A 144179-nucleotide genomic window follows, 5' to 3' on the forward strand; every position below is an offset into this window, starting at 1 on the left:
ATTATTATTATACATATAAAGACATTGGAACAGAGAGAGGTTCAGTGACTTGTATAGGATCACATAGCCATTAAGTGTCTGAGGAGAGACTTGAACTCAGGGCTTCCTGACATCTCCAAGTCCAGCATCCTGTTGACTAGCTCATGTTGCTTCTCCATTGTGCCATCTTAACAGATAAAGAAAATGAGGGTCATAGAGGCCAAGTGACTTGCCCAAAATTGCATATCCAATCAGGAATAGACTAGAAGCTAAGTCTCCTGACTGTCAATCCAGATACATTAATGTTTTTCTTTCCCATTAGAGGAATCAAATTTCTGATGACCAAGCCAACTAGCCCTAATCAGTCAGAGAATGATTTTACATAAGAATCTTTAATTTTTTTCTTTACTCTTCTTTGGAAGGAATTTGGAGAATGGTCCTGAGGAACTCCAGGCCATGTTGGGTAGAACGTTGATGTAATGTGTCAGCTTTCATTCTGTTCACAGGCTCAAAGAATTTCAGAGCTTTATTATAAAGCACGTCAGGAACCTAAGAGTCCAGTCAATATCAGGATAAAAGTCCATATCCAACATCCCCAACAAGTAAGTCTTTGATTGAAGACCTCCGGGAAGAGAAGTCACTGCCTTCAGAGTCAACCCATTCTATTTTGGGATAACTCTGTTAAGATGTTGTTCCTTACAATGACTTTCCATCTATTACTTCTAGTTGTACAGAACAAGTCTTCCTTAAGAGAGCCTTTCAAACACACTTGGAGGTGGCTATTCCATCCTCCTAGGTCTTTAGTTCTCCAATCTAAATTATCTTTCATTTTTTCAACCAGTGCCTATATGGGAGCAACTGGAGGTCTTTAGCCCTCCTGATCACCCTGTCTTCTGGTTCTATTCCCTAGCAAAAGCTCTCAGACAAGGCTTACCCATCAATCCACTCTACTCTTGGGGAGGGAATATTATAGAAATTATTTATAGCGTAGTTGTGGAGACTAAACTAATATGAACACCTGGCTCCTGAGACCTTTATAATAAAGCTCTGAAATTTTTTTTGATTCTGCAAAGTAAATGAAAACTGGCGCATTATATGTAACTGTGTTGAAATTCTTCTAACTACAACCTCCTTTCTTTTATTTAGTCTCTCCCACTGTCTCACTCTTCTTAAATCCATTCTTTGGCCTTACTGTGACTGCTAATCCTTCCCTTTACTCCCATTCCATTATTTTTTTTTTTTTGCTTTTTGGTGAGGCAGTTGGGGTTAAGTGATTCGCCTAGGGTCACACAGCTACTAGCTGTGTCAAGTGTTTGGGGCCAGATTTGAACTCAGGTCCTCCCTGACTCCAAGGCTGGACCTCTATCTACTGTGCCACCTGGCTACTCCCCACTCCATTCTTTTAATAGAATACCCCTGCTCTGGTTTCACTTCTCTCCTTTCACAGTCTTGGCCCTAAAATTAACCAGTTCAGCCATTTACTATCAGTTATCCTTGAATTGCTTTCCCCCTTCTCCCATCATCATGCTTTGCCAAACCCCATCCCTAAGTTATTCCCACCATCAACCTTACCTGCTCCTATCCATATGCTGCTGAATACTAGTGGAAAAAGTTATTCAACTATACTGTCTTCATTACAAATTTATGTTATCTAGTTTCAGTTGCACCCTCACTGCTGCATGGCAATCCTTTTATTCTTCTCTTTATATCTTTACATAATATGTTCCAGAGTATCTATTCCAAACCTGTTCATCTCTCCTCAAATCTTCTATACCAGCTCCTCTTCCCCACCCTTTCAGCAGAGGTCTTACTTCCTGCTTTTATGAGACATATGCCATGCCCTTCCTCTTTCCTTTTGTTTCACATCTCAAAATCTTTTATCATTGAATGGGATGTCCCAGTAAAGACTTCTCAGTGTAATTAAGATTTGGGATAAGACTGGTAATGAATTCAGAAGGTAGGATAGGGTTAAGTATAGATTTCTGTAAGGTTTTTTTAGTGCCATATGTCAGTAGTTAAAATTTTGTCTAGTTGTTAAGCCTTAGCCTACTTTTTAATCTTATTCAGATGTGCCTTTGCCCCTAAAAAAAATCTGGCTCCAGAAAACCCTTAAAAGGTTCCTTATCTACTCCCCTTATCTCCCTTTGAAAGGACCTTGCTCAGATGCCTTCCAGTTCCCTCCATTGTCCATCCCCATTGTCTATTCAATCTCTCAGACCTTCCAAAACACTTGTAAACCATCTTTCTGCCATGGTGGCCAGGCTAACGGATAGCTAGTGGGAGGGGGAATTTACTCACTAGGGCTATTTAACCTGGCTTTCTGTTTCTGTGTCTTTGTCTCCCCTCATCGGAGCATACTGGTGGAGGGACACCCAAATCTCCAGATTTGAAATAATAATAATAAATTAACTTTCTGTTTCTCCTTGGACATCTCTGTGTTTTTTGTTTTAATTTGAGTGGCATCCCACACATCATCAATTCATTCTTCCTTAAGTTTCAGTCTTTGATGAAAAGATGACACTTCTTGCCAAAGTTTATTTAACATTTATTCCCCTTCATGTACTCTATGTTCTAGACAAAATAATTTATCTGCTATTTCCTGAAAAGGACACTGCATCTCCCAGCTCCAGGACTGTTCACAGACTGTTCTCATTCCTGGAATACACTCCCTCCTCCTCTCCATTTCACAGAATCCCCTCTGCCTTCTTTTAAGATGCAGGTTATGTTCCTTATGAGGAACTTTTCCTGATCTGTCAGTTACTAGTGTCCTCTCTTCCTCTTAAAATAATCACATACATCTTCATTTATCTATTTATTGATTGTATCCCCTGGTAGAATGCAAGGTCCTTGAGGACAGAGATTGGAGGTTTGTTTGGGGTTTTTTGGTCTTTGCACCCCTAGTGACTAGCATGATACTTTACACATAGTAAATACTTAGTAAATTCTTCTTGGATTAAACTGTTGCATGTTTGGGCTTTACTTAACTGAGTATTTGAATTTGTTTTTTCTCTTCTTTTTCATTTTGCTTTTAAATAAGTTCCTCTATTTGAGTTTGTAATCTGATTTTCCTCAGGCCCAGTGTACTGTAGAGCTGTTCAAATGAGGGGCTTGTTTAGAAAAGCATATAATTTGGATAATTTCTGTTTAATCTTTGCTAGCACTTGTTAAGATTTTCATATTCTCTGTCTCTCTCTTTCTCTTCTCACCTTCCCCCCTTCCCCTTGCTTTCTTTTTAAAAAGTTTTAAAATTCATTTTAAACTGAAATAAAGAATAAGAAAAAAAATTGCCAGGTACACATCAGAACATAAGAAAGGATCCAATTTAGAGCAATAAATTTCCATTTCAAGAAAACCTATATAAGAAATACCATACATTGTTTTCAAAGCTGTTCAGCTTTTCTTTGCTTCCTTGTAGGTTTTCTTTTGTTCTCTGCTGTGCAGTTTTTACTTTATTTTCTCCCTATTCCTCCCCCCAAGAAGGCTACAATTAAGTCTGTGTGTGTGTGTGTGTGTGTGTGTGTATGTATGTATGTATATGTATGCGTGTGTTTATAGATGTCTAGGTATATGTATGTATATGCACATGTATATACATATACATATATATCTATAAACACACCCATATGTACACATGCACTCATACACATATATGTAAGACCATACTATGCTTATTTCCACTTGGCATGTATTTCTCTAAAGGTGGAAAGCATCTTCCTTCATATGTCCAAGTCTTTCCATATCTTTCTATATCAACCGGCTCATCATTTCCAATACTACAGCAAAATTCCAACCCAATCACATTCTATCTGAGAGATTGTCTATGAAAGTTTCTTCCTAATTTTCTGCATTCCTTCTATTCTTGACTGCACAGGTTTTATTTATACAAGAAAATTTTAATTTAGAATAATCAAAATTATCCATTTTGCATTTCAACAATGGTCTCACCTTATAATATGGTTTAAGGTCTGATACTACTGAATCTGGTTCCTCATCTTTTTCCATTGTTTTCCTTGAAGTTCCTGACCCTCTGTTCTCCCAAATGAACCTTGTTATTATTTTTCTAACATAATTTTTTAATATCTTAATTGGGATGGTATTACATAAATAGATTAGTTAGGTAAAATTGTCATTTAAAAATATTGGCTTTACCTACCCATGAACAATAAACATTACTTCAGTTATTTAGATCTAACTTTATTTGCATAAAAGATGTTTGTGTTTATATTTGTATAGTTCCTTTGTTTTGGCAGGTACACTCTCAGGTTTTTTATATTGTCTAGTCATTTTAAATGGTCTAAAACAATATGAATAATATGGCTGACACGCAGTGGAATTTCCCTATTTTTCTTTCTTGATTAAATCTATTTTATCTTTAACTTTGTCTGAGATCATGATCACCACCTCTGCTTTTTTTTAACATAATAAATTCTACTCCTGACCTTTATTTTATATTTATGTGTATCTCTCATTTTTATAGCTTTCCCTGAAAGCAACATATTGTTGATTTAAAATTCTAGTCTACTATCAGTTCCCCTTGTTTTCAACCTGTCCTAGTCCTCAGCTCCCACACTTATTTTTGTTTCCTTTTTTTAAAAAAAAAAGGCAGCTCTTCACATTTAAAGAGAACAGTAGCCAAGATGCACTGAAAATGCTGTCCATGGTGCTGCATACACAGCTCTTCAATCTCCTCCAGCCAGAGCAGTACCTCTTTATAACCTTGGGAAGGCTTCTTGAGCCTGGTATCATCAAGGTTCAGTGTGTCTGATGAGTTGGTAGGCTTTCTTAAGCTCTGCTTGCTTAGTAACTTTGTTTCCTATTTTGACCATGTTTTGGGCTCCTGACAGAAATGCACTTGAATTCCAGAAGGCCCTCTCACAGTCTGCTCAGGAAAACCAAAGATGAATATATATATGTGTGTGTGTGTGTGTGTGTGTGTATACATATATATGTATATGTATGTGTATGTGTGTGTGTGTGTGTATACACACACACACACACACACACACACACACACACACACCTACACATATATACAATCACTTTGCAAACAAGGTCTCTTGCTCTGATATGCAGAACAAGTGGAGAGGAGTGACAGCTTGTAAAATGACCTTCTTTGCTGTCTAGGGTTTCTTGAAATTTCTTGAAAAGCTGGTGTGAATCACAGACCACTAAATCTATCCAAATCCAGTTGTTGTTTAGTCATTTCAGTCATGTCCAACTCTTCATGACCCCATTTGGAATTTTTTGGCAAAGATACATGAGTAGTTTGCCATTTCCTTCTCCAGCTCATTTTACAGATGAGGAAGCTGGGGCAAATAGGGTTAAGTGATTTGCCCAGGGTCACACAGCTAGTAAGTGTCTAAGACCAGATTTGAGGTCAGGAAGATTAGTCTTAATGAGCCCAGCCTCAGCACCCCAACCTCATCCAAATCTAGAGACCTCTTTAAAAATTCACACTCTCAGCTTTTAGCTCTTCCATAACTAACCTGACAAAATTGTTAATCTTGGTACATCTTAACATTAAGTTTCAGCCTCTATGTATATTTAATAATAGATTGTTAAATTCCTTGAGGCAGAGATCTTGTGTTAGTCTTCTTTGTACTCTCCACTCTGCCTAACTAGCTCAGGGCCTAGATATAACAGACATTCAATAAATGTTTGCCTTTGGTATGAGAACTCTCCCTGCCAATATGGGAACTCCTTCAACCTACTGCATGTAGATCTCAATCAATAATTTATAGCTTTAGATTGGGGGCTCTTAACCTTTTTTGTGTCATGGACCCCTTAAACAGTCTGGTGTGGACCCCTTCTCAGAATTGCTTTTTTAAATAATTGAAGGCAATGCTAAGAAATTAGTGAAAATAACATAATTATTTTTGCAAACAAATTCATGGACTCTCTGGAATCTATCCATAAACTCTTGGGGAGGGGGTTAGAAGAGAGAGATTGTATGGAATTCAGTTTCAGAATGTTTATCTTTGAGGGTTGACTGAGTCTCAGCAAAATTAAGTGACTTACTTACGGCTTGATTAAGTGTCAGAGGCCCAGGTCTTCCTTACTCCAGGTCCAGAACTCTATTGATGTTTATTGAATTGAAAACTGAATTGAATTGAGTGATTAGGAATGTCCATTCATGGTTAGAGTCCCCATTTCTGTACTGGTTTAGCTCAGTTGGTTTAACATGGTGCTAATGAGGTCAGGGTCATGAGTATACTCCTAGTTAAGACATTTAACTTTCTTCTTCATCAGAGTACTACAGTGCACCCTGAGCCCTGCTAACAATCTCACAAGGCAAGGATAATGGTCATCAGGGAAACTGAGCAAAAGAACAAGATCAATCAGTACAAATATATCCCTAGCATTAGAAAAATGACTGGGATAACATGCCCTATAGATAGTGGGTCAATAGTGACATCTTTGTATGGAACCAGCACTTGTTTCTTTGGATCCATGATTTAATTGGTAAAAAGAATTTGTGCTGTGAAAACTCCCTCTACTGAGGCGTATCAGCAAGGTACCTGTTACTACAGCCAGGTGTTGCATAATGTGGACTTTCTGCAGACCTCCCCTTGCAGGGCTCCCCATGGCTCCACCCCCTCTGGGGCTCTGCAGCCCCAAACCCTACTGCAAACTCAAAGCTGAGTCTAAGTTGCTTCTGGAACCTACAATTTGCCTATTCGAATTTATCCAAAATGAGAACTGCCTAGTTAATACTATTAGAATTGCCTGGGAGGATTTAAAGGTTAAGTTATTTGTCCATGGTCAGACAATAAGCATGTGTAGAACTTGAAACCAGGTCTTCCTGATTTCAAGGTCAATTCCCTCTATGCTTTGCCAGCCAGTCTCTTTAAAGAGGGTGGAGGTGGAGATAGAGAGTTGCTTATATTAGAATTTTTACTTGGTTCTGTAAGCTGCCTAATTTTTTTCAGATCTGGAGTTTATAATAACAATAAATATTGGGGCAGCCAGGTGGCACAGTGGATAGAGCACTGGTCTTGGAGTCAGGAGGACCTGAGTTCAAATCTGGCCTCAGATACTTACTAGCTGTGTGACCCTGGGTAGGTCACTAAACCCTGATTGCCTCCAAACAAGTAAATAAATAGTTATATAGCACTTTAAGGTTGGAGAAGTACTTTACATATATTATCTTATTTGATCCTTAAAACAAGCCTATGACATAAATGTTATTTTTATCTTTATTTTACAGATAAGGAAACTTATGGGTTAAGTAACTTGCCCAGCATCACACAGCTAGTCAATGTCTGAGGTAGAATTTGAACCCAAGGACTTCCTGACTCAAAATCCAATGCTCTATCTACTCCACCACCTAGCCATCTCCTATGAGCCAATGCTAACTATAAAGTTGCCCTAAAATGAAGACAAGTGGTCTGGAAGTTCAAGCACCAACCTTGGCACTGGATTTCTCCTGTATTACTTTGTCTTCCTCCATATGATCAATCTGTAGAGCTGAAACATCTTCTGCTGACACTTGGTGAACTGGCATACTCTGTGGATCTATCAGGATTTCATAGGGCACCATAGGATGCTTCCAGGAGGCAGATGTAAAAACATCCCAGAGCTCACTCTGTCCAAAAGTCCCTGAGAGGAAGAAACATCATTCAATAAGATGACAGAAAATCATCTGCTCTCAAATTGTGGATGACTCAGTGCTAAGATACCACGTGTCTCCTTTATAATCAATTAAGGCTCATTATTTGACCATACTAAAGTTCAGTGTATGTACGTCTATATAAAAAAAAATCCCAGGGAAAATGGTCTGAGAGGCATGATCGTAGTACACTTCATTCAATACGTCTGCTGAAGGTCCACACTATTAATATAGTCAGAATGTAGAAGAACGAAGGCAGGACATTGGGAGCGTGCAGCTCCCAGTTCTGGCTCTGCCACTCAGATGTCACTTAACCTTGGTGTCCTCATCTATAAAATGGGAATGATAAATGAGTGTGTCTGCCTTAAAGGGTTGGTACAAGGCTCACACAAGATGATGCTTGTGAAAGTGCTTTGCAAACTGAAAGTGTTCCACAAACATGTTATTATGATTGTTCTCAATGGGATATGGTAAGACAGATATAGTCCTTGCCTTAAGGGCCATGCAGCTAGGTGGCAGAGTGGATAGAGTGATGGGTCTGGAGTCATGAAGACCTGAGTTCAAATCTGGCCTCAGTTACTAAATGTGTGACCCTGGGTAACCTCTTAACACTTAACTTCTGTTTGCTTCCCTTTCTTTATGGGGATAATAATAAGACCTACCTTCCAGATTGTTGTAAGGATCAAATGAAATAATATTTGTAAAGCCCTTAACACAATGCCTGGCACACAGTAGACACTATATAAATGTTAGCTATTGATAAAGGAGATAAGACAATCCACTTGCAACATGCACACAGATCCTCCACACCAGACAGTTAGTCTCTTTTAATATACTACCATTCTCTTTTCCACCTCTTTATCTTTGTATCTCTTTTATGCTCTCATCTTGCCTACATTGCATTATTTTTATTTATGTATGTATTTTCTCTAAGTTCCATGAGGACATATTTTTTTCTTTTGGCTTTGTCCCTTGTACAATACCTTACATGTAGCAAGAACTTAAGAAATATTTCCTAAGTAAAATGCTAAAGTAATTAAGACAAGGATTGTGTATATTCGAAAAGGGGCAAAGATAACTGAGGAAAACTTCCAAGGGAAGGGATTTACTAGGAAACTGAAAGGAAAGGAGGAATGTGGCTTATGCCATACTTGTGTAAAAGTGTGAGGAAAGGTTCAAAGGAAGACAAGAGGCAAGCCAGAAAGCAAGAGAGTTTGAACTTAGGGACAGGGATGAGAGCACATATGCAGAGCTATAACCAGCCATTATGGCACTTGAGGCAAGCACTCAAAATTGCCTCATGAGCAAGCAACATAAAAATACGCCTTTTAAATGAACTTTAAGACAAAATTCAGTTGGGAGTATGAGGTAACTCAGAAAGACACTTCAACTTCAGATTCAGCTAAGTGGTACAGTGGATGGAAAGCTGGACATGGAATGAAGAAAACTTGAGTTCAAATCAAGCTTCAGACAATTACTAGCTGTATGATGCTGGACATGCCATCTAATCTCTGTCTGCCTCAGTTTCCTTATCTATAAAATTGGAATAATAAGAGTACCTCCCTGATTGCTGGGAGGATCAAATGAGATATTATTTGTAATGTGTTTTGCAAACCTTAAAGCACTATATAAATGTTAGTTGGTATTATTGTTTTTGTGGTTGTTATTTTAGGACACTGCCTCATGGAAAGCAGGAAATAGAGACAGAGAATTCAAGATACCAGTATACACTTTTGGGGAAGCTGCTGCTTGGTTGGGAAGGCCGCAGAGTGGTACTGGGTTGCCTAGGAGGTCACCTAGGGATACTTGATAATTTCTAAGTTTCTCAACTCATTGAAGAATCTTATGTGCTGTCAATGTCATCTAAATTTCAGCACCCATGGACAAAATCCCGGTAAACCCACCTTAGTTATGGCTCTTCAAATAGGTGAAAACTGCCATTATTAATTTGAAATCTATATTTACTTGTCTACTCTTGCTATTTGTGTTGAAGGGGTTACAGGCTACATGAAACAGCAACAAATATTTACTCAATGCTTCTTATCTATATTGTGATAAATTTTAGAAGAGATTCAAAGATGAGAGAAGGAATTTACACTCTAATGGAGGAGGGTGCAACATATGTATACAAATATGGATGATACCTAATAAAATATAATTTGGCAAAGGAGTGATCAAATCAAAATTACAAAAGATTCATCAGCCAGAGGTAACAAATTCCCAAATAAGATGATGGTCTTAATCAGATGTTTTCTTTCAAGTTGTTTCTAGATTTCAAATATTCTCATCTGTAGAAATGCAATTCCCAACAAAACTTATCACCATCAATCTAACTGGATTTCCCAGCTTATCTGTCTGAGGGATTCCCACTTTGGCCAAGTGGAGTTAGATTTTGTTCCCCCAGAAAATGATTTCCTCAGGTGGTTTTCAGCCCTTCTTCTAGGAAACAGTGTATGTGTGTCCCACACTAAACCTGATCTTCTGCATAGGTGGTGTGGAAATTCCATACCTATATACTCTCCATCCATGCTCCATAGACGAATTATACAGTCAACGGAGGAAGACAATAGAGCCTTTTCTTTCTCTATCAGCTCTAACCTAATGAAAGGAAGGAAACAGATGATAAATTCACTAAAAGAAAGCAAAGAGATTTTCTAGGATGATGACAGTCATCTAAATGAGACCAAGAATCAGAGGATCATGGAGTCAATAAGTCAACAGCCCTTTAATAATAACAAGAATAAGAATAAGAATCATGGCTGACACAAATATAATGCTTTAAGCTTTGCAAAATGTTTTTTATACATAATCCCACAAGAGTCTCAAAGTAACCCTATGAAGTGGGCACCCATTGAAGGTGTTATTATCTCCATTTTTCAGATGAAGAAATGGAGGCCCAGATAGGTTAAGCCCATGGTCACACAGTTAGCCTATCCAACAATACAAGGAAACATAAGCCACAAGTAGTCTCTCAAATTGTGCAATTTCTTCCAGCACAGCTCTCCTTCTTTCAGTATCTCCTAGGACACATCCTCCTCCAATTATAACCTGGCCTCAAATATCAAATAATCAAGGAAAGCTCCCTGCAAACAACTAAGAAATAGTTGTTAGCTAAGAAATAGTCTTCTTGTCTAGTGGAAAAGATCCAGAATTGGGAGTTAGTTCAAGCTTTGCCATTGACTCCCAGTGTAATTCAATACATTTCATGTGGCAAACATTTACTAAATATCCTCTACATTCAGGTCCCACAAGGCAGCTGGGAATATAAATGTTCTTGAGGAGATTATCATCAAATAGGGGAGGTAAGACAAATTACTTAAAATGTCAATGGTTAAAATGAGATAATATTTGTAAAGCATTTTGCAAACCTTTAAGTGCCATATGAATGCTAGATATTATTACTATTACTACTTCTAAAAACAAATATCCATGAATTCAGAGAGAGTCAGGGAGATAAAGAACATTGTTGAGCAAGTACTTTTAGGGTTGCGAAGAAAAGTTTATGTCTGTTTCTTTGTCAGAAAAATAAGGATAAGACTAATTTCCCCCACTGGTTTGTTGTTGTTATTCAGTTGTTTCAGTAATGTCCAACTCTTCTTGTCTCCATTTGGGATTTTCTTAGCAAAAATACTGGAGTGGTTTGCCATTTCCTTCTCCAGCTCATTTTACAGGTGAGGAAACTGAGGCAAATAGGGTTTGTTAAGTGACTTGACCACAGTCACATAGCTAGTATAGTGAGGTCAGATTTGAATCCAGCTCTTCTTGACTCCAGGCCTGGTGCTCTATCCACTGCACCACCCAGCTGCCCTTCCCACAAGAGGGATATTGAAATGATAAATGAGAGAAAAACTGGAAAAATTCTTTTAGCTGCTAGCTAGTTGATACAGTAGACAAAGCAATGTGCCTACTGTAAAATGTAGATAATAATGACACCTACCTCCCTGGATTGTTGTGAGGATCAGATGAGATACTATTTGTAAGAAGCTTAGCTAGGTAACTAGCACATAGAGGTCACTTAGTAAACACTTGTTCCTTTTTCCTCCTTGTAAGAATGGTGCCAAATAAATAGGATATTATTTTCTCCAGCATTTCTATGCTACAAATAGATACTCACGATGTGACTGCATTAACATGGGCTCGCCAGAACTTGACATCTGTAGCAATATAAAGAATATATATAAATAAAATGGGACAAAAAACCCCATTGATTTATTTGTTTCCTATTACAATTAACACATGAGGTCATTTCACATCCTTCACCTATGGCTCTAAAGACAAAGAAAAATGGAGGTAAAACCAAGACAAAAAAAAAAAAGCAGAATGACAGGAATTTCATACCAGTTCCTTTGAAAGAAGTTTGGACTCACATGGACCTAAGTAATACATTCTAGCCAGGCCTTCCCCAGGGGCATCATGACCACAACAACAACCGCTGTTTCCTAAGCAAACTTTCTGGGCTGAGCCTCTGAGGTTCAGGGCCCATCCATGAGAGGAGACTAGGGCCAATAATCTAGGATTCCTGGACCTTATTTAAACCTCTGCTCTGAAACCGCATGGCTAGGTCAAAACCAAGTGAGTTCATAGAGGAGATGGGCAAGGGGCTAAGGGCAGGGGCCAGGACAAATGAGCATAGTCTGCTACCTTGTCTTCATTCAATATTCATTTTTTTTTTTAGTGCCTGCTTTATGCAAGGCACAGGGCAATGGAGTCAGAGAGATATAAAGACGTATGGAATACAGTTCATACTCTCAAGGTGCTCATACTCTAATTCTGTTCAATGATGGATTTTTTTCATTACACATTAGGTTGTCACTTAAGTAAAATTTCCATTTCAAAAATAGTCTTGCAAATAATCATTTGCCTGGGGTGAGTGATGGTGAATGACATAAAGGTAGGGCAGAATTCTAGATTCTAATTTGAATGACAACTAGTGATGCTTTTCAAATTATGTGAACTGATGCAAAGTGAAGGAAGTAGAACCAGGAAAATAATTACAATGACTAAAATGGTATAAATAGGAACAAAATAAAACAAATGCTGTTTAATTATAATGACAAAACTTAGTTCTAAAAAAAAAGTTTAGAAAATGTTCCTTCCTCCTTCCTTTGAAGAGGTGGGAGACCATGGGTGTAGAACATAGCATACACCATCATACTTAGTCAATGTTTTGGTTAATTTTGCAGAATTTCTTCCCTCTTGCTCCTTTCTTTTTCTATTGTTTCGGAAACTAGATGTCTGGGTAGGGGAGGGAAAGAGATATATTTGGAAATGAAGGTTACATAAAAATAAAATATCAGTAAAAATTAAAAAAAAAACCCCACTGTAGATGCTTTCCTTGAAGAAAAGCAGGGATTGGAAAAGAAAGGGGGAAGAGGGGTCAGCTAGGTGGCACAGTGGATACAGCACCAGCCTTGGAGTCAGGAGGACCTGAGTTCAAATGTGACCTCAGACACATAACTCTTGCTACTTGTGTGACACTGGGCAAGTCACTTAACCCCAATTGCCTCACAAAAAAAGAAAAGAAAGGGGGAAGACAGGGAGTGGCAATTACGTGCAAGAGAGGTTTAAAATTCAAAGTTCTCATCATCTATGGCCTGGTCTACTGTAATAGCTAATTAGATTCTTTGTTTCGTCTCTTCCCACTCCAATATGTCCTCCACTCAGCTGGCAAAATGATTTTCCTAAAGTGCAAATCTAACCATGTCATCACCCCCTCCCCTCAATTCAACAAATTCCATTGGCTCCCTATTACCTCCAGGATCAAATATAAAGTCTTCTGTTGGATTTTCAAAGGCCTTCACAACCTGGCCCCTTCCTACTTTTCCAGTCTTTTTATACTTTATTTCCTATACCTTTTGATTTAGCTTGCTGGCTTAATTGCCATTGTTTGTATAAGACACTCCATCTCCACGCCTTTGCAATGGCTGTCCTCTATGCCTGAAATACACTCCTTCCTCACTGTCCTTGACTTCCTTCAAAACTCAGCTCAAATCTAACCTGCAGGAGGTCTTTCTAGCTCCACTCCCCCCACATGTTAGTCTCTTTCCTTCTGAGATTACCTTCCATTTACTCTCTATATATTTTTTCAATACCTAGTTATATACATGTAGCCTCCCCAATTAGACTAGAGAGTCTCTGAGGGAAGGGACCTTGTTTTTGCCATTCTTTGTATCCCCAGGATTTATTACAGTATCTGGAACATAGAGAGCACTCAATAAATGCTTCTTGACTGACTGATTGATAATCTGTTATTTCCTCCCCAAAACTGCCTGGATCACAATATTCTTTAAAAAAAAAATAAAACCCCTCAAAAAAAAAAAGTCCTACTTTTGGGTGGTTCTTGCTTAGGTCCCTCAAGGGCATAGTCCCTGATGTCATAGGTGTATACATAACCCAGCTTGTCTGCCACATAGGCACAGGTGTCTCCTGTCGTCACCACAATGCTGCTGATCTGGGATTTTCCTCTGGACTAGAATGAATACAAATACATGGTGCTCATTAAAAACTGCTCATTTTTACCAAACAGTAGCATATTAAATACTGTCTGAAACCATTTAAAATGATAACTCATTACTATGCCTGTATCAGTGCTGGAGAATCAGGAAAAATATTCTCAAGTTCAAATAAAGCAGGCAGTCTATGCCTTCTGAAGACTGTTAAAAGCCAGGCAAGACTGATTTTTTAAAACATTCTTTGAAATGGTTCTGTCCAACTTACAGGTATGAAGCTGGCTACGAGCTGGGCCCCACTGAAAAGACTCCAGAAGGTAACAGAACCTGTGACAGAAGGGGAATTAAAAATGTCAAATGAATTTTCATTAATTTTTATACAGGATAACTCTAATGTGAGGAAGTATGGCACAATGAGCAGAGTGAAGGTCTTGGAGCTAGGAAAGTCTGTGATCAAATCTAGCCTCTGAGACTTTCTAGCTAAGTGGGCCTGAATAAGTCACTTACTCTCTGAGTCTCTGGTAACTCTAAAGCCATCAATTATAGACAGGCTCCAATCCGTAGAAGAGGGAATTAATTCTCTCCCATGTGGATGAAATCCCAGGTCCCTGACTCAGTGTAATACCCTCTTAGATTGCATGGCACTGAACAGTTCACAGAGTGTCTTGGTATTCTCCCACTGGATCCTCACTAAGGCTCTGTAAGGTAGGCATCATTACGGTTTACATATTGAATTGGAGATGATTGAATGGGAGCTTGGAGGGGATAAATGGCTGACCCCTATGGCTAGTACATTAGATAGTACATGGCAGAGCTCTGCCTAGAGTACAGGTCTCCTGACTCCTTCCTCATCTAGGATACTTTCTACCCTAGTGTAATTATTGAGTCCCCACAATGTGCAAGAGGCTATTCTGAGTAAATAAAACCTGGACCTCCTAAGAAGCTCATATTCTAATGAATCAAGATGGAGAAGGATCTCCTGTTGTTGTTGTTGTTGTTTTAATCAAAAGACAAGCTCTTCATCAGTCATGATATGAAATTCTGAATCCCCTGTCCCTAACTCTTACTCCCAAATATCTTGGTGTTTTTTGTGACCGTAGGCAGCTACCCTACAGAAAAACTCATATATCTGTGTATCTGTGTATGCATACATCTATATCGATACATGTATGTACATCATGTCATATATGTGACATTAAGAACTCATATGCATAAGCATATGCACACATATACATATGTATTTGTGTGTGTATATATATATACACACACACACATATATATGTATGTATAATATATATATACATATATATGTATATATGTATATATATATATATATATATATATATATATATATATATATATATATATATATATACACACACACACACAGTTATCCCTTCCACATTGCTACTTTTCCCATTGCAGTTTCAATATATTGTGAGTTGACATAAGAAATTAAATGGGAATTTTTGGGGAGTTTTGTGGAGGCCACAGATGATATGCAAAGGCCAGCAGGTGACACAAAGCTTATGACCAAATACTCAATCCAAATTTTACAATAAGGTACTGCAAATGCCCCATAAAAGAAAAAGAAAAAAATTCAAACTTCTTCCCTGGTATGAAGGGAGGGACAAATTTTTGTGCAGATTTTCCAGAATATGGGGAGCATTGTACCCCTAACTAACCCTCATGATGTGGAAGGGATAACTGCACACATACACACATCTATCTATCTATTATTCATTCATTCATTTACTCATTTATTTATTCATTTATTTACTTATCACAAACATTCTCCAGGTGGTTTGATTCAATTATCAACCTTGGAATCAATCACCAAGCATTTACTAAGTACCTACTATGTTCTAGGCACTGCTTGACAAAAATGAAACAATTCCTGCCCTTGGGAAGCTTCCAATCTACTTAGGGGAGATAATGTGTGAATGTAAAAGTATAATCAAAATATATAGGGTGTCCCAAGTTGCAGTTTTAATTACTGAACTGAGGCTTTTGGAACACCTGTATGTAAGAGAGGCATACGGTAATTAGAAAACACCGATAATGGAGAGATTAGGAAAGGCTTCATGAAGATGACTTCGTGAAGGCTGCTTAAGCTGCTCCTTGAAGGAAGCTAGGGATTATAAGAGGCAGAGGTGAAGAAAGGAATGAATCCCAGGCATGCAGAATAGCCAGTGCAAAAGTATGGAGATGAGAGATGGCTTATCATAGGAGAGGCAGAAAGCCAGTTTTGTTAGACTGTAGAATATGTGAAGGGGAGAAAGTGCCTAAAGGTAAGATGGGCCCATGTAGTGAAGGACTTTAAATGCCAAACAGAGGAGGTATAATTTATTCCAACAGGTAATAGAGAACACTGGAGCTTAGTGAGTAGGGGAGTGACAAAGTCTGACCCATATGTTTGGAAAATCACGTTGGCACATGCATGGATGATGGGTTGGAGAGGAGAAAGACTTCAGGCAGGAGAATTAAAGGTGAAGGTGACTCAATGGTGGGTGTAACTAAGCTGCAACATATTGCCCACAATGACCCATGCACAAGAGGGGGCATAACGCATACAATCCAGGGACTGTATGACTGGAAAAGGAGCTGGGTTGGTCATGTAGTGTGTATGAGTGATAACAGATAGGCAGCCTGGATGCTGAACTGGCTTCTATACAGTGAAAAAGAATGAGAGGACAGCCTCTAGCACTTTGGGTATTGAACAAGTATTGCACAGGATGAAAGGGATGGGGGAGTGGCCATTGCAGCATTGGAAGGCTTGTGTTGACATGTACTCCCAATTAATGAGGATAAGTTTCCCAAAGGAGGTGAATTCTGCAGTAAGCTTCAGTTGGAGACATAGGAGAGTGGGATTAATTATTTGACAGTATTAGTTTATTTTTACAATTTCTTACATAAGTGCACTTACAGATGTGTTCCGGAAATGGTGTGTGCTTTGAATTTTTATATCTCTGATCATTTTATTTCCTCTCTCTGGACCTCAGTTTTCTCATTTGTTGGATGAGGGGACTAAGACAAGATTTCTAAAGCCTCTTCCAACTCTAACATTCTATTAATTTGTATTTCAAATACAAGAGCTTATGCTCCAAAGCTTCCTCCTCCTAGAGAAACTCTCTGAAGAAGCTTTGAACCTAATTAGCTTTTTCAGGTTAGGATTTTAATTTATCAGATTTTCCAAATAGGGCTCACTCCCCAACCTGACACATGCTCAGAAATTAACTGGCCATTCTTTACCCTCACATACATATTTTTACATAATTTTACATAAAATTCTCTACTCCTCTTTCTAGAATAAGAACTCTTGGTTCCCAATCCAGGGTGGGCAGAGATGCTACAGAGCAGAGGCTGGAGATTGAGCCATCTCTAGGTTATACATAACTGGGCCTCAACTAGACAGTGAGTGCTAGATAAGATCTCAAGCCCTAAGCTCTCCCATTATTGCCAAGGCAAAGAGCCAACCTGCCTTGTTACTTGCCTCTTTTATGTACATTCCTCAGGCTACTTCTGGTCTACTTGTGACATCTTTCTCCCTGTAAGGCTGCCCTTTATGCTTACTATAACTTGGTATTCAATTCACCCTGCCCCTATCCAGGGATAACTAGAAGATAGATGCATGACTCTAAGGCAACTGGACTTGCTCATTAAGAGATATTTGATGTGAAGGGATATGTCGTGTGAACATGCCCCTAGAATTAACTGTCCATCTTCTTCCTGTTAATAGAGGAGTCTAGCCAGCCAAGCTTCCATCAAAATAGGATGGATCATAGCAGGAAATCAGTGGGGACCTAGAAAATATGTTCAGGGCTGTTTCTTGCAAAATGTGTCTGTAAAAGCGTCTTTGGTAAATTGCTGCAGGAAAATCAATTTATAAGAGAAACAGCTGTATTGATGACAATTCCTGTTCTTACCTTGGGGCCCATTGGAAATGAGAGAAGCAGCTCTTGATTCAAATTTGGCTGCACGGGTCTTTAGGAATGTGAGATGAGAAACACTTCTGTCTGTAACATGAGATGGGGAGAAAGGCATAAAACACATATCCATCTGCAAACAGAATTGTTCCCAGGATTACCTCCTGCAAATATGATAGCTGATGAACGTGAGGAGGCAGCTCCTTCGGCCATGCTGATTGCAATGCTGACTGATCTAATGGTCTACTTAACAGTTATTTGCCCATCCATGGGGTCAAGCCAAAATATGAATGATAATGGGTGAAATTGAGCTAAGGGGCATTTCTAGCACCACTGCTCCCATCTTCAGCCCCCTTGAGGAGGCTCCAGTTATGGAAAACAGTGATTTCCTTGGATTTTCTTCTCCTTCAGTGGGAAAAAGGATAGAATTCATGGGATACAAGTCATACAAGGAATATAGCCAATAGTTGAGCTAATGGTCAGTCCAAAAGACAGAAATCCTTCAGATCTTTCAAATCTTCATCTCAAGCCTTCGTGACTCCAAATCTAGCACTATACACTGCACTACCTAGCTGTATTAACATCCCCATTTTACAGACAATTGCATGCCATATCTTTTTTTTCTTCTTCTTGATTTTTCTTTTAAACTAATTTGACTTTTCTGATGAGTCAGTGGTCTGACTCTATACACACAGCTGAACCAGGGATAACTCCCACATCAATAACAAGTCTTTTCCTGTTTGTTAATATAATACTGAGTGTGAATGCATTAATCTATTATCACTGTAGTAGAGTTCAGGCTCTGAGAGAACTGGTCACATCACCAGGAGAGTTGGTGGTGGTGGTTAATTGGAACATTGGCCCACCCAGCCAAGGTAGCCCTAATGTGGTAGACCATGAGATGGAGGAAGAGAGGACTGGACAAATGAGCTTCTGCTAATGAGAGATCTGAAGGGTGAGGGAAGGAACTAAAATAGGATGAAGCAAACACTGAAGACAAATTTCACCTACTTTATGACAGGGTTAATAACTCTTCTCCTTCCAGAGCTTTTGTTTCCTTTATGTTTTATTATGTAATATAATTTTGGCAATAATATAATCGTTCATATTTCTTCAATGCTATGAGATTTATATACTGCTTTCCTTATAACAGCATTGGGAAGTAGGTCTTGCAAAGATAGTTACTTTTATTTTATACATGAAGGAGGCTCAGAAAGATGAAATAACTCCACCAAGGTCACTCAGGTAATAAATAGCAAGATCAGGACTACAATCCAGATCTCCCTACTTTAGATCCAGTGACATATTCTAAAAAATCTCCTTTGAATTTATAAATTCACCTTCTCCCTAATGGTTACTATTCCCAGGTATGGGCTAAGTTAGTCACTCAGTGAACAAGCATGTATTAAGCACTTACTATGTGCTAGACATTGTGCTATGTGCTGGGGATACAAAAAAGGGGCAAAAAACAGTCCATGCCTTCAAGGAATTATGCACCAGAATTTTAGCTGAGATTTGAAGGAAGCCAGGAAATTCAGGAGATAGAGATGAGGAAAGAGAGCTTTCTAACCATGGAAAACAGACAGTGAAAATGCCTAGAGTCGGGAGATGGGCTTCTATGAGGAACAGCAAGGAGGCTAGTAACACTAGATTGCAGTGTGTGGAGGGGATGTAAGTGTAAGAAAACTGGAAGGGTAGGAGGGACAAGATTATAAAGAGCTTTAAAAGCCAAACAAATGACTTTATATTTCATCCTGGAGGATAATAGGGAACCAGTGGAGCTTAGTGTGTGCGTGTGTGTGTGTGTGAGAGAGAGAGAGAGAGAGAGAGAGAGAGAGAGTGTGATAGAACTGCACTCTAAGACAATCACTTTGATAGCTGAGTGAACAGAGGGGAGACCTGAGGCAAGGACACCAACCAGCATGCTATTGCAATAATCCATGCGTGAGGTGATGAGTCTATACCAGGGTGGTTGCGGTATCAGAAAAGGGTCTATTTCAGAGATGTTGTGAAGGTAGAATTAAAAAGACTTGGCAACAAGTGGGTTGATGATAGTGTTCTTGACAGTAATAAGGAAGTTGACTGGGCTCTACAAGAGGCCCTGGTCCACCAGACAAATTTGATTCCAAGTCTAAGTCTTCTTAAGAGGCAGCTAGGGATAAGAGCCCACTCTTTGAAAAAAACTGCTGGGAAAACTGGAAAAGAGTATGGCAGAAACTAGGCATAGACTCACACCTCACACCATATACCAAAATAAAGTCAAAATGGGTTCATGATTTAGATATAAAGGCTGATACTATAAGCAAACTGGGAGAACAAGGAATAGTTTACCTATCAGATCTATGGGTGACAGAAGAATTCATGACCAAACAGGAGACAGAGAACATTAAGAAAAGCAAAATGGATAATTTTGGTTACACTAAACTGAAAAGTTTTTGCACAAACAAAGCCAATGCAATTAAGATTAGAAGGAAGGTATAAAATTGGGAAAGAATTTTTACAACCAGTCTCTCTGATAAGGGCCTCATTTCTAAAATATATAGAGAATTAAGACAAATTTATAATAATACTAGCCATTCCCCAATTGATAAATGGTCAAAGGATATGAAGAGACAGTTCTCAGATGAAGAAATTAAAGCCATCTATAGTCATATGAAAATGCTCTAAATCATTATTGATTAGAAAAATGCAAATCAAAACAACTCTGAGGTACCACATACACCTATCAGATTGGCCAACACGACAAAACAGGAAAATGATAAATGTTGGAGAAAATGTGGGAAAATTAGAACACTAATGCATTATTGGTAGAGTTGTGAAATGATCCAACCACTTTGGAGAGCAATTTGGAACTATGCCCAAAGAGCTATAAAAATGTGCATACCCTTTGACCCAGCAATAGCACTTCTAGGGCTATATCCCAAAGAGATCATAAAAAAGAGAAAAGGACCCATATGTACAAAAATATTTATAGCGACTCTTTTTGTGGTGGCAAAGAATTGGAAATTGAGAGGATGCCCATCAATTGGGGAATGGCTGAACAAGTTGTGGTGTATGAATGTAATGGAATACTACTGTTCTATAACAAATGACAAGCAGGCAGATTTCAGAAAAACCTGGAAAGACCTATATGGTCTGATGCTGAGTGAAGTGAGCAGAACCAAGAGAACATTGTACACAATAACAGCCACATTGTGCAGTGACTAATATTGATAAACTTAACCCTTCTCAGCAATACAAGGACCTAAGACATCTCCAGAGGCCTTGTGATGGAAAATGCTATCCACATCCAAAGAAAGAACTATGGAAGCTGAATCACCATCATTTTTTTTCTCTCTTTCTGTTGAGTTTTGTTTCCTCTTTCTGATGGTTCCTCCTATTGGTTTTAATTTTTACTTACAACTTCACTAATGTGAAAATATGTTTAATAGGAATGTAAATGCATAGCCTGTATCAGATTGTGTGCTGTCTTGGGGGGTGGTAGGGAGGAAGGGGGAGAAAAATTTTAAACTCAAAAGCATATGGAAGTGATTGTTGATAACTCAAAATAAATTAATAAAATTTAAAAAAAAAAGAAAAAAGAGGCAGCTAGGTGGTTCAGTAGATAGACCACTGGGCCTGGAGTCAGGAAGACTTAAGTTCAAATATGGCCTTAGACACTTACTAGCCTTATGACCTTGGGTAAGTCATTTAACATGGGAATAATAAGATCAACACGGGGTTGTTGTAAAGATAAAATTTGATAAAACATGTGAAGTGCCCTCCAAACCTTAAAGCCCTATATAAATGTTGGCATCATTGTATATTCAAACACCAAGCTTTGCCCTTAAACGTACCTTCTGGGTCTTCAGAGTGGTGAGTAGGGACAGGTGTGTTTAGCTTGCAATGTATGTGTCCTGAGATCATATTCCAAATGATAATTTCCCCATCATAGCTAGAGGTGGCAAGAAGAGAAGGTGGGCACTGAACCACACATAAAATATCATCCTTGTGTCCTCGGGTCTATAAGAATGATAGGTAGGGAGATAGAGAAAATGAGACCGAGCAGTGAATCAATCAATGGATATTTGTTAATTGCCTATACTACGTGCCGTGCTCTGTGCTAAGCACTAGGGCTACAAAAAGAGGCTGTAAAGGAGAAAATCCAGAAAGACACCTTCCTTTGCAACTAGCCTTATGCTTAGGGGATTATTCTGGTCTCTTGTGTGGTTTAACGTAGTCTAGTGGATTGGGCATCTAGGTGGCACAGTAGATAGAGTGCTGGGCCTGGAGTCAGAAAGACTCATCTTCCTGAGTTCAAATCTGGCCTCAGACACTTATTAGCTGTGTGACCCTGGGCAAGTCACTTAACCCTATTTGCTTCCATTTTCTTATCTCTAAAGTAGGTTGGAAAAGGAAATGGTAAATCACTTCAGTATCTATGCCAAGAAAACCCCAAATGGGGTCATGGAGAGTTGGACATGTCTGAAACAAATGAATAACAGTGGATCCAGGAAAACTCTCTTCAGGTCAGACAGTAATTTTAGATTAGAGACAGCTCAGTATGAGAGAAAGAGGATTGGATTTGGAGTCAGAGTATCTGAATCTAATACGGGCCTCTCTGGGCATGTCCAGTTCTAACGTGGAGATGGCCCCAAGGGGCCTTTGAGCATGCCCAGTTTGCCTAATGTGGAGCCTACAAAGAGCCCTACCATGTGGGAGAGGGAAACTTCCTTTGAATGGCTGCCTGTGACTCTAGAAGTGAGGAGACTGAGCCATTAACTCTCTTTTCCATCACTTTTGTCTGCTATGCTCTTTTGAGCAACTTTTATCTGCTCCTGCAAGCATGGATGCCATGAACTGAATGTCTAGGAGGGGAAGGAATATCCTTTCTTCTCTCTTTTACCCCTGCTCCAAGGAACGGAGCTGGGGGTATTTGTTTATGTTCTGTGTTATTTGTCCTCAGTTTCAGGTTCCAGAGGCAATCCTCAGAGACCTGTAAGTTTGAGTCCTGATGACCTGGGAGTCAGTGGGGGAGGAGGATTATGCCTCCCACATGTTGGGAGCATAAGTTCTTATATTTGTGATCATGTCTTTAAGTACATATTCCTTTGTAAAAGGTCCCGTGTTACATGTGGGGACCAAACTATTTTCTATTAGAACTTGGTATGCCCAGAGAAGTCTGGGTTGCATGAGCTTGAATTCTGCCTTTTGCTACTTACCTATTACTACCTGTGTAATCATGGTGATGTCACTTATAACTTTTCTTGGCCTCAGTTTCTTCATCTGTAAAAAGGGGGGATGGTATAGAGGATCTTCACAGTTTTTCCTAGTTCTAAATCCCATTATATTCCCTGGTCTCACTTTTCCCATGAAGTCAACATTTCTGCCACCTTTCTCACTCGGCTGACTTGTAGTATTCACAAGAGCACTTGAACTCCTTGCATAGAAAGAATGAATGGAAACGAAAATTCAGCTGCCTTCTTTATCCCCAGCCTGGCTGTGATTTGTCTTGCAGATTGCCACAGAGCAACACAATACTGAACTCTCCAAGGTGGTCCAGCTTTCAGAAAACAACCTCAGCTCTCCATCTGCATGCAAAGCCCTCTGATTACTAAATCTTTTCATACTTTCCACCTGGTCACCGTGGTAGTGAGTGCACGCTGATCAGAATTCAAATGATCTGCCCTTTTCAAAAGATGACTCTCAGGAAGCTATTAATTATCCTGGGCTGAGCCAGATGGCAGGCAGCCTTTAAGAAAGAAAAGACATTTAAAAATGATCTTCCAAGATTGTTACTGCAGAGTTGTAAAGATTTCCTATGACATCAGGTTTAAACTTTAGCTCTATTTAACTCATCTCTTCTTTTCCAGTGGAGGTAAATTGAGTGACAGTTAGTTTATTAATATGTCTATGAAGATCTTGCTGGTTCTGAAGAGACTCCCATTTTTTCCCAAATACCCCAAGAATGTCCATGTGGGTGATAACTCACTGAATAGCCTGGTAGTCAGGTGACATACATTTTAATTCAGTTCTGCCACTAACTTGTGAGTCTGTGAATGAGTGACTTTTCTTAAGTGAGACTTAGTTTCCTCATCTATAAAATGAATGGGCTGGCCTAGTTGATCTCCAAAGTATCTTCAGGTCTATAATTCTAGTTGGCGGTGGGGAAGGAAGAGGACTGAAGAAAGAAATCTGGAAAGAAGAGGTAGTTTATTTATTCCTACAATTTATTCCCACTCAGCTGCTATACACCTCCTTATTCCAATGCTCCCTGCTTCCCTTCCTCTCCCCTCCCCTCTTGCCCAACACTGCCCAAGGCTATATGAGAGGCCATGTATGTATCCCTTGATATAGCTATCACTTCACTGAGCTTGAACACCCTTGGAGGAAAATTGAGCATTTGCTTAGTAGTCTATAGGTCAATCTGTACTTTTTGAAGAGAGGACAGGAGAAGGAAAGGGAGAATTGGAGAAGAGAGACCGAGGGAGAGGGGGAGAAAGAGAAAGAAGGAGGGGGGGAGGGAGAGAGAGAGAGAGAGAGAGAGAGAGAGAGAGAGAGAGAGAGAGAGAGAGAGAGAGAGAGAGAGAGAGAGAGAGAGAGAATCAATACCCTGTCTTCCTTGGGAGCTTACCTTAGTGATGTGCCATGCTATGGATTTACCCCTAAAAATTAACAGTGTTACTGACTGAGAAGTAAAAGGGACCTAAGAGATTATCTAGTTCTAGTTTGCCCTTATAAAGGAGAAAACTGCAATATAGAGACGTTTAGTGACTTGACCAAGGTTACACAGGTTATAAGTAGAGAGTAAGTTTAAGGCTGGTACTGTATCACTTTTTCCTTTATATCACTAGTGCCTAACAGAGTACCTGGCACATAGTAGGTCCTTGATAAATGGTATTTGATGATTTAATGACAGAACCTTTATTTGAATATGATATTCTTATTTCCAAGTCCCAGGTTCTTTTCACTTACTACATTGCCTCCCCTCAGACAGTAGGCGTGAAGGCCATTTAACTCTTCTAGGAACTTAGGGACATTTAGAGTCCTCATGTGAAGCACAGAGTTCCTCTGGCAGATGGGTATTGGATCATGGGGTCTAATATTTAGTGTTGGAAAGGGCTGTAGATATTATGTGGTCTAACCCCCTCATTTTGGAGTTGAGGATGTTGAACATCAGAAATGTTAGAAGACTTGCCCAAAGTCACATAGATAAGTGTCAGAACCAAGATTTTAACTCTAGTTTTCTGATTCTCAATCTAATGCTATTCCCAGTACATTCTGTGATCCCTGCAGGCAAGCATGCAGCCAACTTGAAGTCCCTGTGCCCTCTAAGTTTGGGCAACCATTTAAGGGAAGAGCATTGAATTTTTACAACTGTATACTTGTGAGGGAGCCCTGGAGTGGGTGTATATGAGGCTTCTAGTTTACCTATGATATCTTCATCATCAGCTTCTAGCTCTGCCCATCAACATGTTAGGTCAGTCAGTCTGACCCTAGGATCATGCACGCTCTTTATCTTGCTAGGCAACACCTCAATGTGAACAGTTCTGTTCAGGGATAAAGTAATTTAGCCGAAGTTCCTTTTAGTACTAAACTTATCATCTGGACTTGGGTAGTAGGCTACACCACCATACCAACAATTCTTGGGCACTTTTTCCTTTCCCAGGTAAGTCAATGAAGTTCCAAGGCTCCCTTGGACAAAGGAGACATTCCTTTTCATTCCTACTTTTCAAGGAGTGAATAAGAACTGAAGGTAAAACTTACTAGATCATCCGGCCAATGTGGCTGAGGCTTCCAGAAGTGATGGAAGTCATGAGGAGAATCCTGCACCAAAAATCAAAGAGGACAAACTGTCCATAACTAGAATGATGAGCAGCCAATACAGTCTTGTGACAGAGAGAAGGATATGTTCCACCTCCTAACCCTTCAAAATTCAGCTTACTGGGCCTCGCCACTGATTTAAATCCTCAAAATGTCAAAGCAAAGCTCCCTTGAGCCCATGTAAATGAGAAGTAATGCAGTGCAAAAGCATTAAGGTAATTGCATTTCAGAAAATCATATTTCTGGTGACAGCTTTTGCTAGGATGCTGATGAAAGAGTGGGCCAGTCACTGCCCAGTCTTCATTATTATACCTACAGCTATTTATTGCACATTGTGCTATAAACAAAAAAAAAATGTAACTCTGAAGTACAAGCCTTACACTAAAAAAGCTGGGTAATCAGCTCCCCAATAAGCCTGAGAATGAATGTAAACCTGTCCTCCCAGAAAATACTCTTTCACCTTGTGTTGTGTGAATAAAGAAAGGAAGTATATATATCTTAAAATAAAGGAATATTTTTCAAATGAATAATTAACTTATGATTTGGAACTAATTTTCTGTTATGTCTGACTGTATTATGGAACCATAGCATAAGAGGTTGACCATTCATTTTGGCCATTATTTTTAACCTCTCTCTTTTCTCTGCTTAACCTCACTGGGCCCAAGACACGGAAAAAGATGGACAAGATTTTGTTCTTGGCTATTAACAAAGCTATTAACTGATGAGAGTGGCAGAGAAACCTACATATATGTGTTTTCTAATTGTGCTAATTTTTAGTGATTCCTCTCTTGCCACATTACTACCCCTGTATACAATGGACTCAGTGACCTCTTAGGTCCCTTTCAGATCTAAAACTATGATTCTCTCTCTTCCTCTGCCCTCAAAAAAAAAAAACTAAAACAAGAAAAAAAAATAAGCATCTTTATCTCACAGCTGCTACCTAGTGGCTAATAGATTTATTTGAGTTTCACTTTCTTGATCTTCCCTGGGTCCACCTTTTGATAGTGGGAACAGTGAGCAGCAATATGAACAAGAGGGAACAGGAAGAGAAGCAAAGAGCCCAGATGAATTATAGTCTGGATAATCAGCCTCCGAATATTCTTTGGTTGGTTGCCACAAAACTAGAGACAACTAAAGCTGGTCTGGTCCCTGACATAAGAGGAAATAGTGCCCTTCAGCACACCAGTTGCCTTGCCTTTGATTGAGATTGCCTTTGGATAACAGAATGGGCAAGCTCAGAGCCCTGTCCCAGGTAATTCTTTGCTACCCTAGAAAGTTTCTGTCTTGCTCCTAATTTCTATTTCCTTCCCCCATGCCAAGATATTGTCATTTTCTTTAGCAAAAACATTTTAGAAAAGAAGACTGTAACTTTGATTGTATTGGATTCTCAAAGAATTCCATTGGCATTTCAAAGGGAAAAAATTATTCTTCTCACTCTTCTTGCATCTGCTTTCCCTCTAGACATGTATGAGCACACAAGTAGGTAATATACATATGTTTTCTATTCAACAAACATTTACTGAGTACATAATATGTGTGAGGTACTGTGCCAGCCTATGAGAGACAGAAAAAGATGGACAAGGTAGGGTATTTTTTTTTGCTATTAACAAACACCATTGATGAAAGTGATGAAGAAACATATATATATATATATATACATATATATATGTGTATATATATTATGTATATATATATATATATATATATATATATATATATATATATGCCTTTTATGATACTCCTAGTTTTTCGTGATTACTCCATTTCTCTGTCCCCAGGTCCCCTTAATATTTTTCTTCTGTAACATGTTTCACTCTGGCTCTCTCAGGGCCAGGCCTGTTACATCTCCCCTTCAGGGTTCTCAGGTATGCTTTTGTGGGCATCTTTTTTCTCTGCCTTCAGCTTAAACCTCCACCAGCTATGCAGTAATTAGTACCACAATTCCATTTAACCATTTAACATTGGGTATCTTTGACAAAGGAGTCTTTACTTTGAACATTTCCATAAACACTTTAGGGGTGTACTCTTTCCCATACAGGGAGGTCAAGGGTTTAGGCTCAAACTCTATCTTAGTTCTTATATAGCATTGATCTCATCAAATTCATGCCAAGTTGAAGCATGACTAATGGATGAGCCTCCCTCGCATCTGCTTATGGGATAGATTCCTCAAAGTCAGTCAGCCAAACAACTAGCATTTATTCAGTGTCAGGCGCTATGCTAAGTCATGGAAGCTCACTCCCCCAAATCATTTCTTGTTCTTCAGGATGCAGATATCACAAAATTGATACTCTGGAATGACAGGATGCTGAGGACTCCTCATGACTTTAGAATGCACCGGGTCACAGACTCCCTCTCTCTTTAACCCAGAGGTCTTCCTATCCTCACCCCTCCCCAATAGAGTGCTAAAACCAAGAGGTAGAGGATGAAGACGAGAAGCCTTTTTGAATTAATCTGTAGTCAATAAAATGCCTTTTCTTCAGCATGTGGTTAGCTGACTGAAACCAGTAACAGAATGTCTACACATGTTTCATAGTCTGCCTTTCCAAGGCAATTCTCAAATTATCCTGTAAGAAGTGCCCTAGCATTCTCCATGTGGAAAGAAATCATTTTCTCCTTAGTGGCTTCTACCTTGAGATGCCATCTTGGGTGCTCTGAGCATGCACCAAACCACCACTGCATTTATAGATGTAAACCTAGGGCAGTTTGGCAGTCTCATGAAGGACAGTCTTGTGATACTGCATACTGCATCATTTAGGGTGATGTGACTCCTGACTGACTGAGAAATTGCCAAGAGAAAAGAGAAATAAAAGAGAAAAGAAGGGTCAAGGAGAGAATGCACAGACTTTGAATGGAGAATGGAAGGCCCCCAGAGCCATAGATATTCAGGGGAGAGCTGGCATCCCAATATGTTCCTCTAATGCTGGTGCCTGAGCCCTGGGGACTGCTAAGAACAGGCTTTTTAGATGAGGTCATTCATTCCTCACTTGAGCTGAAATTTCATCTCACTCCCTGGACACAAAGCCCTCTTTACTTTTGTGTGAACTAATCTCTATAGCTTCCCTATTAATGTTTTTTCTTGTTTGCTTCAATAAATATGTTTGCTTTCTATCCATAATTGATTTTTGTGTAATAATCATTTGGAGGAAAGGGAGAGAAGCTGGCCATGGCTATGCTAATTGTTACTCTTCAGGTTTCAGGTAGAATTATTTCCACTCTCCACCCCTACCCCCTTAATGGCCAGGTAAAATGTCTTTCATCCTAAACACCTCTACCCCCATTATATACTTTGCCTGCAAATAATTGATGTGTAATAGATATAAGTCATAGTATGCATAAAGTTCAAATTAGTCTCTATCTTACAGAAGCTGAAAAGGCTGAAAGAATACACCTCTGCTCTTTAGGTTTTTGCTTAGAATGAAGTCTGTCATGGAAGAATGGAAGAAGGGTTTCATGGAAGAAATAAGGAAGAAAACGGATCTCAATGGTCAAAGGTCAATCCTAACCTATGTCAGGATGTCTAATGGTGGAATAATGTGGCATAACAATGACCACTGAGCAGTTGGAGTTTAATAATAACTCTGGGTCACTTTACATGGAGAGGGGAACCAGATCATCTCAAGAAGAAGCACCTTCTAGTCCTATAAGGAAAAATTATATAAATCCATTGGTGTCAACAGGAGATGAAGGCTGATTGTTCACGACTTCCTAATAAAGGGTTATTGAGGATATAAATAACGAGTTGTCTGGAGCATGTTTCTGGTTCATGATGATAGCTTCTGAAAGTTGTCATATATGATGGACATTACCTACTTCTGATGATTTACATTGGGACAATTATACCACCAGGAAGAATCTAGAAAGCATTGCTAAAGATTATAAGTTCTGAGGGAAATAAAAAAATTGAAGGCCTTAGGGACAAGGTGGTATTTTCAACATCACTGATTTTTTTGAAGGTGGAAGGTTCAGAAGACAAATGTGGATTTAAGGAGTGAACAGAAGACTTCAGAAGATAGTGTCTGAGAATGAGATTTTGATTTTATGAATTTCAGCTTAAAATACCATAATGATTGGCTTTTGAGAGATGGAATGTACCTGATTAGGATTGGTTAAAAAAAAAGTATTTTGTTTGGAATCCTCTGAAGCAATTTAGCCTCTAGGCTCATTTTCTTAACCCACACTCCAAATAGCAAGTTGGGTCCCCACAGCACGTCTGATTACATATCCCTTCAGGGTCCTAGAGATAACCCAGAAGGATTAGGGTATCCTTCTAGTACTGTTGTCCACGAATCCCCATCAAGTTAACATCTCCTCAGTATCATCTAACCAATCATTAATACCATGATATTCCCATTGTTCTTCCTCAGTATCAATGAATCAATTAACATCAATTAGCTTTTACAAAGGGATATTTACACAGATTGTATAGCAAGACCTGATGTACAAACACTTCTGAGACCCCGGTGCACACTCTTCCCTATTTCAGCTGTTGGATTTTTTTCTGACCTTTCAAAATTCATAAGGTCATGATCTTGTCCATTCTGTATCTGACACTCATTTATCTAAGATCAAGTAGAAGAGGAAGATACAGCTCCATGTGTTTGGTATGACATGGCAACTAAGTGGAGGGGAGACTCCCCCATCCATAGGTTTACAGGATTTTTTTCTTCCTCACTCAAAAGCTACTAGGGGAAAAAAAGATCTTTGGTCCATTTGTGCCTTTTGCATGCACACTCAGTTCTAGCTCAAAGGCTTTTCTTCACTAGTACACAGGCATAGACTACCTATACCTGCACTGAATCAGGGTTCAGCACTTCTATTATACATGCCTAGATGCAGACTCACCGACCCTCCACACAGATCCATACTAGGCAGAGAACACCTTGCATATTCCTAAGGACTGGGCTTTTCTTGGCCAGTCATTCATTATGCCTGTAAATCTGCTTAGAACTTTAAACTGAAATTTGAAGAGGAAGAAGAAAAATGTCCAAATAGATCTAGATATTATAGAGAGCAGCAGTCATAACATAGAAAGAATAGCAGGAGAAAGAACCACTAATTCACAAGAAACAATATCCAAAAAGAGGAAAAGCAATAAAACTCATGGCTTGGGACCCATAAATTCACAAAATATGAGTAATAAATAGAGTACACTAGAGATCTTAATGCAAGGAGGTAAATATCAACTCATATGGACCACTGAAACTTAATAAGATGTGATTCATGACTGGAATATGACGCAGAAAAGGTCTATTTCATTCAAAAGAAATAAAGTAGATTTAAAAGGTGGGGTAGGGCAGCATTATATATTAAGAAGACAGACTGATTTCAGGAAAGCTAAGACAGAGGAAGCATACTGAAGAGCATTTGAGTAAGAATCAATGGAGGTAGAAATAGTATCAACATTGTGATAGCATTATAATCTGGACAAAAGGGAGAATTAGATAAGTTTGCAAAGCACATCACAAACTTAGCATAGAGGTATGATACAGCAGTGATGGGGGACTTTAATTATCTGGATATCTTTTGAAGCCCTCTCTCTGCTGATGGTGGAACATCTGACAGATTCCTGACTTGCCTTAATGATTATTTCATTCTTCAAAGGGAAAAAAAGCCACAAGAACTGGTATTATGGCTCTGACTGATCAACAAGAGGGAATTTGTTGCTAGAGTAGACATGATTCAAACTGTGGCAGTAAGAAATAATTCCGTCTCAAAATTCACTATAGAGAAAGAGAAGAAAGCTAGGCATAGTCTGACATGCAAAATATATTTTAGGAGAGTAGATTTTAAAGGGTTCAGTGAAAGGATAGGTGATCAACTAAGTTAGTAAACAAGCATTTAATAAATGCCTACTATGTGCCAGGCACTGGAGATACAAAGATAAATGTGAAACAATTCTTACCTTTAGGATATTACAATCTAACCAGGGGAAACAACATGTACATATATGTAAGGAGAGATGGGCTAATAAGGGCTATTCATTGGGCAGGAGTTCTTAACCTTTTTTGTATCATGGACCCTTTTGGTGGTCTGGTAAGGCCCATGGACCCATTGTCAAAAGCGTTTTTAAATTCATAAAATAAAATACAGAAGATTACAAGGAAACTAATTATATTGGAATGGTTATAAAATATTAAACATAAAAAAACCAAGTTCATAGACCATAGGTTAAGAATTTCTGTCTCAGTCCCATAATTTTTTAAAATTATCTCTCCTGGATCTATTTTCCAGGTCAGTTGTTTTTCCAATGAGGAATTTCACATTGTTTTCTATTTTTTCATTCTTTTGGTTTTGTTTTACAATGTCTTGATTTCTCATAAAGTGACTAGCTTCCAATTGCTCCATTCTAATTTCTAAGGAAGTATTTTCTTCAGTGAAATTTTGGACTTCCTTTTCCATTTGGCCAATTCTGCTTTTTAAGGCATTCTTCTCCTCATTGGCTTTTTGGACCTCTTTTGCCATTTGGGTTAGACTACCATGTATGTTAAGTTGGAGCCCACTCTCCCTATGGACTTCCTATGTGCAAGGAGAGAGTGTGTCCCTCAGTCTGGTATAGAGGGTATTTTTGCACCTTCTGTCCTTTCTATATCTTCTTGGTAAATATCTCTTTTGTAAAAACCAATTGATATCAGCTGGTTGATTGATAATGAGAGGCACATTGGATAGAGGCTTGTGAGAGACAGTACTAGGAACTCCTATTTCTCAGGATTAGCCAATCCTCAGGGTTACCTTTTGAACCCTGGGAGGAGCAGTAGTCATTGCTCTTTGAAAACCCAACTTGCCAGTGCAAATGGGAGTTGGGAGAATGAGCACAAAGAGAAAGCTATACCTAGTTTTACAACCTTAGACTATCCTTGATTCTTCCCTCTCCCTGAACTCTCATCCTCCAAGTCTTATTGATTTTAGTTCTATAGTATCTCTCACATATCTGTTCACCTTTCCATTCACATAGCCTTTATCCTAGTATACATCCTCATCACTTTTCCCACGCACCACTACAACTGCCTCCTAATTTGTCTCCATATTTCCAAGTTCCTCAGAGCTGCCAGACTGATATTCCTAAAATACAGATATGATTATGTTACCCCTCCCTCACCTCTCAACCTCACTTCAAAAATCTTCAGCCTTTAGCATAAAATACAAAATTCTCTGTCTGACATTTAAAGCCTTCCATAATTTCTCTCCTACCTATATATCTTTTTTTTTCAGCCAAAGACAAGGTTTATTAGAACATTGTCATATTGGGCAGACTCTTAGGGAGTCTAAACGTGAGTAAGCAGTGTCTAGATTTCAAGAATGTAAGCCTCTACCTATATTTCTAATGTAATTTCATTTTACTCTCCTACATGCACTCTATTTCAGTCAAACCGACTTTCTAGCTATTCCTCATTCTCTACCTTTCTGCCTTTGGATACAAATTGAGCTACCTGACTATGCCTTAAACCCAATTCACTCTGGCTCTCACTGATTGGCCAATACTAGGTCCCAGCCCAAGCCTCACTTGGTCATTGTTTGGGTTCTGATGGCTCAGAGAGAGTGTAAATAGCAACTATTTCTGTTCTGGTCAGAAGACCTGAGGGTTTTCCCCTCCCAGATTGATTTTTTTTTGAGTAGACCAACTAGGCCATCTTTTGCCTCTTTTTTCACCTAGCCTTACATCACTTAATCACTGAATGGGTGATGCATCAGACAAACTGACATCTGGGAAAGACCTTAGCTTAAAAAGGCCAAGGTTTCCCCACTATATCTGGGGTCATGTCTAGTCATCCTGACCTATGGACTCAGATGACTCTGGAGAAGAGAGTAAGTTTGATGACTTTGCACAGCCTTGCCTCACTTAAATCCAGTTTGCTGGCAAATCAAGACATCACTCTCCTGATGTCATTGGTCCTCTTAAAGAACAAAAGGTGAACAACAAAAAACATGGTCCTCACGTCTGAAATGCATCTGGTACCTCCAACTGATAGAATCTTTAGTTTCCTTTAAAGCTCAGGTGCTACTTTCTGTGGTGACTTTTCCTGATTTCACCAATTATTTGCATCCTTTCCTTCTCGAAATAATTTTGAATTTACTAACATTGGTAAATATTGTATTTTTCCAGTAGAAAAATTTTAAAAAAGCATGGAGCCTTGAGAGGTAGTACTAAGCATTCCTTCCTCTCAGGATTATACAACTGTCAGGGTTACCTGACACATGCTTTCCTTGCACATGGAAAGTCCATGAAGAGAGTGGGCTCCAACTTACTACACATGGTAACAAGGCACGTGCCAAATGCAGCTAAGGAGTATCTTCTTACTTCTAGCACTAGAGGTCTTTTTACTTGATTCATGGAACCCTTGTGAGGTTCTCCTTAGATAAAGCTCTCTGCCAGGCTTGGTAGATCAGTGCCTTTCTAGAATCACCAGGCAGCACTTCTCTCCATCACAAAGGCTCACCAAGCCTGAAGCTGCTGTCATCAGGTCTTTCCACATCCATCCTCAGGTATCACCTCTACTGTCATCCATTGCTCCCCTTGCTCTCTGAGGGCAGACACTTCCCCCCCATATAACCTCAGTCTTTGTAACTTTGCCTTCCACACAGGTGTTTAATATGTGTATTATTAAAAATTGAATTGAGTTTATTGAAAAAAAAAGCAGAAGATTGTAAGTAGGGAGACCAATTAGGATGGTAGACCTTGTAGGCAGGAAATATGTATCTTATTGATTTTTTCTTATTCCCCACTGCAACTAGCTCAGTGTCTTGCATGTAACAGCAGCTCAATAAATGTTTGTTAAAATGAATGGCTTCTAAGGGTGGCCCTATGTGACTCAGCCATGTCTGTCACTTACTGTCTCTGTAATCAGTTTCCTTCTTCACCCAACTGAGATCAGGGAGAACAAACAACAGAAGAAGCAAAACCAGAGCAGGAAAAATATATGCAGAAGAGAAGCTAAGGAATTCTTTCCTGACTCAAGTTTTGCTTTACTGGCCAGGTGTGTTATCAGGTGAAAAAAATACTAAAGATAGATGTATTAACCTCTTCCAAAAATTTCTTTGTAAAAGAAAAATAACTGACTGATAGAAAGTTTATTCTGAACCAGGGAGTTAAAATGGTTTTATTTTGCTGTTTACTTACAAAATACATGTTTATTCTTCTGTCCCATCCCACAGCTATGATGTACCTAGAACGATAAAAAGTTCAGGAATCAGATAAATGAATTTGTCTATTACACTTATAAATTGTATTAATTAATCAAGGACCCATGATTCTATCACACTAACATGGGTTGCAATCCATCTGTAACTTAGTCAAGTTTTAGAGGGCTGAGTGTGTTGGATTAAATAACCTCTAAGTTCTAAATCTAGAATCCTATGAACTCTGACTCCAAAGCCACAAGCTAACAGACAACAACTCTTTTCACTTTGCAGGACTCAGGGAATTTGTCAGTCTTGAGTAGGATGTTGAGCTTAAGTTATCCTAGGCTGTTAGTCCTGGGTGGTAAGAAAAGCATTCAAAGGGGCATAACATCCCTTAATGGCTTATTCTTATGAAAGCAGGCAATGGTGTTGTTATTTACTTATATAGTATCTTATAAAATAGTTTATCTTATTTGATACTTATAAGTCAGATATTACATTATAAGTTAAGTATTAGCCCCATTTTATAAATGAAGAAATAGAGACTTAAAAAGGTTAAATAACTTTCCAAGGTCACAAGCCTAACAGGGAGGGTAGATTCAAATCTCGGTCTTCTGACTACAAGCTTCCACTATTCCATGATACAATTAGTTATTTAGTAGTATCCTGGAATTCCTGGGTTACAGAGGAGAAGACTGGAAGTAGAGAGATCAATTAGGATAGCAATACTCGAGGGCAAGTTCCTCATGGCAACCCTTGAAATATTGATGACTTTCATGTCCTGCCCCTCCCACCAAATTTTCTCTCCTCCAAGTTAACATTTCTGAAGAATAAGTCCCACTACTGTGGATATAACTTACTTATTCTGATATACTTCTACATAGGTACAGTCACAGACTTCATTGTGCTTTTCATCTGGAAAAATAATGCAGTTAATCAGCTTGCATTCTCAAAAACACTTTAAATCAATCAGTCATTCAACAAGCATTTATTAAGTGCTTACTATGTGCCAGGTAATGTATGAGACACTGGGTATATAAGCATAAAGAATGAAATGATTCCTATTCTTAAGGAGCTTTAATTTCCATTATAAACCCTTGAATTGTTTTATTTTGGGTCTGGTTCTACTTGTGAGTAGAGAAGAAATCACTCACTTTTTAAAAGTTAATGGCTACCTCCAGGTCACTATTCAGGAAAGCTTTGCTCATTTACCAAACTGGACCTTATAACCAGGAAGAGATTTTTTTGCCCTTCACAGTAGACAGAGTCCTGGGCCTGGAATCAGGAAGATCTGAATTCAAATTTGGCCTCAGATACTTATTGCAGTGGGATCTTAGGCAAGTCATTTAATCTCTGTTTGCCTCATTTTCTTCAACTATAAAGTGAGGATAGGATAATATAGCACCTACCTTCCAGGTTGTTGTAAGGATCACATGAGATCATTTTTGCATTGAGCTTAGTGCTTTGCACATAGTAGGTACTCAATAAATGTTTGTGTCTTTCCTTTCTTCCTTCCTCATGAGTAGCAATGGATCTATTATCTTTTGACAGCAAATGGGAAGAGCAGGAGTTATGGTTTCATGAGGTTTCACACACACACACACACACACATACACACACACACACACACCCACACACACACACCCTCCCCAACTATTTTACCAAAATTAATTGTAAGACTTTAAACAATCCTTTAACCTCTTCAGTAGCCATTCTTCTTCCTCACAATATTTCTATCAGTAGACATAGTGAAAACATGATTTTAGTAGATAAACATGACAATAATTATAATGATATTGTAAAGAACCCCATTTTACTTTATTAATTATCTTTAGATTTTTTGATATTTAGAATATTTAGTAGGGACTGGGTCCTTTAAGTTTAATGGCATCCATAATATTGATATAATTAATAAAAATCATATGATTATATCAATAGATGCTGAAAAGGTTGTTGACAAAATTCTACACCCATTCTTGTCAAGACTCTATAAAGCATAAGAATAAATGGATATTTTCTTCATACAATAAATAGAATTTATCTAAATCTAACAGCAAACATGATATGTAATAGAGGAAACCTAGAGACCTTCCAATAAGATCAGGGATAAAGCAAGGATGCTTATAATTGCTACTACTATTTAATAACATAGTGCTAAAAATGCTAGCTATAGAAATAAACAAGGCCAAAAAGAAGGAGGAGGAGGAGGAAGAGGAGGAGAAGAAGAAGAAGAAGAAGAGAAGTTGAAAGAATAAGCACAAAGAGAAAACAAAATTATTACTTTTTGTAATGATGTATATCTACCAAGATTCATCTAGGGATTATTTGACTGTAATTATGAAACATTCTTTGCGGATAAAAAAAAAAACAGACCTAAACAATTGTGAAAAACTAATTGCTTGTGGGTAGGGTGAGCCAATATAATAAAATGACAATGTTACCTAAATGAATTTATTTATTTAGTGCTGAATCAATTAAACTCCCAAAAGAATATTTCATAGAGAGAGAAAAACCAATAATGAAATTCATATGACGAACCAAAGATTAAGAATCTCAGGGGTAATAATGAAAAAAAAGTGAGAAGACAAGAAGTTTGTCAGAACTAGATCTCAAATCACAGTACAATGTAGTGATCATTAAAACAATTTTGATTTTGATTAAAAAAAAAGAAATAAAAAAGAGGTCTATCAGTAGAACAGATCAGGTATACAACATACAGAAACAAACAAATACAACAATATAGCATCTGATAAGCACAAAGAACTCATTTAATAACGGGAAAGGATTCATTACTGGGGAAAATACTAAGTACATTGGACAGCTATCTGGCATCAATTAGGTTTAACCCAACACCTCACACTGTACATGAAGATAAGCTACAAATGGATATATGACCTAGCAATTTGGAACTGTGCCCAGAAAGTCACCCTGTGCATAACCTTTGATTCACTTATGCTATTACCAAGTCTATATAGCCCAAAGAAAGTTTTAGAAAGAAGAAAAGGATCTACATGTACAAAACTATTTATAGTAGCTTTTGTGGTAACCAAAAATTGGAGATTAAGTGGATGTTCTATGGGGGAATGGCAAAACTAATTGTGTTTTATTAAGGCAATAGAATATTATTGTACCATAAGTAGACAATTTCAGAAGAAACTGTGAAGGTCATTATGAACTAATGCTGCAAAACTAGGAAAACAATTTAAACAATGATAATATTATAGAGAAAAACAATTTTGAAAAGCTTTAGAATTCTGATTAATGCATCAATAAATCATTAATACAAAAGAATGAAGATGAAACCTGCCACACCTCCTGACAGAGGGGATGAACTTAATGCAGAAAGAGACATATATTTTTAGATGTGACTAGTGTGGGAATTTGTTTAGCTAGACAATGCTTATATCTATTGTAGAATTTATTTTTCACTTTCAAAAAATTGCTTAGTGTGGAGGAGAGATGGATTAATTAAAAAGAAAAAAACTTGAAAAAAAAGAAACCTGGTGGTACAATGAAGAGAAGAGACATTTACTGGGGGTGAGGGAGTAGGGGAGGAGTGTGAGTGAATTAGAAATAGCTATCATATACATTTATTTTAAAGTAACCTGTCCTAAAAAAGGTTCAAACTCACCCAGAAAAGGAAAGGACATAGAGAAATTCTACAGAAATTATGCTCATGACCACTGTAAAAACCATCTGAGGAAGCTACATAAGAATTTAACATGGACTACAGTCGAAGATAAAGGAAAATTTCACCTTTAAATCAAATAGTAGATACTAGGGTGAGGTCATGATAGCTGAAGTAAAGGAATTTAAAAAGGCAGGCAATGTCTAAGAGCTTATTTGATTGGTTATAGCCCAGGTCTGAATTGAAAGAACTGAGGTAGCTCTGGGAGCTATGAACTAAAAGAGCTGATAAACTCTGATACAGTTCAGAGCCTATCACAGCTAAGGCCAGCACTGCCAGTAAATAACCTACCAAGAGCAGCCCCATCCACATCCACAGAGGACCAGCAGAGGAGAGTAGGGAGCAAAGAATAGCCTAAATGGATTGTCAGCAGTTCTGTGGCAGAGGTCCTTGGACATGCATCTTCCCTTCCACCTATGATATGGGGATCTGTGAGAGAGTCCATCCCTATCTATATGGGGAGATTTTTTTTTCATTATTTATTTTGCTGGGCTGTTTAGTTAAATGTCTTTTACTCTGGCTTGAGAATTTGGTTGGTCTGGCAAAAGAAATACTGGTGGGGGCTCAGAAGCTTTAGTTTGTTTTTCTGTGTGCTTTGAACCTGGGGGATCTTTCATCAGGTTCAGGGTTTTATTGTTGGGGCTCATTAAGGATTTCCATTGTAACCTTAACATTGCTGAGATCCATTCAAGATTTTTATATATATTTTTTCTAGTTGTGATTTTTTTACATATGATTTTTGCAGATGAGACCAGTGATTTTAAAAACTATCATCCTGCTCTTTGCAAGATGTCACTGATGTACTGTTTTTGCATTGTCTTGCAGCACCATGGTTAGTTAGAGATCTTGTACACGGCAATATACCTTGACTCTCATTAAGTACTGTTGATATGAGGGGTTAACAAATGACTGTGAGGCAGATTGTATTGTAAAGACTCTGTGTCATACTGTGGTCACTGTGGGGGTATTATAGGGCATGAACAAGGGATAGGGATACAAGGATGAAGAAGAAGAAGAAACAGTAGCTCTGTTTTGTAAACTGAGACAGTAGTACGTTTCAGCACCCTTAAAGTCATAATTGTTAGTGGAATTGTTTGCTAACTAGTAGCTTAATTCCCTACTAGGAGATGGTGAGAATGTTTAAAGACATCATAGTGAGAGAAGAATGGACTGTGGGTGATGTGAGAGACCTTCTAGTGGGCACAGCACCAACCCCAGCAATTAAGGATACAAGAGGAATAGTTATACCATCTATAAAAATCAATGACCAGGAATATACATCTTTCCTCCACAACCATTGATCTTGTGGCAGTTGTTACTCATGAGGGGAAGACTACCTACTTGTTAGCACTACTACACAGGTCTAAGATGAAAAGTAGCAATCCATCTTAGAGACACGTCCCTTTTCACCCATTGTGGAAAACCTTCAACCCCTTGCTAGAAACTTCCACACAGATGACATGAGTGACATGAGACTAATGCAGAGACACAGGGACAATTACTTGAGAACCTCAGACTACCTTTTTATATCATTTTATATGTACACTAAAGTCTTTTCACCCAGAGGTCATGGATTTTAAATGTCTGTGGATGCAGAGTAGCCAATTTGGCAGCATAAGAAGAAAACCTATGTGAAGTTCCTGGTGTATTTAACTATTCTTTTGGGGAATGTCTTGTCTGTATGCCATACCATCAAAAATGTTTTGAATTTAATGCTATAACACTCTAAATAAGTTGCATCAAGTCTTTTCCTGAAAACATTGGCCTATAGATAAGTTCAGTGAAGGAATAACACCTAGCCCATCCATAACACTTTCAATCCCATTTTGGCCCTACCAAGTGCACATACTCTTGTATTCTAAGGCCTGGAAAAATGGAAGTCACTTGCCTTGGGTCAGAGTTTTCAGACAATGCCCATTGTTGTAGTTCCAGATTCTTAAACATCCGTCTCTGCCACCAGTGACCAGCCTGAAGTGGAAGTAATGTTTACTCATTAAGATCCAAGACCAAGAGGTTCGATGACAATTCTGAGTTGAATAGACAATTGAGAATGAGTGTACCTTCTCCCACTGGAATCAAAAGTCAGGCAGGTGATGTCTTCATTGCCATGAGCTCCAATAAATTCAGACAACAACATTCCTGTTTCAAAATCCCACACTTTAATCACCTATGTAAGGGAAAAAGAAAGTCTAAGTAAAATATTTGAAATAGGGATTACAATGATTTTGGATCTAAAAGGAATTTCCATTTAAAGACAAGAATCATGGAGGTCAAAACCAAAAACAGATACCAACTTTGGCTATGGTTTCCCAGGAACAGGCTATATCAGTGAGAAGGTTGGAAGGTTTCAGTCTTTTTTTAAAGAAACCATAGAGTAAAAGGGATCCGACTTTCTCTGCTTAGTGGAGACAGCATCTGAATAGATTTGAATCAGTACAAATGGGTAAGCGTTTCCCTAATGAAGATGTAGAGGAATGGGAAAGCTTCCCACTTTTTAATTTTATTCTTTTCATTCGTATATTTTATTATTTTTATTTTCTGATATATTCCCCCTTTCCCCATTTCCCTAGTCAAAGGGCTATCACATATAACAAACTTTCTAAAGTCAGTTCAGCAAAACTGACCAATATATCAACCAAGTTAGACAGTGCATGTAGTGTTCCATACCCATAGTCCGCTAGCTCTATGAAGAAGGGCAGGAGATGCATTCTCATTTCTTCTTTAGTATCAAGCTTGGTCATTATATTTATATAATGCTCAGTTTCAATTTTTTGTTATTGTTCTTTCCATTTATTTTGTTATAATGGAAGATTCTACTTCTACTTTGAGTTAGTTCATACGATTATCATGATTTTCTGCACTCATCCCTTTTTACAGCACAGTAATATTCAATTACAATCATCTAAAATAATTTTTAGCCACTTCCCAATTGATGACATCTACCTTGTTTCTAGATTTTAGAACATTTCCCAGTTTTTGAGAGGTGATAGTGGTGGTTGTGGGGGCAGCGGTGGTAGTGGCATTTTCTCCCCCTATGACCCTTGACACCATTATACCATTTGGCCATATCCATTCCTGATCAGATGTCACTGTCTTTTTTCACTACTTGGCTATTTTTAGCATCCACTGCATCAGATTAGTGGGCCAAAATCAAGCAGGTTTAGGTAGGACCATTTCAAAAGGAGCTGGATGGCCACTTATCTTTAACTAGGAAAGGAACTAGCTACCCCCAAGACCACCTTCCCAAGGTAGCCAAAGTGACCAAAGCCCTCAAGGTGACAAATCTTTAAAAAAGTAATCCTTTGTCAGTTTACATATTTTCATAAATATTAATAGCACAATTCTCATCTGCCATTTTATAATGCAAGGATGGCCTCCAGTGGCATTCCAAATAAGAGTTGTACAAGTTATTCTCTTTCTCTGCATGCATTCCAAAATATTATAAATAGATCTTCAGTTGAGAAAGACCTTATTTCCTGGGTCACCCTAAAGCAGAGGCTGCCTTGGTACATTATAGGTAGTTATACCTATAATAAATTCCTTTCATTCTATTTACCCTGCTTTAGATGTTGCGAATTATATCATTAGCAAAATAATTTGAACAAGATGTTGCATTCCAAAAATCCTAGTATGGGTTGGTTTAGTGAAAAGAGCCCTGGGCTCAGAATCAGAACACTTGAATTTAAAATTTATTTCTGACACTTCCTAGCTATATAACTCTGGGCAAGTCATTTCAATTCTCTGAGCCTTGGTTTCCTTATCTACAAAAATAGGGATGACAACATAGTACTACATACATCACATACATCATGGAGTTATTGTGAAACAATTAAAGCACTATATGAAGGAGTTATTATAACATAAATCTGAGTTATTACAATCAGACAAATATTTATTGCATGCCTATTATGTGTCTGCCATTATACTAGGTATTGCTGGGGGAATATAAAAAAAATACATGGTCTCTGTCCTTTAAAAGCTTAGAATCTTAATAATACTACATTTATATAGTGCTTGAAGTTTAACAAAATGGTTTTCTCACAACAACCCTATGAGGTAGGTAATTCAAGTAATCCTAACCGGTTATCTTAACTTATTATTATTCCCCTTTACTATTGTACTACTGTACCTTCCAGACAGATTGAGCTTCTTACTGTTTCTCACACATAATGTTCTTCTCCTAGCTTTGTCAGTCTTTTCAAAGAACAAGTTTGTAGATTGATCATTTCTATATCATTTTATTTCAAATTTATCTATTTTTTTACCATTTTGTGCCCATTTTGGGTTTCCTTTTTGTTAGCTTTCCAATTTTTTTGAAATGAATATTCAGTTCATTAATTCTTTCTCCTTCTATTTTGTAAATGTATGTTTTTAGTGATATCCTTTTCTAAGGACTGCTTTAGCTACTTTCTAGAAATTTGGTGTGTTTTATTTTATCATTACCATTTTCTTTCAGTCAATAGGCAGTAGTGAAACAACACTTATCAACCTACTCTGCAACTGTGCTAAGCACTGGGGATACAAATACAAAAAAGGAAGGCAGTCCCTGCCCTCAAATAGTTTAAAATATAATGGGAGAAGATGACACACAAGAGCTAGAAGGAAAAGGACTCCATGGAAGAGCATGGAAGAGAAGTCACAGAAGTCCTAAAGTAGGGCAGTCAGCTGCAAAATGAAATGTCTGTCCTGAGTTTCCTCCTTAAATGGGTGTTTTGAAATTTGTTATTCTGCCTTTGAAGCAGAGAGGCAGAGGATAGTGATGAGATGCGAGTACTAAGGGTGATTCAGTCTTGCAAGATAGCAGGTTTCCCAGTGATGGGGTTCCTGGAGCATGGTGGAGAAGTCAGGGAAGGGAAAAGGAATGAGAATAAACATTTATATAGCACTTACTATGTGCTAGGCACTGTCTACAAAGCATGTGTTTACTCTTTCTGCTTATTTTATATTTATTTGAAATATGTTTTTGCCCCAATATATGGTCAATTTTTGTAAAAGTTCCATATTCTACATGAAATATGTACATTCTTTAGCATCTCCATTTAGAAGATGCCATAAGTCTTTTTACTGTAATTTCTCCAGCAATTTGTTCGATTCTCCCTTTTGTTTATCTTTCTGTCAAATTTATCCAAAAGAGAGAGAAGGGACCTTAAAGTCTCCAGCTATTATTGTATTGTTTATGTCTTTTCATAATTCCATTAATGTTCCCTTTACGAATTTAGATGATAAAGCATTTGAAGGAATATTGATATTGATTGGTTGTCTATGGTTCCTTTCAGCAATATGTAGTTTCCTTGTTTAACTCTTTTATGTTTTGAAGTTTTGTTTTTGCTTTGTCTGATACAGTGATTACAACTCTTGCTTTTTTTGCATTCATTTAATGGATAGTCAATAGTGTTTCAGCACCTCATCTTCATTCCAAGTATATCTTTTTAGTTGCAATTCTTGTCAAAAACAGATTGTGGCATTTTGTTCTTATACAATTTGTCACTTTCATTTTATCAAATTGTTTAAATACATTTACATTCAAAGTTATGGGAGTTAGGTCTATATTTTCCTTTATTTGTCTCTAATATTGGTTTTTTTAAATTAGGGTTTTGTTGTTGTTCCTCTTCCTCTGTAAAGACAGTTCTTTATATCTTCAGTTATTTTTTCTTAATCTTCTTCAAAGCAACCCTATTTCCATGGGCTTGCTTCCTTTTACTCTCAATCCCCTCCCCAGATGATCCCACTTTGTTTGCTCACCTTTCCCTAGTTTTGAAGTTTTATTTAATTTATTCCTTCTTCTTTCTTCTTTTTGCCTAGTTATCTAATTCTTCTCTTCCCCCTCTTTTTTCCTCCCATTTAAGTAGTAAAGTCTATCTTCCTTTCCTCATTTTCAACTTCCTTTGTTAGTTTTTTAATTTTTCTATGTCTTTTTATAAAAAGGATTTCCTTTCCTCATTTTTCTACCTTTCTCTCTGTTTTAGACTTTTATTATGTGATTCATAGTCCTTATGAAGAGGTCTAGGAATTTGGGGTGCTGCTGGAACCCCAAGATCACAGTACTGGGCCCTGACTGAAAGAATTAAATGCAAATCTTCCAGCCAGAGAAAAAGTTTATTAGTGATAAAACACATAGGCTAGGTGACACCTGTAAGGAAAAGTGGCGTGAGAAAGTCTCAGCCTTTTGGGCATGAGATTCTCAGCCCCAAATGGGGGCCAGGGAAGATCTCATATACTTTGGGTGACCAGGGAAAGGTCTGGGAAAAGCGTCTGGGAAAATGGTCTGGGTGAGAATTCTGATTGGAATGTCTAACAGATTGAATAGATAATGAAGGAACTGGGAGGCATCTGAATGAGATCAAACAGGTGGAGCTAGGGCTTTCAAAGGGAAATAAGGGGCTGGGGCCTGTAGACAAATGGGAGCCAGATTCCCTTTGGTTTAAGGGGCAAAGACCTCGTCTTTGGCCACACCCCATCACTTATACCTATTTATTCCTTCTTTAGTCTCTTAATAATGCCTGCCTGGTAATAAGCACTTTATAAATTCTTTTTGGCTAACTGACTGTATTCTCCTTCATAGAATTAAAGCTTCCAAGGCACATATTTTGAATTACCTATTCTAAAAAATTTCCAAGTTATTTTTTTGTAGATCTTACCTCCTTGTCTTTTTTTCTCTTATGTTTCACTTAGCAATATGAGTTTCTACAGGAGATAAAGAGGATAGAAGCATTGCCCCATGGTAGAAATTTTTCTATGTCCCTGATTGTATAGTTAATTGCTACCCCTTATCCTCATGATCATTTTTTCCCCATTTGCCTCTCTACATTCATGCCATCTGACCCTTCTGGATGTCAGGAGCTCTGTTTCCCTTTTTGCTGTCACAGAATGCTGTCAGTGGAGGCACCACACTTAATAACAATAAAAATATTAGTTAGTATTTATATAGTCCTTACAATCTCACTTGAGCTCCACACAACCCTGTGAGGTAGGAGCTATTATGATCACCATTTTGCAGTTGAGAAAACTGAGACAGAGGTTTATATCATTTGCCCAAGGTCATACACCTAGTAAGTGTCTGAGGCTGGATTTTAACTCAGACTCGAGATTCAGTATTTTATCCACTGAATTTCTTCTTTCAGAGGTAATGGTCTCTTTTAATAACCAAATCTCTCCAGACTATAGCCATTATGACATCTCCATCTCTTGCATTGGTTCCCAAAGTAAGCAATAACGCACCTTGGGGAGTGCTGGAATGACGGGGTGGGGGTGGGAGGAAGTGGTAGCAGCCGCCAGCAATGCAAATTTAAAAAAAAACCATTAAAGTGTTAAAGAAAGTAAATTTCCATAGGGGGCCTCAGTAATTTTTTTAAAAAGGGGTGGTAGGCCAAATAAGTTTGGGAATCTTTACTAGAATATCTTTCTCCTTCTGTGGCATTGTCACTCAGGGGGATTCCTTCACACTACTGAATTGAGATCTCTCCCTTCCCCCTCCCTCTGACACCCCCCTCCAGGCTAATTCAATCCTTCCTTTTGCCACCTTACCCATTCTCCAATTGGCCTTCTTTTTCCTAAGAGATTACAAGTTTCTTTCCCTTCATTGTTTATCATTGACTTCATTAGAGTATATTGCATTTGCCTCTATATTCTACTTTCCATCTCCTCTTTCTATGTACTCTCTCATTCTGCAGTTTACTAACACCCACAAAAACCCCCCCCCAAAACAGAACATTGTTCCTACTTGTTAATGGGGCATTGTGAGGTTTAGTCCATGGTGCTTCAGGTCTATTCCTCCACCATAACTTCTGCTTAAGTTGTGCTTTCTTCTTTATCCCCCTGTGTGCTCTTTGAAAGAAATCTCTTACTGGTCTCTCTATTGCTATTGTTATTGTTTTTAGCCCTATAGGACAGGGTGTGCTAATAAATGTTTCACACTTGGATGTCTAAAAAAAGAGTATGCATGACACACTTTTAAGCTTAATTTGAATTAATAACATTTTCTATATCACTTTCTTAAATCTAGAAATCAACAAAACAATAAGGCCAGCCTTGATCTGCAGTACTTACTGATTTCCAAGTTATAAATGCTTATATTCAAAATTAAAAATTGTCTCTCAAGAGGCAGTTTAAGCTGTATACCCTGACCCATAGATGTCTTTCTCTTTCTGTTTTTTTTCCTTTTTTTCTGGGGTAACTTATTTAGTTATTACTTCCTTGGATATTATATTTATTTGCCTTTCTTCTGTTTATGTTTTCTTAGATGTTTGCAAAGCAAATAATCTTCTCATGTCTTTTTTTTCAAGGAACATTTCAAATTATTTTCTTTTATTAAACATCTATATTTTTCATTAATTATTAGTTTCAAGTTTGCAGGGTATGCAATTTTTTATATTATATCTGAGCTCCTTTGCTTTTCAGAACATATTATTCCATTCATTCTTGAGGTTTCTTGTGAATGCAGAATAGCCTTGTGTTACCTGAATTTCCTTTGCTTTCAATTTAAAGGCCTTTCTTTTGGTCACTTGTAGAATTTGTTGTTTGTCACTGAAATTTTTCAATTTAACCATTATTTGTCTTGGAGTTCGCAACATAACATTTTTTATTCTTCTGGAGGTAATCTGTGTATTCTTTTCATTGGCATTTTGTTTTCTGTGTTCAGAAGTTCTGGGCATTTGCACACATTATTTTTTGCATCATATTATTCAAGTTTTTTGACTTTTCATGTTCTTTTGGTAAGCATAATCTGAGTATCCTGTCTTCAAGAGCAATGTGTTTCACTTGTGTAGAGATCATGGATTCTTTTAACATTATTGCTTTTTGCTTCTGTTCTTCCAGACTGTCCTTCACTTTTGTGTATTTGTATTCCCAATCAATTGTTCTCTCTTTCATTTCTTTGCTCAGATATGCTACCTTGTATTCAAGTATTTTAATTCTGTCACTTACTTCTGCTGTGCAGACCACAAGATCTGCTTTTATAATTCCTATTTCTCTCTTGAATCATTTGGGAACACCTTACTGTGGTTCCACGCTCTCTTTGGAATCCACAGGGTTCTTTATCTGATCAGGTATTGATTTATTTTCCTTTGTGTGATGCTTGAACTCATTTAGATGATCTGGAGAACATCTTCCTTTCTGTTATTAATATCTTCTCTATTGGTTTATGTGCTTGTACTCAAATTTTTAAACTGATTTTTTTTCTTCCTGAGATTTTTAGAAATTTCCATCTTTTTTTCTTATATTCCCTTATTGCTCACTTTCTAATTCCTTCCTCTACAGTGATAGATTCCCCCAGGTGGGCTCTCAAAGCTGTCTCAGCCTATTCCCATGCTATTTATTTATTAGACTATTGACTCATTAGAGTTCTTTGTGGATTGGTCTATGGAGATAGCTATTATTACTTTATCTCTTGTGCATAATTCTTATTTTGGAGACATTTGAAAGGATGTAAGGACTAAGAAAATTTCTAGTCTGCCACCTTTTTGGCAATATGACATATAAGTCTATAAAGAGCTCTAAATGCCAAACAGAGTTTATATTTGACAGGGAGCTACTGGGGTTCATTGAGTGTTTGTGTGCAGAATGGGGGGAGTGACATGGTCAAATCTCTACTTTAGGAGAACCATTTTCACAGTTATATAGAAGATGGATTGGATTAAGGAAAAACTTGAGGTAGAGAGACTGTGAGAGATGATCCCTCAGAAGTGAAGCCTGCTCAGAGGGTAAGTTGTTTCTTGCTCAGTTGAAACATTTACAATCAGTAAAATATGCCTTGCAACACATCTTATACTGTACTAGGCCTTTCCCTCTCCCCATACTTGTTTTTAGGCATGTAGCAGGAAAAGGTAGCACCCCTCCCCCTCTTGAGCTGCTTACCCTTTCAAAAACTTCCCTCCCTTCTTGTCTCCAGGCAATTTTGTGAAACTGTCTTTATTCTCTGTTGATGGAAGTAGATTGTCACGAATAAGATTGTACCCTCAGAGCTTGCACCAATGAGCCCTGAGGAAGGGAGCTAGGGAGGAGGGGATTGCGGTTAGGATCTCTATAATTCTCGGAGCTGAAAACGTGCTCTCTCTCTCTCTCTCTCTCTTAGGTCAGTGCCATCTTGTGGGTGCTCTGAGGGAGCCTTTCTCGAGAAAGCCAATAAATGAACTATTCTTTTTGCTAATATCTCTGAGTCTCCAATTTATTGGTAAGGGTCCTCTTACCCCACACAGTTTTGGGGAATCATCCGGAATATCACCCCCTTTTTGGGGACTGCCCCAACCCAAATTTAGGGGCAGGCACCTGCCAGACCTTTCTAGCAGCCTCTGAGCCTTGGCTGTTTGGGATTCTGACCTGAGGAGGGAAAACCCAAAGGGAGATCTCACAGTAGCAAAACGAAAGTTCTGCAATACCGGTAATCAGAACACCACTGCAGCCACCCATGTGAAGTGAAAAATGTTCAGTTATGTAAGTTTGTGCGCACAGGCCCAGATAAGCATACTGGGAGGGCTCAGAGCCTAAGTGGGGAGGCCAATAAACTGTCTCAAGCCCAGAACGGCAACCCTCTGGGTGACTGGGTTCCCCAGAGTCTAAGCAGAAAAGTCCGTAAGATGTCTGAGGGAACCTATAAGCCTGCCTAGACTCTTCTGTCTGAGGAGGATGGGGAAATCGAATTTAAAATTGAGTGGAGACAAGCAAAAGTTACTGGAAGTGGGGGCTGATAGTCCCTTGAGATCTAGACTTAGTAATTGGGACAAACTACCAAAATATAAAGGGAAAGATAAAAAGAAAAAATGATTAAATATGATTTGAAGATTCTGCAGCAATTTGTTGTATGTTTGTTTTGTGTTCCTGTTTGTGTCTCTGGTGTGAATGAGTGTGAATAGAGGGTTTGAGAATAAGATGTTTGGAAACTTTGGGGGGAAAAAATTGTGGAAGATCAGTGAATTGTTTAGAATGCATAGTAAAGTTGTAAATGCAATTTGGGAAGAGAGAAGGGGAGAGGGAGAGCCCTATTCAATTATCTATAGAGGGTTCCGCCCTGTTCAAATTGCTGAAGCCTGAGATTCTCTGGAGGGAGGTTCCATCTGATAAGCCTCTAAGAAGCAGAGGGGACTTTTTCTTAGTTCCCTTAAGGAAGTAGGAAAGAAAAGGAGGATTTAGAGCAGGAATTGTCACCATGTGTCTTTTCAAGGGAATATATAAATTTGTGGAGGATATTTCCTTTTAAAGGGCCAAGAGTATTGGATTTAAAACAAAAATGTGTTTTTAATTGTTTTTCATTAATGATTAGAAATTCGGATCTGATTGGATTTAAGTTTACTGTTAAAAAAAATGGTTGTTAGGAGATGTGGCATTATTACTGTAATTGTTAAAAGTACTAAGAATAATAAGATTGATAATTTCTATATGTGATAATCTGGAAATGCAACTGACATTATCTGAAGTTTATTGTTTAACTTATTACTGTATTTCTAAATTGTACTGTATTTCTAAAACTCAGACTGCAAAATTTGAGAGACCACTGTGAGGTAGAAATGGTATTTAGGTAACTCTTGAATGGGTCTTTTAGTGATAAAGATGAGATAATTTGAAACTATTAAATACCTAGTGAGGTATATTTGATTATAAGACGATGATAGATTTATGGTGGTTTAAAGTTATAGTTTCAACATATTAATGATGAGATGAATGATTCTCTGGTCAAAGTGATTGGGAGTGCATTCATCTAAATTGATAATGGGTTTTTTTTCAAAGTTTATTAAAAATTTTGGAAATAATTTTATAATGTATGCCCTGTGACACAAACATATTTTATCATGAACAACTTATTGATATGTATTGATTTGGAATTAATGAGGTATTCTCTCATATACCAGGGCTTCAATTAGATAAAAAAAAATTTTTTTCCTTTTTAACCCAGGCTTTCTTAAGGCTAACAACCAGGTTTGTTGGGGTATGGGCAGTATGAGCCAGGCTCTTAAGGCAGAGACTAGTGGTCCTGGGGAAGTCTAGGCCTTGAAATACCTTGATTGGGAGTGACATTGAGGTTGAATCAGTAATCTAGATGTAGCCTGGTGCTATCAGACCAGTAAAAGACAATGATGGGCTAGCATAAAAAAAAAAAAGAAAAGGAAAGCCGGTCTATAGGGGTGGGAGTGGCCCCAGGAGACTGTTGGACCTAGTGAAGGGGTCTGGAAAGAAAGAAAGATTTTTATTGGGTCTGTTTTAAGTTTTTAATATACTGTTTACATATTTCTGAATTTTCTTATGTGATATAATCTAGTAAGCAATTGTACTAGTTACGTTGCTGGAAGGGCAATTTTTTTTTATAGTCTAGAATGTTAAATTAATTGTGCCTTCCAAGAAAAGAGAAAAAGGAATGAATCTGGCTGTTGGGGCATTCTATATGGTCCTGTTTTGTAACATTTCCTTTTAAGTATTGTAATTTAAGGATTGAGAACTTCCAAGTTTTGTCTATGTTTAAAGGGAAGTTTTAGCTGGGATTATCTGGTTTTCACTTATGGAGTTTAAAATTGTTAATTAAGCTATTTGGAGTTATTGTTTAAGTCAAGCACTAGTAAAAGTATTTTGTGTGTGAGAAGAAACTTGATAATTATGCAAAAATAAAAAAGGAAGGAGAGGTCTTATGAAATCCCATAATTCTCGTACAGACACCTTTTGACTAGAGAATTAAGGTAACTCAGAATTTTATGGTAATTAGGAATTGTAAGCTGTTTTTGAGAAAGGGAGATACTTTTATAAAAAAAGGGGAGGTTAGGTAAAATCTTTGATATTCTCTGAGAAGGCCTACTAAATTTCCTTTTGCAAGCCTAGGTATGTTGTTACCTGGAATACCATAAGAAAGGGCACTGGTGTCTCAAATGTAGGTCTGAAAGGTTCAATACCCCACTCTAAGTTTTTAAGGGGTGTGTGTGTTAGAAGTGAAAAAGTTAAGACAGCTAAAACAATTTAGTTGTCACTTATGAAAATTGTAAGATTGTTGGTTATTGTTTTAATGTTAAAACTTAAAACTGGTAATTGATTACTGTATGTGTGTGTTGAAAAAGAGCAGTCTGAGGACTGCCCCTGAGGGGCTAGTTAATTAAAAAAAAAAGCACAGCCCGTAGAAATTGTAAAGGTAGATGGGGTGGATGAGACAGCTCCTTCTCTGGGATCCCTGTTGATCATCCTTAGTTTTGTAAACTTGCCAAAGAGTTTGTTTGGATCATGGAGTTCCTAAACAAGAAACTTGGCCTGCTGAGAATTTGCAAGTATATAGAAATGACTTCTAATGATTGGCTTTTACACTAAAACAAGCTTAAATTTGAGAAGGAAAGATGTAAAGTGAGATCTCTTATGTACGAGTCCTGGTAAATCTATATTGCTTATTGCAACTCCATGAGAGTAAAATTAACTGTATCTGGCTTTAAGCTGTGATTAGTGAAACTTGCTGTTTGAGGTAAAAGGCTCTTGGGACTATAACTAATTTTGTTTTGAGTTTGATTTTGGGTATAGTTGCCTGCATTAAATCCATACCTGAGAGAAGTGCCGCAAGCTACCAAAAGGTGGACATCTGCATTTGGGAAAAGGCTGACGGGACAATCTTAGTCTCATTCTAGGATGGGATCCTCCTGACTCAGTTTCCCCATTGTGTTCCTTTGGAAAGGAATGTTTCCCACTTGACTATTCCTGTGTCTGGCTATGAGGAGAAACAGGTACTGCATGATTGGAGAACTGTGACCCTATCTGAATTTAAACAGAGCTAAGGATGTTTTATCTTGTCATATTTGATATGTCATATGTCCCTGCTCTTTTTCCTTCTATAGTAAGTTTCTATGATCAGAGCAAGTAGTATAAGATATGAGACAAGAGTGGAAATGCATGCAAGCTATTTAGGGCTCACTTTGGAGATGTTCCTTAGGCAATGTGAGATTATAGTCATATCTTAAACTGATTTTTGGAACTTGCTAGGACTAATGACTGACTGTTTACAGGAAATTGGGGGAAATAATAGTTTCCTTACTATAAGTCTCTAATCTCTTAGTGGCAAGTTTCTATAATTAGAAGGTTTTGTAAGTACAGTAACATTTACTAAAATAATTGATTATGGAACATCTTAGGTTACTATAGAACTAGGATGTGTGTTCTGGTATGAGTTAGGGTCCTTTAATTCTCGGTAATGGTATGGAGACAATCAGGGGCTTGTGAGAATGTTATTTTGTTATTTGGTTAGTATCATACTTGTCCAAAGTTGTGTTACAATTAATAATGTTAAAAGAATAATGGCTTGTGGTTTATTTTGTAAATGCCATCAAAGAAACATGGCATGACTAAAAGTTTAAGATCTTATATGTACAATGTTAAAAATTGATTATTTAATATATTTGTGCGTACTGGAGCCTGTTATTAATCCCTTAGCAAAATCTCATCCTCCTGGTAAGGAAATTAATAATGGATTAATGTAAAGTATAAGACACTGGGTTCTGATGGGAATTTCTTAAACATGACAATTGGCCATGGTTCCAATTTGGAGTTTGTAAAAATGATCAGGGTTATAAGGACTAGAAACAGTAATTTAAAATTGTGCTAAGGTCACTTTTGTAGGAGAATGGACAGAAAGCTGGTTCCTACAAGAAGACAAGAAGAGGAAGATGCTGAGATGCTGTGCTGGAGATGGATGGAACAAATACCAAGGACCAGAGGACTTCATTGACAATGTTCCCTGCCAGACAGCTGTCCAGTCTGAAGACCCCCCTGATGGTTATTAAGATTTAGTGGGGTGTGAAGAGGCTTCAAATTGTAAGAAATGAGAGGGGGGGGATTGTGAGAGATGATCTCTCAGAAGTGAAGCCTCCTCAGAGGGTTAATTGTTTCTTGTTCAGTTGAAACATTAACAATCAGTAAAATATGCCTTGCAACACATCCTATACTGTACTAGGCCTTTCCCTCTCCCCATACTTGTTTTTAGGCACATAGCAGGGAAAAGTAGCATCCCTCCCCCTCTTGAGCTGCTTACCCTTTCAAAAACTTCCCTCCCTTCTTGTCTCCAGGCAATTTTGTGAAACTGTCTTTATTCTCTGTTGATGGAAGTAGATTGTCACGAATAAGATTGTACCCTCAGAGCTTGCACCAATGAGCCTTGAGGAAGGGGGCTAGGGAGAAGGGGATTGCGGTTAGGATCTCTATAATTCTCAGAGCTGAACACAAGCTCTCTCTCTCTCTCTCTCTTAGGTCAGTGCCATCTTGTGGGTGCTCTGAGGGAGCCTTTCTCGAGAAAGCCAATAAATGAACTATTCTTTTTGCTAATATCTCTGAGTCTCCAATTTATTGGTAAGGGTCTTTGTACCCCACACAAGACCAACTAGGAGGCCATTATAATAGTTCAAGAAAGAGGTGATGAGGGATTAAATTAGAATGGTGGACATGTGAGTGAAGAGGAGGACACATATTGTGGAAACAGAAGAGATTTGACAAATGATTAGATATATAGGGTGAGTGAAAATGAGGAGCCAAGGATGACATTAAAACTGCAAATCTGGGAGACAGTAAAAGGGAAATTTAAAAGAGAAGGATTTGGAAGAAAACATAATAAATCCTATTTTGGACTTGTTGAGTTTGAGGTGTCTACACCTTAAAAAAGTTTGAAATGTCCAATTTTGGTAGTTGATCATGTGACTTTAAACCTCAAGAGAAAGCCAAAGAGTATATGTATATATACACATATATTTACATGTGCATACATGTATACATACATACCAAAATAGATAAATATAGGAATCACATTCATAGAAATTGTAATTGACTCTCTGGGAGTTGAAGAATCCACTAAGTGAGAGGGAGTGTAGATTCAAAGAAGAGGGGCTAGGATAGAACCTTGGGGAAAACTCACAGACATGGGTATGATGTGGGTGATGATCCAGGAAAGGAGACTGAGAAGGAACAGTTAGACAGGTAGTTGGAGAACTAGGAAAGAGCAGTATCATGAAAATGGGAAAACTTTGGCACAGACAAGTTAAGTGACTTGTCCATTGTCATATAGGAAGTCATATAGCTAGGAAGTATCATACTTAGGACTTAGCCCCAGGTCTTCTGATTCCAAGTTCAGTGATTTCTCAATTGCACCAGTGTCTCCTATCCCATTTGAATATAGGGATTAATTTTTAAATTTAGAAAAGTATTCTGAGCATCCCACATGGAATCAGTTGTACTATTAATATCAATTATTGAGAAAATCAATGATGACAAAAAGCTACTGTGATTTAGTAATATCTTTAAATTTTTATTTTATTAATCAAAATTTCTACATGTACTTGGAAACAGCAATACATACATGAGGGAGACAATACTCAATCTACAGAAGGCATGTTCACTTAGTTATTACACATATTGAGTCACACTACATATTTTGTTAGAGCTGAATAGAGATCAAAATGACAGTCTGTCTTGCGTGTACATATGGATTCACAGAATAAGTTCTGAAAGGCTGAAGGCTGAGATCTCTGGGTTCTATGGGGTTCTTACTCCATGAAGTCCTTATTCCACAGAGACTCTATAGAAGCTAGAGGTCTTCAGCCTTCAGCCTTTTGCTTGGGGAATCACTGCACTAGAGCATCCTGTTTCTATAGAGGATAACACTTAAGGCATAAAGCAGTATAAGACAGAATATAATCGCACACACACCCTACCTCACACCATTAATTGGTTTAGCAAAAAAAAATTTTATTTAAAATGTGTATTAAGTGAAATAATCATATAGGAAATATTTTTCTGTGATGATTCAATTTATCTTGTTAGCATGGTACAGTAAAAAGGGCATAGAAATTCTAGTCAGAAGATCTGAGTTCAAACAGCAACTCTGCCACTTACTGCCTGTATGACCTGCCCAAGGTCTCTGGACCAATTTTTTTTATCTAAAAAATGAAGAGCTTGGACTTGTTGAACAACTCAAATCCATGAGCCAAGTCTTTTTTTTTTTTAGGGCAATTGGGGTTGAGTGACTTGCCCAGGGTCACACAGCTAGTAAGTATCAAATGTTTGGTCTGAAGCTGGATTTGAACTCAAGTCCTCCTGACTTCAGGGCCAGTGCTCTATCCAATGTGCCACCTAGCTGCCCCTTGAGCCAAGTCTTGAGTCTATAAGCACCATGGGTGATTAGTCTGATGACATCACAGTGGGCTTTGGTAGTAGTGTATTAAAGTCATCATGGAGAAACTGCTGATTGGGACAATTCCTTTTAGTATCATCCTTGTAAATGCCCAAATATGTGGTATAGAACCACATAAAGGCAGGCATGGAAGAGATTGAGTAATCTAAGGGTAGTAAGGGAAGGCTTTGTGGAGGGGTTGAGACTTCAGCTGGGCCTTCAAGGCTCACCAGGATTTCGATAGAAGAAGTGAAAGATGAGGGGCTTCAAGGCAGGATAGAAGCATGAGGAAAGGCATAGAAGAAGGAATGAATATAATATATCTGGGGACAGTGAGCAGACTAGTTTCACTAGAATGGATGACACATATTAGAGCATTTGAAGAAAAATAGTTTATTATATTTACAAGCTCAAGAATGTACTGGAAAAGAGTTGCTCTGAGATATCTTGGGATGGAGCCACAACCTCAAATAGACTCTGGCCAACAGACCAGATAATCTATTGAGAGAATTAATAAAAAAAAATGTGATGCTTATTGACATTACTGTTCTGCTAGGCGGACATATGGCAAGAACATATGCAGAGAAAATATAAACGTGTGCAGCTCTGGGAGAGGAGCTGAAATAAATGCAGAGATAAGGAGGCCTCAGCAAAGCCAATTATTTTGGAAAGTAGGGTACTTGGGCCTATATACAAAACATAAGAAGCAAAAGTCATCCTATACTGATATTTATTCGAAGGGAAGGACTTTTAGCTGCCTGCCACAGAAACCATAAAATAATCCATTTCAATGAGAGGTGACTAAAGCTCAACCTAAGTCATTAAAGTTACCCTACTCAGTACTTTTGCTCACTGCTGTCTTCCAAGCCTCCACTTGATCCTCCTGACATCCCCAGCTGTTGAAATCCCTCACTTCCTTCAAAGTGCAGGCCAGGTGCCACCTGTTCCATAAAGCCTTTCCTGGTGCCCTCAGCTAGAAGCGATATCCCCTCCTCATTCCTCTCTAGACTGGACCCTGGATTTCCTCTACATTCCCCAGAAACTTCTTCATCCTGGAAACTCACTCCAGACCTGGAATTTACACACATACCCTCTATCCCTGCAGCCTCTCTCTCTGATTAAATGGTTCCTCCCAGAACATTCATTGAACGATGGCTCCCAGACCAGTCATGTCTCCATTCCTTTTCAGGCTGTACTTTGGACTTCAGACTTCCTCTGTTGTGGCCCCTTCTCAGGTTCCTTTCTCTCCCACCCAACCCACTTGCTTTTCAGCTTCCTTTAGCATGTCATCTCTCATTAGAATGTAAGCCCTTTGAGGGCAAAGCTTATATTTGTATTCCTACTACTTAGCACCTGGATGTGCTTAATAAATACTTGCATTGTTTTTGTTTTTTGTCTTTCAATTTCTTCAAACCACCCTGTTTGGATCTTTCCTGTTCACTTATATTCTTACTTGTATTTTATTTATCTGTGAAGGTATTTTTATTTTAATATTTTTGTTTTAGAAAATATAATTATTTTTAATAAAATATTTATGTTGACACATTTAATATTATTTTAAAAATAATAAATATGTTAAATTTTTGTCAGTTTTATTTATAATATGGTAAATATTGGTAGATATAACTCAAATAAACAAACTCTTTTTTGAGTATAAAAGAGCCCTCAACAATTTTTAGAAATATAAAGGAGCCCTGAAACCAAAAAGTTTGAGAACCTTTGTATTACCATATTGTTTCTCTAATGTATCTATTGTTAACTAAATAAGGTCTGTGAAAATGGAAATTGTCCCAAATTTCTCACTGCCTCTGGTAGTCATTGACACGGTGGCTGATGGGGGGCTTAAGCCAAGATCTTAGCCCCTTGCCCCAGAGGGAATCTGACTCCCATTTGTTTACAGGCCCCAGCCTCCCATCTCTCTTTGAAAGCCTTAGCCTACCTTTTAATCTTACTCAGATGTGCCTTTGCCCATTGCCCTAAAAAGAATCTGGCTCCCTTTTGTCTATGGGCCCCAGAAAGCCCTTATCGTTCCTTATTGACTTCCCTTGTTGACTCCCCCTTATCTCCCTTTGAAAGCCCTAGCCCCACCTTTTTGATCTTATGCAGATGCCTTCCAGTTCCCTTCATTATCTATTCCCATTGTCTATTCAATCTCTCAGACCTTCCAATTGGAATTCCTACCTGGACCCTTTTCCTAGCCCCCTGGTCTGGCCACCCAAAGTTACTTTATAAGATCTACTCTGGCCCCCATTCAGATGCTGAAAATCTCATGCACAAAAGGCTGAGACTTTCTCATGCCTACTCGTCCTTACAGGCGTCACCTGGCCTATGTGATTTATCACTAATAAAACTTTTTCTCTAGACTTGAGTTGAATTCTTTCAGGCAGGGCCTGGCATCACAATCTTGGGGGTTCCCAGCAGCACTCCCAAGCCTCTAGACCTCTTCAGTGGCCATAGGTAGAATACTAAGATCTTCAAAGACAGCACCTTCTATTTCTTTTTTTATACTTCACAGGGGGATAAAGGGTGAGCTCATAGCAGTTGCTTGAGAAATAATTCCTTGGTTTCCCCCTTGGTCTCACTAGGTCTTCATGCTCAGGTTTCTGAGAGGAATCTTGGCTGTGAGGGTCTATGCTGGCTACCTACATCTCTTACTGTAGATGTCCCACCACTCAGAGATATCGTTACCATTTTTGGAATGACCTGATACTTACAGATCCTTCTGAGCAGCTAACCACATGTCCAAATGTCTTGTTGTATCTGCAGCACACTATGGGCTCTTTGTGAGAAACCACCAGGTGAGGCTCAGGGCGAGCTCTAGTTCAGGAAAAACAAAATTAGGTCATGAAAACCAGAACCAGTCTGGAGGCTTCCTCCCACACCATCATATTTATCCTGTGGCTTGGGCCACCCTTCCATCCACCTCCAAAATGAATGAAGAAGAACTGGAAACAGAAAATGTATGCTTTTGGTACACTGTACTTGCTAAACAGTATGAGACAAAAATCTGAGTTATAACCTTTCCCCCAATCTCTCTCTCTCTGTGTCTCTGTCTCCCTCTCTCTGTCTATCTCTCTGTCACTCTCTCTGTCTCTGTCTCTCTCCATCTCTCTGTCTCTCTCACTGTCTCTATTTCTAAAGAGACAGAGACAGACAGACACATAGACAGAGACAGAAAGACAGAGTCAGAGAAACAGACACAGAGAGACAGAGACAGAGAAAGAGATAAGATGGACAGAGACAGAGAGACAGAGAAGGGGGAGAGACAGAAAGACACATATATAGACAGAGATAGAAAGACAGAGACAAGACAGATGGAGACAAGGAGACAGAGACAAACAGAGAGACAGAGACAGGGAGAGAAGAGAGAGACAGAGACAGATAGACAGAGACAGGGAGACAAAGAGAGACAGAAACAGAGAACGTGTGTTTATATATGTCTGCATGTGTACCTATGAAAATGGAGGTAGGGGAACACCACATTTCCATTGCATCCATTCTCTTTCAGATCACGACTCAATGCACATCCAGGAATTACTTTCCTTTTTGCTGGTCCTATAATACAAGTAACATTGACCTACTTTCTCCTTCATTGTTCCATATATACTCCTTTAATTCAACTTCACTCAAGATTCACTCATTTTTCCACTCCTCAACTCTCTACAGGATCTTTCCATCACTGCTCTATCACTGTGTTATATGTCATACCTCTCAACCAGCTCTTATTCCCACCACTGTTCCATGTCACCGTGTCCTGACAAAGGCACTGTGATCACCAATAGCTATGCCTCAGTATTTGTTCCTTATTGACAAACCCCCATCCAGAGTAGCCTCTCAATTCCTAACAACCATACATCAGCTCTGAAATTTCTTCCTGACACCATAAAATAGGCTCACAGAATAGCAACCTATTGTGAGGGATACAAGGTGACATTTGGTGCTTGTAAAACTTCAAGCATACACAAAAAGCTATTTCTACAGGGATCCAGGCCAAGAGTGTTATACTGGCTAAGAAAAACTAGTCAAAGGCTGAAGCAAGAAAAGGTTTGAGCAAAATGCCAGTCCAGAAAGGTAAGATATCTAAGCAAATTTTATGTTAAGAAGGTATGATTTTAAACACCTCCTCTTAATCATTAATAATAGCTTGCATGTATATAATCCTTTAAACTTGGCAAAGCATTTTAATATGTTATCTCATTTGATCCTCACAACAGCCTTGTGAGGTAGTACAATTTCATAGATGAAGAAACTGAGTCTAGGGAAGGTTAAGTGACTTGTCCAGGGTCACACAGGTATAGTCAGTGTCTGAAGCAGAATGTGAAATTAGACCTTTTGGACTCTACTGTTCCACTTAGGTAGGTAGAGGGTGAAGTTCTGGCAAGTAGAAAAATAAAATACTTTATATATGAAACTGACCCATGAGTTATACCCCATATCTATATGGAAGACATTAATGAAGAGATACCTACAAGAAGGGCCATAAGGACAATGTATTATGAGTGGAAGGCAAGGAAAGATTGATGGCCAGAAAATAAACTCAGGACTAAGAATGAACAGAAGCAATGATCTTCTAGTCTTGGCAAGTTACCAAGACAATGGAGAGGGCTCAGACAGGGCATGTGCAAAGCTATTGTAGCAAATAGCAACAGATAAGACATCCACAACTGATGTTCAGGAAGGAAGAAAGGAAACAAGCATTTATAAAGTGTCTACTGTGTGCTAGGCTCTGTGCTAAGTGTTTTGCAAATATTATCTCACCTGATCTTCAGAATAACCCTTGGAGGTAAGAGCTAATATTATCTCTCTTTTCCAGAACTAATTGTGGGGTATGAGAGGGACTCAATTTATATACAGAACATGGTGATAGAGCAGTGATGGAAGGGATCCTGTAGAGAGTTGAGGAGTGGAAAAATACATGAATTTGGGGTGAAGTTGAATTCAAGGAGTATATATGGGAAAATGAAGGAGAAAGTAGGTCAATGTGTATACCAGGAACAATAAGAAGGAAACTGAGGCAGATGGGGTTTAAGTGACTTCTCCAGCTAGTAAGTGTCTGAAGCCAAATTTGAACTCAAATCTTCCTAATTCTAGGCCCAGGGTTCTATCCTCTGCTACCTAGCTGACTCAACTGTTTAAATGGAATTCAGCCAGGGATGAGGTAGGAGTGATCTGAGAACATCACCAGAAGAGAGGAGAATGGGAAACGCCTTATCAAATCATATGATCATAGATTTGGAGCTAAAAGGGACCCAAGAGGTCATTGACTCCAACCCCCTCCTTTTGCAGATGGGGAAAGTGAGGCCCAGAGAATTTAATTTACTTGTTCAGGTCACATACTTAGTGTCTGAGGCAAGATTCAAACCTTGGTCTTCCTAACTCCAAGTCCAGTGCTCTACTCACCATACCACCCTGTCTCCTAAAACATACAAGGACATGCATCCAGGAAGAGAAATTTCTTTGAGATATGTATCTGTGTCAAATCCATTCTTCACCACTAGCCAGGGCTATGTATGCTCAGTAAAGCATATAGTAAATCTAGTTTCCCATTACATTACTCTTTTCAGGTCTGTGGGGCTATGATGGGAAGGCAAATCTAGACTCCACAAAATGGGCATGATCACCACACCCTCATTCTCCCTTTATGAATCACTAAATTCATTAGAATTTTGGATGAGATGATCTGTAAGGGTGTTCTAAATCCTACAAAACTATGACATATCCTTGGGGAAAGTTTTACAGAACAAATCCTTTTATTAAGGGGATTTGTTCTGTGAAGTTTGGATTCAGTTAAAGTGCTGCACTTGAGGACCTAGAGGGCCACATGGGACCTTGAAGCCACAGGTTCCCCACCTCTGCTCTGGGCAATTCTATATGAGTCATTTTCAGTTGCCCCATCACAATTTCTACACTATCACTGGACCTGGAGTCAGGAAGACCTCAGTTCAAATCCAGCCTCAGACACTAACTTCATGACCCTGGAAAAATGACTTAACTTCTTGTCTGCGTCAATTTCTTCCTTTGCAAAATGGGGATGATAAGATCATCCCCATTATACAGATAGCATCTACCTTCCAGAGTTGTTGTGAATATAAAACAAGATCATATCTGTAAAGTGTTTGTAAACTTTAAAGTGCTATATAAATGCTAGTTATGATGATTGATGATGATGATGATGATGATCTGAGTACTAATATCTAATTACTGAGATCAAGGCTCAAACACTCTGTTGAGAGGATCTTTCTGATTTCCTGGCCCCACTCTGTGGAGAGGAACATGGTAAGAGCACATTTCTGCTCTTCTCTATGATTTTATCCTTGGGCTACAGAGCAATATTGGGGAGGGCAAGAGAGAAGATAGAGAGGAAGAAGAGCAACTGAAGAGAGCAGGTGTGAGGTGGAATGAGAGTTAGGGGTAAGACAGGAGTGAGAGGAGAAATAAGGACAGGAAAGCTTGGGTAGAGATGAAAGCACCAACTGGCATCTGACTTTGGACACTGGAGACTGAGTCTGTGACACAGTGATGCTAAAATCAGGTCACTTCGGTCCAAAAAAAAAAATCAATCAACTATGGAATAGTTTGGAATAGATTGTCTGACTGAAGTTTTCACTTTTTAATGTACTCTCTTGACATCTAGGTAGGGCCCCAGCTTCATGCACTAATATCAATGGTGATTTAGTAGTCAGGCTGCTGGGGCTATTCTAACAGGAGCAAATTAACATCCCTGGACCATGAGATAAAATTAGGAAAAAGCCGGTAGATCAGATCAGATACTTTTCGCTTCTTCTCATCAACAGTTAGCCAAAGAAGTACCTCCCACCAGAGTCATAACTGGCATGGGGTGAATTGGGTTTTGTTCAAGGGTGTCAGTATCTAAGGAGGTACTCAGGGAGGCCTCTCAGAAGATATTTCTTCCTCTCACTTCAAGGTCCTCCACTGGTCTATGGCAAACCACCCCCAGGGTTCTATTTTTGTGATGCTCTTCTCCAAGCCCTACCCCCTTTCCTCTTAACCTTCTTGCAGATCAGGAAAACACTCACTGATCTACCTCCCCCAATGCAAATGCACTTACAAAGAAACTACCTTCTATGATGCCACCTTTTATTCCCACACAACTGTTTTTTTTTTCCTTAGGTGAAAGAATTCCTAGTTATTTCTATCATCGACATGGATCACTTGGCCATGAGATGGGTGATCCCTTTGAGCTTATAATAGGGCTTCATACTAAGGGATGATGGCAAGGATAGAGGGGAGGCAGGAGTGAGACTGAAGGCCCAGAAGGGCAGAATATACCCAATATCCTCTGTAGGAGAGCTGACCTCTTTAGGTTGAGAAGCCAAGTCACGTACCTCATCCTTAGATGCAGGAGAGAGACAGAATCTGTGGCAACACACAGTGCTTTGATGTTGGACAGGTAGTGACAAGCTGTAAGCTCCCCCTGGATGTCACTGGCTTTGGGGCAGGCAGTGAACAAGCAGTTGTGGTTCTCTAGATCCCAGACCTGGGTGGGAAGACAGAGGGAAAGTGTCATTCAGAGCCACATGCCCCCAAGGGGATGTTCATCTCAGAAGCAGGCACTTTGTTCCTGGAAAGGCCCCCATTGTGTTCCATGCTTATGCAAAGCAGCCATCTGCTGTATGGTAGAGGTGAAGGTCTAGCCTCTGTCATAAATTTGCATTTATAAAATCCCTTGCCCCCCCCCCAAATTCAAATAAATAAAAAATGTTCCCTTAGCTCCTGTGCATTGCAAATTGAACAGACTTCTGGGATCTTCTGTGGAGAACCTCACTCTGCATCCTTGTTACCACTTTTTCATCCCAAATCCTGGAAACTTTTTTTGAAATGATGAGGCTGCCAGGTAGTATTGATATTTATACTTCTAGCTCAATTAAGCAATTAACCAGTGCCTATTACATGCCAGGGACTATGCTAGGCACAGGGGATACAAACACAGTGAATTAAATAATCTCTTCTCTCAAGAGGCTTACATTCTAGTGGGAGAGGGAGAGGACAAGCCTTAGTATCTATAGAATAAATATAAAGAGAATAGGTGGAAATAAATACAAGGTAACTCAAGATGAAGATCCAGTCTGGGCAATCTCTTAGGCCATACATGTAATTTTTCATCATAAAGAAGTAATTAGCTGACTACTTGAAACTCTGATAAGGGTACTAGTGCTTTCTTTCTCTGTAAAGAACTCCATCCAGAAATGCTTGATGCAAAGGATCCTCATCCACCTACTTGACTCACACAGACTGGACTTTTAAAACTTGATATATTCTGGAAATATATTTTGCATGACTACACATGTATAATCTATATTGCATCTCCAGTCTTCTCAAGGAGAGGGAGGGGACAGAAGGGAAGGAGGAAAGGAGAGAGTTTAAATTTAAACTTATTAAAAATTGTTTTTATGTGTAAATTGTAACAAAATAAAATATAATTTTTTTTAAAAAAAACTTAATATATTCATTTTAATTACTCCCCTCTGCATTCTGATTCAGCTTAACTAATTGAACCTCTTCCTTGAGTACACACCATACTCTCATGACTCTTGGCTTTTTCTTGTGCTGTTCCAAGGCTCCTAGAATGCCTTCCCTCCTCTTCTTGTCCTATTGAATTTTCATCCTTTCTTTGAATATCAGTTCAAATGCCAACTTCCCCAGGAAGCCTTTCCTGATCTGTCTCTCTCCTCCCCCTCCTCCACAACAACCTCCCCTTTAGGTGTCATATAGCACTTTGCTTCCTAACTCATATAGCACTCTCAAAATAACCAGTGAGTTGGTACACAGACTATCACATTGTTGTCTTCCTGTGGGCAGAATGGGAGTCTAGAGTTCCGTCCCTGGCTTGTCCTCAATTCAGTACCTGAAGCTATGTTTTACATCAGTTGGCCAGAATATATCGGTGATTGAACTGGAGTGTCAAGGGAAAGCTAGTGCATTATTGTCATCTGCGTTTTCGTTTTATCTGTGTGCAGGACTGGAAACTCATTGAAAGCAAGAACCAAGTTTTATCTAACTTTGTATTTCCCCCAGTCAATTCCCCCACAGTCAATAGAATGTAAGCTGTATGAGGACAGGGTTTGTTTTATTTTTGCCTTAGTATTCGCAGTCCTAGGATCCCCTGGCATGGTGTCTGGATATAGGTAATTAATAAATGCTTCTTGGAGGAATGAATGAATTGTAGATACTTAATAATTATCTGTTTGTTGCAATTGTTATAAACATTTTTTAAAATATAGCTACCAGTGGGAGGAAGAAATTAAGTCACTTTATAACCTTATGGTACTATATAAATTGACCTTGTTATTTTTATTATTATCAGTCATTTACACTTCAGTATGAATTAGCTCATCAGCTGCTTTCCTTAGAACACTGAGGAAATGGGAGTTTTGCTGGGATTGGAGGGGAGATCATTTCAGAGTAGATGGTATGGCCCAGGGAGGGCAGGCCTAGAGATGTGGTGGTGTCACAATGGGCAGCCTGGGCAAAGGAGAGATTACCAAGGGTACAGAGAAAGGAACAAAAAGGAAGTAACAAAGATAAAATTTTGCCTGGGACTAACCTTAGTTACATCCAAGATCAATATTTGAACAACTCAGGAATGGTCTTCCTGTTCTCACTCCCTTTCCTAAATGGTAGCTTCCTTTTCAGTTGGCATTTTTGTGGGCCCAGAAAATGCCAAATAGGAACACAAGATCACAGATTTAGAACTAGAAGGGATCTCAGAGACTATCTGTTTTCCCTTCTCTTCCCTCCCCTTATTAAATAGATAAAGAAATTAAGGTCCAGAGAAGTGAAGGGACATACTCACAATCACACGGGTAAGACTTGAACCCAGGTCTTCTGATTCCAAAATCAATGTTATATATTGCAAGACAATAAAGTAAGATTAAAAATTCAAGAAATTGTGTGTACATTTAAGAAGGCTAACAGCACTCAGGAAGCACTTGTAAGGGGTTTCCATGAATTAGGAAAGTGGAACATATGGACTGAAAAAGCAATTTAAAAAAAGCAAAGATGCCAGATTCAGCTGTTTGGGCCTTCTATGATTAATGTGTATTGAATAAGAATAATATATTAAGAAGCAACTTACACACCATATTTCAAGGATATGATTTCAGTGTATTTTAAATAAATTTTAGGAAGTGATTCAAATGTGCCTGAATCATCATAGGCAAGATGTTAATCTTGTAATGATGGATACAGATTGGGAAAATATGGAAAGACACACGGGAAATAAAGTAGAATATATGACACCTACCCACACATACAGTTTTCATGATTGGAGAGCAAAAGCAATGTAGGGGAAAAAAATCACTTCTTTGGAATGTTTAAAAAATGAAGCTTTCAAACTGAAATCAGAAGGAATTGTTAATGCCTTTTCATGCATTTAATCTTTAATGATCCTTATTGAAACAAAGTTTGCAAATCTTACCATATTAGTTACGCTTGCCCAGCAGATTGAGGAGGAAGTAGGGTTCCTTGCTATAGCAATGAATATGTGACCTTGGGCAACTAAATTTAGCCTTGTTATATCCCAGTTTGGGGCGGCTAGGTGGCACAGTGGATAGAGAACTGGGCTTAGAATCAGGAAGACTCATATTCATGAGTTCAAATCTGGCCTCAGACACTTGCTAGTTGTGTGGCCCTACCCCTGTTTGTCTCAGTTTTCTCAACTGTAAAATGAGCTGGAGAAGGAAATGGCAAACCACTCCAGTATCTCTGCCAATGGGGTCATGAAGAATTGGAAATGACTGAACAACATATCTCAGTTTTTTCCTCAAGAAACTGGGGAGAATAACCCTGCTTTTGGACCTTAATATCATTGCATGGAACTCAAGATGACTATTGGGACCTATAGCTCAAAGAATACATCAATGTCCAATCCATCCACATAAGATTCATGTGGGGGTATAGTGGATTATAACGCCGATAATCCCTGCTGCTGGAGAAGCTGGGGCTGGCTTGAGTTCAGGAGGTCTGAGCTGCAGTAGGGCTTAAGCCAATCAGGTGTTCACACTATTTCTGGTTCCAATATAGTGAACCCCCAGGAGCAGGGGCTGCTTAAGGAGAGACAAGCTAGACCATGTCAAAAATGGAGCAGGTCAAAGCTTCCATGTCAACCAGTAGTAGAGACTGGGCCCAGGAGTGACTTCCTTCTTTTTTTTTTATTTCGGGTGAGGCAATTGGGGTTAAGTGACTTGCTCAGGGTCACACAGCTAGCAAGTATCAAGGGTTTGGTCTGAGGCTGGATTTGAATTCAGGTCCTTCTGACATCAGGGCTGGTGCTCTATCCACTGTGCCACCTAGCTGTCCCACTGACTAGGAAGTGATATAGGAATAACCATTCTAAAAAAAAAAAATTAGACCTGATCGTTGGTCATCTGAGATGAAGTAAATTACTTAGTTAATTAATCAATAAGATGTATACTGAGTACGTACCATGTGCCCTACTCTATTCTCTAGAATAGACAGTTCAATGTTTAACATGATGCAAATCACCAAAGTACCTTCATGGAAATAAGTGTTTGAGAGGATTTCTTGGAGTTATCCAGTTCACCAATCCTTCCTCCACACAGGCTCATTCTCTGGAAAGCAGGGCAAAGGCATGGTCCCCACAGCACTGAGTTTAGTTTTCTCTGGAGGGAGGCATAGTTCTGTTGTATCTGAATTCACTAATAATATACCCGGGGCAGCATGGAAAAGGGAGGATGTAGTTTATAAGCATCCCTTTCTATCTTCTCCTTCCACTCAGTTTACTTACCAAGTCTGTGCACTATTGCTAAGCACTCCCACTCTGTCCATTAGGTTTGGCTGGGGTGGAGGGGATGGGGAAGGAATGTGCCATGGTTAGAGAAACAGTGGCAGGTTGCAGCTATGCCACGTGAAAGTCAGTGAGATTATAGAATAATGGTATCATAGATCTAGATCCAGAAGAGACCTTAGAGATCATCTAGCCAAGCCTCCTCCTTTCACAGATGAAGAATCTGAGGTTCAGAGAGGGTGACTCACCCAAGCTTCCATAGGTAGTAGTGTCAGAGGCAAGACTAGAACCCAAGTCTTCTGACTCTGGAACCAGGGTTTTTCCTACTTCATCAAGTTATTTCTTCCAGGGCAGTAGAGGGGAATCTTTAAATTCATATGAATAAAAAAAAATCTGCTACCTGTTCAGAGGTAGTTTCCTCATCTGGCTCATCATAGGTCCAGATCTTACCCTACCACTCCTGTACAGAAATCCACTTATGTCAATACTTCACTGAAGCTAATCATAACCTGTGTAAAACTTAGAGTCTTGGAGACTTGCCCTAGACTAAGGGAGGCTTAGGGAAGCTAGGTGGCACAGTGGATAGAGTGCTGAGCCTGGAGTCAGGAAGACCTGAGTTCAAATCCAGCCTCAGACACTTACTAGCTGTGTGACCCTGAGCAAGTCACTTAACCCTATTTGCCTCAGTTCCTTGTCTGTAAAATGAGCTGGAGAAGGAAATGGCAAACCACTCTAATATCTCTGCCAAGAAAACACAAAATGTGATCAGGAAGAGTAGGACACAAGTGAAACGAATGACAAACAACCACAAGTGAGGGTTAGTCAATATTCCACATCTGGAACACTGTTTTTGGTTCTGGACACCAATTTTTAGGAAGAGCATTGATAAGCTAGAGTACATTCAGAGGTGGGCAACCAGGACAATGAAGGGCCTTAAGTCTGTGTCATATGGGAATTGGCTGAAGGAAGAGGGAATATTTAAGGTATAGAAGAAAAGATTTGGCAGGGTAGGGTAGGACAAGACAGCTATATTCAGGGGTGTGCTAGAGCCCTCAAGAGCCAATTGCTATTTTCACTGTGAGCCTTTACACCTTGAAAATTACAAAATGCTACAAATCCAAGCTTCATTGATTGTTTTGTTGATTGTCTAAATGTCAATAACACTGATTCAGTTTCAAAGTGTGCCATCAATACATCCCCCCCCACCCAGGAAAGCCAGTTGTTAAACATTTACCAGCGCAACACTGGCTCTATTAAAGTATTTGAAGGGCTGTAATGTGGTAGAAAAATTAGGCTTGTTTTGCTTAGTCTAAGATAACACCAGAGTAACAGGTAGAATTTGCAAAGAAGAAAATTTAGGTTTGATATGAAGAAGACCTTTCTAATCATGTTGTTGTTGTTGATGACTTGTTTTTAGTCATGAATGACTCCTCACGATCCCATTTGGGGTTTTCTTGGAAAAGATACTGGAGTAGTTTGCCATTTACTTCTCCAGCTCTTTTAACAAATGAGGAAACTGGGGCAAACAGAGTTAAGTGACTTTCCCAGGGCCACATAACAAGTAAGTGTCTGAGGCCAGATTTGAACTCAGGTTTTTCTGACTCAAGGCCCGACATTTATCCATGCTACCTAGCTGCCCTTTCTAATCATAAGAGGTATTAAAAAATGGAATGGGTTGCCTTGAGAGGTTCTTCTTTCTTTTTTCTTTTTTTCTGGCTAGGCAATGGGATTAAGTGACTTGCCCAGGGTCACACAGCTAGTAAGTGTTATGTGTCTGAGGCCAGATTTGAACTCAGATTCTCCTGAATCGAGGGCCAGTGCTTTATCCAGTGTGCCACCTACCTGCCCCAAGAGGTTCCTCTTACTAGTGGTCTTTGAGCAAAATTAGATGGCCACTTGCCAGATGAATTTTGGGGGAGAGGTGTTGTTCAGGTATGTGGTTTTCTATGATGGTCTCAAGTCTTTTCCAATTCTGAAATTCTGTATATTCATCATGTCTCCCTCCTAGACTCTCAGGTCTTATTTATTATCATATCTTTATCAGTACCTAGTAATACAACTTGATATATGTTGAATTGAATCTTCCTGTGACTGCCCTACTCCTAATCCTGGCTAACCATATCGCAAACATGTGCTAATGTAGGTAACAAGGAGTGTATAGAGAAAGTATGATATAAACCCAGAACTTCCATTGGTGAACACTTCACATGGCCTGGACTGATGGTGATGTGCCTCTCTGGTACAGCAGACTGTGTGGCTACTGTGCTTGACATTGTCTAGTTATGGCAACTCTTAGGACAGTTCTCCCTCACTGGAGGTATTAAAGCAAAGACTGGATTACTCCTAATCAGGTATGTTGGAGGAGGGATTCTTTCCAGGTAAGTTTTAGACTAGAAATGACTTCTGAAGCCATTAGGAGGTTGTCTCACTCTTTTATGTTGAAGAGGACATATTCTTGTTTTGACAAATCTCTGTAAGAATCAATGTGGTGGGGCAGCTAGGTAGTACAGTGGATAAAGAACACCGTTCCTAGAGTCAGGAATTGCTGAATCCAAATCTAGCCTAAGACACTTATTAGCTGTGTGACCCTGGGCAAGTCACTTAACCCCAATTACCTAAAAAAAAAGTCAGTGTTGTGCAGTAGTTAGAGAGCTTGCCTATGATCCAGGAAGACCTGGGTGCAAGTCCTGACTTTGATATATACTGGCTATATAACCCTGGGCAGTCACTTAATATCTCTGAACCTCAGGTCCCACATCTGTAAAATAAGGTCCCTTCTAGATCTAAATCCATGTTCCTGTACTCAGAAATATAAAGTGAGGGGCAAACACCAAGTGAATAATGATGGGTGCTATTTCTGTCATTATAATCCCCAAGATAACAGCAGCGTCTTTTAAAATCAGGGTCAAATGATGATAGAAGACTCTTGCCTTTTGCAGAGTTAAAATAAAATTAAAAAGCCTCCAACGGCAAGTCCCTCATCTTTTCACGTCTCTTCACATTGAACTTCTGATTGATTCAACAAACATTAAATGCACTTAGCGCATGCCTGGCACATAGTAGGCATTTAATAAATGCTTATTGACTAGCTAGTTATTACATTTTTCATAAGTGACAGCATGGCTAACTGAGCTTGGTGTTGGGCCCTAAAGACTTAGGTTGGAATTCCACCTTTGCCCCGTACCATCTGGGTAACCATGGGCAACTCCTTAAGACTGTAAATTAGAGAAAAGTTGCTGATCTGCTTCATTGTAAGTTGTTTCCATCCTGGGAATTTCCCTCACCCATAAAATCACTGGTCAGCTTCCTAAATGTGCTAGGCACTGTCCTAGGTGCTGAAGATAGAAAGAATGACAAAACAACCTCCTAGAAGTTTACCTTCTAGGAGGAAATATACAGTTATACAAATACAAATTATATACCAGAGGGATATATACAGTTATGCAAATATACATGCTAAATACATATATATGCATATATGTATATATGTGTGTTTATAGATATATGCATGTGCAAATATATAGTTATGGCAATACAAATTATATACCAGAGGCAGAGAGCACTCACCACTGGGAATGGTAAGGGAATCCTTAACATGAAATAGGGGGATCCTTAACAATTATGGGTATATTTAAATTTGGGGCCAAATTCTCAAAAAGATGCCCTTTTTGGCTTTCAACATATAAAGACAACCACTGGCAAGAGCCTCTTCTTTTCCTTGGGCAGTGGAGGTCTATGCCAAAATGCCCTGAGAGCCACCTCCATGCACCAAACTTAAGACGCCCCATGGTATTCATTCTCCAGTTGCCAACTGGGCTTCCCTTCCACAACCCCTCCCTTTCAAGTGCTATTTATTTACATTGCTACAGAGTCCCCAAAGCTGACAACAGATAAGAACTAGACAATAAAACACAGATGCTGATCTGTAATCATACTACATTACTACATGTAATATAAAAAGGGGTAAGACCTTAACTGTATTGTCAGTGGACATCGAAAATATTCTCTTCTCCTCTGCTGAGATGTGGAGGTAAAACACTGGAGCTAGGTGGCTTTTCAGCATGCCTGTTGGTTTTCTAGAATGTAAAAAAGAACAAACAATTGGGTTGAAGTTTCACCTGTTATTTCCAAATGAAAACATCAGACTGGACTTGGCTCTGATCTGGTGCTTCTATTCAGCCTGGAGGAGGGTTCAAGTATATTTCACTGTGGGATAAAAGGGCTGAAGCAGATAATACCCAGTTATAGCAACATAACTCAGTGTGAGACGAAGCCCTGAGCTCTGTTGCTCCAACCACGGACAAGGTTGCTACAAAAGGCAGAAGGCCCAGGAGGTAGAGAGGAGACAGTTGGTTTGGGCTGGATTCCAAAACAGGTTGTTATAACTTCACAAAGGCAGGTGTTAACAGTATTCAGAGAGCAACAGAAAATGCCAGTGGAAATAAGGACATCGGAGCAAGATGTGTTCAGTTATTTGCCAAGAGTTTCCAACATGCTGCTGCACTGTTCTCAATGATATCGTGATATATGGATTGGGTGGGAAGGTGGGGTGTGCCTCACTGAGGATAAAAAGAGTGATGAAAGGAATCTTTTCAGGACTGTGTGGCTGGGAAGTAAGTTAATGGCCTTGCATTAAAGGCAAACAGGAACTTAACAGAAGAGGAATATGGGGAGAGTGGGAGTAGCAAGCATCTCTTGCTCTATGGGGTGCATGATGCAGAGACATAACTTAAAATCTCTGCAACTTGTATACATTTCAAAAGCTGTACTTGTTTGTTCCCACCTACACCCACCCCTCTAGACCAATTTATAGAATCAAAGAATTCTCTCCTTTCTTCCCAACCCCCAAGACTCACTAGATATAAATTAGCAAATTACTAGTTGGCATTTACTGAGAACCTGCTGTTCACACAGGTGCTGGGTGGCATACACAAAAGGTACGGCTCTATTCTTGATGAAAACTCATGGAGGATATGACCCTAATGACTCCCAGTGGGGAGATGGGAGCCTAATAACAAAATAAGGGAGAGCCGTTGGCACTTCACCCCCTTCTGGTATATTAGTCTGTGTAGCTACACAGCTTGATATCATTTAGTTATGCCACAGAAGGCATTTAAGCAAAGACTGGATTACTCCTTGTCAGGTAAATTGGAGTGGGGATTCTTTTCAGATATGGGTTACACTAGAGATGACTTCTGAGGGAACTAGGTGGAGTAGCAGATGGCGTGCCAAGCCTGGAGTCAGAAAGCACTGAATTAAAGTCAGGCTTCAGACACTTACTAGCTATGTGACCTTGGGCAAGTCACTTACCTTCTGTTTGCCTCAGTTTCCATATTTGCAAAATGGGGATAATAATAGCACCTACCTCCCAGAGTTGTTGTGGGGATCAAATAAGATAATTGTAAAGAACTTAGTATGGTGCCTTGTACATAGTAAGCACTATATAAATGTTAGTTGTTGTTGTTATCCTGAGGTCCCTGCCAATTCTGAAATTCTGTGATTCTTTGATTCATTCTAGAAATGGGTAAGCTATTATCCCAGATAAAGCTGAACAACCCTACTCAATGACTAGGTATGGAACTAATCCCAGTTGACCCAGGTGACCCAGAGATATGAACAAGAGTAATCCAGGGGAAAAGAGAAGATCTTACTGATAAATAAGATCTCAGGGACAATCCATGGAAGCACTATCCAGGGAATGAATCTTTGGATATAGATGTATGAATTCTTACTTATTGCACTTGAGTAAGGGGAGTGCCTAGTAATATCCTCTAAACCTCTGTAATACTCAGTCAAATAGAGTCCTATTTAGTTAGGGATTCTTAAGTTCATTTGAGATTGGGAACATGGGAAAGTCTTCAGAGTTTGACCTTCACAAAATTGTGAATTAGATAAAGTTTGTCTTTGTCACCTCCCTGCCTCTTCTTTCTACTCCCATCTTTGGGTTCTCAGCTTTGCAATGTTTTCCCGTTGTCTGTAATTGACCCCAGCTGAGATGCTCCACCTAGTCTGCTCTTTCTGTGAAGTGCTATACTCCAAATGTTACCTTTATAGCCTTGATCTCTTCTTGCCTCCTTTCCCCCAGTATTATTGCCCTCATCCCTAATGGATCTCAGTTCATTGTTAGGAGAAAATCAAGACTGAGTAAAACAACCTGCACTGAGTTATGAAAGACTTATAGACTCCAACATCCTTAACTCCTTCTCCTTGATACTGTCCCTTCTCTTGGCTTTTTTAACACTGCTTTCTCTTGGTGCTTCTCTTAACTCTGTGACTGTTCTTTCTTGGGTTGTTTGTTTGTTTTTTGGTTTTGTTATATTTTGCTGTTTCTTCTTTTTTTACTCCCTAAGTAAAGTAAGTTCCTGTCTTTTATTCCTCAAGATTCTGTCCTCAAGCCTCTTTTCTCCTGATCTTGTACTCTTCGGTGAACTCTTCCTCTGCAATGGATTCAATGATCACATCTATGCAGATGGCTCTAAAATCCTCATATGCAACCCAGATTTTTCCCCAGCTCCAATTACACAATTCTACTTGCTGGATGGACAGCTCCCCTTGGATGTCCAGCCATCATCTTCAATTTAACCCAGTCCAAACTGAACTAATAATCTTCCCTCCCCCAAATCTGCCTCTTTACCAGCTTCTCTATTTTTGTGGATGGCACTTCCTGTTCTCACCTACCAGGACTTGAAATCTTGTAGTCATTTTTGATTCTTCCTTCTCCCTCACTTCCCACATATAGTCAATTGCCAAGTGCTGTCAATTTTACCTTGGTTATATCTCTTGATTCTATTCCCTCTCCTCATCTCACAGACACCTTCCAAATTTAGACCCTTATTACATCTCATTTGGATTATCAGGATAGCTTTATAAATGCTCTTCATGCTTCCAGTCTCTCCCCTCTCTGATTCATCTTTCACACAACTTCCAGAGCAATTTCCTAGTACATGGATGTGATTTTACTTCTGTGGTCAGAAACCATCAGTGGCTCCCTATTACTTCCAAATAAAATAGAAGTTCCTTAGTGTGACATTTAAATACCCCTCCCCAAGCCCCCTAATGTCCTGCTGCAACCTACCTTTTCAGGCTCATTTTGCATCCCTATCTTTGCACAGACTATATTCTAACCAAATTAGATTCCTCGCTATTTTGCAATTTTATCCTGCCTCTCCAGTCTTTGTGTATTCGAAGAGGCCATTCCCTTTGCTTGAGATGCATCCTTCCACATCTCTATCTGATGAAACCCTTACTTTCCTCTAAGCTGTCTTCCTTTAAAATTCTGCACTTGTATTTAGCTCAGGCACCACTTCTCTCCATGAAGTTATCTGCCTCATTCTCACCATTGAAAGGGACCTTTTCCTTCCCAAATTCTTGCAGTACATTTTCTAAACCTCCCATTTGCCTTTTTCATAGTTCAGCTATGGGGGCAGACATACAGGGGTGGCATGCTGTACTGTAAGAGTATCAGGCATGTCTTAGTAGCAGAACTAGGTTTTAGTTCTGGTTAATACATTTACCACTTGGGTGGTCCTGGGCAAGTCATTTTATCTGTTTCCTTGTTTGCAAAATAGGTATGAAAATACTTATAACAACAATAACTAGCATTTATATAGGACATCAAGGTTTGCAAAGCACATTACATTCATTATCCTACTTAGACCTCACCCTGTGAGGTAAGTACTATAGACATTATCGTTTTACAAATAAGAAAACTGAGGCTTAGAAAAGTAAAGTTACTTGTCTGAGGCTCAGAAAAATCAGGTGAGTTTTTTTAGATCATACAGCTAGTAAGAGACAGAATTGGGATGAACATAACATTATTACTATGAACATGTCTTTTCCCTCTTATTAAATTGTAAGTTCCTTGAGGGTAAAGATTATATTACGCAGGAAGGTGACACAGGGGAAAGAGTGCTGGGCCTGGCGTCAGGAAGATGAGTCTTCCTGAGTTCAAATCTGGCCTTAGACACTTATTAGCTATGTGATCCTGGGCAAGTCATTTCATTTTGTTTGCGTCAGTTTCTTCATTTGTAAAATGAGCTGGAGAAGGAAATGGCAAACCATTTCAGTATCTTTGCCAAGGAAAACCCCAAATGGGGTCATGAATAGCTGGGCACAACTGAAAAAAAAATGACTGGAAAAGATTATATTGTTTCTTCATCTTTGCATCTAGCACTTTGCTCTTCATGGGTACAATCTTAACAAACAATGGATGTTTATTGAAGAAACTTGCTGGAATACTTGCATTTTAAAAGAAGAGCTCTTAACTCAAAAGGCTGAATTTTTAGTGGTCATAAAATGAAGAACTGAGTGGTAGTAAGGAGATATTTTTGGCTGCTGAAGGGACTTCTTCAAGATACTTAAATTCTACTTAAGAAACTCCAGGGTTATTTTTTGTCGATCTAGCAGCATACAATATGTCCCAGAGTGGAGTCAGAAACCTTACCCTGGAATGTAAGGGTTCCAGATTCGAATTATTCGATCCATTCCACCGGTTAATAGCAAGTTGTTCCTTTTACAGAAGGAAAATACTTTGACTACTTTATGCACTCTGAAAACTGTCTGATCACCCTCTGCTCGCCTCTGGGGCAGACCAAGGTCCGCTTGCTGCCATTTTCTTACTTTTCCATCCTTCTTAACGTCCCTTATTTCCTTCATCTTTTGCTCAACATTTGTGGTTCCAGTGGTACACCCTGCAAGCAAAAACCAAAAAGCTATTGTCAAATAAAGCTGGCCAGTTTTCTGATGAGTCGGAGACTTTTGAAGGTTATGGGATTGCATTCAGAGAGGATTGTCACTGTCATCTTCTGCCCCAGGTTATTAGAACGTAGATATTCTGAGCTGGAGAACGGAGACTATTTCCACATGAAGGAAACCATTTCCCATATGTCTTCCAGAAAGAGGCAACTAGTGCCATGTAGGGGGTGAGAGGACGTCAAGAAGGAAATACAGTTCCAATTAAACCTTAAGCAGGGACATGCTGTTAAGGTGCAGCCTGAGGAATTTTTAGGGAACATTTTCCAGTCTGTTAAACAGTGAAATGGGTTCTTAGGGGAAAGTTATAGAATCTCCTCTGGATGACTTTAAAACAAGGTAGCTTGTTATTACTATGATAGCTAATGTAGCTAGCATTTATAGAGGACTTTTTTTTTATATTGTCTCATCTGATCTTCACAATAATCCTGTCAAGCAAATATCATTATTATCCCCATTTTACAGATAAGGAAACTGAGGGTGAGAGAGATTAGGTGATTTGCCCATGGTTACACAGCTAGTAAGTGATTGAGGCAGAATTTTAATTCAGGTCTTCTTGACTCCAAGTAGAGCACTTTATCCACTGTGCTACCTTGGAATGGTTAAGGGCTGTCTTGCCAGAGGGCACAAGTCTAGACTACATTGTCTCTTAAGATTCTTTGCAAGTATACAACTTCTAACTCAAGAAACGCACCTCTTACATCCGATGAATAATACCCTATTTTCCAATGAATTAGGTATTTAGATGGATCTGTGATCTCACTGATGTGAATATTCCTTCTACTGATACAGATGGTAATCCCTCAATACCTTCTCCTCCTGTATAATTCTTATGCATGTCTTTTCCATAATACTTTTATAAAGAATATCTCCAATGTGTTGGAGAACTTTCTCAAATTGTTACAGTATCACAGGGAATATAAATTTAATGCTGGTTCATGTGTTATTTATCTCCACCCCCCCCCCCACTGGTAGATAAATGGAGTACAGGAAAAAAAAAAACCCAAGGAGTTATCTTTGGTAATAGAGAGTCCTCTAAATAAATGTATCTACTTGAGTCACTTGGTTCCACAGTTTAACTGCTATGACCAGCAAATTCAGTCCAATAACCAAGCAGTCAATTCAGTCATAGGGACAGGTTCAACAAATGGCTGGGCCGATGGCTCCACATGGCTGCAGTGTCTCTTATAGGTTTCAGACATATGCCTTACCGCAAAGAAGCCTAGGGAAGAGAATTCTATATGTCAATAGACATGTACACATATTCATAAAATGAATTAGTTGCTTAAAATAGCTGTGTGGGCAGCTAGGTGGTGCAGTGGATAGAGCATCAGGAAAACCTGAGTTCAAATCCAGCCTCAGACACTTACTAGCTGTGTGACCCTGGGCAAGTCACTTAACCCTGTTTGCCTCAGCTTCCTCATCTATAAAATGAGCTGAAGAAGGAAATGGCAAACCACTCCAGTATCTCTGCCAAGAAAAGCCCAAATGGGGTCACAAAGAGACAGACATGAGTATGACTTCATAACAACAAAAACTGTGTAGTAAAATGGAAAGAACTCTGGACTTGGAGTCAGAGGATATGAGGTCAAGCCCCAAGTGTACCACTTCCTTGGTACCCTTATCTGTAAAATGGAGATAATAGTATTTGCATTCCTGCTGGTAATAATGATAAATGACAACTTACATAACAATTTGACATTTGCAAAGCATTTGACATACGTTATTTCATTTGATACCAATCTCCTGGGGTTATCTTTAGAAAGTGATTCATAAAGCTTAAAGCCCTAAGTATGAGTTGTCATCATTCTCCTTCCCAGTTTGGCATGTGCTAGGCAGATTCCTGCACCCAGTTGTTGTTATTCAGCCGTTTTTCAGTCTGACACTGCACCATCTTCCTGCACCCAATATTGCCCAAATCTTTTTCAAGGGATTTGGCAGGGATTCTTAACCTAGGATCAATTTATTTGTTTTATTAGTATTTTGAAAACTGTATTCTGAAAATTGTGCTTCAGTATGATTGGTTTTGTAATCTTATGTATTTTATGCATTTAAAAACATTATCTTGAGAAGGGGTCCATAGGCTTTACCACACTGCCAAAAGAGTCCATGGCACAATAAAGCTTACGAACCACTGGCTTATAACAAAAAGGCAGAGAAATCTTAATTTCTCAATCTTTTTTTTAAGGTAACTGTCTTTATAATTTATGGCTTCAGCAATTAGCTGGGCGTTGATTGGTCTTATTTGGATATGCACCTGTTATAAACTACAAGTCTGACACATTTCCCAGCAATTACCCATAAGACTCCCTAATCAAGAGAATTCCAACAAAGGGAAAATTACCTGATTGGAGCACATAACTACTGATTTAAAACACATGATTGGACTTGTAGCAAATTTAAACAAGCTATCCTATAATGATTAGAAAAGACTTAGGGAATCAAGAAACAATTGTTGTTTCTGCTGCATCATCAGCATGATCAAATAAGATGCAAGGTATTAGAAATCTGACCTCAAAGGGCCAAAACTATGGGAACAGCCCTTCAGACTCATGGAAGTTAAAAAAATAATTATTCGCATTGATTATATCAACTAGATACCAAAACAAAGTCCCAGGCACATCAAATAATTATCTGGATTTTAGAAAACAACAGATCAGCTGAAATATTATTTGATTATTATCTGTATCTGATCCATCAGTCCCAAATTTGCAAGCCTTGAAAAGCAGACTATTCTCAGGAATCCTTGAACAAGCTAGCATTTTCCCCCCTGCTGCTTCTTAGATATCCCTCCAATTCTGTTATATTTACTAAGATGCCTTAACCTTAACTTAGCAGCTCAGCTTATGTTCCTGATCTAATCTCCTGCCTCTGTTTTTGCACAGGCTGTCTCCAATACCTGGAATTTATTCCCTCCTCACTTCCTCCTCTTAGAATCCCTAGCTTCCTCCTAGTTCTAGCTTATGTTGTCCTTCTATGAGAAAGCTTTTTTTCCAAATGTTGTTTTCTCCTTTTAGAATTATCATGTGTATAATTTTTAAGATTAAATTTTATTTTTGAAATTAACAAGCATTTATTTTCTTTCTTTCCCACCTCTCTTCTTCCTCCTTCCTCACCACACCCTCCTAAAAGAAGAATAAATTAATAAATAAATAAAACTCTTTTGACACATATGCATCATCAAGCAAAATAAATGTCCACATTGGCTGGATCCAAGAATGTGTATCTCGTTTGATGTACTACACCCATCACTTCTCTGTAGAAAGTGGGTAGCATTCTCATCACTGGTCTTCTGGAATTCTGGTTGGTCAATGCATTGATCAGAGTTCTTAAGTCTTTCAATGTTGTTTTTCTTTATAATATTATTGTATAAATTGTTCTCCTGGTTCTGCTTACCTCACTCTGCATTAGTTCATACAAATCTTCCCAGGTTTCTCTGAAACCATTCCTTTTGTCATTTCTTAGAGCACAATACTATTTCATTATATTCATAAAGCATAATTTTGTTGGCCATTCCCCAATTGATGGGCAATCCATTAGCTTTCAGTGTATATATTTATATGTGTTTTATCCTACCACCAGAAGGGAAGCTCCTTCAGGGCAGGGACTGTTTTTCATTTTGTCTTTGTATCCTTAGCACCTAGGGATGGTTCCTTCTACCTAAAAGGCACTTAACAAATGGTCCCTGGATTGGATTTCAACATATCTTATCTGAATTTATCATCCTATCTCATGGAATAAATCCTTACAGAATACTGCAGCTTAGACTTGGTGACATCTGACTGTTCTCTTCTTCACACTGCTCACTCATATTCCCTATTCCATTTCTCTCCTGAGTGGACCTCCAGGAACTCAAGGTCAAGAGACCTTGTTCATACTGTCTGCAGCAGCAGTGGGGCTGGGCTGGTGAGGTCATTGAGCAGGTGAGACAACAAAATGGTGGTCATATAGCCTAGATTTTTCTGATATGTTAATTTCAAGAAAAGGTATGCTGTTATTTAGGCTTTGCAAAGGAACTGTCCTTGGTTCCGATTTTGGGTTCTGAAAATGTAGTCAATATAACCATTAGATATAGAGCACTATCTCACAAGATCAAAACATTTCAGAGCTGTCAGTGAGGCTTAGGGCCTGGCTCTAGGGCAGTACTTGGCAGTGTCTCAGAAGTGACATGTGACATCTTCATTTCTTCAGTCTAGTGTAAAATTTCATGTGGTACATAAAATGGCCATCCTTCTATCCTCAAATCAGAATGGAGCAAGAATCTCCAGGTTTGGCTAGGCTTCTTGCAATGTGCTGAAGCTATACTACTGATTGTTAGGGAAAGATGACAATGAGGTGTGAAAAATCCTGGAGTGATAACTTAGGTGAGTTGTTGATTCTCAAACAGGGAATGGGGAGTCACGGAAGAAGAAAGATGGGAATCATTAGACCTTTTAGAAGACTTGTAGGTTCTGAGGTGGAAAAAAAGACAAAGAAGCTAAGAAAAATCAGGAGAGCTTGAAAAGCCTACCCTGAGGTCAGGTGCCCAAAAACGGGGAGGAAATTAATGTTTTCTTCCTTCTCCTTCCTTCTACAAAGGTACAGATTTGTGACTGTGAATACCAAACTCAGATTTCTGCCCTCAGCCTTCTAGACCCTAGCAGGCTATTGTAGTTTCTGATTGATTTTGGTGGGATATGTGATGTGTCTCTATACATTTTCAGGTCATTCACTGGCTTAACAAGTGTGTGCCAGCCTAAATCATGAGGACTGCTAAAATATTAAGCAGCTAGGTGGCACAGTGGATAGAGTGTTGTGTCTGGAATCAGGAAGACTTGAGTTCATATCTAGCTTCAGACACTTAGTATCTATATGACCCTGGACAAGTCACTTAACTTCTGTTTGCCTCAGTTTCCTCAACTGTAAAATGATGATAATAATGGTACCCATTGCCCAAGGTTATTGTGAGGACTACATGGCATAGCAGTTTGCAAACTTTAAAACATATGTGTATGTGTATGTGTATGTGTATATGAGTGTGTGTATGTATATATACACATATACAAATATGCACATGCACACACCTATATACAAACTTTGCATGTGTAGTATATATACTATATATTATATATGTATATATACATATGTGTGTGTATATGTAATATATTAGCTATTATTATTAAGCAGGAACTTGATTTCACACATATACTGGCTGTATGACCTCAGGTAAGTAATTTAATATCTCTGTGCCTCAGGCAACTTAGTACATAGCTTGGTACACACCAGGCACTTAATAAATGCTTTTTCTCTTTCCCTTCTCCCTGCTAACTCTAGCATAAATGCTATGTGGCCAACCCCTGCCCCGGGTTTATGTACATAGTGCCAAAGTAGAGGTTATTGGTTAACTCCAGCCTCCTTCAACATGCATAGAGAGAGGAAATAGCCTTCAGTATGTAGCACTGTCATCCAACTGAGGCCAAGGTGGGTGGGGGAAGGTGATGTGATGGAGAAAATGTAAGCTACATGTGAGTAATTATTTAAGAAGGCAATCAAAGTCATTGTGCCTGGACTAACTCCTCACAGTAAAAATCAATAAAATAAAACCTCCCTGAAAAAGCAATTCAAGACTTTCATTCTCCTCAATAAAGAGAAGAGCTTTCCAGCATTAAGCAGGTGTTTTGGGTTTTTTAGAAAGAGAATGGAGAGCAGACAATTCATTTGCATGATCTCTGGCAGTCCTGTTCCAACAAAGCCAGACAGAGATACATGTTTAAATGGTTCCCATGGAAACCAGAAAGCCTGGATCTACCCCCAAGGTCTGAATGATGATGAAAACTTTCAGCAATCTCCATGGAAACCTAAAGCAGATTCAGAATGTTGTCTGGTTTCCTTGAACGCACCGACTAGCAGGTAACTCTTGAAATGACCAGTTGGCTAATGCAGAGACTATCACACTGTAATCTAGCTGCAGGCAGGACAGGGGTCTAGAGACACATCCCTAGGTTATGTAACTCCTACTCTTGAAGCTGTATTCACATGAGATAGCCAAAAGACATCAGTGATTGAACTGGAGAGAAAGCTGGGCTTTCCCCAATTGAGGCTTCATTTCCTCTGTTTCATGGCACCTTACTGGCATTTCTCCCCTCCAGCTTCCTTCTTACTCTTTCTTTCATCTCTTTACCACTGCCAATAAATGACCTTCTCTCTCTCCTTCACAGTGTTTATGCTACAAGCCTCACTTATTGTCACATTTCTCAATGGAAAGAGCCCTGAATTTGGAGTCTTAGGATCTGGGTTCAAATTCTGGCTCTGTCACTTTGGGCAAGTCTCAATCTCTCTGGGCCTCAGGCTCTTTAACTGTCAAATAAGAAGATTGGACCAGATGACCTCCATCTCTTCATATAGGATTCTGTGACAGTGATTCTAGAATTTGCCCTGGGTCGTGATGGCCTAAACCCTAACACCTATGAGCCTCAGAAATCATTTCACATCTCTGTACCTCAAATTCTCTAGTTGCAAATGATGAAACTAATTTGCCTCCTACTTACCTGAAGTATGACCCTGCTTGCAAGTAGGTGGTGCCTTGTCTGCAGTGATTCTCAAACTAGGGGTCTGGATTTTGAGGGGATCATGGAAGAACATCCGGAAGTAATGAAGACTAGAGGTCATCTTGTTGAATTGTTTCAGTCACATCTGACTCTCTGTGACTCCATTTGGAGTTTTCTTTTTGCCTTTTCCTTCTTCAACTCATTTTACAGATGAGGAAACTGAGGCTAACAGGGTTAAGTGATTTACCCTGGGTCACACAGCTAGTAAGTATGTGTGGAACTGGATTTTGACTCAGGTCCTCCTGACTCCAGGGCCAGTGCTCTATCCACTGCAACACCTAGCTGCCCAGAAGTCATAGGATCACAGATTTAGAACTGAAGGGTACCTTGAAGGTCATGTAGAGCAACCTCTTCATTTTACAGATGAAGAAAATGAAGTAGAGAAAGAGTAAGTGGCTTGTCTGAAGTTACACAATTATTCAGTAGCAAAGCCAGAATTAGCACCCAGATTGCTGAATCCAAATCTGGTAGGTTTTCTACTACACCAAAATGAGTTATTTGGAGGGAGCTCTGTGAATGGAAGAAACAAGTTTCCTTTACTTCTCACACTTTGTGACCCAGCTAAACTGGATTTCTCTATGTACTTCACATTCAGCAGTCCATTTGCCATCTCTTGGCCTTTTCACTGGTAATCCATCCTCTGTGCCTGCAGTGCACTCATTCCCCATCTCTGCCTTATAGAATTTCTCTCTTCCTTCGAGGCTTGGCTCAAGTATCACCTTCCACAGGAAACCTTTCCAGGTCCCTCCAACTATTACTGCTACCCCTCCAAAACTATCTTGTTTTTAAAACTACCTTATATTAGCTTAAATTTATCTTATATATACTTACATATGTACTTATTTCCTCTGTTGGAACATAAGCTCCTTGAGAATAAGGATTGTATCATTCTTTGTATCTCATGCATCTGACACAGTGCCTGCATCATACCAGATGCTTAATAAAGGTTTATTGATTGACTGACTCACTGCCTCTTGAATCTTTCTCCTTCCCTCTCTTTCCACTAACCTTTCCAAGCCTTTAAGTTGACTTTGATGCCAAGAGGTGCTCAGGAGCCATGACACTCCTAGCATCTATCTAGAGGAGGTAATGTCCATAAGAACTAGAGGAGTCTTCCCTTTTTATGCTTGTTAGACAATGATATAGGTTGTGAGGAGCTTAGTGGACCCCTGGGGCTTAAGAGGACCAAATTTGAGAATCAGGACTTTAGAGAACATCTCAAAGTCCCCTTCAGCCCAATGATCACGTATCTTACATGAGAGTGAACGAGTACTATTATTTCTATAGAGCTAAATCCTAAGAGAGATGATCAACTGGTGAGATCATTGGTCATAGATCAGAGCACACCATTTCAGTGCCAACAGGGTCCTCAAAGGTCCTTGCTTCTTCTAAAATCCATGAGGAGAATTTGCTGTAATCCAAGTAGGAACACATTTTGTCATATTTTAAACTACATGGACTAGATGATTAGTGATGAAGTTCAGCTTCTTGGGATTCATATCCACTCTAGTTCTAGAAAAATACAATTTCCTAATTCTGAGAAAGGCTTATGAAAATTCTCAAGAAGCTTCTTAATTACCTCCTACCTCCTTCCAAACATTTTGGTGATTTAAATGTGAGTGAATCAGAAATGTACAAAATGAAAAATGAAACTTCCCTGAAAAGATAACCTGAACTTAAGGATTTTGAATCATAGAATTGAAGGACTAGAAAAAGATCAAATCAATCGACAGGTATTTGTTAAAATTCTACTATGTTCTGGGCACTGTGCTAAGCATCGAACCCCATGAAGTATATCCCCAGTGGGGTAAAATGAAATAGACTCGACCACTTTGCACCAATGTTTAAACTAGACTGAATCCCAGGCTAGGTCACTCAGAGGCTCACTGTCCCCTCCATGATGTTCAATGACATCCAGAGGACTGGCTTTGGGAAAGGAGTGGGATGAAGTGTCAGGAAGTTTAGGAATCCTATCCTTGCAAATGGATTAAGAATACCTATGCACTAATTGTTATGGTAGCTTCATTTATCTTTTTTTGGAAGTGGAGTAGAGGCATGGAATGATGATTGGAAGGGTAAAGAGCAATAGAAATAAGGCACCAAAAGAAACAAAAAAAGAAGAGAGTATCATTGAGGCATCTTTTAAAAATGCAGCAAAAAAGAACAGAAGGAAGCCTAGAAAGAGGAGGATTTTGAAATGTTCTGATTGAACTTATACACTAAAAAGGAAAAGCAAGCTGTATAAAATAAGAGACCTGAAGTTTGTATAATTCTCTTTTTCTGCTCTACCAGGTATATGGAAATATTCATTTTATTTAGTGTTTGTTAAATTCAGAATAAAAAAAAAGCAAAATAACTTTAAAAAAGAAAATCTATGTATAGATTTCCTGCAGAGGTCATCAGAAAGTATGTAAGGTGTTTTGTTGTTAACATGCTAATTCCAAAGATGTATTGGCATTTAGTTGACTGATAATGTCCACCTAGTTTGCCAAAGCCAGGACTTCAGCTCTGAGAAACCACCAGGTAATGTTCATGGGGTGACAAAATATGAAATCAAAGGGGCCCAGCAACAGGGACCTCTGGGCATCCCTCAGACCCTTTTCAGAGGCAGCTAGTTGGCTCAGTAGATAGACCATTGGGCCTAGAGTAAGAAGACCTAAGCTCAAATCTGGCCTCAGACACTTAATAGCTATGTGGCTCTGTGCAAGTCACTTAATTTTTGTTTCCCTGAAACCACTAGAGAAGAAAATGGCCAACCACTACAGTACCTTTGCCAAAAAGCCCCATGGACAGTACCGGCGTGCTATGGTCCACAGGGTCATGAAGAGTTGGATGCAACTAAACAACAACAAGAGATCCTTTTAGGGGGTCTGTGAGATCAAAACGATTTTCATAGTAATACTACGATGTTTTAATTTCTCACAGTAAATATCAGTAGGCATAATCTGCAGAAACAACAACTCTTTGGGAGCTCCTCAATATTTTTTAAGAATGTAAAGGGGTCCTGAGACCAGAAAGTTTGAAAAGTGTTATTCTAGATGTACTTCTGCCCTGGAATCTCACTTTCTTTATTGGACAGTGAGAAATATTGAAATACTATTTCATAAATGTCCTCTCTTTCCCTCTTCTGAACCCCATTATAAAAAAAAAACCCTCTTCCATTTTTCCTCAATGGAGAGTGTGGATCTTTTTCCCTATGGCCCTACTCTCCACCATTGGTCCAAGTGTGTTATAATGTAAGCAAGGACATTCCAATTGAGGAAATAACACAGAATGGGGAGGGGAAGCCAGGGAAGGGCACTTCATCCAACACTGGGGAGTGGGGCCATAGGGAAGTAGATCTCTAAACTGCTAAATCATAGGACCTTCAATCTCTTCCCAGGGGAATAGGGGATGGGAAGGGGGGGAGGAGGGATTGGGAAAGAGCAGTAGGTTTTCCTTTAGCTTTCCCATGATTTCACTTGACTTACTGTCCAGTGTAACATCTAGACTCTTATTGTAGTCAATACTAAGAGCTGTCACATCCAGTATTTTTTTTTCTGATGTATACAGTTCAAATTCTGAAACAAACATAAGACCATAGTTCCATGGGAAAGAATACCATCTTCTCTAGGTGTTTTCCCTTGATAGTATTGTAGAGATAGCCACAGTATCAGAGCCATAAACTCAGTGAAGAAGGAAGGAAACAGAATGTTTATTAAGAACCTACTACATGCCAAGTCGCTGTGTTAAGTGCTTTACAAATATCTCATTTGATCTTTATAACAATCTTGAGAGGTAGGTGCTATTCCATTTTACAGTTGAAGAAACTGAGGCAGACACAGGTTAAATGACTTGCCCACTGAGTATCTGAGGCCATATTTGAACTCAGGTCTTCCTGACTCCAGGCCTAGTGCTAAATCTATCATGCTATATAGCTACCTCTAGTCAAGAGCTTAATTAATTTGTTGTTGTTGCTGTTGAGTAGTTTCAGTCGTGTCTGACTCTTCATGACCCCATTTGGGGTTTTCTTGGCAAAATACTAGAGTGGTTTGCTGTTACCTTCTCCAGCTCATTTTAATAGATGAGGAAACTAGGCAAACAGGATTAAGTGACTTGTCCATGTTTACACAGCTAGTAAGTATCTGAGGCCAGCTTTGAACTCAGGTCTTCCTGACTCTATCCAACATGCCACCTAGCTGCCACCTAATCTATCCAGACTGAGACTAATCCTCACTAGTAGTTATAACTGTTAGAACACTTACCCTGTTACTTCTGGACCTCCACAGATTCGCAGAGGCTAATAGACTTATCCATACTCCCCACAAGGATTCCCTGGTTCCAGAAATACAACAAGAAGTTCTATTTCCCTCTCTCTAGTTCCAGAGGATCTGACCCACATAGGAATCTGACCCATAGACCACATGGATAGTGTAACAGCTCCCAGATTACAGAACCATAATCTCCCATGATATATGGTTACGCATGACTATTCTGTCTATGGAATTATATTGATGTCCTTTTTTGCAGTAATCCCTGTCAGTAAGCTGATCAGCATCTGGCCAGATCACTTGTGTCAAAGGAGTTTTGAGTCCTGGTAATCTATCCCTGAAGCATAGAAATGAAAAGTAGTAATAATAATTATTATCATTGCTGAAATTTATATGATACTTTGGGTATTTCCCATATAACTTGATCCATAGAACAGCCTCAGGATGTAGGTTCTACAAGTACTTTAAGCCTGAGAAAATTGAGCCTCAGAAAGGTTAAATGATTTACCTATAGTCACATAGTTGTAAAGTCCGGGAGGCAGTATTTAAAGCCAAGTCCCTCCAGACTCGAAGTCAGATCTCTCTTGACTCCATTATACTGCACTAAAGATAGGTAATGCAAGTATGAATTATTCTCATTCACAGATGAAGAAATTGGGCAACCCAAAGATGATGGGATTTTTCAGGTCTCATTATTATCTTTTTCTTACAAATAATAGCAAATACTCAACAAAGCTACACTGGACCCCAATTAGACATGAAGGCTCCCGATCCATGGTGATTTGGGGGTAGAAGGACAATGGTTATTATTGGCACATGAAACCCTACACTGGACTGAATAAATGAAGATGTCACATGTCACTTCTGAAAAGCTGCCAACTGTTGTCCCAGGGTCAGGCTCTGAAACTCCCTGGCAGCTCTGAAATTTGGCTTCATCTTGTGAAGCTGACCAGTATAACTAAAAGCTTTGGTGACCACATTTTTTGGACAGAATATTCTTTGCAAAGCCTCATTAGAAGTAAGATTTCTTTTCCTTGAAATATGTGTTATTTTGGAAGTTTTAGAGTGCAAATTAATCTTCTGTTTGTAGATCTACCAATTGACTTACTAATTAATTACTAATGCAAACTAATTTACTGTTTGACTCAATGGAACAAAGTAGAAATCATACAAGATAATTTTATAGCTGTAAGAAGAAACAAAATTTTGTTTAATGATTTTCTGCTCAACAAGGTCAAGTAAGGCATAAAATGGGAAGAACTACACTTGCCCAAGGTATTTGACACAGTCATGAAGGACATCCTGCATGGAATCCAAAGATTCCCAATGAAGGTGCGGTCCTCCACATGCTAATGTCTTTACATGATATTATACTGATTGTATCACCCTGCAGAAGATCGAGGAACCTCCTAAATGAAATCTATCACTAACAATCTATAAAAGAAAAATCAGGTGGATGAAGAGTGCACTGCATTCAGATTATCACATGCAATTGAATTGACCATACAATTGAGTTAGACCATCAGCATCATGGACAGGTGCTGCAAAAAGACAATAAACTGGGACCAGAACTAGTTAGAAAAGAGACATAGATGGAATGCATGTGAAAAATTTTGTAGTTCTGACCTCAAGGTTTTTTATATTTGTTTTACTGACACAAAGATCCACTTTTTTCTCAGCTTCAGGCATTCTCTCTGGCTTTTCACCTGGAATGCCCCCCCCTCCTCCATTCTGGCTACTGACCTCCCTGGTTTCCTTTAAGACCTAACTAAAATCCCATCTTCTACAGGAAGTTTTCCCCAACTCCTTTTAATTCCAATGCCTTCCCTCTGTTAATTATTTCCTATTTATTCGGAATACAGCTCACTTTGTATATATTTGTTTGCATGTTGTCTCCCTCATTAGACTGTAAGCTCCTTGAGGGCAGGGACTGTCATTTGCCTCTTTTTAAGTCCCCAGAGCTTAGCATGGTGATAAGTGGCAGGTAGTAGGCACTTAATACATGTTTACTGATTGATTAGTTGAAGTACATTGACGTATAAGTATTCTTCTCTGATGTTACGTGGTTGCAAATCATAGAATATAAATATCTGAAGATTCAAAACTTTCAGGTGACTGAAATAGCGATGGCAAGCTTGCTCTACTTGACTCCAGGTGGTAGAACCAATAAAAATAGACAGAGGTTACAGAGAAGTGGATTTTTAAAATTAAATTTAAATTTTTCAATGAACATAATTTTTCTCCCTCACCCTTCCCTCATCATCACTAGTAAAAATAAAAAAGAAAGCCCTTGCAATAAATAAATTCATAATCAAGCAAAACAGATTCCTGTATTGGCCATATCCAAAAACTCCATGTCTCATTCTGCTCCCTGAGTCCATCATCTCTCTATCAGGAGGCAGGTAGAATATGTTCTTCATCACCAACCTTTCAGAGAAGCAGATTTGGGTTCAAGGTGGTGGAAAACTTCCTAAAGGTTGAAGTGAGTTGCAGGCAGAGCTGCCTTTAGGGTGCTCACACTAGTTCCTAAGCTTGTGGGGCAGCAGGCTGCTGTAGGGGTGAATCACTGTGGGAGAAATAAATGGGGGAGAAGGAAATAGTGATAGTTCATTCTTTAAAAAAAAAAAAGGTCCGAGACATATCTATGCAATCAACCCATAACCCTACCCTCCTCCCTAGGGACTGAAGGATTGGAGTTCACCATTTGGCATCATACACCTTCTCCTGCTGTCCTTGTATATCCCTCAGGCTGCATATACCCTTTTGTGTCCTGTGTTCTCTTTCAGGGTCGTTCTTGATGCTCATTTTAACCAGATGACATCTATATAACAATATTGTGTCAGGAAGAAGGAGATGGGGGGGTAGGAATGAGGATGATGTTGTGCTTTGCCCTGGGCTCTATATCTCCCTAGTGATAGCCTTGGGTACTGGAGGAGGAATTGGGAGGGAAGGTTGGGCAGCATCTGCCTTTCCATCTAAATGCTGCCCATTTCACAGAAAACTACAAAGTATCTCTAGGCAGGATGTCAATGACGTCAGTGATCTATTAAGGTCAGATACACAGGCAGATCTGAGAACTCATCCACAGGTTTGGGTAACATTCTTTTGGGCCAAAATACCATGATGGCTGATCCTCTAGTTTATTAACAAATAGCAAGAGGGGAGGAGCTTCTGCTTATCTGAAGAAACAACCAATGCTAGAGGCCTCTGAATATTTACACTTACATTGTCTGGAACAATAACTGACTCATCAAAATATCTTCCCACCCTTTGGAATCAAAGGAAAACTGACTTTGGGTATCAGTATTGTGATGAAATTAAATTTCTAAAAAATGTTTTATTTCCCAAGCTCATACCAGAATACGGTCAGAATTCAGTTCAGAATTAATTGCTTACTATGTTGCTTGGCTCTGTGCTAGGCACGAAGTATCCAAAGACAAAAATTAAATGGTCCCTGAGAAGGAAGGAAGGAAGGAAGGAAGGAAGGAAGGAAGGAAGGAAGGAAGGAAGGAAGAGGAAGGAGGGAGGGAGGGAGGGAGGGAGGATAAGAGAAAAGAGGAAAGAAGGAAACGAAAGCTTAAAGAAGGAGGGAATGAGGGAGAAAAAAGGAAGGAAGAAAGGAGGGAGGGATGAAAGAAAAGAGGAAAGGAGGGAAAGAGAGAAGGAAGAAGGAAGGGAGGAAAGGAAGGAAGGAAGCAAATAAACATTTTTAAATTTAAACATTTTACTATGTCCTAGGAAGTATATTGAGCACTTTACAAAATTTTTTCATTTAATCCTCACAACTTTGGGAGACAGTTGTTATTATTATCTGTATTTTATAGTTGAGGAAACTGAGACAGACAAAGGTTAAATGACTTGACCAGGGTCACACAGCTAGTAAGTGTTTGAAGCTGGATTCAAACTCGAATCTTCCTGACATAAGGGTCAGTGTTCTACCCACTGTGCCACCTAGCTGTAAATATCACTTGAGATATACATATAAAATACATTTTGCTATATCACTATGACCCTGCAAATGAAAAGATCACTAAAAAGAAACTGAGACTGATAATGAAACACACCTCCCTCCTCTCCACAGAGAGGTGGGAGACTGTTAGGGTGATTTTGCTTAAATGTTTTTCTTCATTATAAAAGAGCATTGAATTCTGAGGATGAGAGGTTGCATTTACAGAGATGTGGCACCCCACTGAATGGGAAATGGCTAAACAAATCGTGGTTGGTACATGTAATAGAATACCATAAGAAAAAATTAACACAAAGAATTCAGAAAACTTTGAGAAGACTTACATGAATTGTTGCAGATTGGAATGAGCAGAACCAGGAATAGTATACTGGACTACAATATAAATTAAATAAACAAAAAAGCCCCCCCAAAACCAAATTCTATGCAAATGAGAGAGAGAAGGAAGGAAGGAAGGAGTACCTGAAGAAAAGATGAGAAAATATACCTTTTCATCCCTTCTTTGAAGAGATGGAGGACTATAGGTGTGAAACATAGAATATACTGTCAGATTCAATCGATAAATTGGTTAGTTTTGCTAACTGCTTGCTTTTCCCACTGCCCATCCCCCCCACACTGTTTTTTCTACAAGGAATAGCTTGGGAAAGGAGAGGGATATTCCTAGAAATGAAGGGGATTTAAAAACAAAAGATATGAATAGAATTTTAAAAAGTCATAAGTAAAACTAAACATTTTTGCATTATAAGGATACTATAAAATATAAATTATTATTATTATCTTTTATAATGGTATAGAAACTATAAAGGCAGGAGCCCAGAGATTGGAAATAAGAAGCTAAGGGAACATTAAAGAGGATTGATATGAATGGATAAATAATGCCTATTACTAGAGCAGTAGGCTCGTGGATAGAGGCAGAAATGACGAGTTGAATGGAATCATAGTAGTTCAACTATTAAAAAAAAGAGAGAGAAAATGTCAATTAACATCAAGATCATGGATAAGATCAAATAAGATTATAAGTATTTTAAAATTCACTGGAAATGTGTTTCTGGAGAAAGGAAACCACTTGTTAAAAGTATGAAGAACATTTTAAAAAAACATGTGTGTGTAGGTGGACAGGAGTGGGTGTATTGGCGTGGTTGCTGATGGCAGTATCTTCCTTCTACGCTTTCTCATAAAGCTAAAACCAGAGCAAACAATTCCTGTGTATCATGTCTAACAGAACATGTCGCAGTTTCTATTCTCTATTTTAGGATTTTCTGGGAAAATCTGAATGTGACCCACATCACAGCTACAAGGACTTGAAAGAGAAAACCATTTTATTCATTCGTATGAGTTATCTTCAGTTTGGAAAATATAGTGAGGAACATAAAATACTGTGACACATAACACCCAAGATCATCTATTTTTGGAAATAGAGCGAAGTGATCAAGGTCTTCCATTAAAGTATGGACGGCTTGAAGTACAAATGCTGGGAATGAGGGAGGTGGTAGACCCTCTGAACTCTGCCCTAACCATACCAGCTCTGAGGGCCACATTTTAAGGAAAATAATGCCAATGTGGAGAGGTTCTAAAGTAAGGTTCATAGCTAGAAGGGCTACAGATGGTCTTACACATAGGCGATCATTCATTCATTCATTCATTCAACCAATCAACCAACATTTTATCAAACACATATTCTGAGCAATGTTGTTATACTTTGCTAAACTTCTAGTCCCCAAATATCTCTCCTACCAGTCTATCACCTTGACTGATATTTCTAGCATTAGCATTACTTCTGGATGACCTTGTTAAAGGATAAGATCATTTAAATTAGGTTAAGCTTGGCAGCTTGGTGGAGCAGTGTATAGATGTTGTGCCTAGAGTCAGGAAGATGAGTTCATATCTGGTCTCAAACACTTACTAATTGTGTGACTTTGGGCAAGTCACTTAACTTTGTTTGCCTCACTTCCTCATCTGTAAAATGGGCTGGAGAAGGAAATGGCAAACCACTCCAGTATCTTTGCCCAAAAAAATCCCCAAATGAGGTCATGAAGAGTTAGACACGACTGAAATGACTGAACAATAACAAGCCTGTTATACAGAATCACAAAGAACCTCAGAGTGGAAAGGGTCTTGAGTGGTTACCTAGTCCTACGCACACCAGACAGGAACTCCCTACTCTCAACAGCATACCCGATGAGCAGTTATCCCCATCTTCAACAAGAAGAACTTCAGTGAAGGAGATCACACTGCCTTTGAGGCAGTTCACCCACTTCAGGATAACTTAAATTGTTAGTAAATTTCCATTTATATCAAGTCTATATCTGCCCTCTGCAACTTCCATTGCTTCCATCCCATCTGCCTTTTAAGGTCAAGCAAAACAAATTATTCTCTCTCCCATGTGATACCCTTTCAAGTAACTGGACAACTGTCTAACTTGTCAGGCTACCCAACTCTCCAAGTCTTTCTTTGTTTTTTCCAGCCTAAACATCCCTAGTTCTCTCAACTCATTCACAAATACCATGATCTTGAGATCTATAATTTTGGTCACACTTTTTTGGACATACTGTACCTTCCTCTTTCCTTCCTAAAAGGTCTTGGTGCCCAGAGCTGAGCATTATACTTGTTAACGTGGGCTCTGTAATGACTATACTATAAGTTAGAAATTCCCTGTGCAATTTCTAATATATAGTCATTATAGAGCCCATGTTAACATATTTCAGATGTGTTTTGACTAGGACAGCATATGATAGTGAAGACAGTATGGGACTATTATCTTGGTCATCCTGGCTGCCTTGTTTCTCAAGAGAGAGTCTAAGATCTTATTGACTTCTTGGTTATCATGCCACACTGTTAATATATTTATATACATATATTTAATATTTATATATAATATTATTTTATAATAATTTACATACATATTATATAACTCAATTAGAAGCTTCCCCTTCAAGGTAACATTGATTCATTCTCTTCTTTTGTCATTGGCATTTTCCCAGGGGAAAAGACTGCTTTGGTCATTCTTCCATTTTCCCAGCAGCCTTGGCCATATATGACTTGTAGAAATCCCTGAGACCATTCTTCTTGGGGACACAGACAAAGGACATAGCCTTGATGCCCAGGAGAGAGGATCAAATCCTCAGGGAACCATAGAAAATCACACACTAGGGTTAGGAGGGGAAGCTAGATGGTACAGTGGATAGAATTCTGGGCCTGGAGTCAAGAAGACATGAGTTGAAATCTGGCCTCAGACTTAACAACTGTGTGACCCTGGACAAGTTATTTAACACTGATTGCCTCTGTTTCCTTATCTGTAAAATGAGCTGGAGAAAGAAATGGCAGACCACTTTAGTATCTTTGCCGAGGAAATCCCCATAGGGTCACAAAGAGTCAGATGTGACTGAAATGACTAAAGAAGAGTTAGGACCTGAGATCCAGATGCCATGGTGAACCATACTGGCAAGCTCAGCCTAAAGACATTCCCCTCTCTGGCTTGTTCAGTGACTGACGTGGTCTTTACTCCATCTCAACAGATTTGAATGTAGCCTTCCTCTTGCTGTTGGGTTGAATCAACAAGCAGTTGTTAAGCACCAACTATGTGGCAGGCACTATATTAAGTTATGGGAATGCAGAGAAAGGCAAAAAACAGCCCATGCTCTCCGGGAACTTGCAGCACAATGGGAAAAACAACATATAAACAACTATATGCCAGTAAGATATAGACAGGATAAAGCAGAGACAACCTCATAGGGAAGTCACCAGGATTAAGAGAGATGGGCAAGGCTTCATGAATAAAGCAGGGTTTTAGCTGGGATTGATTGAATGATTACTTAGACAAAGAAAGCAGCTTTTCCAAAGAGGGTGAGAGTTGAGGAGCCCTGCAAGGGAGGTTTTATGGAAGTTACAGAACACTTTGGGTCTAGTTATCCTTTTCTATGAAATTGAACAAACATTTATTAAATGCCTATGGTGAGCAAAATACTGTGATAGCAGCTGGGTTCTTCATGCTTTCTTTTTTCAATAAAGAAATATATCAGACTATTTTTTAAAAATCCTTTCTATCTCTAGCATTGCTTTCATTATTCAGCTTTATTTCATACTACTCCCCTTCATTCACTCTACTTTCTAGCCAAATTAAACTGGCACCTGCCTATATATGTGACCTGTCCTTTTATCCAACATCTTCAACCTCTAAGCATTTCTGCAGGCTGGCCCCAATTCCACGAATGAACTCCCTCTTCATTTCTACCTTTTAAACGTATACTCCTCTTTAAAGGCTCAGCTTGTGTGCCACCTCTTCCAGGACACCTGAGCACTCATAAAATTTTCTTAGAGCATTTTTCTCTCTTTCCTTGCCTTCACCACATTTTACCTTTTCCTCTATTCATCTGTGTGTACACGTCAGGTCCTAGCAGAATGTAACCTCCTTGGGACAAAGATTGACTTTTTTCCCATTAAAAGAAAATTCCTGGCATCTAAGTGCTTAATAAATGTTAACTGAATTTTGTCGAATTGAATCGCATTTCTTTTCCACTGCAGACCTAACCTATTATTTATTTCCTTTTTCTTATGGTTATTATTTTGTCAATCTCATCCTTTATACCTTTATACTCATACCTTTATACCATTGTTGGTTTTTTCTTGTTCTTTTTTTTTTCTTTTCAAGCCTTTCTTTGTCTTTTTATTCCCCATTTCACCTATCAAATTGCCTTGATGCTTTTAATGGCTATTTCTTCCCTCTATGGTATTTTCCCACACTCCCATTCCTCCTCCCTTTTTATAAATAAGACTATTTTAATGCTACTCCCCATCGTCCAGTTTAACTCTCTATTTGTTCAAAGGAGACTTAGAAATTTGGACAGAGATATATAAATGCCAGTTTGTTGTTTAGTTGTTTCAGTTGTGTCCAACTCTTCATGACCCTGTTTGGATTTTTTTTTTTTGCAAAGATACTGGAGTGATTTGCTGTTTCCTTCTCCAGGTCATTTTACAGATGAGGAAACTGAGGCAAACAAAGTCAAGTGACTTGTCCAGGGTCATTCAGCTAGTAAGTGTCTGGGGTTGGATTTGAACTCAGGAAGATGAGTCTTCCTGACTCCAGGTCCAGTGCTGTGCCACCTAGCTGCTCCATGTCAGTTTACCTTCGTCTAACAGGTGTCACCATTCCAATTGTTCTGAAGCACCTGTGCTCAGAACATCCTCCTGCTCTTCTTTCCTGGATCAGCAGTTCTCTTTGGAGCTAACTTCAGCATGGATTCAATATGAAGGACAATGCCTTGCTTTCAGAAGAACTTCAACTGCACTGATATAAGTCCCCCCAGATGAGAAGTCACAGGGGCATGTCATCGTCCTAGGAGCACTGAGTCATTTTAACCAACTCATTCTCTGGGATAAAGGAAAAGAAACATCCTCTTCACGCACAGGAACCAGTAGGATATTTTAGCGCAGCAACTTCAAATGTGCTGATAAAATGGGAGAGCCAGCCAAAGGTAGGAAACGTTAGCGGCCGTGCCTAGGGAAGGCTGATTGAACCACCCGCTCATCATCTTATGAGTATTACAATACATGTGCTGCCTCTTGGAGCAACTCATATATGTCTTGGTCTCTTTTGAACATTTCAGTCAATGCCTGTTTGGGGCTGGTTGAATAGACAACCATTTCCAATATAATGGAAGCTCTTTGAGGGCAAAGACTGTTCTATTTTTATCTTTGCATTTCCAGCATCTAGCCCAGTGTTGGTACATGGTAGGTACTCAATGAATGATTGCTAGACTGACCAGGGATGATTTTTACTGGGTCAATGCTATAAAGAATGTGATTTGCATTTATTTGTTTATTTAAGTATTGCCTGGAGAGAGAGGAAAGCTTGCTAAGTTGCTGTGTATTAATCTGCTTCTTACCTGAGTCACCCAGTCTTCGTGTACTTTCCAACGAACATATTTGACATTGGGAGAACACAATGCACTGCCAATTCTAACAGTTGGCATGTTTTCTACTGGAGGCAGCTTCTTCCAGGTTCTGAAAAAAAAAGTTGAAAGATGCAAAGCAGATCATATTAGTTTAATAAAGGGTTAGGAAGGGTGCATGATAAAGGCTCCTTGAGGCCAGATGCTGTTTCCCATTTTGACTTTGAATACCCCGCACTGAAAATAGTGTCTTGCACATAGTAAGTAGGTGCTTGTTGAATTTCACTGAACTGAAGAAAGTACGTAAAACCCTCTAACTACAAATGATGCTCAGTTTACACCATTGTGTTCTTCTGCCATCTCCCTCTTTGGCATTTTCAGTCTCTTTCTTCATGGGTTCCTTCCTTCACAGATGCTCAGGTCCCCCTTCTCATCTTTTGTCTTCAAGCTTCTATCCCAAAACTGAATTTCCTTTTTGACTTATGATCTTTGAACTTGTGGACTATAGCCGTCATCTCCCTCTTCACCCCTTGTGATGGGATCTTATTCCTACTGTGCACTTGGAGGTCACTACTCATCAAATTGAGTGGCCTGTTTTCAGTCCTCATCTACTTGATCTCTCTATGACACTGACTTTGTTTACCATCCACTCCATGAAACTGTCTCTTCCCATTGCTTCAGCAGTCCCCTAGATGAATATTTGAGGGAACAGATAGATGTAATTCTAACCCAGTAGCCCCTCTTTCTGAAGAGACCAGGGTAGCCTTTGGCCCCAACTTCTTGCTTCTTCTCTGGCAAGAATTAAAGTCTCCCTTGGAGAAAGGCAGAGGGAGAAGAGGCTAGAGATGTCTATTCTGCCTCCCTTTGAGCCACACAATGACACCCTCATCCTACAAATCAAGGGACAGGTCTCTCTATATGTGGGGCTTTGCTACACTTTACAAATGAATGGAGAGCTCAGACTCCCAGGTTGTTCAGGCTATTAAGGGAAAAATAGCAACATCACCAACTACAAATCATGCCACCTGCCCTCAACCCATCCTCCTCATGGGAACCTGGGACTCCACTTTATCTTGGCCAGGATCAAGTCTCTGCCAGCTTCCCCTCCAAACCATGTTCCAACCCTCCTTCCCTCTTTTCTAGCTGTCCTTTATTTGCTGTCTCTCCCCAGAAAGATGTAAGCTCCTTGAGCTCAGGGGCCATTTTGTTGTTTGCATCTCAAGGGCTTAGCACAATGCCTGGCACACAGTGAATGCTCACTAAATGGTGTAGAGAGGTTTGTAGATATATAGACAGCTCTAACTGCCCGTACATTCACTGCTCTCTGGCTGCAGTTTAAAGGAGCACAACACAAATGAGGCAATACTATTCATTGATCTCAAATATAAATGTTTCATTAAATGAGATCATATTAGTAAAGTGCTTAGCACAGTACTCAGCACATAGTAGGTGTTTAATAAATAATTGTTCCATTTCATTCCATATAAATATATACAAACACATATTGACTGCAGGCCAGGGCACTTTTAAATATGAGTTTTTCCTTTTTACGTGTATTTTTCCATCTATTGCATTTAGCAGGTTTGACTTGGGCTTTCGTAACAACATCCTAAGAAGGCCAATTCGCTGTTTTTTGTTTTTTGTTATTAAAGGAGACATTTCAAAAGTCTGCTTTTTGTCACTTAGTAAGGTACCTTTCTGTTCTCCAACAATAGAGCAAATTAAGCAGGGCTCAGCTGAGCTGCCTCATACCTTCGGGTTGCTTTGTGGGCCCTCTCTCTCTCCTGCTTTCCTGACACATTTGTCTTGTTCCCTTTTAATTTTCCCTCATCCAAAAGCTCTCCAGCTCCCTTCTCCCACCCTCAACCCTACTTTCTTCAATGTTCCTGCTCATCATTTGCATCTCCCTTTCCCAGAAAGCATTCAAGATTCAGTAAAGAGGTTTTGTGAAAGGCCGTGGCAGGGGCTGGGGAGAACAAATGTCCGGGAGACAGTCATGGAGAATGAGGGGAGTAAAAGTAAAGGGGCATTGATGCTTTGTGAAGCATACGCTAACTCTTCAAGAGATCTATGTGCTGAATTCTAGAGAAAGCCTGAAACCACTCCCCACTGCTGCCTGGAAACCCACAGCCCAGATCCATTGTAAGAAGTTAATTTTAGAGGGGAGGAGGGGAGAAAACATGGCAGAGGAGAGGGAAGCTCTGAGGTAAGGATGAGCTTCTGATTTATACAATGCCATTATTATAATAGTTTCTAAATTATCCCCCAACCCTTTCTTAATTCAGCCAAACCTCTTATTCACTTTTATGACCAGCAGCTAGCAAGTGGAAGACATTCCCTGGGTTACCTGTGACAAAGCCAGAATTTCTTCCTGCTCTCTGGAAAGGTTATAACTAATTCAGAACTCATCTGCAGGAAGAGGTTTCTGCTAGTCTCTCCCTCCCCCCCAGTTTTTCATTTGCTCTGACATTCCTTGGGTCAGATCCCTGTCTGAGGCCTTCCTTTGATGAATTTGAGCAAATTTGTGTCATCAGCAAATTGTCCACCTTGAATTTCAGCTTTCAGCTTGCTGAGGAATACATCAGACTCTGATACTCACTAGCATCAGCATGAATCCCTTTAGGAAGCGGACAGATGGAAGGAGGCAGTTGCTACAGTACGGTCCTTAGGTCATCTTGCATCTTGCTGGGAAACCCCTTACTGTCTGTGTAGAGCCTTGGTAAAACTGTCCATAGTATTCCCATCTACTCTACCCACAGAGGCAAGAACTGCCAAAGGATTCTGGCCCTGTTACCCTGATCTCTGAATAGTAAGAGGGCTGAAAAATACCCAGCCCCAGTGGGGAATTCCCCATGCTTATTTGCACTGCAGAGTGGTTCTTCACTTGGCAAAAGGGTTTATCTCTGGGATTCCTGCAAATAGAGAAAGCTTCCCTATGGCATTCACAGGTTTGTTCAGATAATAAATTATTTGACAGAGGGTAGGAGGTGAAAGTGGGGAGAGTGGGATGTAATAAGAAACTTACAGCTAAAGTGAGAGCCATCGCCAACCTAACATCATGCAGAAAGGCTCTTTGAAATTACAATGTAAGTCAATGAGTAAATAATTTTGTTGAGTCATTTCAGACTCTATTTCCCATTTGGGGTTTTCTTGGCCAAGATACAGGAATGATTTTGCCATTTCCTTCTCCAGCTCACTTTACAGATGAGGAAACAAGCAAAAAGGGCTAAGTGACTTGTCCAAGGTCACACAGTTACTAAGTGTTTGAGGTCGAATTTGAACTCAGATCTTCCTGATTCCAGGCCCAGCACTCTACCCACTGCGCCCCCTAGCTGCCTAAGTAAATAATAGTTGTAATGAGAATAACGGACACATGTAGCACTTTAAGGTTTGCCAAAATACTTTGTGTACCTTCTCACACTTGTACCTTACAACAAACCTGTGAATTAGATAAAATAGGTATTATCCCTATTTCATAGATGAAGAAACTGAGTCTCAGAGAAATAAGTGATTTTTCTATGTTCATACAGTCAGTGTCAGAGGTGAGGTCTGAACCTTCACCCCAAGTCTAATATCCTAGTTCTTCTTATGTGCATTTGAGAACAGTATCTATGACACAAAGGGATATTATGGGGACTCTTGGAATTAACAACACTGGGTAATATTCTCACTTAAATTCTTGTAAGTAGCCCCTCTTTCTGGACAATGGGGGTAGGGGTGAAATAGGCATTTATATAGCACTATCTGCCAGACGCAGGGCCATCTCCAGTCATCCTGATCTATATCTTGCCACTAGACCCAGATGGCTCCAGTTGAAAAAGTGAGGCTGGTGACTTTGCACAGTCCTCCTTCACTGTAATCCAATTCATTTGCAAGTCATGGCATCACCTTCCTGATATCATGGTCCTCTTCAAGAACAAAGGACAAACAACAACCTGTGAGTAGTCCAAGCTGCCCTACTGGGGATCCAACTGGCCAGTTCCAGTTGGGCAACACAGCTTCTTCCTTCCTTCCTTCCTTCCTTCCTTCCTTCCTTCCTTCCTTCCTTCCTTCCTTCCTTCTTCTTTCTTTTTTCTTTCTTTCTTTTTCTTTCTTTCTTTCTTTCTTTCTTTCTTTCTTTCTTTCTTTCTTTCCTTCTTTCTTTCTTTCTTTCTTTCTTTCTTTCTTTCTTTCTTTCTCTTTCTTTCTTCCTTCCTTCCTTTCTTTCATTCAGCTATCTCTTTCACATTCCTTTGGATTTCACCAGGGAGACTCTATGGTCTTCCAGAGCTCAGTGGAATGAGTACAGTGTCACCTCTGGACATGAACATTTAAAGAACCATACCAAAAATATGGAGCTTTTCTCTTGCTTGTACTCTGTGTGGGACATTTTCAATGACACTGACCAACATTTTAGGTGAGCACGTTTCTTTGTTTTACAGATTCCTTGATGTTGCTACTCAGCTGATAAGTGAGGAAAGCTGTTCCTATAGTGGCATCTGTCATTGGGTGTTTTCCAGTTTTGACATATGTCTCATCTTGAGAGACACCTTGTTTGAGAAGGGTCTTTAAGGCTGAATTTTGTTGTAAATCAATAAACAGTTTCTTATATTCTCTATACTTCTTATTCAGTGGTGTGATCATAAAGAGATGGTCTGACATATACATATGCAAACATACGTATATACATACTTACATATATATATATAAGCATATACATGCATGTGTCTTTAAAAGCCTGAGTCTACCCATTTTAAGTTTTCATCAAGGCTGACCATCAAACATGTTTGTATCATCTTCATGTATATCTTATAGAGATGACAAAATGGGCCTATATAATCCAGTTGGTGCTAAAAATTTCCTGGGCCTTTTTTTTTTTAAATTGCTTGTGATCTCTCCATTCTTCTTTAATCTTCCACTTGCTGAGATAACTTGAAAATTGACTGCTGAGTATCTTTAAATTTTTGTCACCTCCAAAACGGACTTCTTTTTTTATGTCTTTCATCAGGTCCAGCCACTCTTCCCAACTTCTTCTGAAGAGTAACTCCCTCTCATTGTACATTGGATATTGAGAAGACAAAGTCCACATGTGGTGTGGTTCCATAGTTGTTGTCAATAAAAATAGATCACTATGAAAAATGCCAACAGATCTGTTTGATTTCACTTTGTTTTGTTATCTCTAATAAAAAAAAAATCTTTCAGGACCTCATCTTGGCATATAGGTGACTTTGGAGATCTGCTAGGTTTCACTAAGCTGTCAAAATCTTGAGTATTAAGGCTGGAAGCAGATTCTGACGTATTTCTTACTCAAGGGCCAATTCAACCAAGTATGGAAAGACTCCTCACCAGAAAACTGGCCACCGTGTAGTGGATTTATTGTTGTGGTGGTGGCTTTTATTGTTTTTGCCCTAGATGATTCACAAAATTTCCTAAAATTTCTTTCTGCTTTTGAAGTGATGAAAATATAGTGGTGGTAAAGATGGAAAGGCAGAGTTATCATGAATTGCACAGTTTTAAAACCCTCTACAAATATCAATTTAACCATTTTTACCTTTAAGAGTGCAAATTTATGTTAACATAAAAATCTTTGTCCAATGATCAATTATTCCTAGAGGGACTTAATGATATGCATATTAATATTCTCACTGTAATAAAACCAAAAGACATAAAGAAGTTGCATTTAAATGGAAGGACTACCCAAATTCAGGGATTTAAATATAAAGGGATTGTAGGATTTTCTTTCATTGTATACTCCCTAATCAACAAGAAATAAAATTTAATGGGACACTCAGTCATCTTGCCTTCTAGGCCCTCATCATTTTGCAGACAGACCACCATGAAGATAATGTTGTTGGTTTAGTCATTTTCAGTAATATCCAACTCTTTGTGACACCTTTGGGAGTTTTCTTGGCAAAGATACTGGAGTGGTTTGCCGTTTCCTTCTCCAAATGTTGATCATGTACCAGCACATATTACAGTGGATTAAGACATAGAGAAATTATGTTAAGGCTATGCAGTGACTTCAGTGTAGAAGCATACATGGAGGATGACACTGAAAACTATTTGGGAGAATATTTAGGTCACAAGTTATTAACCTGGGGTCTTTGAAATTGTTTTAAAAGTATTTTGGTAACTGTATTTCAATGTAATTGGTTTCCTTTCCTATCTTATGTATTTATGTGAAACATTTAAAAATAATTTAAGAATAATTTAAAATTATTCCAAGAACAGGTCCATATGTTTTACCACACTGCCCAAGAAGTTAAAAAAAAGGATTAAGAACATCTGGCTTAGGAGCAAGAAATGAAGAGGAAGAAGGGCTAGTAGGCTGTTCAGAAGAATGCAATCAAACACAGCAGTCACAAACAGGAAATTGATTAGATTTTAATAGTTAGGAAATGCCTGGCTAATAATCATTTCTGAACTGATTGGAACAAAAGTTAGAATAAATACCAAATTAGAAGAAAGAAAACAATGAAAAGAAGCAATTGCAGCAGCTCCAATCTGACCTTTAGTGGTGAAACCACCAGCTCCAGGAAATAGGACATAGACAAGAGTAAATATATTGCCTCCGTCACTAACTCTTACAGGTTTAATCTCTGCACCACATTTGCCACAATGAAGAGGCTAAAAGAGCCCAGAAACTGCCTCAACTAACTTAACAACTCCTGAAGCCTCAATAGCTTCCTGGTGAAGAAGACATAACAGCCAACGTCAAGAATGACTCAGAGGATTTCAACATTTACTTGAATTACAGGAAGATGGAAAATTCTGAGTAGTCTCACAAAATGCAGAGTAGTTAAGGTGAAAAGAAGCCTACAGAGAGCTTGGCATGACACCTAGTTGGGCAAGATTATCCTCAGAGCATTTTTGATGAAAAAAATTCTATAAATGAGTTATTATTATTTTGCTACATCTACCCAGGTGTTTTCTAGCTTTCCTTATAAAGGATGTTATTCTGAGCTGCCTTGACTTGCGACAAATAAATTTTGCTGTAATATAAGTCCCAGAGAATCCATTGAAATTACATTTTTGTGTATATGTATATGTGTGTTTGCTAGGTAAAACTGTCTCTTCTCCAGCTTCTTGAAGTAATAACCATTTTTTATGATAAACTGTACATTCTCACTAGAAGCTCAACTATCATAGTTTCCATATGGTCTCCATATGGTTCAGGTCATTTATTGCAACTTAACCACTTGATCTTGGTTTTCTTTTTGATCTCCCCTCTTTTCCCTCTACCCCTCCAAATTTCTTCATTTTATGTCTGGCAACAGCTCCTCTTTACTAAAGGAAAAAACCAGGGCTCCCAGAGGTATTTGCTTCTAGTCATTGGAGAAGACAGAGGCACAGAAAGAAATATTTGGTATTTTAGAAAGAAGTGAGGCATAATTTCCTAACCAGAAGGCCTCCCTGAATACCTGACTTGGTGGAAGAATGCTAACCATACTCCTTTGGTATGATCAGGATGAACTTAGCTTTGTGAATGAAAGCCACGACTTAAATGAGTTGTGGTCCTTGGCATTTGGAGAGTGAACAGGGTCTTAGTATTTCAGAAAACAGCTAATCCTTTCTAACTGCTCCCATTACTCTTATATGGCATAAGCTAGATAGGTTTTTTTCCCCACTGGCTTCCCTAATGGCCACAGCTGATGCTGCTGGAGAATGGAATCATTTGCTCTAATTCAAGCTATTTTTTTTAGCCTGTCCCTGTATTACCAGAGCTGAGCTGCTGATGGTAGTGCTATGTTCCCAGCTGTTTGTAATAAATGTCTTTCATTGATTTTTTTTTCTGGATCAAACCTAGAAGAAAAGATTTCTCACAATGAGAAGGTGAAAGACTTGGGGGTAAAGAGTTTGGGAGAAGTTATATAAGTTTTGTTTGTTTCTTGCTTGGCACTTCTGTGTCTTTTTGAGCCTTTGACAGGTACAGAGGCTGTGCCATGCAGCTTCTTTTGTTCAGTACCAACCACAGCACATACAATCAGCAGTCAGCTGCTTCAAAATGTTTCTTGGTTTTGAGAATCATGACAATGTCAAGAAGAGCATACCTATTATGAATATCTTGACAAAAGTCTTACCTTCTCACAGAAGAGGAGTCAAAGGTGCCCAGTTACCAGAATTATGCCTATGGTATTTGTTTCCATTCCTAGAGTATGAGAGTCATCATGGTATGGTTAAAAGAGCATGATTTGGAGTTAGTGGGCATAGGTTGAAATTCCATCTCTGTTACACGTTCTCTGTGTCACTTTAAACCCATCACCTCAGCTCTATGGCTCTCTGGTTACTTGTATTTAAAGTGAAGATTAGACTAGATGATCTCTACAATCCATTCTAGTGCTAGGTCAAAGAGCTAGGTCCAAATTAACTGAAGTCTTAGGGGATGGAGTGGTCCTGAGTCACTACTGGAGGGGCTGTCAAGGGATGAAGTGACTTCAAAAGGAGACTATTACCTAGTGAGAGCCAAAAGATAGAAGGAATGTCAGAAGGAGACATCTAGAATGAAGGGAAGCTGCTTGGTGTGGTGAAAAGAACACTAAGTAATAGAATCTAAGAACTTGGGTTCAGATCTTCCTTTTGATACCTTGGGTAAGTTGTTTATATTCTCTGGGCCTCAATTGTTTCTGATGTAAAATGAGAGGATTGGACCAGATAGCTTCTGAGACCCTAGCAAGCTCTGGAAGTCTTTGATATGGGGTATTTTTTTACTCTAGACTGAGAGCTCCAGATGAAATGCCGGGAAAGGGCCCCAGAGGATTAGGACTGGGAAGGGCTAGACTTGAGTTCTATAAGACTGAAAGTTCCAAGAAAGGTAGTGGGGAAAAGAAATTTTCACCAAGGCAGACAGTGGTTCAGAATGATCAAGATTATCAAGGTAGAAGTTAGGAATTTGCCAGTTACCATCTGTCTCTTCATTGCTGAAATAAAGGTAAAATCTTTCATCCCTGGACATTTTGTGGCATTCTTTGTATGTCGCAGGTAAGCCAGAGAGCGTAGAAGTTGGGTGAGGGAACTGAAGAGAACCATTCTTTACTGCCCACTTTCCCATGATGACCTCAAAGAGTACTAAGTATTTCAACATTAATGAGAATTTCAATGTTTTCCTCTAGGGAATCATTCAGAAGTTTTCCTTCTCTTTTAAAATAAAAGATTTCCCACAGGGATCATGCCTAACTTCTTTAGGCAATTTTGAAGTCAATAGCATTGCTAATTCAAAGCTACTTGGGTGCCTTCCTATCAGGCAGTTCAAGGCAGGCAAATCAAGTTTTATATCGAATGTGTGCCTTTGGTATTCTTCGTTAATAATTAAGGCTCTCTGGCACTTCAGCAAGATGCTGTCAGCATTTTTATCCTAAGTTTACAAAAGAGGAGAAGCAGAGAGAGGTTAAATTTCCAGCCTGAATCTATGTGACAGCCCCAGGTTCCCAAAGGGCTTTCTGATGAATGGGGGCTTCTCACACATTCCTTTTATTTGGCGAGCCTTCCAGGGCCTCCTATATTCATTTCCAATTAGCTTGAGTCATATTCCAAGAGGGAAGCAAGAGAGCTAATGTAAAAGCCAAAGCTCACGATGAGGGAGCCCATTATGAGTGCATCAACGTAGGTGAAAAGGTTTGCTCAAGTCTGAAACATTATAATTGTGCTTATTTTCCAGGGTGTTTAAATGTTCTTTTAAGCAGGGCTCGAAACTTCCATGATGGACTGATTTCAATGGGACTTGGGGGAGGAGGTTGTAGAGGAGACTGAATAAAATGTTCTTTAGCCACCATAAAAGCCAAGACCAAGAAATGTTTCATTTCCTTACTTACCCCCTTATTTTGCGGGATATACTCTTCCATTTTTCAAGAGGGATACATCAGATGGTAATATGCCCTGTCCCTGATCTCACTAATGTGCCAAGCTCTTGTTGGTTTCTCTTAGTTGCTGCACTAATATGCCTCTATTCCCTTCATAAGCCCTATACATTTCCTTTTATTCATAGTGAACGAGATCATTAATGTTACTTTACACTTGTACTTTATACTCTTCTAAGAGCTCTTGAATAAACATGATTTCATTAAGGCCTCTAATGTGAACTAGGACACATATCTCTACATCAGTCAAGTCATTCAAACTCTGCTCATATATGTCTACTTACATATGTATATACATGTATGTATATATTTCATATGTGTGTATATGTATATTTACATATGTATATATGTACAGCCACCATTAGAGCCAAAATCTAGATTAGTACCCGTATTTCCAGTGTCTTTGTCCAATGATCACTCACTCATTTATTCATTCAGTAAATATGTTCTGAGTGCCTACTATATACAAGACATTATGTTTAACAATGTGGGACTGCAAATAAATTCAAGACATGGTTTCTGCCTTCCAAAAGCTAACACTATTTCTAAGGAGATGAAAAATATGCACAAATAACTAAATACAAGGCAATATGTGATACCTGATAGATGAATGGTAAAGACAATAAGTGCCATTCAAAATTGGAGGAGGGAAGGATTGCTTTCGGTTATTGTGATACAGGAAAGCTTCTTGAAAGAGATGGGGTTTGAGCTGGGAATGGAAGAATGGTTAGGATGTTGACAGGTAGGATAAGGCAGGAAAGCATTTCCAGATGGGGAATGGCATGAACAAGAAGAAAGGAACTCTCAAGGCATATTCAAAGGTTTGGGAGTAGATTATTCTGGCTGGAGGTGAGAGAAGGCTTATATACCACAAAAGAAGAAGAAAACGTTAGAAAAGGAATTTGGGACAAGACTGTCTAGGGCATTGTATTCCAGGCCAGGAGAATGGATTTTTGGGTAGGCAATGAGAAGCCATTGGAGGTTTTGAGTAGGGTATGCCATGATCAAAAGAGTGTGTCAGGTTGAATTACTTGCCTGGGATATGCAGTATGAAATGGAGCAAGAAGCATGACATAGTAAAGGCTTAAACTAAGGTGGTGGCAGAGGGCACAGAAAGTAAGGAATGGGAAAATGCTATAAAGGAAAAATCCACTGGCTTTCAGATTGAGGTGACACAGAGAGAGGATCCAGAGATCACTTCTGGGTTTCAAACCTGACTTACATAAACAGAAATATCTCAGGAAACATACAGCCCTTCTGTTTTCTGCCTTGTTTGGCAGGCTAATCACGTTATATTTGTCATGGGGGGGGGGAGCCAAATGACTTCAATCATTTCAAATTTGGTTGTAATTTTCATACTAATTTGTTCTGCATCTCAGTTTTCCTCGGTGAAATTGGGAGGGCCCCATAGTCCTCTCTGAGGAGGGTTACTGCAGGCAGAGGTCATAGTAGTGAAATAAAGAGGTGGGGAACAATTACAAACCCAGAAAATTAAGGGGGAGGATATGAACAGTCGATTCAAGATGGAAGCTATTTAAAAAGTGGTTACTGGTCAGACAGATCTTATCTTCTCTAGCATTCATGTAAAAGGGATTCTATCCTTGCTCAAAATGAAATATTCCTCTTATTTCCAAATTCCATTTAAGCTTCAATATTCACCTTAATAGCTCTCCCACAGAAGCCAAAAACAGAATGTTCACGCATCCCTGCAAGACAGGAGAAAAAAAACCACAGACTTCAGGGGACAAGAAAGCAACATGTACCCTTTATTTCCTGTGCACCCAAAGCTCATTTTCTCCCGGCAGCAGCAACAAACAGTATTTCTCCCAGTTTCCAAAGGTACAAGATCATTTTTCACTTTAGCTTTCCCTCTCTAAAAGAAGTGTGTGGACTCGGGAGCAAGTGAGGCTACTGTAACCTTGGGCAGGAGATAAACCTGGATAAAACAAACTGTTGTTTTGCTGAAACTAGGGTTAAATGAGGCATAAAAACAGGTCTTGATGTTAAGGTTGGAGCCATGATTTCTTTCTCAACCTGTCCTCCCACAAACCCCAACTTTGGTCTATACCTGACACACAGGAAAAACTGTACCTTCTAGATAGTGTGCGTGATGAATAACAATAACTGACATTTACACAGTGCTTTAATCTCCATGCACAATCTCATTTGAATCTCATGATAATTGGGGAGAGGAGGTGCGATCATTAGCTGGATTTTTACAGGGGTGGAAATTGAAATTCAGCAAAATTAAGAGCCTTGCCTGAGGTTACATGGCTAATAAGTGTCTGAGGATAGATTTTGACCATCGTACAGCATACCACACTACCTTGATATCATGGGATCATAGATTTAGAGTGGCAGAGACATTAGAAGTTTATAAAGCCTAACTTCTTCATTTTACAGATGAGAAAAATAAAGCCTAGAAAGGTGAAGTCCAACATCACACAGTAGGTCACAGAGCCAAGTCCTCTGCCTCCAAATTGAGAGATCTTTTAATTTCACCACCGATTTTTTAAAAATACATAAAGCTTTTTATTATTTAGGAAAGCAGTGGAATAATTTCTACTAATTTAGTTTCTGGAATCAACCATATAGTACTTTCTAGAACCTGAGTGACTATAAAATATATCCCATCTCCTTGAGAGGTTTTCTGCTGTCTTTGAGGTCAGTTAGATGGAGAATAAAGACTGACTCAAGCTCTGATTTTAGTGTACTCATAGACTTCACACCAGGTGCATTCACACTTTCTCCATTGGTGGTAAGAATGGAAAGAGGAAACATAGCTGGATACATTCATTAACACAGCACTTGAAAAAATACTAGTCTGGGCACTTAAAAAATATTAGTCTGGGCATTAAGTGAGTTTTTATGAAAGGTACAGTGGCATGAGCTCTAGACTGTGGGGCAGGGGACCTGGTCCTAATCCTGGCTTTGCTACCAAGTAATTAATAGGAAAGGGAAGAAGAAAAGAGGAGAAAGAGGAGGAGGAGGAGGAGGAGAAGAAGGAGAAGGAGAAGGGGAAGAAGGGGAAGAAGGGAAGAAGAAGAAGAAGAAGAAGAAGAAGAAGAAGAAGAAGAAGAAGAAGAAGAAGAAGAAGAAGAAGAAGAAGAAGAAGAAGAAGAAGAAACATTTGTTTAACCCTATAAGGCCTGTGAAACAGCGGATAGAGTGCTGGGACTGGATTCAGGAAAACCTGAGTTCAAACCTGGCCCCAGACACTTACTAGCTGTATGACCCTGGGCCAGTCATTTAACCTCTGCCTCAGTTTCCTCATCTGTAAAATGGGGACAATAACAGCACCTATAACACAGGGTTGCTGTGAGGATCAAATAACATAATGTTTTGTTAAGAATTTAGCCCAGAGCCTAGCACTTAATAGGAGCTTAATGAATACTTCCTTCCTTCCTTCCTTCCTTTAAACCTCAAAACAACCCTGTGAGATATGTGCTACATAGTTGTCTCTACTTTATAGTAATGAAACTGAGATAGGCTAAATGATTTGCCTAGTCACACAGCCAGTGACTGAGGCAGCATTTGAACTCAAGTCTTCCTGACTCTAGGTACAGCCCTCTGTCCACTACCCTATGATGCCTCGATTCAATATTGTCTGTGTGACCCTGGGTAAGTCACTTAGCTTTGAAGATACTCAGGCCTTCATCGATAAAATGAGGAATCAGATATTCTCCAAGGCCCTTTCAGTGCTATCATTTTATGACTTTAGATCCTTCCTGGGCATTTAATTATCTGAGAGAAAGAAATGCATCTTTAGGTTACATTGGACTTGTAGGTCATTAGAGTTTCATCTGGAAAAAGACTCTAATTTTAAAACAATGTTTTTTTTAATCACTTGAGTTTCCCACCCTTTCCAAATGCCTACCTTCTTATGTGTCTTCCCTTTTCAGCTAAACTTCCTCTAAATGAGTCTACAGTGCCACATCGCTTTCTCACTACATACTCCCCCCTTAACCCCTTCAATCTAGCTTTTGTCCTGCTCCCTGAAATTCTTCTTTCTAAGAAATCCAGTGTTCTTTTATAAATCCTCCATCCTCACAGTGTAATGGATCAACTGGACAAATTGAAGACAGAGATAAATAAAGCCATTTGTTTGTTTGTTTTCTGAAAAGGACCCAAAGCTTTTAATGGATTGAAAGTATGAGTTATCAGTATAATGAAGCCATCCTGCTAAAAGCTAATGCAACCTGGTTTTTGGTCCAGAGCGGTGATTTCATTGACCTATGGAACTCCCTGCAAGAAAACTCCCTTCATCGATACAGTACAACACTTACTGGACAACTTAACGTCTTGGAGATATGGTGGAGAATTTTCTTTCTAACATGGGGGAGGATTTTCTCTGGGTCTTGTAATATTCTTTGGGTACCAGTGTGGCTTATCAATGTCCCTTTTAAAATGCAATGCCTGGAACTACGTACAAAACTCACAATGTGGTCTGATTAGGCTATAGGGCACCAGAACTACCAATACCTTAGCTCTAGATCAAGGGTTCTTAACCTGAGGTCTATGGGGTTTTTTTTTATAACTATTTGTAATATAATTGGTTTCTTTTATAATTCTATGTATTTTATTTTATATATTTAAAATATTATTTTGCCAAGGGGATCTACAGTACAAAAAAGGTTAAGAACATGCTCTATATGTTATATTTATATCAATGCCAACTAAGGTTGTATTTGAGGAAGCATGGCTTGGTAGGTAGAGAGCTGATACTTGAAGCCTTCTGCAATATGGTTATCAATCAATTAACATTTATTAATTACCTGCTCTGTACCAGGCACTGAGCCAAGAATGGGAGATTACAGAAAAAGGTAAAAGACAGTCTCTGCCTTCAAGGAGCATGCAATCAAATGGAGGAGACAACATGCAAACAAATATCTACAAAGCAAGCTATATACAGGATAAATAGGAAATAATAACAGAGGGAAGGTGCTGGAATTAAGAGGGTAATAGAAGACTTGCCCAAGGTCACACAGCTAATAAATGTCTGAAGGCAGATTTGAACTCATGAAGATGAGTCTTCCTTATTTTTAGCCCAATACTCTATCTGCTCGACCACCTAGCTACCCTATTGTCCCTTGTATCTAAAACAGGGGTGGGGAACTCAGGTTCCCTGATCGCCTAATCTAGAATGTCTTCCCTCCTCACTAAAACCTTCTGGCTATCTTGGCTTCCTTCAAGACTCAGCTCAAAGTTCTTCTTCAGTAGGAGGCCTTTCCCAGTCCCCCAACCCCAACGGAGCTTCTGTCTGAGAATACCTTCCATTTACACTGTATACATCTTGTACATGCTTACTTATCTGCATATTGTCCCCTCCATCAGAATGTAAGGGAAGGGGCCATGTTTTTGCCTTTCTTTGTATCTCTTGCCCTTAGCAGAACACCTGGCTCATGACAATTAGTTAATAAATGCTTTCTTGCTCACTGGCTGATTGACTGGAATCACACAGGATGACAGGAATAGTCATGCCAATCAATTCATTGAAATATTGAGCAAAGGGGATAGGGATTGGTGCATGACTTAATTGGTTGGAAACCATAGGTCAAGAAATTTCCTCTACTGATCCACATTAGCACCATCCTGGCACCTTATATTCTTAGAGAACTACCTGGAGTAGTGGTTCTCAGAGTGTGGTCTGGGGATCCTTGGGGTTGCCAAGAATCTTTCAGGGAGTCTATGAGATCAAAATGATTTTCATAATAATACAGACATTTTAATTTCGAATAAAGTAAATATTGATAGATATAACCCACATTAACAAAAACTCTTTTTTTTTTTGGCAGGGGTCCTCAACAATTTTTAAGTGTGTAAAGGGGCTCCCAAGACCAAAAACTTTGAGAAAAATTGAAATCGAGCGCTGAAAAGTTAAATGACTTGCCCAGGATCACACAGCCAATATGCCCAGCAGTGAGGCTTGAGCCAAGATCTTCTTGGCTTTGAGGCCCACTCTCTCTATCCACTTTACCATGTGCCCCTATTAAATGGAACACTTTTAATTTTTTTTTTTAAATAGAAAGAAGGCCTGTTTTTTTTTTACTTATATCATTTAAAATATTTTTTATTTAAGATTTAAAATTCACCAAGAGTGTTCTCAGGGTGGACAAGGAAACAAAACATTTCTGTCTGTGCTTCTCCATCATTTTCTTCCCAGCTCTATCTCTTAAGACTGTTGCAGAGAGCCTCCATGACACTCATAACCCTGGTCTCTGGGCCCTTAGCAGTCAGTCGTTCTTCCTCTGGCCTCCTGATCCAAAAGAAAGGGTTTAGGCTCTGGGACAGGGTAGAGGTAGAAGAGGGAACTCTCTCCTCAGAGCTTAGAGCCAGAGAAGGGAAAATTCTCTGGCCCCAGGCTGATCAGTCCACTTCTGCTAACCTTGGGTAGGTCGGGGCAGGGCAGGTGGGAAGGAATGGAGGGGAGCCTGGGAAGGACATTAGACAAATAACAAACAAAGCTATTAGACAATACACCTGTGCCCCCGTTGGCACTGTCTGACCTCTAGTCTAGCAATTCCAGCTGCATGTAAGACATCTTCATTTAGATATTTAAATATCTTGAACTAAGCTCACTGTTTTATCTCTACCAGACCAGCTCCCTTTCCAAACTTCCTTATTTATGTCAGTGGCACAATTCTCTTGGCTCACCACATTGGTAACCTTTTATTCCTTCCTCTCCATCACCCTTGTCCAGTCATCATCAAGTCTCATCCAAAGCGGGACAAATTCCCCAGCTTCATTCAGAATTCTCTATTTCCACCTTAGTCCACACCTTCATTACGTTATGTCTGACTTTCTGCCACTATTCTTGAAGCTTCCAGCTATACACTGATGCCAGATAAATCTTCCTAAAACATTGCTTTCATTATGTCATTATCCTGCTTAAGGATGGCGGCTCCCTGTTGCCAACTGGGTCAACTCCAAACTCCTTAGCTTGGTATCCAAGGCTTTCTATGAATTGGCTCCATCTAACCTATTCCTTATTTTCTCCTACTACTACACCCCTCCCTAACCCATGAAATCTTTCCTCTAGCTAGGCCAGTTTCCTTACTACCCACATCTCTGGTCATGCCCCTCTTCACTTCCCCTTACACTCATGTAAGTAGCTAATTATAAGAGCTCCCTTTTCTCCTTTCTTACCTCCCCCTGAAATGCTTTCCACTCTTCACTCCATCTGCTCAAATCATTAGAAGCCAACTAAAAGTCCATCTCCCCCGTAGTCTAAGTGACTATCCCACAGACAGGATGAGTTTTCTTCTTCAAATTGTAATAACCCTACACTTTGTACTATGTATACATCCTGTCACTTGACTTTATATACTTCAATATTTAAAAATTCATTAGATTGTAAGCTCCTTGAGGGAAGGGACTGTCTTTTGTCCCTTTCTATATCCCCAGTGCTTAGCATAGTGTCAGGAATATAAATAACATATTTATTATGCTTTGAAGATATTGCATTTTTTTTCACAGATTGTAGGTTTGTGACAACCTCACATCAGAGCAAGTCTATCAGTACCATTTTTTTCAACAGCAGGTGCTCCCGTTGTGTCTGTGTGTCACATTTAGGTAATTCTTGCACCATCTCAAACTTTTTCATCATTATCATTTCTGCTACAGTAATCTGTGATCAGGAATCTTTGGCATTACTATTGTAATTGTATTTGGCTCACATAAGAGAGCAAATTTAATCAATAAATATTCTGTGTTCTGACTGCTCCACTAAGCATCATTCCTTGACTCTCTCCCTCTTCTCAGGTCTCTTATTCTCAGAGCCACAACAATATTGAAATTAGGCCAATTAATAAGCCTACAATGGCCTCCAAGCATTCAAGAGAAAGGAAGAGTCAATCAAAGGGGCAAACTTCATTCTTGTTTTATTTTAAGAAACTTGATTATTTTAACAGCCACCCCGACCTTCAGCAGCCGCTACCCTGATCAGTCAGCTGCCAACAACATTGAGGCAAGACCCTCTACCAGCAAAAAAGATTACAACTCCCTAAAAGCTCAGATGGTAGGTAACATTTGCTAGCAATAAAGTATTTTTCAATTAAGGTAGGTACATTGTTTTTTTATACATAATACTATTGCACACTTGACAGACTACAATGTAGTGTAAACATAACTTTTGTATGCACCGGGAAACAAAAACATTCATGTAACTCACTTTATTGCAATGTTCGCTTTATTGCAGAGTTCTGGAACTAAACCTGAAAAATCTCTGAGGTATGCCTATAATAGGCACCTAATAAATGTTTATTGATTGATTTCTAAAGCAATTAGCATACTGCCCTGCACATAGTAGGTGCTTAACAAATGTTGACTGATTGATTTCATGTAATCTTCTGAAGTTCACTAAAGTGTCACATATGGTTTTAGGAAAATCAAAGTTCCCATCTGGCTTCAGACACTCACTAGCTATGTGGACCTGGGCAAGCCACTTAACCTCTATTTGCCTCAGTTTCCTTTACTGTAAAACAGGGATAATAATAGCATCTACTTCCCAGGGTTGTGGTGAGGATCAAATAAAAGAATATATGTAAAGGGCTTTTGAAACCTTAAAGTACTATATAAATGCTAGTTATCATTATCATCATTAGGAGGATTTGGTCCCCCTCTCCACCCCATTGATAGAATCAGAAGAGGATAAGGAGATCATTACAATAATAGTTAGTCATAGCTAACATTTATACAGTACTTACTATGCACCAGGTTAGGCAGCTAGGTAGCTTAGTGGCAAGACCACTGGGCCTTGAGTCAAGAAGACCTGATTTTAAATCTGGTCTTAGATACTTATGAGCTGTGTGACCCTGGGCAAGTCACTTAACCCATTTGCCTTAATCCACTGGAGGAGGAAATGGCAAACCACTCCAGTATCTTTGTCAAGAAAATCCCATAGACAGTATTGATGTCCACAGGGCCACAAAGAGTTGGACACAAAAGAACGACAATATACTAGGCATGCTAAGCACTTTACAAACACCTCATTTGATTCTCAAAACAACCCTAGGAGATAGGTACCATCATGACCCCCATTTTACAGTTCAGGAAACTGAGGTTAAGTGACTTGCCCAGGGTCACACAGCTAGTGTGTGTATATGAGGTCAAATTTGAACTCAGGTCTTCCTGAATTCAGTTCCAGCACTCTATCCTCTGTGCCACCTAGCTGACCCTATTAGATAACAAGTTTCTGTTAACCAGGCATTAACATTTTGGAAGTTTGAAGCTGTTGATTGAATTATAGGGGCAGCTTCCCTATTGGCTAGTCAAGACAATGGGCAAGCCATGGCCCTTAGGTCATCAACACAGCAAACATCCCAGAAGGTCATGACAGGGAGTGGGGGAGAAGGAGGAAGAGAAAGAAGAGCGTTAGTCTCCCCTTATCCCCCAGTCAATCACCGCACTTGGAAGCTTAACCGGTAGAGGATACCGCATCCAGCAGGAAGCAGAATTACACACTCTCCAGGCATATTCAAGGAGCAAGACCTCTGAAAGCAAAGAAGACAGCCGGCTAGGACCTCAAGAGAGGAATAGAACCTGGGATCCCAGCTGAGACCCCCCCCCAGGACCCCAGCAGAAATGCTGCACCCAGAAAGAAGCTTCCTAAGGACTCCATGAGGAAAGAAAGATCACTGAGGCCCTGAAGTTCAGGATCATTCCCCTAAGTGTGCCTCACTACCATTATATCCTTAAATCTGTGATTATCAGCTCACTGCAGCTGAATGTATTTATAGGAGGGAGTGCATTCAGGTTTGTGGAAAGAATGTTTTATGGCTTCTGTATTTATCAGGCTATCTTAGTAATTGACTTTGTTTTAGGCTAGGTTTTTCTTTTTTATTTGTTTGTTTTTTCCTACCTGAGTACTAAGGGAAAGCTCACTAGTTGGGGCTCATGAGCTAAGCTGTTAGAATTACAAACCCACAGAGACCCCCAGATCTTTAAGGTAGCATCCTCCCCTTTTGGTGAAATAGCCTATAGGGGGTTTTACATTTGTACATCTTGTTCTGTCTTTGTCTTACTGTTTTTAGACCCCAAATGACAACCTGAAACTTTCCAAAAGCACCTTTTTTTTTTCTACACAGAAATACCTAGTTCAACAAATATTGATAGAAAGTCTCTAGGCCTAGGAGAGGCAGTATGGTATCGTGTCATATTGTTTTATATCACGTCATATCCTATATGGGAAGCTATTCTTAGAATTGGGTTCAAATCCTGCCTCTGACACTTACAGACTGTGTTACCCTGGGCTAGTCACATACTCTCTTAGCCTCAGGTATTTTCCTATTATTTATCTGCTACGTCCCGTATACTATGTTGTCGTTGAGTCATTTCAGTCATGTCCAACTCTTTGTGACTCCATTTGGGGTTTTCTTGGCAAAAATACTAGAATGGTTTGCCATTTCCTTCTGCACCTCATTTTACAGATGGATGAAACCGAGTGAAGTGACTTGCCCGGGGTCACACAGCTAGTAAGTATCTGAGGCCAAATTTGAACTCCTAAAGATGAGTCTTCCTGATTTGGCTATCCACTGCACCACTATGCTAGCAAAGGAGGAAGTTTTCCTATACCAGAATGATCGAATCACAGATCTTTTGAGTATTTATGAATTCAAGAGAAGAACACTGGACTTAAAGTTCAAAGAGACCTGGGTGTGAATCCCACTTCTCACACTTAAAATCCCACTGACCGTAGGCAAATGACTTACCCTCTCTAAGCCTCAGTTTCCTAATCTGTAAAATTGGGGTAGCAATACCTACAGTGCCTACCTCATAGATTTGTTGTAAGGATTGAATGAGATGATATTTGTGAAAGTGTTTTGTAAACATTCAAGTGCTATGTACAGGTCAGGAATTAGTTTCCTCTTCAGTAGAACAAGGGGATTAAGCTAAATGTTCTCTAAGGCCCCATCCTGGTGGAAAAAAGAAATAGTACCAACAACTCACTTTTAAATTTAATCTGCATCATTCATATTTTCTCCCTGGACATTTAAATCTAGAAATCAACAAAACAATAAGTCAAGCCCTGATTTGTAGACTCTGCCCATTTCTGAGGTGTAAATGATCACCCTGAAAACCTAACAAACAGCCCTGATTAGAGCTGACTCCAGCCCCCCCCCCCAGCTTCCAGAATTTACAGTCTGTGACTCCATGTTTGTTCCCAGGTCCCTTCTCTGTACCTTTGCACTGGCTATTCACCACGCCTGGAATGCATTCCTGCCTCATCTTTGCATCTTAAAGGAATATTGAGCCGGCTACTCAAATACCTCCTTCCTGAGGCTTTTCCTGACCCCCACTCCCACCCCAAGTACTAGTGTCCCCCCAAAATGATTTTGTATATATTAAAATGTATTTAATTATCTGTGTATGTGTTGTATTCCTCCCCACCTCCACTCCCTAGTAAGCTCCCTGAGGGCAAGGATAGTTTTGTTTTAGCCTCTGTATCTCCAGTGCATGGGGCATACATATTGCTTAAGAAATGGTTGAGGAGGAGCAGCTAGATGGTACAGTGGTTAGAGCACTGATCCTGGATTCAGGAAGACTTGAGTTCAAATCTGACCTCAGACACTTGACATTTACAAGATGTGTGACCCTGGGCAAGTCACTTTACCCCATTGCCTCATCAAAAAAAAATTGAGGTGAGATAGCCCTGATAAGGCTTTTTAAAAATTTTTATTTCTTATATTTATTTCTTTTATTTCCTTTTGCAAAGAATTGACTAGGGCCAGAAATTAGAAACCTATTGTCACCCCACAATCATTTGGCTATCAACCTTTATCCAAGCCGTCATAGGGGTTTTGGTAGGCAATTAACACCATCTGCCATTGTGGTTGGACTTTCCTGATGGACAGAGGCGCCTAACAACCAAGCCACATCCTCCATGATGGCATGATACAGGGAACAGTCAATCAGTGAGTGAGTCAACGAGGACTTTCAAATGCCTACTCTGTGCCAGCTTCTGTGCCAAGTGCTGGGGGTATAGAAAGAGGCAAAAGACAGCCCCTGCCTTCAGGGAGCTTACAGTCTACTGGGAGAAACGACATGCAAACAACTAGGTACGAACAAGCTATGTACAGGATAACTAGGAAACAATCAACTGAGGGAAGGCACTGGAACGAAGAGGGATTGGGAAAGGCTTCCGGAAGAAGGAGGGGTTTTCAGCCGGGACTTGAAGGAAGCTGGGAAGCAGATGGGCTGGCAGTGTGCTGATCCAGCAGGCCTTGCTACCTCGTCCTCACCTTTGGAAGCGTTTCTAACTAGCAACATTTTAAAGACGGACGCTGGCTGATTTAGGTTCTGCAAAGGTCAACGTGATTCCTCATAATCCCAGCCCCCTGGAATGGACGACAAGCAGCTAACAAGGTGTCCTTGCTTTTGAAGAAAGGACAAGCCGGAGGAAGATGGATACTTTTCCTCGGCTTAGAAATCAGGAAGGTCAAGTGCCTTGCCATACGATAACTGCCTTTTGAAGTTACTAGGCAGATTGAGAGAAACAGCTCAGATAAATGAGGGAAGGCAAGCCTTCTGATATTTCTTGGTACTGTAAAGGCAGAGACACAGCAGCTGCATTTAAAAGGAGCAATTTGCTAAATGAGGGGCTGGCTACTTTCCAGATGGCCATTGTTACATAGGGTTTGGATGAATCTTTCATTCAATCATGCATCTGTCTAGACTGAGACATGAAAAGCCAGGTTCCTGCAGCACATTCAAAACCCTTACATAAAACACGCATCGTATTGCCACTGAGACAGCTTGGCTAGTAACCAACCAGAGAGTGTTTGGCATTATTGTATGCTATAAAATCTTTACTAAATCTACTTTCTCAGCTGAATGATAGCAGTGTGTGTGTGTGTGTGTGTGTGTGTGTGTGTGTGTGTGTGTACCTAAATGCTTTATCATTTCACTCACCAATCCAGGACTGGGGCAGGTGGGTGTAACGTGATATTAGCAAGATATCAGCCCAGATGTTGCAGTCAAGAAGACAAAACCAAAAACTGGCTTCACTTTACATGTTTTCTTTCCATGAAGTCTTCAGTGATGTTCAGTTGTGTTTGTCTTGTCTTCTCAGTAAGATTGTAATATTCTCAATCTCTGGGAACCAAGTTGGATGGTGTATTGGCAAGAGTGCCATTTCTGGAATCTAAAAGACTTGAGCTCAGTCCTAACTGTACCACTACTTATATGACTTTGGCAAGTTACTTCTCTGGGCTTCAGCTCATCTTTAGGCCTAAATCTATGGTCCTCTGCTGTCCAATAGACTGTACACTCCTCGAGGCTAAGGATTATTTCTTTTCTTGTTTTTGTACTGACAGTGCCCACCACAGTGGCTGGAACATAGAGTTAAACATTTATTGAATTAAATATCTATTTCTTTCTTTTAAAAAGTCCATTCATAGACTCCAGTTCAGTCATCTGCAAACTCTGAACTCTACACTTTCCATTCGTCAGAAATTCTTCCCTGGGTGAGAGGTCGGTCTAAATGACGTCCGATGTTTCTTCTACTTTGGAAGATTCCATGATCCTATGATTACATGTTAACTGACTGTGCAGCTGCTCCATGGGATGACTGAGTAAAATGGAATTACCCAATTGGATTTTGGCTAAGATCCCAGAATTAACAGGCCTGTGCTTAGGAAACAGGTCACTACTATACTTCACATTTAAAATCCTGGCCCTCTGAACAGGGAATAACAAAGTAAATCTCCCCAATCTTCCACCCTTTACCTGAAAAGTGCCCCTAATCTACCCTAAGGGAAATGAAAATCAGTAGTATTTTATTTTTAAAGGTTTCCAGGAGAGGGGAGTTTCTTAGCAACATATCCCCATCTCTGTGGTCAGGAAGACCTCCCTTGTATTCAAAAAAGGAGTTAGTTCTTAACCTGAGTTCTGTGAAACTGAAAAAATTTTACTTTATAATTGCATTTCAAAATAACTAGTTTCCTTGATAATTTTAAGGTTTTTTTTTAAAAATTCTTGCATTTAAAAACATAATTCTGAGGATTCCATAAGATCCACCAGCCTGCCAAAGAGCTCCATAACCCCCAAAGGGTTAAGGACTCCTGCATTAGAGCATGACCTAGCCAGCAGCAGCCTTGTGCCCTCCAAACACTGGGCAGGACTCAGAGTTAATTTCTGACTCAGAGGGAAATGTTCCACTTGATGAATCATCAGCAATACTTCCTATGACATCAGGAGGATAAAACTGGACTGCTTGTATTGAATTCCTAAGCCGTTCACCTCCTGTGGTCATTGACCTACATAGGATGGAAAATTTAAAGTACTGCTCCACCACTAGGGAGCTAAAACCCTGCATCCACATGGGTTTGCTTTTTAAGCCCCCCAAAATATCCTATCCACTTGGGTAAGTTTGTCCTTTAAACAAAATGAAATAAATTATTATAGTGGCAAGCCAATGTGGGGCATTGGTAGTAGCATTAAATCTGGATGTCAGTCCTAACTTAAACACTTACCACCTGTGTGATCCTGGGCAAGTCACTTGATAACTCTGAGCCTCAGTTTCCCAGTTTAGTATTTATATGAACTATATCAGACAGTTGTGGGATAAAATATTTCTAAACTTTAAAGCATTGTTCAGTCATTTCACTCATGTCTGACTCTTTGTGACTCCATTTGGAGTTTTCTTGGCAAAGATACTACAATGGTTTGCCATTTCCTTCTCCAGCTTATTTTATAGATGAAGAACTGAGGGTAAATAGTGTTAAATGACTTGCCAGAGTCATAGGGCTAGTAAGTGTCTGAGGCCAGATTTGAACTCAGAAAGATGAGTCTTCCTCTCTCTAGGCCCAGTACTCTATCCATTGTACTGCCTAGCTGCCCGATTTCTTCTAAACTTTAAAGCATTAGGTAACACTAATAATTTATTGAGCATCTGTTTTTACCTAGATTATTACAGTAGGCTCTTAATTGGTTTGCCTGGCTCAAGCCTTGCCCCATACCAATTCTTGCCCCATCCAGCTTCCAAAGTGATTTTCCTAATGTGCAGAACTGACCACACCATTCCCTTAATAACCCTACCACCTCTAAGATTTGGCATTTAAATCCCTTCACAACCTGTCTTTGGTTCCCAACCTACCTTTCTAGCCTTAATTACAAGTTACTACCCTTCACGAGTGTTATAGTTCAGTCAGACTGGTCTTCTTGCTTCTTAAACACAGCACTCCATTGCACATATTCTACACCTTTGCTAGGCTGCTCCAACCCCACACCTGGAATGCCCTCCTTCCACTCTCCAGCTTTTAGAATAACTCAAGGGCCACCTTTTACATGAAGACTTTCCTGATCCTCCTCCAGTCATTATTGGCCTCCCTAATCCAAAACACCTTTTATCCATTTTGTCTTCCTTCCTAGAATATAACCTCCTTGAGGGCAAAAAGCTTTTAACTTTGAGTTTTGTTACCCCAATACCTACCATAGTGCCCGGCACAGCAGAGGCATGTAATTAATACTTTTGGCGTGATTACAGAGCACTGCACTTGGGCTCCAGGGAGATAAAAGGTTTTTGATAAGATGTAGTTCTTGCCCCAGGGATAAGACAAAAACAAAAACACCTGTCATGCACATTACATGATAAAATTTTAAGTGCCAAAGTGAGTTATCATCGATAGGAAGAGTACATTACAATGATAAAGATACCCTGAGGAGGAAGGCTTATTACCTACCACCAAGTAGTGTGTCTGGGAAAGCTTTGTGGAAGAGGTGGCAATTTTAAAAGATGGGTAAAATTCAGCAGGTAAGAAGGTAATGAATGAGCATTCCAGTCATAGAGAAGAGTGTGAGTCAAGGTGTTTGGAGGGGCAGAGAAAGTTAGTTAGAGTTTAGAGAGTATGGTAAGGACTGGGTGGTATCAAAAATACTGGGTGGTATCAACTTTAAAAGGTCCTTGAATGCCAGCCATGTGTGTTTGAACTTTACTTAGAAGGCAATAGGGAGTCATCAGATTTATTTTTTTTAGCAGAAGAACAATGTGACCACATTTAGGTATAAGAGAGATTATCCTGGCAGTGTTATATCCATGTGAGTCATTGTTATGAGCATACACAGCTATGACTACCATGGGTACAGTTCTTCTGCTACTCAATCCCAAGTAGGTACGAGTTCCCAAGAGTCCTTTGCCCCATTCACTACGGGAACTGGCATCAGCATTGGCAGAGGAAGATAGTGGGATTCCTCGGGCTCCAAAGACCAACATCAATGTAGAAAAGGTGAAATCATTCAATTAGTCAATCTATCAAATCAGAACTATGAATGGCTTCATTCCCAGCTTGACCAAATTCTGCCAAAAAGAGGGCTACATGGGAAGAAGTACAGAGCCTATGATAAAGGTTGGAGCTATAGGTACTCTTAAGAAAACATGTAATTTTTACCATACTGAAGGTTACCATTCAGTGATTTTACTGAGCAGTCACTAGGTATACGGCTCTGTCCCTGGCATAACAGCTCCCATCCAGAAATTGAGATTGAATTGACTCCACGAATACAATTTCAATGGTCAGCAAAACATGAAGTTCCTTCTGCTTTGCCTCAACATGTCTCTGATTCCAAGAATGTTCAGAGGCTAGCAGGTATGCAAAATTTGAAAACTGTGTCTAAACTGCCTAAGGGTGTGTGACCAGAGTAAAGAGTAGGAAGTAGATCAATAGGGGTATAGGAGGGTAGGGGAGGAGAATCAGGGCCCCAGAAGTATGCGAGCTTGTTTTTTGCCCCAAGCTTCCTTCCAATCATCATCCCTGTGACTTCCCAGACCCAAAAACCTTTCCCCAACTACTACTCCCCTATATGTGTTGTCTTCTGCTATTAGAATGTAAACTTCTTGAAGGAAGGGGGCTGTCTTACTTTTTGTATTTGTATCCCCAGTGCTTAGCATAGTGCCTGGCACATCTTAAGGCTTTAATAAATGCCTTTTATTTCATTTATTCATTTTTCCATATCTCATGTTAGCTGCTGAGTGGGAGCATAGTCCTTTTTTTTTTTTATCATATTTGCCCTTTTTTGATTGTCATGTAGGGGAAAATAGGCATTTTCCAAATCATAATCAAGGACAAAGAGTTGAAGATGAAAAAGCAATATTTAGTCATGAACTTTACTCAGAATGATGGCTTTGCCACTTTCTACCTCAGTGACCCCAAAATGATTCAAAATGGTTTTACTTCTCTGGGCCTCATTTTCCTGATCAATAAAATGAAGAGGTTGACCTAGAAGGCCTGCATAGATCTTTGGTCAGTTTTAAATTCTGCAATCCTATGGACAAGAATTGCCCAGAATGAGAACATGAAGCTCAGGGATCAGAAGGAATCTAAAGAGAACCTACAAGGAAGAAACCCTAGACCACAGATGCATCTCTAAGAATCTGAGGAAGGCACAGAATGAAGCCTGAAGTCATGTGTCAGAATGCCATGCTTTGAGAAGGTTTATATGGACTGATCACATGAGATAATATTAGTAAAGCACTTAATACAGTGCCTGGCATATGGTGGGCACTAAATAAATGCCCCCTTCCTTTCCCTTCTCTTCCCTATTTTACCTTCCCTTCCTTTCTTCCTTCCTTTCCTTTCTACCTTCCCTTCCTTTCTTCTTTTCCTTTTTTTCTTTTCCTTCCTTTCTTCCTTCCCTGTCAGTCCCTTTTACTTCCTTTCCTTTTCCCCCTTCCATTCTCCTTTCTCCCTTCTCTTGTCCCTTCCCTCCCATTTCCTTCCCTCTCCCAAAGTGAAATAAGAAGACCTAGGAAAACAATGCACACTGACCTCAATAGTAAAATACACGAAAACAATACCAATACCAAAAATCGACAAGGAATACTATAATTATAATGACCAAACTTGGCTGGAATGAAAGATGTAAGAATGTACCTCCCTCCCTTCTTTGCAGGGGTTGAAGAGGGGCAGGGGAAAGGGAACTATGGATGTGGAACATATGTGGACTATTGCAAATACTATTGGACTTACTGAATTGATTAGTTTTCCTGAATTGCTTTCAGCATTCTCCTCTTTTCTTTTTCATTCTTTGTTATCAGGGATGGCTTTATGAGTATGTGGAGGGTAACAGACACATTGGGAAGTGAAAGTGATGTAGGAACAAAAGACAGCAACATATACATATATATACATACACACATATATACACATTATATAAATAAATAAACAATATCTACATATATGTGTATCTATATTGCTATCTTTTGCTCCTACATCATCCTCATTCCCCAACATGTCTTTCCAATATGCATTCTACAAAAATATATACATGCACATACATATACATGTGTGTGTACACACACACACACACACACACACACACACACATACGTGTATAGCTGTGCCTTTAGAACATTCCAAGTTCAATTTCACTCTTAGGTACTCCCCACTTGTGACTGACATCCTTTCCAACTGCTGAGCTCTTTGGTGAGTGTTCCAGCTAGTTAGAGAGCTGTGTGTGTGTGTGTGTGTGTGTGTGTGTGTGTGTGTGTTTAAAATCCAGAAGCCCAAACACCCTCTAGATGCAATGGAGTTTCTCCTTTGCTCAAACCTGAATTCCTCCACCTTGCTCCCTCCTTGCCCACTAGGGGGGCAATGTGTGACTGAGCCTGCACAGGCAGAGCCTTCAGCAAGGTTACTATATATATACACCTGTTGTGTGTCAGGCGTTTGCGTATTTCCAAGTGAGCAGCGCCTGTTGTGACAGGCTGGGCGAGCCAGCCAGTTATTGCTATCAGCACATTCTGGGAGAGGGACAAAATAACAAGAATCATTTACATCTTCCCAAATGAACTTGTATTATAATGAACAGGCGTTTTTTGCCTATTCTTTCCCTCTAGTCCCCCACCTCTCCTAGGGCTGCTGGCTTCCCAGTCAGAGGAGGATGGGAAAGAGGGGAGAAAAAGGACTCCATAGGAGGTGGGATTGCATCCTTCCAATGCACCCTGGTAATAATCTACATTTCTTGGGATCAAATGCACACAACAAAAACGATTTCATCCCATGCATGAGCAGCACTTTGGAACTTGATATGGCGAAAAGAAATACAAGATTTGGTAGTAAAAGACCTGTGTTCAAATCCTGGGTCTGCCACTTATGACCTGCATGACCTTGAGCAAATTATTAATTTCTCTGGGCTACAATGACCTCTGTCTGCAAAAATGAGGGATTTGCATTAGATGGTTCCTTCTAGCTCTAAATGTAAGATCTTGTAAAACTGGGTTTGGGTATCTTATCAGGTGACCAGGCACTGCCTTCAAGGGATTTCAGAGACTCTCCAAATTTTCTGGATGGAAGGGATCACCACGGCCAATTGGGACCCGAGTAAACATCTCATCCAGAACATCTCCAACGGATGATTATCCAGCCTGTGCTTGAAGGTTCCCTATGATGGGAAACTCGCTGCTTTCACATGCAGCCTACTCATTCCCTATTTGGATAGTTTGAAGTATCTAGACGTTTTTCATTACATATAACAAATATTCATCTCCTTGCAATTTCTATCCGTTACCCCCAGTTCTACTATCTGGGGCTAAGCTGCAAAAGACATAGTCCTCTTCCACATCACAGCCCTTTAGATACCCAAAGAAAGCTATCACGTGTCCCCTGAGTCTTTTCTTCTTCAGGTCCGATAACATCCCCAGTCCCTTCAACTGATTTTCCTATTATTACAGATGTCAAGGACCTCACTATTTTTGTTGCCCTCCTCTGCACGTTCTTTAGTTTTTAATGTCCTTCCTAAAATGGAGGTTCCAGAATGGAATCAATAATCTAGATGTGGCTGGACTAGAGCAGAATGCAGCAGAACCATCATTGTCTAGGTTTTAGATGATCTGGTGTTCTTAATGTAACCTAATAGTATATTAGAATTTTTGGCTTTTGTTTTTTGTTTTTATGTTTTTGCTAGGGTTGATTAGGAGGGCCTAGTAACCTTGATGAAGCTAAAGAAATAAGGGCATGGTCTGCAGCTTTGGCTGTGTGTGGAAGACTCTTCAAGTTATCCAGGTTCTCCTGATTACTTTCAGCAGCTAGCATGCCTTTGTTGGCTTGTATTAAGTTTTTCATCCTTCAAGATTCCAAAGGTTGGGTTTTTTTGTTTCTTTGTTTTGGCAGGGGTCAGCCCTGGACAAAACTTGAAAGGGAGAAAAGTTTCATTCTGGTACACTGACTCCCCCTTTTTTCTCTTCATGATCACACTCATTTCTCTTCCCCACTTGAGGTACCCAATATAATCCCAGTCTTTCCTCCTTGCCAAAACTCATTTTCACAAAATACTCTGAAAATCTGATAATTTATTCCTTTTTTATTTGGAGTTTAAGTCTGATGAAAATGTCTATATTTCTTCTCTTTAATTCTGAAATTTAAAAAATAAAGCCATGTCCCCTGTTAAAAGACTTTAGGCAACAATGAGAAGGTAGAGGACATATTTTTGAGCTAGAGCTTCCTGCCTGATGATCCCTGACATCATAACATGAGCAGTATGAAAGTGTCTATATAGATGGGCAGCTCCTTACTCTGTCTATGACTAAGGTCCATCTTGACAATGAGTTATAATTAAAAATAATAATAAAGCTTTCTTTCCCCTATATCTCTGACTTGAATACCTTGAGTATTAGTGGCTTTCTTCACTTTTCCCTTTCTTCATCCACACTTCATTTTTTAAACTCCTTTTTAATCCTTGGCCATAGCTCTGAAATTTGTATACTTTTCTCCATACTTTTGTCTCTGAAAGGAAATCTGATAGGTTCTCTCTTCCCCTGGATCAATACATTCTTCTCCTTACACACACACACACACACACACACACACACACACACACACACACACAACTGTACCTGGTCATCGCCATACAAAATCAAGCATTTGTCGGGATCCACGTAACTAAAGCAAAGAAAATAAGACAAAAGAAAAATCGTAAGAACTCAAGAAAGATTATAAAAGTTAAAAAAGCTGAAATAAAAATGAAAAGCACTTTCATTTTCTTCCTCATACTATATATGTATATACATATACAATATATTGTTTGTATTTGTGTACATATATACATTCATATATTACATATACATACTTTACATACATGTAGAGAGTATGTATAGTACATATATACCATACATATATCATACATGTACTACATCCTATACATATACTGTATATCTATAGTATATGTGTGGCATATACTATATATCAGTAGTATACTATATATATATATATATATATATATATATATATAGTATATGTATATATGTGTTTAGGTGGCTAGGTGGTACAATGGGCAGAGCACCAGGCCTGAATTCAGGAAGACTCATCTTTCTGAGTGAAAATCTGGCCTCAGACATTTGCCAGCTGTATGACCCTGGGCAAGTCACTTAATCCTGCTTGCCTCAGTTTCCTCATCTGTAAAATGAGCTGAAGAAGGAAATGGCAAACCACTCCAGTATCTCTGCCAAGAAAATTCCAAATAGGGTCGTGAAGAGTCAAACATGATTGAAACAACTGAAGAACAATAACAACAACAATAGCATGTATGTGTAAAGTATACTATATATGTATAGGATATAGTATATATATAGTATAGTACTGTGTGTATATATGTATATATATGTATAGGATATAGTATATATATAGTATAGTACTGTGTGTATATATGTATATACAGTATAGTACTGTGTGTATATATATAAAATATATATATATATATATATATATATAAAATTTATCTAAGTTTATATCTATCTGTACCTCTCTATATTGTATGGTGTACAGACCTTGGAAATGGCCATTTTTTACCACCCAGGTAAAAAGCAACTGAATCCACCCCTCTCAAGTGAAGCGGATTTATTCTGTGTATCTGTTGCTCCTGGAATTTAAAACCTTGGACTTTAGCAGGCAGTAGGAGGTGGGTGGTGGGTGGTGCCTTCAGCATTCACAGTCCTAGTTATGGTAGGCACATTTACCATTAGAGAGATATAAGGGTCTGTGCTTACCTAAGTTGTTGTGGGCTTTTTTTTTAGCCTTAATGCAATATCAATGAGATAAAAGTGCATCAAGGACCATTAGCTACTCCCATTTGAACAAAAAATGGGAGCTAAATGCAAAGAATGGCATAGCCAATGATAAGACATCCATCAAACTCTCCAGATCGAATTTCACAATTGAAGTCTACATTCAGCAGTTCTATAGGATTCCGAGCTGGAAGGGATTCTAGAGATCATTTAGTCCAACTCCCCTAGACTGTGTTACCCTTAGGTAAACTGAGGTTTAATGAGGTCACTCAAAGTCACTGAGCAAGATCCAGGATAGAAGCCAACATGAACACTCCAAATCTAGCCATTCTTTTCTACTAGATGTCTCCCTCAAAAAGCTTTTCTATTCCAGAACTTTGTACTAAAATCTTGGTTTTCTATGTGTCTAATGTTAGCATTGGCAACAAGGGCTGCAGTGCAAAGAAAAGAGCTTTTCACAAGAGGGCCCCAACATCATCAAACTTTTCTTAATGGAAACTACTTTCTGGAACCTAATCAAAATAAGCTCCTTAGTGTCATCAATTTCTGTTTTAAAAAATAAAACTTGACAACATTCTTTTCAACATTTCATATGTTTGCTAATAGATTTCAGATCCACTGGCATTAACAAAAAGGATTGTTAATTCATTTATTCATTCATTCATTTGTGTATGTATGTATGTATACATGTATAACTACTATGTTCCAGGCTCCATGCTAGATCCTGGAAATACAAAGTCAAAAGTAAAACATCCCTGTTCTCAAGGACTTTACACTCTACTGAGGGAGACGCCATTTCCCTCATTCTGTTTATTTCAGTTTGTATCCATTCATATAAGTCTTCCCATCCTTCTCTGTATTCATAATAGTCTTGCTTCTTATAGCAAAGTAATATTCCGTTACATTCATGTATTACACTCTGTTTATCTACTCTGAACAAGTGTTTCTAGCATCCTGAGTATAGAGGTGGAAAGTAGTCAACACCTATTTCCAGCTCATCTTTGACTAACTTTCACTCCAAGAACATAAATACAGAATAGTTTTGGGGTTAGAGGGTACTGGTAGCTGTCCAAGGGTGGACAGGTATCAGGAACGGTCTTATTTAGAAAGTGACACTTGATCTCGAGTCTTAAAGTGAGTAAAGGATCCTATAAGACTAAAAGGAGGAGGTAGAACATTCCAAGGATGGTGCAGAGCCAGCACAAAGCTGGAGAGATTAAAGATGAACCTACTGAGTGTGGGGAATAGTTAGAAAATCAGTTTGGATGGCCTGTGACAGTATAGAGTCAGGTCAGGGCTGGGCTATAACGGGCTTTAAATAGCAGACAGAGAAGTTTGCATTTGATTCTCAATGCAATAGGGAGCCATTAGAGTTTATTATGTAAGGAGCGGGGTGACCTTCACTTAAAGAAAATCCCTTTGGCATGGATCCAGGACAGACCTAAGACAGATTCTCAAAGATTCTAGGAAATAACAGGTTCATAATTTCATAGTTGAAAGAAACTTTAAAGATCATGTCTACAGGTCAGGAAACTATGGCCCATGGGCTAAATCTGGTCTGCTGATTGTTGTTGTATGGCCTGCAATTGCGTTTTAAAAGTAACAACCATTCTTAGCTTGCTGATCATAGTTTCCCAACACCTGATCTAGTCCATTGCCCCCCCCCTTTTTTTTTTTACTGCTGAATTGAATTCCAGAGAAGCTGGTGATTTTTCTAAAGTCATGAAGGGAAAGGAAGACAATAACCTTTTATTATGTAGTGCCTAGATACTTTTTACAAATATTATAACATTTGATTACCACAAGAGACCTGTGAGGTAGGTGCTATTATTATCCCCATTTTACATTTGAGGGAACTGAGGCAAACAGAAGTTAAGTGACTTACCCAGGGTCATACAGTTAGTAAGTGTCCGAGGTGGGATATAAACTCAGGGCTTCCTGACTCCAGGCCCAACACATTATCTACTGTGCCACATTAACACTAACACAAGATAGTAACAGAGCTGGAACTTGAACCTAGGACTTCTGACTGCAAGACAATGCTTTTTTTAAAATTGTATTTTTTTTTATTATTTAATTTTTAGTTTTCAACAATCACTTCCATAAGCTTTTGAGTTTTAAATTTTTCTCCACCTCCCTCTTCAAGATGGCATGCAATCTGATATAGGCTCTACATATATTCTTATTAAACATATTTTCACATAGTCATGTTGTAAGGAAGAATTAGAACCAATAGGAGGAACCACAAGAAAGAGGAAACAAAACAAAACAGAAGAAAAAAAAGGGCAAATAGTATGCTTCGATCTGCATTCAAACTCCATAGTTCTTTCTCTGAATGTGGATAGCGTTTTCCATCATGAAACTTTTGGAGATAAAACAGTGCTTTTTATATGACACCAGATATTTGTGTAGGCCTTGTAAAGTTTTCAATAAAGTATCTATCCATTTGTTCCTCAAATGTAAGCAAAAAATCATTAGAAGTTGTGGAAAAGCCAAGTCCTTCGTGGCTAGCCAGCCATGTTGTAGTTGGACCTTCATATGTAAAAATGGTGGCACTATTCTAGATGTAAAAGGCAAATTTTCCTCACACAGATAGAATTGCTCATTCAGATTGTTGAAAAGCCAGTCCAGTACAACAAGGCCATAAGCCAAAGATGGGATGGTCGCTGTTGTAAAAAGAGATATTGACTTCTTCCTACTTCTTTTTTTAAAAAAAATTTTTATTAATTTTTTATTTTTAGGCAGTTGGGACTAAATGACTTGCCCAGGGTCACACAGCTAGTAAGTGTCAAGTGTTTGGTCTGAGGCTGGATTTGAACTCAGGTCCTCCTGACTTCAGGGCCAGTGCTCTATCCACTGTGCCACCTAGCTGCCCCTTTCCTACTTCTTCAGGTAAGATTAAAAACACATGTTCAGAGTGAATAAATGAGATGTGGTACCTTCATGCAGCTAGGTGGTGCAGTAGATAGAATACCCAAACTAGAGTCAGGGAGACCTGAGTCCAAATCTGACCTCAGACGCACACTAGCTGTGTGATCTTGGGCAAATCACTTAACCTTATTTGCCTCCGCTTCTTCATATGTCAGATGAGCTGGAGAAGGAAATGGCAAATTGCTCCAGTATCTCTGCCCAGAAAGTCCCAGATAGGGTCACAAAGTCAGACACAGCTGAGCAACAATAACCTCCATGTAATAGGATTTTACTCTGCAATTAGAAACTATGATTATTATGAATACAGAGAAGCATGGGAAGACATGTGAACTGATGCAAACAGAAATAAGCAGAACCAGGAAAATGATATATACAATTATTACAACAACATAAATGGAAAAAACAACAATAAAATAATTAAAACTGAATGCTGTAAAATTGTAATGGTTAAGCTAAGCCCCAAAGATGAGATATGAGAAAGTACCTCTCCAGATTCTTTGCAGAGGTAGGGAATTGTAGGTGTGGAATATTGCATATACTGTTACACTTTTTAATAGTTTTCCTGAATTGTTTATTTTCCCCACCCTTTTAAAATTCTGTATTATAAGGAATGCATAGATCCCTGAAAGAGAGAAGGGATTGAGAAATGTAGGTGATATAAAAATAAACGATATCAGTAAAATATATTTTTCTTAAAAAGTTATTTCTTCAGAAAGCACCTTCATATAGAGTTTACAGTTTTTGCTGACTCATCTAGATCTGTTCTGAAGCCTCTGGTTCATTTTCACAAAGAATCATTTATGATAAATACTGCTATGTATGGTTACTTCCAATGGTAGAAGTGTCTTGTCACTTGCAAACATTTTCAGTATCCTGCCAGTCACAACAGATCACAGGAAACACCATATTTCACTCAATGGATATGAGTTGCAACTTGCCCTACCCCACAATATATTGGATAAATTTGATCCTCCTTTGACCTTCCTAACCTAAGTATACAATGTCTCCAAGTCATAGCCTTCCCTGAAGCCTAAAAGAGATCCAATTAACTTCCCCAATTGCCTATGGACCACCCGATCTAAGAGCCCCAAAGGGAATTCTATAACTCAACTGGCACCATTCCCCAATCTTCCAACTAGACTCAAGGTTGCTAGACAGCTCTAACCATGACCTCCTCCTCTTCTCTTTTCCTTGTCTTTCTTCTTCTCTTCACATTCTCCCTTTCAGTTTTTAATAGCTCTGGTTCTCAAGCCCAGTGCTCCACGTGTCTTTTGTCTTGCTAATATCTTGAGGTTCCAGATTTGAAAAAATAAATCATAGAATCACAGAATCTAAGAACTAAAGTGGAGTTTAGAAAAGTAATCTAGCCTTTAGTTGAAGGTCTCTACCAAGAGGAAGCTAGGAGGTAGAAATGAGGAGGGAGGTTGTTTCAGGCATGGTGGAGAGCCAGTTAGAGTCAGGAGATGGGGAGATGGAAAGTTATGTGTGAGGGTTATAAAGGAGACCAGTGTTATTGGGCCCTCCTTCCCCCACCCCTATGCCTTTTCTCTGAGATTATCCCCCATTTACACTGTATATATCTTGTATGCATATAGCTGTTTCATGTTGCCTCCCCCATTAGAATATAAGCTCCTTGAGGGCAGGGACTATTTTTTTCCTTTTTCTATATTCACATAACTTACCATAGAACCTGTCACAAGTAAGCATTCAATAAATACATGCTGACCGATTGACTGACATTGACAGAAACACTCATGTACACAGAGCGTACTCTCTATTCACCACAGGGAAATTCTCCTTGCCTTCCATACTTATTTGAAACAAGTTTCATAGTCCTTTGCTTTCTTGAGGTTGTTGTCTTGGCTAATTCTTTGGGACTCAAATCACAAATATAATAAGGGCCACTCAATTACTGTCACCCAGCCACAGATTTCTAGGTACTTCCCTCTGCTCTCCTGGACTCCAGCTTTTCTGGCCCTTCTTTGGGGACGTAAAACTTGATTTATGTGGTCAACAGAAGCATACAAGACATACAGTCCATAGAACACAAGGAGGGAAGTGGAAGCTGACAATCTAATGAGATCAGAACCTTTCCTCCATGTCTGTGAAAGCTCGGCTCCTAGGAGGGAGGGAAACAATGGGGAGAGAAGAAATTAAGCCAGTTGATCTTAGAACTCTTGGATTCTATGATTCTCTAAACCCCTCCTGTTTCATCCAGTGGGGCCAGGGCTGGTGACAGATAGAAATCAGCAGATAATAAGGTAGCCGTTGAGGAGAGTGGCCTGAAAGCTAATTCTGCTGACCATAGGCCTTTTGGGAGCACACAGTCTACACAAAACAACAACTCCAGCTGAAAAGTAAAATAGAGGCATCAGTCAGCTGTAGCAATTTATAACCACTAAGTGATGCATCAAAGGCTTCTTAATTTGCTTGCTAGGCCACAAATCGATTAGACAATAGGCATTTATTAAGCACCAACTATGTTCTAGTCGCCTTGTCAGGTAGTCAGGGAGACACAAAGCTAAATGAAGTCACTATAATTCCCTCAAGTGCCTTGCAATCTAGTAGGGGAGATAAGTCATGCACAGAGTTAACCAGAATACCAAACTGAATATCCTCAGGAACTTTACAGATAATTATTAACTCCTCCGAGTGGCATTTAAAGCCCTCTCTAATCATACTCTTACCTAGACATTAATCCCCTTACATACTCTATGGCTCTGTGTAAATATACAGGCTATCCTCAGTGCTTTGAATGCACTCTCCCCTTCTCATTGCTTTTTAGAATCCTCTTCCTTCAAGGATCAGCTCAGGTACTACCTCCATCTTCCCTTATGGCCCCTAGCTGGGAAGCTGCTGGCTTAGTGGGTAGGACACTGTGCCTGAAGTCAGGAAGACTTGAGTTCAAACCTAGCCTCACATTTACTAGCTGTGTGAAGCTGGGCAAGTCATCTACCCTCAGTCTCCTCAACTGTAAAATGAGGATAATAATAGCACCTACCTCCCAGGGTTATTTGTAAGACATTTAGAGCAGCTAGGTGGTGCAGTGGATAGACAGAACACTAGATCTGGAGTCAGGAAGACATCTTCCTGAGTTCAACTCTGGTCTTAGACACTTAGCTGTGCGATCCTAGGCAAGTCATTTAACCCTGTTTGCCTCAGTTTCCTCATCCATAAAATGAGCTGGAAAAGGAAACGCCAAATCACTCCAGCATCTTTGCCAAGAAAACCCCAAATGGGGTCAGGAAGAATCAGACATGATTGAAATAACTGAACAACAACAAAATTAGCACAGTGCCTGGAACATAATAAGCTCTTAATAAACTCCTATTTCCTTCTTCCTTAAACATTCCTTTAAGTCCATCTTTTCCTGCCTTGTATTTTATGTATCTATGTACTCTCATATTCTCTATACTTTCCCCCAATATACTAGAAGCTCCTCAAGAATTGGAGATTGTGTCACTTTTATTTTAGTATCTCAGCACTCAGGAGAGTATCTTGTATGTAGAGGACACTCAATGTTTGTTGAATTGAGGAGCATGAAGAGATAGTTGGTATAGTGGAAAGAGGCAGGATGAGGGAAAAATTCAAGAAGCTAGCATTTGGCCTTGGCCTCAAAGGATGAGCTCATAAGCAAAGACGCTAATTTACTCAGTGAGCAAAGATTGATTGATGGGGGAGAGCATTCCAAATGCAGGTAACAAAACATGTGAACAAAGGACTCTTGCCACAGATATAGAAAAATACGGAATGTACTTTTGAAATAGTGGTAGTCAGTTTGATTCTAGTGTAGAGACTATAGGAATAATTTGAATTAAGTCTGGAAAGGTACGTTTGTTCTAGTCTTTGAAGTGCCTTGAATGCTACATTAAGGATTTTAGACTTTGATATTCAATGAATAAAAGCTAAGGAATTTTGAGCAATGGAATGGCCAGATCTGTGCATTAGGAAGATTAACAGGGCAATGGTGTCAAGGATGGATTGGAGGAAGGAGAACTTGGAAGTAAGGAAAATAGGAGGCTATTTCAATAATCCAAAAAAGAAGACCTGAACTAGGGTGAGGGTACTGGGAATGGAAAGCAAGGAATGAATGTTAAAGGTACTGTAGCATTACAATACAGTTATTTGCCAAATTATATGGATGCATAGGGTATGGAGAAGGACAAGACAAAGTTGACTTTAAAATTTGGAGTTTGAGTAACAGGAAGAATGGCAATGGCTCCATCAAAGATTGAAAAGTCAGAAAAGAGGAGGTTTCACTTCACTTAACCTGACATTTATCTAACGCCTAGTATAAAGAGTGCCATGCTAGGAGCTAAATAAAACACAGTCCTCATATCAGACATTGCCCCGTTTTTCATGCCTGACAGGCTGTGCTTTTGACTCTTATTAAATGTTGGTGGCCTTCTTCCCCTGGAACTTCCCTCTGCCATCCCAGTTCCCTTCTCACATTGGTGAACTCCTTCCAGGGGCCTCCATTTGGGGGCAGGCCCAATCTAGCCATGCTTTATTCCTCTCCGGGATATACTTCTGACTCTTTGGACTTCATTCCCATGTTCTATAGACTTTGCTGCATGCTCCCCACCCTACTCCATCCTCCACTGCCCCTTCTTTCTCCCATTTTTAGCTTCCTATACATGTTGTCTTTTCCCCATTACAGCATAAGATATTTGAGGACAGGAACTATCTTTCTTTTCACTTGTGTTTGTATCCCCATCATTTAGAATAGGATCTGGTACTCAGTAAGTACTTAATAAACTTCTGCCTTTCTGCTCCTGCCCTCATGAACTTATAGTCTATTTCTGATGATCCATATGACAAATTCATGAGTAACTATATTACAAAATCACACATGTAAATGCATAATACAAATAAAGTGCTCTAGGAGTCCCAAAGGGAGAAATTGCTGATTGGGAGTATCAGAGAAAGATTTCTAGAGTCCTATTTTGGATAGGCCCCTTTTGGATGAGGAGGAATTCTTTAGGCAGAGATGACCCAGAAAGACATTTGGGATATATCTATCAGCATGAACAAGAGAATAAAGATGGAATGTGGGGGGTCTATTTCCAAAGATGATTAGGGAAAAAAGGGGAAAAAACCCTATATATTCTAAAATATTTATAGCAGGTCTCTTTGTGGTGGCAAAGAACTGGAAACTGAGGGGATGTTCATTAATTGGGGAATGGCTAAACAAGTTGTGGTATATGATTGTAATGGAATACTACTATGCTATAAGAAATGATGAGCTCAATGCCTTTAGAAAAACATGGATAGAATTGCGTGAAATAATGAAGAGTGAAATGAGCAGAACCAAGAGAATGTTGCATATAGTAACAGCAATATTGTTTTAAGAACAACTAAGAGATAATAAGTTAGTTTCATGATTATAAACACCCAAATTAACTACAAAAGACATACGAAGGAAGACACTATCTATATACAGAAAAAGAAGTGTGCACAGAATGATTGGACGTATATATTATATATACATATTACATATTGTGTATACATATATTACATATTCATATATTACATGTATATGCATATTTGTATCTAATGGTAGCTGTCTCTAGAGCAGGGGAAGAGAAGGAGGAGGGAATAAAAAAAGAAAAAAAGAAATTTACATGATAACTTTATCATGTATTTAAAAGGAATAGCAAGTTGTACATAGTAGATTTGGAGTTTCATGTGCAATCATCTGGTGTTTCATACCATGTTACAAAAAAGCTTGTTTTATTCCATAAATTAAAAATAAAATAAATTTTTTTAAAAGAGAGAAAAAAAGATGAAATGTGGGGATGCAGGGGATGGTAAATAATCCACTTTAGCTGAAGCATAGTGAATGAAAAAGGGAATAGCGGAAGAAAAGGCTGGAAAAGTAAGATGATGCTATATCAACCCCTATCCTAGGGTAGAGGGTCTTGAATGTCAGGCAAAAGCTTGATTTTAAATTGGAAATCTAAAGGGAGCCCATTGAAGAAGAATGTTATGCAAAGTGCTATGAAGAGAATTATTCATAGAAAAGATTAGCCTTGGAGTAGTGTGACAGATGGATTAGAAGAGAGAGAAAGTGGATGTAGGAAGACCCCTTAGGAGGTTATTTCAGATGGTAAAGATAGATGGTAAAGAGGGCTGTTCCTAAGATTGTGGCAATGGGAATAGGGAGGAGGAAGGAGAAGACAAATGAGAGGTGTTGCAGAGGATGAATCATTAGGACTTAGAGACTCATTAAGTATTTGAAGCGAGGAAGCAGAAAGAGTCAAAGGAAACACTAAAGTTTCAAACATGTAAGATTGAGTGAATGGTGGTTCCCCTGACAGAAATTATGAAGTCAAGAGGAAATTTGGCTTTTGGGTGAAAGAGAAGAATTAAGCGTGTTGAGCTTAAAGTGCCAGTGGAATATGCAAGTGAAAGTGTCCTATACACAGCTAGATGTGAATCTAGACCCTAGGAGAGAGTTCAGGGCTAGGCATAATTTGGGGGATCATTTGCACAGAGGTGACAGTTGAAGACATGGAAGTGAATGAGATTACTGAGAGAGAATAGCAAAGGACATGACCTTGGGAAATACCTACTTTAAGGTAAGAGGACAAGGAGCTAATGAAAAAGAAGGAAAAGAGAGGTAGGAGGAAAGCCAGGGGAGTATGGTGTCTCTGAAGCTAAGAGAAGAGTGTTCATATGTGGGTATAGTTCAGAAAAGCAGGAATGACAAAGGCTGAAAAAAGTCACAGAAACAGGCAATTATGAGATTATCTGTGACTTTTGAATCATTTGTGTAGAATGTTGAAACTGAAACTGAATTATTAGGAAGTCAAGAGAGAATAGATGGCAAGGAAGAGGATTCACCAGGAGCAAACAACCTTTTCAAGAAGTTTGGCAGTGCTTTCCTCCATCCCTCTCCCAAATCCCTTGCTCACTTCAAGGCTGGAATAACTGGAAGGAGCTTCTCAGTCTCAGTGCTGTTGTCCCTTCTGAATTGCGTTATGATATCATAACACAACATAACGCATCATGATACAAAGCACTCTATAGCAGAAGAAAACATCTGACAGTAGAGGGAATGAAAGATATGTGGTTCTCTAACTAGACAGGTAGAGAGGTCAAAGGAAGGCTTTTTTTTAGGACTGGTAATATCTAACCATGTTTGTAGGCAGATGGGAAGGAGCTTACAGACAGGAAGAGGTTGAAGATGCATCAGACATAGGGGATAACTGCTACAGCAAGGTCCTAGAGGAGATGAGGGAATGATGTAGAAGGTATTGTCAGAACAGCTAACTCTTCCTTTGAGATAGCAGAGTAGGAGAGAATGGGGATGGTCTTGAGAACTTCTGAGAATCACATATGGAGTTTGAGTTCTATTTGATGTCCAATAGGTAACCAGAAATATTGGTCTGGAGTTAAAGACAAATCAGAGCAAGAGACAAAGATTTGGGAATCATCTGCATAGAAATGATGGTTGAAGTCATGGAAATAGATGAGATTACCAAGAGGAAACATGTATATAGAAAAAGGCCAAGGATGGAGCCTCAGGAGAACACTTACATTTAGTAATTGGGGGAGAAAGAGAAACCAGTGAAACAGAGGGGGGGAGAGAGAGAGAGAGAGAGAGAGAGAGAGAGAGAGAGAGAGAGAGAGAGAGAGAGAGAGAGAGAGGGGAGGGAGGGAGGGAGACTGTAATTTTAAAGACAAAAAAAGAATTGTTAGAATATAATGCCACAGAAGTCAAGGAAGCAGAAAATACCAAAAAAGGATGTCAGAAGTTGCAGTGGTCAAGAAAGATCAGGATTGAGAGACTTCAGTAATCAAGAGATCACTGCCAACTTTATGTAGAGTAGTCTCAATGGCAAGAATGCTGGCTCTGTAGTCAGAGCAGCTGGATTCAAATGCTACTTTTGACATCTATTACCTTTGAGACCTTGACGGGTTTCTAAGTTTCCCTAGCACTCAGTTTCCTGGATCTATGAAATGACAGGGTAGGACTAGATGGCTTTTGGGACCTCTTCCGGCTCTATGATGGAAATAGAAGCAGAATTGAAGTAAAGATGAGGAGCAAATGAAGTGGAGAAGTCATGGTGACTAAAAGGGTGTTGAGGAAGCAGAGGCAGCAAGTACAAATGGATCTTTCAAGATATTTTGCTGTGAAACGGGAGATAGTAGTGCAAGACTGTGATATCGCCATGAGAAATTGTTTTTTATTGGTTTGGCAGGGGTTGGGCTTTTTTCTTTCTCTTACTCTTTCTTTTTTCTTCTTTCTTTCCTTCCTTTCTTTCTCCCCTTTTTGCTTCCTTCCCCCATTCTTTCTTCCTTCCTTCCTTCCTCTGTATCTCCCTCCCTTCTTTCTTCCTCACTCCCATTCTTCCTTCCTCCCTCCCTTCCTTCTTTTCTTTCTTTCCTTCTTTCCTTCTTTCTTGGTTAGGAGAGTTGTAGGTAGAAGGGAAAGATCCAGTGGAGAGGAAAAGATTAAAGATGCATTAGAGAAAAGAGATGACTGATGGAGTAAAATCTTAGAGATAGAAAAGTGGGAGGCTCTGCGATTGAGGTCCCAAGTGGAGGGATTAGCCTTGGCAGGGTAATTGACTGAATTTTTTTACTTTTCAATCCAAATGTTTGGCATCACATAGACAGAAGTTGTCTCTCCACATCAGTACCTTTCACTGAACCATTTCCAAGACATTTTGAATTTATTTTGCTTTAATGTGTATCAGGGACCATAGGGAAACATACAGTAGGAGAAGCAGTAGTCTTACTTCTCTTCACCATTTTAAAGAAAGAGGACTACTGTAATCACAAGCCTAATTTCCATTTCTGAAAGTATTGGCCCTAGAAATGTTTCCTTTTCTCTGTTAAGCCTTGACATAGGAATGCAAATTGAATTTTAGTTAGACAGTTCTACTGTACCATGGTATACTGATAGAAGGGTTTCCTCTTCTCCCCTCAAGCATTAAAATAATTCTTTCTCTGTGTGAGATCTACTCAAATAGCATTTCTACCAAAAATAATACTGAATCAAACACATTCTAAGGATGAGGGTCCAGAAATTATTCACATCAGTCTTCAGTTCTGACATGAGACCAGGATCCTAAAATTCAGGGATGTGAAACATTTCAATATGTTGCAGGATAAATGGATAATGAAAATCACTGATAAGAATCCAGGAAAAGTTGAATTTTTCAAATAAGTCATTTCAATTTCTTTTAGTAAGTAGATGAGGGTTTCTTCAGGATAGAAATTCACAAGCCTACCCTTTAGCTTCATAGATTTCTAATCTGTAATCAATACAGGTATTTCTGCATCCTTATTTTTTTGTTTGTTTTTTGTTTTTATTTTTGTTTTTGTTTTGGTTAGGCAATGGGGTTAAGTGACTTGCCCAGGGTCATATAGCTAGTAAGTGTTATGTGTCTGAGGCCAGATGTGAATTCAGGTCCTCCTGAATCCAGGACTGGTGCTCTATCTAGCTGCCTCTGCATTCTTGTTTTTAATAGGTATGGATGACACATAAGAGCTCTACCCAATTAAATAATAGCAAGTCATTGACTAAAAGCTCAGTGCATGAAGAATGTCAGATCAAAAGTCCTGTCATTTATTCATTCATAAGTTTATTAAGCACTTCCTTTATACAAGGCACTGCCATGTTTAATAAGAGGAAGATATCACAAAGGACCTTATAAAAGGCCACAAGCTCAGGATGGGTTCTATACATGTCCACTGATAGTAACAGAAGAGCTAGGAAATCAGAAACATCTGCAATAAGTTGAGGTTAATTCCAGATTTTACTATTTCTCAGAGCTTTTCTCTGGAACTTTTCCAAATTGCAAGGACTTCTGTATGATTAGTAGCTCTCTTTCCTGGATATTCTAATTTGCACATAATCTAATGATTCTGCTATCTCCACAACTAGAGCTGGACTTAAATTAAAAAAAAAAAAAGCAAAACCTGCCAAAGGGAACTGCTTTCTCTGCTTTCCTTGTAGCTTTACTGGGCTTTGGTTAGCATGCTGAATAGTTTGAGTCTCTCCTCTACAAAGCAGAGAGAATTTGTGGCTCTCAGTAATGAAAAAAGCCCAAAGGTAAGAGAGCAAAACTGGTGGAAATTGATGGAAGAAGAAAAAGGTCAGTGGATCTTGAGGTTATATAACCGATCAACTTCATGGGCCATGCTCAGGAGGAACTCTCCTGTTGTTTGAGGGAATGCAAACAAGCAAAGTAAAAAGACTAAGGATCTGGAGAATCAGATTGAATAGGATAAACAGTCAGCTACCTGGCACTCTCCATAGTTTGATTTCTTCCTTTATTACACACTTTCCTATATCCACATGCTCACTGATGCAAGACTTTTCTCATCCAAATCTCCCAGAAGAATGTTGATGGTTTTCCAACCTAATTACCCTGAAATAGGCAGGTAGGTAGCTCAACGGATAGATAGAGTAACAAGTGGTCATCCAAAAATTCCAGCAATGGGGAACTCTTCCTTTCAAAACATCCTATTCCACTTTTGGATAGCTGTCATTGTTAGAAAGCTTTTCCTTACATCAAACTGAAGTCTGCCTCCCTATTAATTTGCATGCCTTACTCTAGATTTTGCCCTTTTATGGCTAAGCAAAATAAATCTAACCCTTTTTTGCACATGACAGTACTTCAGCTGTCATGCCTTCTCTAAATTTCCCTTCACTAGGCTGTTGATCTCCAAATTCTTTTCAGTATGTACCCCATTAGTTAAAAAAAAATTGGGGGGCAGCTGGGTGGCGCAGTAGATAGAGCACCGGCCCTGAAGTCATGGCGACCTGAGTTCAAATCCGGCCTCAGACCAAACACTTGACACTTACTAGCTGTGTGACTCTGGGCAAGTCACTTAACCCCAATTGCCTAAAAAAAAAAAAATTGGATCACGTATCCCAATGTGGATACTTACTGATTTATAGATAATAGATGTGTATTGCTATTCTAATGACTATATACATTATAAAACTTCCATATAAAATTACTAAATAATGAGATAAATATTAAATAATATTTGATCCTAAAGTCAAAAGGGAACCACTCAAGATTATCATGTAGGAGAGGCAACGAGGTGGTGCAGTGAATAGAGCAGTGGCCCTGAAATCAGGAGAAACTGAGTTCAGATCCAGCCTCAGACCAAACACTTGACACTCACTAGCTGTATGACCCTGGGCAAGTCACTTAACCCTAATTGCCTAAAAAAAAAAAACATTATCATGTAGGAAAGTGACATAGTCAGACCTACACTTTGGGAAAATCACTTTGGTAGCTCTGTGGTGGATGGATTGGAGTGGAAGAGACTTGAGGCAAGGAAGCTGATTTAGTTATTTATTGTAGTAGCCCAGGCAAGAGGTGTTGAGGACCTGAACTTTGATTGTGTTTGTATGAAAGGAGAGAATGGGAGAATGGCTAGAGATGGTGTGATGATAGAAACAATGAATAAGGCAAAGAGTGGACCTGTGGTATGAAGGATTGTAAGGAATAAAAAATGACCCCAGGGTCATGAATCTAGGTTGGGGGGTGGGGAACCTGCAGCCTTGAGCCACATGTGGCCATCTAGGTTCTTAAGTTTGGAGAGAACCTAGAGGGCCACGTTTCACCTTGAGGCCATAGGTTCCCCACCCCTGACAAGGTGATTGGAAAAATGGTAGTATTCTCAACAGTAACAGGGAAATTTGGAAGAGAGGTAGGTTTTAGGGGAAAGATAATGTAATGAAATCTGAGATGAAGATCATAATCCATTTAAGCCCACTCATCCTGTGCAACTCACTCCATTTTATCCAATATGAAAAAAGGAAAGATGAGTCTCTTGCTCACTGGCCATTGCCTCAGAATGAAGAGTCCTCCCTCTAAGTGGTCCCTGCCACATCCTCAAAGTGATGTGGTGGGGGTGGGGCAGGGAGTGGGTATGTTGAGAGTGGCAGGTAATTTTCCTAAGGGCTGGTTCATAGTGACTGCTGTGGGTGCTCAGTGACGACTAAGTTATAATTGCCCCTGAGGGATGCATACCCTTCTCCTTCCCTCTACTCTTCAACTCAAGGTTGGAGTCATGCATAGTATAGGGAGAAGGACTCTTATGCAGATTGAGGAGAGTTGAGAGTTAAGAATAGATGTGTTTGTGTTGGATAAATACTCTATGGTTGACTACTGGAGAGGGGTATAATGCAACCCACCATCCCATCCTCTGATTGGTGGACTGCAACCCTTGGTTCAGGGCTCACCTCCCACTTTGAAGACCTCAGCTCTAGGCTAAGCTTCCTCGGTTCTTTCAACATATCCTCATATGACATTGCTTCCAGTTTTCTCACCAACCAGGTTAGCTGAGTTCTACCTCTTGGTGGTGAGTCAGTCAACAAATGTTTGTTAAATACTCACTGTGCACCAAATGCTGTGTTAAGCTCTAGGGATAAAAAGAAAGGCGAAAACAATTCTTTCCTTCAGGGAGTTCACGTTCTAATGGGGAAAACAACATGTGTGTAACTTGGTAGATACAACGTATAGACAGGAGATGGAAGGCATTCTCAGAGGGAAAGGCACTGT

General features: G+C 39.3%; 1 protein-coding gene across 1 annotated transcript; it reads right to left on the reverse strand.

Annotated features, from left to right (window-relative positions):
• Positions 1 to 384: 384 nt before the first annotated feature.
• LOC110215612 (cilia- and flagella-associated protein 337-like) lies at positions 385 to 76131 on the reverse strand. Its single transcript, XM_078146177.1, has 17 exons — positions 75889 to 76131; positions 71416 to 71521; positions 63025 to 63176; positions 58393 to 58495; positions 40632 to 40738; positions 40460 to 40539; positions 35744 to 35798; positions 34882 to 34927; positions 25710 to 25769; positions 21800 to 21965; positions 17964 to 18053; positions 14306 to 14364; positions 13916 to 14057; positions 11703 to 11742; positions 10098 to 10186; positions 7388 to 7578; positions 385 to 528 (listed from the first exon to the last, which is right to left on the reverse strand). The coding sequence occupies exons 1-17, from the start codon at positions 76098 to 76100 to the stop codon at positions 385 to 387; spliced, it is 1842 nt and encodes a 613-aa protein (XP_078002303.1). The 5' UTR covers positions 76101 to 76131.
• Between the last annotated feature and the right edge of the window lie 68048 nt (positions 76132 to 144179).

Source organism: Phascolarctos cinereus, unplaced genomic scaffold (assembly GCF_003287225.1).
Source record: "Phascolarctos cinereus isolate Bilbo 61053 unplaced genomic scaffold, phaCin_HiC Scaffold_726;HRSCAF=1367, whole genome shotgun sequence".
Lineage (NCBI taxonomy): Eukaryota > Metazoa > Chordata > Mammalia > Diprotodontia > Phascolarctidae > Phascolarctos > Phascolarctos cinereus.

Bases quoted from the DNA above. Each gene is read 5' to 3' on its own strand.
- LOC110215612 (XM_078146177.1), bottom strand. From the start codon at position 76,100: ATGAAGGAAATAAGGGACGTTAAGAAGGATGGAAAAGTAAGAAAATGG. The intron at 63,177-71,415 runs GTCTTACCCCTT...CTTCCCACCCAG, and splicing joins CCACTGACAATACAGTTAAG to GTCTGGGATCTAGAGAACCA. The intron at 14,058-14,305 runs GTAAGTTGGACA...TATTCATTCTAG, and splicing joins TCGTAGCCAGCTTCATACCT to TCCAGAGGAAAATCCCAGAT.